Raw genomic sequence first — 138,226 nt, forward strand, 5'->3', positions numbered from 1 at the left:
AGACTACTTCCAATAGCTCCTCCATATAAATATTTTGGAGTGTTTCTTGTTGAAGTGTGTTGAGTATGACCCTAGCCTGTAGGGGAAGGAGTGCACTGCCACAAGCAGTCAGACAGGCTGGACACTTCTGTAGGGGAAGGAGTGCACTGCCACAAGCAGTCAGACAGGCTGGACACTTCTGTAGGGGAAGGAGTGCACTGCCACAGCAGTCAGACAGACTGGACACTTCTGTAGGGGAAGGAGTGCACTGCCACAGCAGTCAGACAGACTGGACACTTCTGTAGGGGAAGGAGTGCACTGCCACAGCAGTCAGACAGACTGGACACTTCTGTAGGGGAAGGAGTGCACTGCCACAGCAGTCAGACAGACTGGACACTTCTGTAGGGGAAGGAGTGCACTGCCACAAGCAGTCAGACAGACTGGACACTTCTGTAGGGGAAGGAGTGCACTGCCACAAGCAGTCAGACAGACTGGACACTTCTGGGAGCAGGCCTCTGCAGCACATCATGCTAAATACTCACAGCTGGGGCTGAAAGGTTCCTTTGTTGATTTACAATACAAACCTAAACATGCTGAGAGCCACTGTCGAAGACTATGCCTTGCATCTGAATAACGTGCAGCGTCTGATTCATTTAGAGAATGGCCATTTTTTTTTTTTTATAATTTGTTGTGACATAAACTTTTTCTGCCTCTTAAATCAGAGTTGGTTTCCACTCTTTGTGGTCTGTAAACCTGTCAGGTTAGCATCTGGTAGCTATTTGCAGTAGCTCATTTGTTGAGGATCACCTTGACTGTTTTCATTCATGGCATTGCCATATGTATCAAGGTTGACATGGTAGCAATGAGCTTCTGATGGAACCCTAATGGGGTAAACTAGTCACTTTGATCATTTGACCTGAATCCTTGATAATGAGGATCCGTCTATTCATTGTTTGTTTCTGTATAGTTGTATAACTAACTTTGAGATCAGTTCTCCATTCAGATGGACACCAGTTTTTGTGTGTTGATTCACACAGTTGCCCTGTGAGCTGGTGTTGGCTGTGATCAAGTGTGGCGTGACGGGTCATGGGTCTGTGCTGTATGGAATGTGTGTGAGTCTACAGGACCAGCTACACTGTACCTGGACACCTTCCCATACTCACAGACACACCCATGTACACACTTTGGTTGTAAAAAGTGTGACCAGTGTGTGTGTGTGTGTGTGTGTGTGTGTGTGTGTGTCCAGGTTATGAAGATGTGGAGCTGGATTTTCATCCTGGTGGTCGGGCTGTCGTTGGTGCCCCAGGCGGAAACTCAAGGTAGGGAACCATGACGACAGTAGCTCTCTGCTGTGCTGATACTCAGCTCTAAATCCTCAACAGCTCACTCTCCTGCTCGGTGTGTTCTCTTTGTGGGTGTGTGCACATCAGTTGGGAGTCAGTTGGCTGAGCGGTGAGGGAATCGGGCTAGTAATCCGAAGGTTGCCAGTTCGATTCCCGGTCATGCCAACTGACGTTGTGTCCTTGGGCAAGGCACTTTACCCTACTTGCCTCGGGGGAATGTCCCTGTACTTGCTGTAAGTCTCTCTGGATAAGAGCGTCTGCTAAATGACTAAATGTAAATGTAAATGTAATGTGTGTGTGTTTGAGCAGGCAGGTGTAATAATGTGGTAGCAGCAGACCTGGTGTTCTTGGTGGACGGTTCGTCCAGTATCGGTCGAAGCAACTTTGTCCAGGTGAGGGGCTTCATGGCCAGCATCGTCAAGCCCTTCGCCAGCCTAGTCAGCCAGTCAGGAGTCCGCTTCGGGGGAGTGCAGTACAGCGATGTCGCCAGGTCAGACACAGCACACACACATGCTCACTACTGTACACTACTGTTGTTAAACATGAACCACTGATGAACATTTCACAACATGTTTCGAACAATGTCAATGACTATGTCTGCCTGCTGGCTTGGCACAAATACAGATGGCATGTCCAATTTTTGGAACTGCTTCTTTTGGGGCTTTAACTCTGGTGTCAGATTTTGTACTGTATTTCACTATCATGCTGAAAGTGTTGTTTTGCTCAAGCTCAGGTTGTGAAGCTGTGTGTGCTGGTTTGTGTCTGGTCTGACAGGGTGGAGTTTACCTTTTCCACCTACCTGAATGGCACTGAGCTGGTCAACGCGGTGGAGAACCTCAACTACAAAGGCGGCAGCACCCACACTGGGGCTGGACTCAAATTTGTTGCTGACAATTTCTTCAACCCCTCGTCTATCAGGGATGTTCCAAAGGTTAGAGAAGGTTAACAAGGGGCCCGGAGAGTCATGGGTGTTCCGCCCATTCCAAAGATTACAGGTTCCAGTGCTCATGTGTTCTCTTGGTGTCCTTACCGTCTGTGTCCTCTATCTCCCCCTCTGTCTCTCCCCCTTCCCTCTCCCGGTTTCTCCTTCCGTTTCCCTCTCCATGTCCTCCTCTGTCTCTCCCTCGGTATGTTTCCGTCCCTGTCTCTCCCCCTGTCTGTCCTTCTGTTTCTCCTTCTGTCTCTCCTCCTGCCTCTGCCTCTCTCTCTATCCCTTTCCCTCAGATCACTATACTGATCACAGATGGCAAGTCTCAGGACAGCGTGCAAGAGCCAGCCCAGAAGCTACGGAGTCTGGGAGTGGATGTCATCGCAGTGGGTAGGTGTCTGTTCGAGAGGATGTTATGACAGTATGTGTGTCTGTCTTTGTGTGTGTGCGCATTACCCTGTGTGTTCTGTCTGTGTTTGCGTTGCTGTGTGTGTACTGTGTAGTACAGTATTTATCTCTTGCTCTCAGGTATAAAGAGCGCAGATAAGGCTGAGTTGGCTCTCATCGCCTCCCCGCCAATTGCTGACTACACCTTCTATGTGGGAGAGTTCAGGCTCCTGAGTACTCTGTTTTCTTTGGTGGGACCACGCGTGTGTTCCAGTGCAGGGGGCGTCTACGCTAGTGATGGTAACCCTCACACACACACACTCAACACTCACACACACACTCACAACACATATAGCATACAGAACATATCACATCAGGACCCCCTGTCCCTGTCATGTCCATCACCAGTCTGACCTCCTCTCTCTGTCTGTCTCTGTGTCTCTCTGTCTGTCTCTGTGTCTCTCTGTCTGTCTCTGTGTCTCTCTGTGTCTCTCTGTCACCATCTCTATCTTTGTCTCGATCCCTCTGTTTTCTTGGCAGAGGCCTTCTCTGGTCCATCCAACCTCCAGTTCTCCGGCCAGACCACTGATTCACTGAGGTTCACTTGGAGTCCTGCAGGCGGGCCTGTGACTGGCTACTTGGTGCAGTACACACCTCTATCCGGTCTGGGTCAGCCAATCACAGCCGAGCTCCGTCAGGTTGGTGCACAGCAATTTTTTCATGTTGTTTTATGAATTGGCACCAGCAACTGGCTGATGTAACCCAGATTCTTATGGGCTATTTGCACTTTGGAAATAAGAGCTCTAGAAAGAATCTGACTGACAGAAGAGAGAGGGAGATGGATTGAAGCTTTTCTTTTTTCTTTTATGACACAACATACTGTTGGCAGAGGAATGCACCAACATGTCTACAGGGTGGATCTGGATTATAATTTAGCTGCTCCTCAAAATTAAACCTTGGCTCAGACAAGACTGAAATTCCCTTTAGGAGTCTTGATATGCCAACAGATCAGTCACCAATCCCAATGGAAGACCATGCCAGAAGATTGCTGTGTTTTACACCAGCCGCTCTTGATTTCTGCTTGATCATGGAAGTCTGAGTCATGTATACAACTACACCTGAACTAGAACTAGACCTGTGATTTCCAGCATGGGTCCCCTTGAATTATTTAGAACTTACAGTATGGCACCAGAAATCTCCTTCAACATTTTCTGATTTGTGTTTAAAAGGTATTGAAGAGATGATGTTTTTTTGTGGCTGTTCAGGAGACGGTCTCTGCAAGCCAGAGGAGCTTTCTGGCACGGGAACTAAAGTCTGGAACAGACTACCTGGTGACCATCATCGCCCAGTACCCCAACAGTGTGGGCGAGCCTGTGTCTGCTAAGCAGCGCACCAGTGAGTCACACACACACACACACACACACACACACACACACACACACACACACACACACACGTAAACACTCACACAGATTCTGCACACACCACAGAAGATAGAACAGGAAAAAAGACTTGTGGGAAGGTGGGTGGGTGGGGATACTAGGAAAGAGACCCGTAATAACCATCATTACAGAAAACCGCCTTCCTCATCATTGCTTCTCTGACCCTCCTCCTCTCCCCTCCTCCCTTTCATCCTTCTCTCTCAGGGTCCCTACCAGGGGTGTCCAGCTTTCGTCTTCTCCGGGCAGGCTTCCTCTCTCTGTCTCTGGCCTGGGATGCCCCTTCCTCTTCCATACAGGGATACAGGCTCACCTACGGACCGCGAGGTCAGACACACACACACACACAAACACACACAAACACACACAACCACTACAGCAGATATTATTCACAGTCAGTCACATCGTCTCTAAAATCAATGGCAACGGATTTCCTGTCATCCAATGAAAACTCACACAAGTCCTTTTGTCTGATAGGACAATAGTTAGGCAAGTTTAATATTTTATATTCATGGTGAAGAAAAGACTTCTGTAGCCCTCCAGGCATTGACTGTCAGAGAGGAGTTTATTACCCAGTCATTACCTCCAACAGCATTATACATCTTTGTAGACGACAAAAAGTCTTCTTTAATGGTATTTGGCTGCAGCTCGAGATGCATGATCACAGACAGGGTGTGTCTGATACTGGAACGCTGCTCTAAACACTGGGACTTTACGTAGATAAAAGATGAAGGATACGTGTGTGTGTGTGTGAATTTCTGTCAGGAAAAACACACCCCGGGTATTGGTATTAGCCCCACCTGGTTTTACAAAGCTGATGTGGCAGTGTGGCATCTCTCCTCTCAGGGTTGATCTAACACGGAGCACACACACCCACACAGGGATTCTTTCAGAAGTGTGTGTTTGTTTTAAATGGGTCGTGTGTGTATTTCGTCAAGTCTAGGGAGATGTTTGTACCTGTTTCTCTGCCTCCCGTTTTCAGCAGCTGCATGCCTATCACGTAGAGACAGAGAGGCAGACACAGTGAGCCTGATGCCCATTACTTCAGGCCACACATTCCTGTTGTGCTGGAGGAGGGCTTGGCACAGGACAGGGATTGAGGACACTTAGGAACACACGCACAGAAAACAGAACATTGAACGCGTGTACCACAAACACATCACAGATGTTTTTCAGTCAAAACATAAACATAGAAACGTCTGGCATTGCTGAGTTTTTCTCAGGTCAGTCGTGAGTCACCACGACTGACTACTACGATTGGCTGGTTTTGGGACCGCAGGTCAGCCAGCAGCTCAGTTATTGGAGCAGAGTCTGTCAGCTGACTCCACCTCTGTCACCGTGGAGAGGCTCCTCCCCAACACGGAATACGTCCTCACCCTACACCCGCTCTTCCCTCGGAACTCTGCCTCCCCGGCCACCCTCACCGCACGCACATGTGAGTACTGACTGTCCTGCACCCCTACTGCAGTAACTGACTGTCAACCAACCCTGCATGAAACGATTACACTGCAAGACTGCCCCCTGCTGGTGGTGATTCCAACTGCAGTGACTGAGGGGAAGCTCCTGTCATGGGTTGTAAGCTCTGTCATTTTACAATGGCTAGATATTTTGTTTGCGTGTGTGTGTTGCTTGTGCAGTGCGTCTTGAGGCGGTGCAGCAGTTGTCGGTAGAGACTGTGTCACAGCAGAGTGTCCGTGTGCAGTGGCAAGGAGTCCGAGGAGTCAGGGCCTACCGCCTGGTCTGGGGACCATTAACTGGTGAGGACTGGGATGCTGACTCACTTCTGTTACAACGTGTTCTCTGTAGACACACAGTCAAATAAAAAAACATCAAATAATGAGACATCTTTTTCGATTTAACTTCCTGTTTGATGTTGCACCATTTTCTATCTTTCATCCTCTCTCTCTCTCTCTCTCTCTCTCTCTCTCTCTCTCTCTCTCTCTCATCTGTCTTTCCCCTTCTCCTCTCTTGTGGTCTGTTCTCTGCGTGTGTCCCAGGTCGTGACGTTCAGTCTGTGGAGCTTCCTGGTGACAAGGAGGCTCACACGCTCCTCCGCCTGCAGGCAGACACGGAGTACATCGTCACCGTCATCGCTCTGTATGACTCAGACACAGAGGGCGACGCGGCCACTGCCCGCTTCAAGATAGGTGTGGGTCAAGAGTCTCACTTCAACATCGTCACTCACACGCAGACACACACAGATGCACACCCAGTCACACACACTCACACATTCTTAGTCACTGTAGCCCGTCATAACAATCTTGACCAGACATCTTTCTGAAATATCAAATGCACTTTAGAAAATTGAACCACTTTGAAAAGATTACCGAAACAGTCATCCAGTCTCTGATTATGTTCTGCCTTTCGTAGTTCCTTCCATTTGTGGATGAAAGTCTGTGAAAAGTGTTGAGATGGAGACAGGGAGAGGGTTATTGTTGGCACTCTTTGCTCTCCAAACAAATGCACAAGTTTACACATGTTTGATGACTAATTCAGTTAGGATGTCTTGAGTTCAATGAAACGTTTACGTTTGGACTGATTTGTTCCCAGAGGCCTTGTCTACGCTTGTGGGTAAAGATGGACATGAAAGAACAGAGGTTGATCATTTAGAGTAATTAGACACCCCTGTCTGTACAGTAGTTTGAGCAGAAAAAACCAGTGTGAGGTGACATAGTTGATCATATGAGTTGATGTTAAGCATTCTGAGTGGACAGGACTGTTTCGTGTGTGTGTGTCTCAGAACGTCAGGAGCAACAGGTCTTAAGAGCAGCCCCCACCGGCCCCTCCACCATCCGCCTCACCTGGAACCTCATCCCCTCTGCCAGGGGCTATCGCCTGGAGTGGAGGGATGCAAGAGGTCAGGCACACACACACACACTCGTAAACAAGTATTGGACAGCATGTGTATAATTTGGCACTGTGCCTGCTGACTTCACGAAGGCTCAATGATGATGACAGAGATGTCCAGATGGTTCACCTTCTCCTACCACGAGACAAACATACCTGTAATTCTCTTTGGAGGTTCACGTGTGTGATGATGTGTGATGGAGGTTCCTGTGTGTGATGATGTGTGATGGAGGTTCCTGTGTGTGATGATGTGTGATGGAGGTTCCTGTGTGTGATGATGTGTGATGGAGGTTCCTGTGTGTGATGATGTGTGATGGAGGTTCCTGTGTGTCGTAGAGGGCCGTGTCCAAAGCCGCTCCTTCTCCAGGAGCACGACCAGCCATGAGCTGACACAACTGCAGCCCAGCACCGAGTACACCATCACCCTCTTCACCCAGTACGAGGGCCGCGAGGAGGCGACGCCCGTTTTTAACAACAAAGGTCAGCTTTACCCACTGGAATAAAGCTGTGGTCTGAAAATATGCACATTTCCACATGTTTACATGGGCCCATATATGTGTTTGCTTTTTATGCTGTGGACTGTTTTGTGTTTCTGGTGGACTCCCCTCAGCAGAGCAGCCTGTGGGGAAGGTGTCTGAGCTGAGGGTGGTGGAGACCCTGGGCAGCACCGTCAGACTGGGCTGGACCGGGGTGGCTGGAGCCACACAGTACCGGATCCTCATCGTCAACCCTGAAGGTACAGCAAGGCCCACCAATCCGGTTGGACCATCTGAAAATGTTCGGTGACAGTCGCAGGTGTCTGGTGCTGAGGTGGCTGGTTTCCTCCTCTCGTCACAGCAGGGACTGAAGAGACTCGTAGCATCCCCGGCAACCAGACGACCCTTGACCTGCGAGACCTAGCGGAGGGCGTGTCCTACGGCGTCACCATGACAGCAGTGGTGGGGGACAGAGAGGGAGAGGCCGTCACCATCTCCATCCAAGGAGGTGAGGAGGGCTGTATTATGGGCTGTGTGTTACCGGGGGCGACCAGGATCGAATCTTATGCTGCATATCTTATCTTTCAACATTCCTCCAATGTAATACAGCTGGGTGCTGGACTGCCAGCTCTCCATTAACCAAGCAGGTCAGATCACTGTGTGAACAGTGTGGGTTGGAGCCTCAGCCCGTACATGAGTGGAAAAGCACAGCTTCAATAGATGCGGTTTTTGTGGAGGCGGTGTGTATGAGCAAGCTGACTTATCAGCCCAGTGTTGATGTCCTGACCGCTTCAGACACATCCAGTATGAGTAGTAGGGAGGGATACTGGATCTAGGGTAGAGGAGAGACAGACCAGGACATACAGAAGAGAAGGAGCAGCTGCTGTACTGAACAGCTACAGGGCCGCTACTATATCCTTACCACCATCATACATATTGTTGCCATGAGCCTCTACGAATCTATGAATCTATGAATGACTGATCAATGACGTCTTGACATGAATCAATTCTTCTTCTGACTGATTGATGAATTGATTTCAGTGCAAGCTTTGGCCAAAGTGACCAACTTGCGAGTGACCAATGCCAACAGTCGGAGACTGAGAATTTCCTGGTCAGGTGTATCTGGGTCATCAGGCTACAGGGTCACTTGGAGACAAGGCAGTAGTAAGTGTTCCCTGTATAACGTTTGTACATTTTCTTTCCCTTTTATCCTGTTTCTCCACATTCGGTCTTGTACTGTAAGTATGGAGCAGTTATATATGTTGTCAAGGTGTGTACTGTACAGCATGAATTAGAATCATGCCTCTCCTCTTCCTTAGGTGTGGAGCAGTCACGTGTCCTGTCAGCAGACACAACCTCCTACACCATCGAGGGCCTGCAGCCAGACGAAGCACTGGCCATCGGTGTTGCCGCTGTGATTGGCAGTCGGGTGGGGGAGGCGGTCACCCTCACTGCAAGGACCAATCCTGTCTCTGGATCAGGCGTCATCAGTCGAGTTGAGGTCTTCAATGTCAACTCTCGGACCGTACGTATCACCTGGTTACCAGTCTCCAGGGCGACAGGCTACAAGATTACTTGGCGCCGTGAAGATGGTGGGTGTGGTTCTCTCTTTTCTCCATTCAACTTGACCTAGTAGTAGTGGTTGTCATAGTAGCTGTCTTCATTCTGTCTCCAGGCCTGGAGTCATCCCGCAGCGTCACAGCTGATGTCACTTCCTTCACTCTGGATGGGCTCCAGGCAGACTCCCCTTACCAAGTGTTTGTCTCTCCACTGTTTGGTTCTCGGGAAGGAACCCCCACCTCTCACAGATTCAGAACAGGTAGTTCACCTTGATTAAAAGAAGAGATACTACTTACTGATGAAACCCAATGACTGACTTCTGCTGCTCTCTGTAGAATCAGACCAGCTTGTCGTGAGTACCGTGACGTCACTCCGAGTCCAGGACTTTGGAAGTGAGGTCATCAGGGTAACGTGGGTTGGCGTGCAAGGAGCAACGGCCTATCGTGTTGCATGGAAACGAACAGACGGTGAGGGTTTGAATAATAAATGAATTAATTTAAAAAGGAATAATAAATAGTAATATTCTACTTATATATTCTACTTATTGTCATATTTACATAATAATATTGGCAAATAATCTTTGATCTTTCATTAAAATCACTATAACACCTGCTTCAGTGCTTAGCTTGACTAGCACAGACATAACGTACAATAAACTGGTGGAAAAAAAGCTAATAAATCTTAGATTTTTGGCCCGTGGACGATATAATCATGATGATCTGTGTTTTGATAGTTCAAATTCTGGTAGTGTTATGTGGTGAGCATTTTGACAACCCTCTGTAAACCCCTGTGGTTCTTTAGGGGGTGAGGAGAGGAGCCAGGAGGTGGGGGGCAATGTGACGTCTGTGGACCTGCAGCAGCTGGATCGGGGCGCTCAGTACGAGGTCATGGTCAAGGCCCTGGTCCAGAACAGGGAGAGCTCCCCGGTCTCCGTCAGGATCACCACGCGTACGGACACACCCACACTGACCACACACACTGACCACCCACACTGACCACACACACTGACCACACACACTGACCACCCACACTGACCACACACACTGACCACACACACTGACCACACACACACACTGACCACACACACACTGACCACACACACTGACCACCCACACTGACCACACACACTGACCACCCACACTGACCAACCACACTGACCACTCACACTGACCACACACACTGACCACCCACACTGACCACCAACACTGACCACTCACACTGACCACCCACACTGACCACACACTGACCACCCACACTGACCACCCACACTGACCACCCACACTGACCACACACACTGACCACCCACACTGACCACACACACTGACCACACACACTGACCACCCACACTGACCACACACACTGACCACCAACACTGACCACACACACTGACCACACACACTGATCACTCACACACTGATCACTCACACTGACCACACACACTGATCACTCACACACTGATCACTCACTCTGACCACACACACTGATCACTCACACACTGACCACACACACTGACCACACACTGACCACCCACACTGACCACCCACACTGACCACCCACACTGACCACACACACTGACCACCCACACTGACCACACACACTGACCACACACACTGACCACCCACACTGACCACACACACTGACCACCAACACTGACCACACACACTGACCACACACACTGATCACTCACACACTGATCACTCACACTGACCACACACACTGATCACTCACACACTGATCACTCACACTGACCACACACACTGATCACTCACACACTGACCACACACACTGACCACACACACTGACCACACTCACACACTGATCACTCACACTGACACACAAGAACAGATCTGATCCACTTCCTCCTACTGTCTGTCCAGTGTGTGTTGTCTGAGTGTGTTGTGTTGTCGTGTGCAGCGGGGACTCCGGTCCTGGCGTCTGTCACAGGCTTCCAGGTGGCGGAGATCACCCAGACGTCCATGCTGCTGGGCTGGGTTCCTGTGGCTGGTGCTACAGGATATGTCCTGCACTGGAGGGAGGAGAGAGGTCATTTAAGCCTTAGTTATGTGTATCCGTATATGTTTGTCGCCATTTTAAACATGTTGTAAATGTTTGCATTCCTGTTCTTGCGTGTGTGTGTGTGGCGTAGACTCTGGGCCGGGTCAGACCATCACCCTCCCCAGTTCGTCCAGCTCGTACCGGGTGACAGGGTTGCGCCTGGGCCTGCGGTACCGCCTCACCCTGAAGCCCAGCTTCGACAGGGAGCTGGGGCCAGAGGTCTACGTGGAGGAGCGGACTGGTACACATCTCTTCCTCTCCATCCTCCTCACTCTCTTCTGTTCGCATAATGGTTCTTTCTGTCTCGATCATACACATATACAGTAGTGTACACACAGGGTATACTAAAGCATGACTTCTCTCTCTCTCTCTCTCTCTGTCTCTCTCTCTCTCTCTGTCTCTCTCTCTCTGTCTCTCTCTCTCTCTGTCTGTCTGTAGTGTGTGTGGGTGGTCGTCTGGACTTGGTGTTCGTGGTTCCAGCCTCCAGAGACCGGGCCAGCCTGGCCGAGCCCCTGCGGTCCCTCCTGACCAGTGCTGCAGGCTCACTCACCGCCATTGGAGCCCAAGACTCCCAGGTACACAGGCAGGGAACGCACACACACAACACACACTGACATCACACTGCTAGATATATGGTATGATATGATATGGTTTAGTATTCCGCCTCCCCCACCCGACTCTGTCTTTTCTACACTGGAAATTCTTTTTAAAGTACATATTTTTCTTTTGTATTGATTTTGTCTAATTGGCCACATCGTCGTATATGCCATCCTATAATGGAACCTCTGCTTTGTCCAGGTGGGGATTGTGGTTTACAGTGCCCGACCCAAAGTCTGGTTTCTGCTCAATCGTCATAGCAACAGTAGGACTCTACTACAGGAGATCCTGTCCACCCCATTTGATGATATACCAGGCAACAAAATAGGTGTGTGTTTGTATGTGTGGTGTATCTCAACATTATTATACAAGATATTTCTTTCTCAGATGTCTTTTAAATATGCAGTATAATGCACTCTGAAAGTGTTGTAAATGTGTCCGTCCTGGCCTACAGGGGAAGCGTTGTCATTCACCAGACAGTTCCTCCTCTCCTCCTCGGCCGGCCGGCGGCCCAGAGTCCCTGGAGCCGTGGTCATCATCGCTGACGGCAGGTCATCAGACAACATCACAATCGGTGCCGCAGATATCAGATCCACCGGTAGGTTAAACACACATACAGTACAGAACTCCAGACTCTAAAACCTCAGACTCGTTGTCGCTCTTTTGGGATTCTATTTGGTCTATTGTTTTTGGTGTGATTGCAGGTGTGTGTTTACAACAAAATTATGACTCGTAGAAATACTCCAGATTTCTTCTATCTTTTGTTTTCCATATTCTCAATTGAGCACACCTCTTTCTGGCATGTTCCATGAGACAGGAAAAGCTGTCTGCTTCAAAGTGGGCTGTGTGTTGACGTGTGTGTAATGTCTCTGTCAGGTGTGACGGTGTTGGCGGTGGGCACGGGGCGGGCAGACACTGAGGAGCTGCGGCAGGTGGTGACAGATGGAAGCCCCCAGAACATGCTGTACACCCGTGATGCAGCACAGCTGCTCACACGGCACGCTGATCTGGCAGACCTGCTGTGCGGCATCGCCAGAATACCAGAGGTGTGTGTGTGTGTGAGAGTGTGTGTGAGAGTGTGTGTGTGTGTGTGTGTGTGAGAGTGGTTTGGGGCCGCATAGAGGTGTTATAAGGGTTCATGTTTTGTTTGTCTGCGTTTGATTTCTCAATCTGCTTCTGTTGTCGTGCCGTAGCGAACAGGAACAGAGCAGTGTACTGTGCAGTGCCCTCGGGTAAGTTGCTTATCTCTCCATATTAACTTCATATTTATGCACCTGCCATGTAAACTGGCCAAGGCAGGTCAGGCAGCCTCAAAGGTTCTAGCTTATTGGACCATTACTGCTCACTAGGAGGGTGGGCCTTTGGATTAGTGCATGGACACACAGTACTGTTAACTCGATGCAGATGTGATCTGTTTGACTAACAATGATCCTCATGTCTTCTGTTCAGGGGGAGAAGGGGGAGCAGGGACAAGGGGTACGTCACCACCACAGCACACTGTTGTACTGTATGTTTTGATGGTATTTTTTGTGTGATCATTGGTTGGTTTGAGTTGCGCTGATCAGTGATTGGTCTCCTCCCACAGGGACTGAGAGGCAGAGACGGGACTGACGGACGCAAAGGAGAGCCTGTTAGTCTCTCACTACTGACTCACTGATTGCGACATACACTTATCAATAATCATTCAACAAAAGACAGGGTTTCACAATAAAAGGAGAAAATGGGTGCGTTTATTGTTTTGGTATGTGCGTGTTTCAGGGCCGTGATGGTTTGCCTGGTAGGGAAGGCCCTAGAGGGCCAGAAGGGGCCCCAGGTCAGCCAGGTCGCACTGAGGGCCCTCTGGTGGGAGTGAGAGGGGAGAAGGGGGAGAGGGTGAGTACACTGTACCTGGTGCTCACACGATGCTTTCTGCTCGCACACATTTCCATACACACACTACACTACAGTACATACATACAGAGAGCACACACTACTCCCATCCTCTCAGTCTAATGTGTCACAGATACCATGACAACATGCGGTTGCCACACCACAAATCATTCCAGTGATGGCTACTAGCTAATGTTTTGTTTACGTGACGTGAGTCTTCACTCTTTAGGGTTTCCCTGGGCTAGATGGAGGTCCAGGGTTGCCAGGCCGACCAGGACTTCCTGGACCAGGAGGAGTGGCGGTGAGTAAAGAGGTCCAATAGTGGGACCACCATGTGAGTCCAAGTGAATGACACTATTCATCCCAATGTTTTCTGCTTTGTTCTCCAGGGCACACAGGGGGTTCCTGGTATCAGAGGAGACCGTGTAAGTGTCTGCTAGCAGCGTGGATGTTGTGATTACTGTGCACTGGGCTTTGTTATACAGACTTTGAAATGCTCTGGACACTGTTTTGTGCTGTATTTGAACACATGTTGACTGAACACTGCTGAAGTACCAGCAGCACTTGGGTCCAGGTGCTGCTGGGTGCAGTGTGTAGACAGAGGCAGGCACTGAGTGGTCTGCAGATTTCAGGAATGCCCAAGAGAAGATCTAGACAGGTGGCAAGATGCTGCTCAGTTTGACCTTCCATAGGCAGCCTGGCAGGATGACAGAAATAAGGATATCTGTAACTTTAAATGTCTGAAACAGCAAATATCTGAGAAATTAAAATACAAACATTTAAATGTTTGTGTGTTGATATGAACATGTCTGTTTCAGGGAGACCCAGGTCCAACTGGCCTGTTAGGGACAAAGGGTGAGCGGGGAGAACGGGTGAGTTAAATGCACCCTTATGAGTGTGTGTGTGTATACTGTATATATGTGTGTGTTGTGTGTGTGATCATGCTGGTTTGCTGCTGTTTCAGGGCGAGCCAGGCTCAGCTGTGTCAGGAGGTGGTCTCCCTGGTAGGAAAGGAGAGCCTGGAATCCCAGGAATACCGGTGAGAGACGTCCCCTCACCTATGCTCACACACACACACACACACACACACACACACTTGCTCAAACGTGTGTCATAATGAAACTAAGGACAGATCCTAAACTCAAACTCCCAGGGCACACCAGGACGCCCAGGCAACGACGGGGCCAAGGGTTCCCTCGGCCCACCAGGAATTGCAGCAAAGGACGGTATCCCAGGGATACCAGGCACCCCTGGCCAGTCCATCAAGGTCAGTCCCTCCGTCACGTTATCAGACACACATTTTGGTCTGGAGACGTTGTTAAGACCTAGTTGCTATATGAGGGGAGGGGGGGGGGGGGGGTTGAAAACCTTACCATCTGATTATGGACAGGTGGAAATCTACCCTGTGTACTGTAGGTTGAGTTGAATGGACAAGTTGGAAACTTCTCATGCACCTCTGAGTTGTTCATTCAAAATGTATCCCAGGTTCTGAACTCAACTGTCTGAGTGTGAGAGCACACCCGAGCTCTTTAATGTAACTTTCAGCTTCTGTCATTTGAATCATGAAAGATTTTAACATGAAGATCTGAACCACAACACCCTTTCCTGTCTTTCTTTAACCTCCAGATGTACTGTATATAGTTATGGTGCAAACTTCAGTCCTCCTCTTCATCCTTTCATTTTCTACCCACTCCTGCCCTTCGCTCCGTTTCCTAGACAACCAATACTGTATCTCTTGATGTTCAAAAGCCTTGAAGTTCAGACATGGTGCAGCAAGGGGCAGCTTAGGTGTCTGGGGGCGGTGATGTGAGTGTGTGTGTGTGTGTGTGTATATGTGTGTTAGTTTATCTCATGTAATACTTTTTGGAGGATTGCATATTAATATTGTTTCAATTACTTGTCTTATCTTTCACTTTCTTTTCTCACTATTTCTCTCCCTCTCTCTCTCTCTCCCTCTCTGTCTCTCGCTCTCTATAATGTGTATATCCACAGGGAGACAAGGGCAGCACAGGAGAGAGGGTGAGTCATTCTGTCAGCAGCTTGTTCTCACCTGGCAGATCTGTCCTATAGACCAGCAGGAGAGTATAATGATACTCGCCTCTTATCTCTCTCTCTGTCCATCTGTCTCTGTCTATCTGGATGTGCTGTCTCTCTGACAGGGACCTTCGGGTGTAGGCAGTGGGGTGGCTGTGAAAGGCGACAAAGGCTCATCGGTAAGCTTTGTCATTCTGATTGATGTGTGTGTTTGTGTGTATGTCTGCATCTGCTTGTGAAAGTGTGAGAGGTGTGATAGGTGTGTTATTTACTTGTCTGTGTTGTTCTTCTTAGGGGCCTGCAGGACCCCCAGGGCCCCAGGGACCCAGGGGACTGGCAGGATCCGCGGGACTCAAGGGAGACAAGGTTGGTGTCGGGCGTGTGAAATGCTGTCAAATTTAGTCTCTTTATTAGTGATTTTTCACTTTGTTTGTTTTTTTCACTGGGATGTCTGTTTTAGGGAGAGAGTGCGGAGGGCTTGCCTGGTCCTGCAGGGAGGGCAGGAGAGCCTGGTGACAGGGTAGGACCCATAGCCACATAGACACACAGACACACAGACACACAGACACACATAGACACAGACACACATCCATACAGTACACATGCATGCACACTCACTCGCTCACTTACTCAAGGAGGACTTCAAATGCTCATACTCGTCCGTTACAGTTTCCCTTTGCTAAGTCGTTGGTGTTGTGTTGTTGATCTGTATTGTGCCATTCAGGGTCCTCGTGGGCCTCCAGGGGAAATTGGCAGCAAGGTAAGGCAAAGACGAGCATCGTATCAGCACCACATGATTGTTATTGGCAGGTTGTATTACGTGTTGAAGAGAGTGTGTCGAGAGTGAAGACCTGTGAGTAAATCCTTGGGGAGCAGCAGACTGACTTGTATTAAATGAACGTGACTAGGCTGAATGAGAAGGCAGACATGGTCTGCATGGATACATCTCATCCACTTTCAGTGGAATCCCTCTCTACTCGTTTGGTTTATAGATAGCCCAAAATCAGAACCAACCGAGCAAAAGCTCATTTATTCCCACAGTGATAACTCAATTTAAAAGGATGGGGTAGCAATGGGGAGTCTTGGGAAATTCATGGAGTAGGTCGTGGAATACATGAATACATAGTGGATGTGCAGTGTCCTTTTTGTTTTTAAGTACAGTTGCTGGCATACAGTTTTGACATGCACCTTGAATGTCATGCCTTGACTGTAGTGGTATTTGTGACGGATGCTATAGATGATCTTGATAACCTTGGATTGGAGTCGTTTTGTTTGATGTGCAGTGTGTGTCTGTTGTTTATTGTTGCTATGTTGTGTATATAAGTGTAAGTCCTGTCTGTGTGGCCACAGGGGGACCGTGGGCATCCGGGGGAGCCTGGATCCCAGGGCGACAGGGTGAGTCACTGACTGACCCCTTCAGACGAGGCTTCACACCTCAGGGTCCGGTCCGTGCAGTTGTTAAAAAGATTGATTTGACGTCTCCAAACTGTCAGCAGTGCTTTTGGTTAGAAGGCCGACCATTTATTCACCGTCCGGTGCTGTAAACTTGTTGACAAAACTAAACCTCTACACAGCCTCAATCATACATCCGTGGCATTGTACTGTCAATGTACACCTCACGTGCAGGACTATACAACAATCTTACTGTCAGTGTTTCTGTGCTGTCTGTAGGGGGAGAGGGGAACAGCTGGGCCAGCAGCAGAGAAGGTAAGTCACAGCATTAGATGCACCATACCATGTCCCCTACACCAGAAGTGGCACTGCACAAATGGCTTCTGTATCACAATACAATATCATGCTCTCACCACCGTGTGGCGCTGTGCCTTTCAGGGAGAGACAGGAAAGACAGGATCTCCAGGAGCTCCGGGGCTGAGGGTGAGGAGTTTGAACATGACTGGCGTCTGTGCACCGCAACCCTCCCTCACCTGCATTACTCAATATAAAAAATTTAAAATTCGGAGAGGTCACAAGATAGGTCATACGTGTAAGGACCTGTCGGCTTCTCTTTGCAGGGTGTGCCAGGCACTAGTGGACTGTCTGGCGAGAAGGTGACGCTCCTACTTTTCTGGCCAACAGTGTTATTAATTGAAGAGCTTGTGCTCAATAAGCTGGCCATGTTGAAAACATCTGTTGATGGCTGAACAACTTGACCTCTGTGTTTCCAGGGAAACGAGGGTGCCCGTGGGGAGCCCGGCAGAAGCGTGAGTCGACGTATTGGTTTTATTTGATTTAATTACTGTGATTATCTTACCCTCTAGATCTTTCCACAGCCGCTGAGATTAGGTCATGTGCAAGCTATTATGGATATACCCATGGCATTTAGATGGATTCATGTGTACTAATGAAGCCAGTAATAGGGTAGAGACGCATGAGGCTGACTGTGACTGTGATGTGGTGACGAGACGTCGGCTCTCTTGTCATCCCGCACATGCAGGGCCCAGGCTTACCGGGGAAGAAAGGAGATCAGGTAGGCTGGCTTTCCTTCCTTTATCATCCTGTCCATCTCAAGTGCAGTGGATGAAACCCCCTCTCCTCTCAGGGCGAGCCAGGCCTTGCTGGGACGGAGGGGCCCAGGGGACAGAAGGGAGAGCCGGCACAGAAAGGGGAAAAAGTGAGTTGGTAGAGAGGTACAAGATGAGACACACTCAAACACTTGGATGTGTTCCTCTCTCTCGGTGTTCTCCTCTCTCTCCTCCTCACTCTGTCTTTGTCCTCTGTTCCTCCAGGGACCCCCAGGGGCCGGGGCACCTGGGTCGTCTGGTCCTAAAGGAGAACCGGGAGATCGAGTGAGTCACACAGAAATGATGATGCCATGTAGCTCTGTATCCAAGTAACGTCTTTTCACAGAAAAAGAATCTTTGAAAACTTTGATGTGTTCATACTTTGTAAACACTATTTATAACTCATCTATAATTCATACGTAGAGCATCTCTTTGTACTGGCTGACAGAGTAGGTCATCCCTTTGACACACACACACACACACATAATCACACTCTTACTGGTATAATGGCTATACATAAACATGTGCTTCTCTCTGCAGGGACTTCCAGGGCTCAGTGGGAGAGTGGGTGCCAAGGTGAGACACACAATGTCCTTAGAGTCAAATGTATAATGTAGTTTTGATTAAGTTTGGTTTGAGTTCCTCTGTGTGTTTTAGGGTGACCCAGGAGAACCAGGAGAGGCAGGGGGGAATGGGCGACCTGGATCCCCAGGGAAGATAGGTCTTTCCGGAAAGGAGGTCTGAGATACCCCTTGTACCTAACCCTTGACCTCTGGTCTCTAACACCTGCAGCTCTTACTTACCCACAACTCACCTGCACCCTCTCTGGACTGGGCTTTGTTTACTACCACTGATTTATAAGGATGATTAAATAGCTTGGCCATAGTTTTTCCATGTCTAAACCTCTCTAAATCTCTCATTCATCCAGATAAGAACCATCAGAATGGCTTTAATATGCATGGGTTACCCAATGGAATGACTGCCTCAACATTACAACTTACTCCTCTATCAATACTCAGAGCTAATTGTTGTGTACGTTTGTATGAGCATATTCCCATACTGATCTCTCTGCCTCTACTCTGACTCAGCCCCTGTGTCACTTTAGAGCTAGCGATCATGACCACGAGTCGCTGCAACCCTTCCCCAAGGGCTGCTCTTGCTGATGTTGCTGATCTGCATCCTGTTCTCCACACTTCCTGTTTGGTCTAATACTGTTCCGTACTGGTATTATTCACCTTGTTTGCCTGTGTTCGGCTGAAGAAGTTCTCGTCTAAAATGTCTGTTTACTGAGTCACTTTGGCCTTCCTTTCTCTTTGTGAAGTGCATGAATGATTCATAGCTCTTTTTACAGGGGGACAAAGGAGACAAGGGCGACGAAGGAACTCTTGTAAGAAATTCACTTTCCTTATCTGTCTCTCTTTCTTTCTCTCTGTTCCTCCATTCTCTCCATCTTTTGGCATTTTGTTTTTCTCCTTGTCTCTTCTACCTATCTTTTGTCTTTTCCTCTCACTCACTGTGTCTCTCTGTGTGTTCTGCCATCCCTCCCTCTCCATTCTTTCTCCACTTCCCCTCTTATCAACATCCATCTGGCTAATTAAAAGTTTGACACATTTTGTTTTCTCTGCCATCACTCACATCAAACCTGATAGACAGAAGTCTGAATTGAATTAATTTGACAGCGTGATATTTAATTTCGTCCCTTTGATTCAGTCATGTGTCAGACCCAGCTTATCTCCCTGAGGAGTTTGTAGAGAGGCTGTGGTTTTTGAATATGTGCAGACTCCAGTTCCTCCCAGGCTCCCCTCAGATGTACTGACAAATGTTCTCCTCTAGGGGGAGTCAGGGTTGCCAGGAAAGGTTGGGGAGAGAGGACTCAGGGTGAGTACGGGTCGTACACTGTGGTTGTAAGGACTAACTGCAGCATAAGAGTTTGAGGTTTGGTCTGTCAATTAAAACCCTGTTTTCTGTGGATCGTCCTCAGGGACTGCCCGGCCCATCCGGGAGGGCAGGCGAGAAGGGGGACATGGGAGACCCAGGAGAACACGGCCGAAATGTGAAGCACCTTTTCAGACAACACACGCTGCTATTGCCCTCCAATGAAAACACCCAGATCACCTGTCACGTGTGTAATTGAAAGGCTAGCTACTATGCAGCACCAGTGATGGACATGTGTGTCTTTCTCAGGGGAGCCCTGGGCCTGCCGGATTGAGAGGAGACAAAGGAGAGCTGGTTAGTCGTCTCTCTGCACTATTATCCTTGTCTGACCCGTGGCGTTCACCTCCGCTCATCTCTGTGCTTGTCTTCTCAGGGAGCTCAAGGCCCCGCAGGACCTCCGGGGAAAGTGGTAAATCCAAACTACTCTACTCTTTGACAGCGTTTCATCTCTCACTTCTTTCTCTCTTTCTCCTCTCACTCTGTTACTGTCATCCCTTGTCTATTTACAGGCAGACACGCAGCTTAAGCTGAAAGGAGAGAGAGGAGAAAAGGTATGTACTGGAAATGTTCTTGCCCTCCACAAATAAATGTACCAATCAATATATTACGTGTGCTATGCTGTACAGTGTGTACACAACAGCCGCTCCATATTGGAGCTAATTCAGGAACACTCAATACCTCCTTTTCTTGTTCTCTGTTTCCCTGACCTCTCTGATGTCACTTCCTCTTCCAAGGGTGATAGTGGAGACCCAGGAGAGCATGGGGGCAAAGGTTTAAAGGGTGAGGCCGGGGTCCCAGGGGTTGCAGGGATACGGGTAAGTCATCGTGCTTCCACTGCCTTGCTCTATCCGCACATCTCTGATCCAGGTCCGGGTCACTGATTCTGTTACACGGTGACCCGTGATGATGTGTCAGAGTATGCTGTTGTGTGTGATTATTGAATGACCCCCTGTCTCTCCCTCTGTGTCACAAACAGGGACTGGAGGGACAGCGGGGACTGCCAGGGGCCAGAGTGAGTCAACAGTCTGTCTGATTGTCTGTCTTGCTGTCTGTTGCTCTCTTTTCTCTCTTTTCTCTCTTTTCTCTCTCTCTCTCTCTCTCTCTCTCTCTCTCTCTCTCTCTCCCTCTCTCCTATCTCTTAATCTTACTTTGTTTACATATATACAAATACATAGATAAATACACATGTCATTAAATCCTTCATCTTTCACACAGTATGAGTGATTTCTGTTGGTCTCCATCCCACAGGGTGATGCAGGAGAAAGAGGCAGTCCAGGAGAGAAGGTTGGATTTACAACGTGGTTACATCATAATCTATAGCTTTACTTGTATTGTCTAATTTCCTGAATGATGGCAAATGATTTATACACTAGATGGTGACTGGTTGGTTCCACTGTCCTTCATTCCACTGGATCCTGTTTTCCAGTCTGCAGATTCCCAGTGTGATGAAGCACAGTGGGGCCTGCTAAAAGCAACACAATACACCTGGCTTTCTGTGAATTTGGGGCAAACTATCTGTTTAAAGCCAAATGAAAATTCCTATAATACACGTGACCCCAATATACAGTTTAATTGAGTACACATGCTGTGTGCTGTGTGCTGTTGTTGGGCCTGTATGAAGTGGAGTAACCTTTTATGTAGGCTGCTAGCTTCTGTTCTGCTGCTTCACACACGTGCCTGTGTCTACAGGGAGAGAGGGGAGCGTCTGGGCTGGATGGCCGAGCTGGGCTGGACGGTAAACCAGGACCACCTGGGACTGCAGGCCTGCGGGTCAGTGCCAATCTCAGTACCACACTCCACTGTGACACAAACACAAACATGGTTTTCATTCAACCGTTGCCTCTGTAGGGAGACGCTGGCAAACAAGGGGAGTCAGGAAGAGATGTGAGTAAACACCTAATATGACCTGTACACTTCCTACTGTACAGATGGTCCATTGTGTTCCAGTCTGACTGCTGCAAGAGTTCTTAGTCTGTGTGTCTGTCTACAGGGGCTCCCTGGACTGAGAGGAGACCAGGGTCCCCCGGGCGCCACCGGCCCTCTGGGGAACCCAGGAACACCTGTGAGTTACTCAAAAATTCACACACACACTCATGGCACACACACACACACACAGAAACACATTTAACAGTTTTAACACTTTTTTTGCTTTAGGGCAAATCAGGAGAAGACGGCAAGCCTGGTGCTCCAGGGAAAATGGTGACTAAAGATCTAATAAGGCCAACACTAATCAGTACTGCTCTCCACTCATCTGTACTTAACGCTCTGCGACATTCTGCAAACACACAAACACTCAGCTCAGACCACTGCAGACCACCACTCAGACCACTTAGTAGTACTGCAAGTATCTGACTACGACACTGTGATTGGAGGCTATTTGCTCAGTGGGGGTTTATTGTTTGAGTCTCATTACTGGTGATTATTTCTCGGGTTCTCTCTATGTATGTCATTACAATTAGGCTTGTTTGTCACTTCCTCTGGTTGGAGTGCTGTGATTACATGTAAGCTTTTTCTTTCCCCTCAGCGGGTATAAAAATTATAGTCTGTAGTCTTAAAGCACCAGTAATAAATTATCTTAGCAATAATGTTGGTGCTACAGCCAGTTGGAGCTCATTGATAATCCAAAATTATTGTAACGTCTCAATGGTTGATCATACCTGAATTGACTTTTGTGTGTGTGTGTGTGTGTGTGTGTGTGTGTGTACGTGTGTTACAGGGTGAAGATGGCATTCCTGGGGAAGATGGGAGAAAGGTAGTTTATGGTTACACCATTCTAGTTGTTAGAACAAGTTCAAGACAAAATCATCAGTATTTATTACATATATGTAAGGGTGGGGTGGGGGGGTGACAATCAACATAGTTTCGCAAGCACAGAAAGAAGACACAATGCATTCATGGTGCTAGATAGCTTGTTTAGTCTTTAGATAGGGCTCCTAGAAATGGCCTTGACGTTCCTCCTATTTTCCTCGTTCAAAGTTCCCTGGCACTATACACTTTGGTAACATTTTGACCTTTGTCCTACACTAGTGTCACAGACATTTCCTCGTCGCATTTTACAAAGAACTAACTTATGGCTATGCTGGGATAAGCAGGCTTTAGCTAACAGCATAATGACAGTTTATGTGATACAAGCAACATAATTTATAGATAGGCATATTCCTCATGATCTAATATAGCAGGGTTTAGATCAAACACTGTTTATTATATTCAGAACATTCAAAACAGTATAAAAGTAATAAAGTAATCATTAGTTGTAATCTTTCTTTATTGTTGATTTATCAGGGGTTAATGATAGACCTGTTCAGTTGATATTCTGACTCCTGACGATTTCTGTTTCCAACAGGGGGACAAAGGAGAAGCAGGGGCAGCTGGAAGAGATGTCAGTGACCTCACCTCATACTCTGCTCTCTCTCTCTCTCTCTCTCTCTCTCTCTCTCTCTCTCTCTCTCTCTCTCTCTCTCTCTCTCTCTCTCTCTCTCTCTCTCTCTCTCTCTCTCTCTCTCTCTCTCTCTCTCTCTCTCTCTCTCTCTCTCTCCTCTCTCTCTCTCTCTCTCTCTCTCTCTCTCTCTCTCTCTCTCTCTCTCTCTCTCTCTCTCTCTCTCTCTCTGAACATCATGAACTTTGTCTCCATATCCCCTGCTGTCTGTCTTCCTCCTTCCCTCCGTCTATCGATCCTTCTCTTCTTGGATGCTTAGTAGGACTCATTAGCCCTCTGCAGTGATTTCCTTCTCATTACCTTCCACCTGAGTGTGTGTTTATGAACTGGGGTTTACACTGACACTGATATCACATCACACTCTGCTCACCGGGAAATCAATAGTTGCCTCAGGCCAAGCCATGAGATCCTGCAGCCCTCTAATGACCATGCTTAGCATTTGAGGGTTGGAGACACTTCTGAAGGGGCTCCAAAGGGCTCCTCCAAATGTCAGCCATGTGCCTTCCTGTATCAATTCAGATTCATTATCTCCAGGACCTCAGGTGAGAGGTAGGCCTGGACCGACCTGCTTTGATTTGCTCGCCCTTTTTAGTGAGGGCCTTTTTAGTAAACTTCAATACAGAGCAGGCAGGTGTGTGTGTGTGTCAGTGTTGGTGTGAAAAGTGAATTGTCCTGTGTGTGTGTGTTTCCTCTAGGGCCGGGATGCACTGAAGGGAGAACGGGGTATAGCTGGACCTGTGGGGCCAGCAGGAGCAAGTGGGGCTCCAGGGGCCCCCGGCACCATCGGACCTCCAGGACAGGTACGGACATGCTGGAGTATGTGTGTGGATCTGTGTGTGGTGGTGTCGGGGGTTGTTGAAGTGTGACATGTGATTGTGAAGTGTGACAAAGGTGAAAACTCTCTCTCTCTCTCAGGTGGTATATGTGAAGGGGGCTGATGTTGCTCCCATCCCTGGTCCTCAAGGGCCTGCAGGAACACCGGTGAGTGACTTCACATATCAACCCTTAAAAACCAATACACACAAGTCACACAATATGAAATATTACGGTCCCAGTACATGTGCTAAACCTTATCCTTTAGTTTCTAATGCCTCTCTGTCGGTGTTAGGGTGTTCCAGGGATACCAGGAGTGGCCGGAACCAGAGTAAGTCTATCATTCAGTCTGTATTACGTAATCAGAGCCTACATCAGCGCTCCGCTTATCTTGTCCCTTTCCCTCACCTACACCTGTCTTTCAGGGGGACAAAGGAGCGACGGGTATGAAGGGAGAAACGGTATGTTGATGAAACTGATTGGTTTTCAGTAAGGGTGAGGGGAATAGATGGGACTTTATGGGTTGATACAGTGGTGCTGACGCTCTGATGTGGCGCTGACGCTCTGATGTGGCGCTGACGCTCTGATGTGGTGCTGACGCTCTGATGTGGCGCTGACGCTCTGATGTGGCGCTGACGCTCTGATGTGGTGCTGACGCTCTGATGTGGCGCTGACGCTCTGATGTGGCGCTGACGCTCTGATGTGGCGCTGACGCTCTGATGTGGCGCTGACGCTCTGATGTGGCCTTCAGGGAGACCCAGGGGAGGACGGAGCACCAGGAAAACCAGGAACAGCAGTGGTGAGCCCCCCCGCTCCACCTCGCAGTGAGGAGCCATGCGCTCGGAGGAAAGCCCATTCTATTAAAGAGCTAGAATGTGAGGGGAAAGTGATTCCCCTCTGTGTTTTTGTCTTGGCAGGATGTGCAGAAGGCCTTCTCCGTTTTTGGTATCCAGGTCAGTTGAACCTTCTCTCTTCCAGCTTTACAACCAATGCTGAAAACCCTAATATAAGCTAGCATATGCAGCATCTGGAAGGTCACTCCCCCTGACCTGATCTCTGTCTGAGCAGGTGCGAGACCTGAAGGTGTTGGTGGACAGGAAGGAGGATCTGCTCAAGCCTGTGGAGGTCAAGCCTGAGAAGGGCCATAAAGGAGACAAGGGCAGTCCAGGCCTGACAGGACCCCTGGGGGCAGACGTGAGTGGGCTCTCAAAGAGACATTAACCACACGCTATCTGCCATTTGCATGTTCATTTCTATACACTCAGTTTGTGCATTTACATGTACTCACTGTACATTACTGTATGGACATATATGTACATATGACCCTTACGTATGACTCTGTCATGGCATCGAGTATCAGCAACTCTCTTCTCTTTCTGTTCCAGGGTGCACGAGGGCTACAGGGGGAACGGGGTGTGAAGGGAGAGCAGGGTGAGCGAGGGCCCACCGGGTCCCAGGGGCCTACGGGACGAGCCATCGGAGAGAGGGGACCTGCGGGACCCCCAGGGCAGGCGGGAGAGCCGGGCAAGCCTGGAATACCTGGAGTCCCTGGGAGAGCCGGGGAGCTGGGGGAGGCTGGACGACCAGGAGATAAGGTGGGAGGAAGTAATGGACCGTGCGGAGGACGAAGAAAACACAAGTCATTATGGGATGGAGGAGGAAGATTTGTGCAGGGGTATTATTAATAACTCTGTATGTTCTTCAGGGTGAGAGAGCAGAGAAGGGGGACAAAGGAGATTCTGTGAGTATTGATCTCTGCAATTACCATAATAGTTATAATCCCACTCACAATAGGAAAAGCAAAATGGCTTGTCCTCTGGATGTATAGTATTTCAACATGAGTATTTTACAGGGGAAAGATGGTCTGAATGGAGTGGTTGGTCCCCCTGGTCCAAAGGTAGTACCCTTTGTACTATAACTCCTAAACTGTGTTGAGTGTCGTATGACATGGAGATAAATGTGAACTTGTGTGTGTTTAGGGTGACTCTGCAGAAGGACCTCTTTCTGGTGTGCCTGGCCTCAGGGGTCTTCCAGGGGTGGCAGGGCAGAGGGGAGAGCCTGGCTCCGTAGGACCACAAGGACCCAAAGGAGACAAGGTGAGAAGCTTCTACTATATCCATACTGTACTGTACTTACAGTATTGCAAAAATCAGGATAATCAGGATACGTAAACTGGCTATGTATGTGTGTGTGTGTGTGTGTGTGTGTGTGTGTGTGTGTGTCCAGGGTTTTGCAGGGTCTCGAGGGGAAAAAGGAGACAGAGGAGAGGTTGGAGAAAAGGGGCGTGATGGCTTCCAGGTATGGTTCAGTCCTCAAGCATTCTAACATGTTGACCTGAACACATGCAGTGTGGAGGAAGAGGGATGTTCTACAGTGAACACTGATGTGTCTGGATGTTTCCAGGGCCCAGCAGGAGAACCTGGCAAGCTTGGTCCCGATGGGAAGCCGGTAAGAAGATGGGTGTGGAGGAATAGGCCAAAACATGCTGGCTCATTCTTGTATTGGAGATAATTACACTTACTTATATCATATCATTATTGATACACCGTTTATAGATGTATTATAGTGCCATGTGAAAGGCTGTCATCTGAAATACCAACACATTTGACATATTGCAAAGTATTTCAGTTTTACATTGTCCTGTATTCTTATAGTTGACCTGTGAAATTATTTTTGGCAGCAGTGATACGACTTTGAAGGAATGTAAGCCTGCAGGTCTAGTAATGCATTGACTGATGCTGTCGATTAATGATTGACTGATGCTTTGTAGATATGTCTACATGCAAATACTACTCACCTGTGCTCTGGGATTCAGCAGAACAGCACCGGTCATAGAACCTGGACAGCTCTCCTACCCTCCCCCTCTATCGCAGGACTGCAGAAACATTACGCAGATCAGTTGTCGTGTTATCAGTCAGCCAAACACACAGTAGATGAATGACAGACTCGACAATATTGTGAGCACTCAGTCTTGACATTTGCAAGGAGACTGCAGACACAAATGAAGTGACAAAGAGGACGTGTATATGGAGGTATGGAGGGGGAGCGATAAGAGGTGGAGAATGTTTCTCACACGTTTCATTTCCTTCCAATGCTTGGAGCAGGGTCTACCAGGGCCAGCTGGTCCTCAAGGCCGCCCAGTGAGTAATAGTACTGCAGCATGGCAGCCCTCTCCAGGGCAGAAGCCACGTAAGAAAGCCTGGGGATTGGCTGCGAGCGCTAGGCCGATGGAGCTCTCTCTTTCCCCTCTGGGCTGAGGCCAGCTACGTAGAGCCCTAGACTGTAACCTTTTGCAGCTCTGCCTCTAACTCCTCACTGTCCTCTCTCATCTCTGCTCCATCCCCCTCTCCACCTCCCCTTTTTCTTCTCCCCTCTCCTGTCAACCACCCAACTTTCCAACTCTTCTCTGTCCCCCTCTTCCTTACCTTCCGTATTTCTCTCTAGGGCCTGCCTGGGTTCCCTGGAGTGCTGGGCAGACCGGTAGGTTCTCTGTGCTTCACGCTGGCTGGCTGGCTGCCATGCTTCTGATCACTAGGAAACTAGATTGGAGGGGACCGGGAAAGGGACCGTTAAAGCTGCCCAAGGGTGCTCTATGTGTGTCTGTGTGTCAAGTTGTGTGTGGTTGATGTCTGTGGGCTATGCAGTGGCAGCACCCTGTCCAGGAGCATAGCAACAAACTATTTGTATTCATGTCGCTACTTTATATGCTTCAGTATTTGGTTGAGGTTTTTTGTCTCTTAGTGAGTGGATCTGAGATGAGTGTATGCCTGGTGATAGGTCTCTCATGAAATATTCACCCAGCCCCCCCATCCCCCAAGGAGCAGAATGTTTCATATGCAAATACCTGTTTGGTTGGAGAGATTGAACAAGAGAATTCACATACCATTCAGCAATGTATCAAATCAATCAATCAGACACAATAGTGCAGCCAATACTAAATTGATGACGAAATTGAATTCCAAAAGCTCTTTATTCATTTTCTTCAGTCGGCTGTTTGAGCACGTGGCTGTTCTTGCTTTATGTTGGCCTCTCAGTGATATAATGTGTACATCTACAATGTCTTTGTATTATGTGTTGTGGTTTTTGGATGTTTATACATTTTGGATGTGCTTCTGTGTGTTTGTTCGCATGCAGTATGTGTACAGCATGTATTTGTTATGTACTGTGTAGACAGGTATGTACGGCCTTATGTTGTGTCGTGTACACGTCTATTTACAGAATACATGGATTTCTACGTGTGTGCTGTTGTATGACGCATGGGCGTGTGTTCACTGTGTATGGGCCTGCGTGTTTGACTGTTTTAATATGTGAACATGTTCTTATCTCCTTTTTGCAGGGAAACCCAGGAGAAACTGGAATTAGAGGGCCAACTGTAAGTAAGACACACACACACAGAAACACATTGACACGCACACATAGCTCTGGGTAGTTGTGATGCAGTTTATGTTTGCAGGGTCCGATTGGCACTAACGGGCCTCCCGGGCCACCAGGTGTGAAGGTGAGTAGCTGGTCTGTCTGTTTCTTCACAACCCACATACCACATTAGTATGGCAGCTGGGTGACAATACTGCTGGTCCTCTAGTTGTACAGCAACAACATGGTCTTACAGAGCTCCAAATGACAGATACATGAAGGGTCTGAGGTCAACATGGAGGTTTCTGTTTGTGTTGTGTTCCCCAGGGTAATCAAGGAGAGCCAGGAGTTGGTATTCAGGTGACACTGTGACGAGCCCCAGTACTCACGCACACACACCCACACACACAAACACACACACACACAAACACAGACATAAATCCATAATATATGAATCTCCATGATTATCAAGTCTCTTCTCCTCTCCAGGGTCTGCCTGGTCAACAGGGAAACTCGGGCCTGCCTGGCCCTCCAGGCCCCCCAGGAGCTGTGGTATGTCCTGTCCCATGTCTGCAGCACTGTCTATCAGGGACTAACCTTTTGCCCTTACCCGACACACATCCAACCTCACACTATTAACTCTGCTGTCTACAGGCCCCGTGAGGTCTGTGGGATATTTCATATGGTGTTGTATATGGTTGGGCTGTGCCCCATGGTTTATCCCTGAGTTATTGCTTCATTGTGTTTTAATGCTGCTCTGCTTCTGTCCAGGGTCCACATGGCCCCCCTGGACTATCAGGACAGGTGGTAAGTACAGCACAGCCCTGGGAAGCTCATTTCACAGAGCCAACAACTACACCATCACACTCCTCCCCACAGCACAGCTCTCCACACCTCAGCCACCAACACACAGCAATTGTGGCTGCATCTGTCTCTGTATACTGTAGGGCGAAGGGGGCAAGCCGGGGGTCCCAGGAAGAGATGGTGTGCCAGGAAAAGAGGGGACACCAGGACTACCAGGAAAACTGGTGTGTGTGTGTTTCAGAGTGTGTGAGTGAGTGGCTGTGTGTGTGTGTGTGTGTGCACAGTACTGTGTAGCATATTTGTGTTCAAGGTTATCCGCTTATACCTCCCCTCCTTATCCTCAGGGCATCGCTGGATCAATGGGCTCCCCTGGTCTGAAAGGAGAGCAGGGGGACAGTGGCCCCCCAGGGAAGGTGAGTGGGTGTGTGTTTTGGGGAAAGTGTGGTGTGTGTGTTTATGTGTGTGTTTGTATGTGTGTGTTTGTGAGTGGCTGTGTTTGAAAAGTCCTATTCATGAATCACAGCTGCAAATGACAACTTCCTTAAGGGAATGACTCATCCTCTCAACCCCTTCAACCTACAGGATATGTAATCACATCACTTCAAAGACACACATACAAACATACCCTCTCACACACTAAACCCTTCGCTCTCAGGCTATAGAGCTCCTAAAGCTACAGCTGTAAGTTTCACATGTTGTATGGTACCTGAGAACCCTTAGAGATTAATATAATATATAGTAGAATAGTATTGTAGACCCTGGATAGTTGGTATTGAACTGTACAGTAATTGTACTGTAATGACGTTTTTGTTTTTTTGTCTTTATTCCAGTCTGTGGGAGGACCACCTGGACCCAAAGGACAGACTGTGAGTTATTTCCAGGGTTACTGTAAAAAATACTGCGGAGCATCATTTTAGTTTTGAGGGTATGGAAGCTGTCCTAGCTGACTTGTGATTGGTGGCAGGGACTTCCTGGTGTGACATTGCCTGGAACAGTGGGAGAGAGAGGACTGGCTGGGCTTCGTGTAAGTCTGACTCTACACAGTTTCTAAATCATTTGCTCTCTCAGGGATTCACACGCACTGTACTTCATGACAAAGAATTGATGTGAGGAACATTTTCTTGACAAAACTGCATCCATCTAGGGTGAAAGAGGAGAAAAGGGGCCAGCAGGCATCAAAGGAGATAGAGTGAGTAGTTTATACTGCATTCCAATCTGACAAACCATTTTAAGAAAACAGTTACTGTGACAAAGGTCAACGAAAGCTACATCTAGAACGTTTGTCTTCCTGGAATAGGGAGTTCCTGGAGATAATGGAGATCCTGGAGAAGAGGTTAGTTACTGCCTGGCCTCATAATAAGTCTGTCTAGCAATTACACATACTGGACCAGTACAAATACTTTCAAACACAGAAACAGCCATGCCTCACCCTCTCTCCGTCTCTGTTAGGGGCCCAGAGGACCACTGGGAGGCAAAGGGGACAAGGTAAGACCCAATGGCCCACCCTGCATATGCTGCTCTGGGTGTGTTGGTGAGCCCACCTGGGCCCCAGATCTGACTGGACCTGGTGTGTTGCAGGGAGAGAGAGGAGTGGGACTCGCTGGACCTCCAGGTCAGCCTGGACCCAACGGACTGAAGGTGAGCATACCTTGATTGATTGATTAATTGAGTTCACTCCTATCTTGTATTGTGTGTTTCTTGATGTTGTGTGTTGTGTTGTGTTGTGTGATACCATGGTGATACCATGGTGATACCATGTGATCCCATGGTGAACCTGTGTGTCTGTGCTCCAGGGTGACCCAGGACTGCCAGGCCCAGCAGGGCCCCCAGGACCGAGGGGACTAGCTGGGACTGCTGGTGTGGCTGGAGTCAGAGGAGAGTCTGGAGCCCCGGGACCCCCTGGACAATTAGGAGAGAGGGTTAGAGAAGACTTGACCCTCCTACACAAGGCTTGATTGCTTTAGCGTACAGTGTGTTGGAGTGAGGCAGTGAATGTGTGTTTATGCGTATGTGTGTGTGTGTGTGTGTGTGTGTGTGTGTGTGTGTGTGTGTGTGTGTGTGTAATAGTAGCAGAGAGATAGTGTGTGGTGTGGGTGTGAAGTGATGCAATAATGGCTTTTATTTCAGGGACTCCAAGGCTTCCCAGGTCAGGTGGGCAAGTCTGGATCTCCTGGTCCTCCAGGGCCCCCTGGACAAGCAGTAAGTGGAATTACCATTATGTGTGTTTTGTGTGTGCGCGTGTGTGTTTCCTAATCGTTATATTGTTTTTTGCTCTGTCTAGGGCATCCCAGGTACAGATGGAGTCAAAGGTGACAAGGTGAGTTTGTCTTCAGAGAGACATACAGTAGATATACAGGACATTCTCCCATCATTTGGACAATGTACATGTATCTAATAATGACACCTTCCTGTGTGTGTCTGTCCTATCAGTGAGCATGTATCTTATGAGCTCTATTGCTGCTTGTCAGGGGGAGGCTGGAGTGGGAGCGCCTGGATCTAGAGGAGAGAGAGGAGACCCAGGTCCCAGGGTAAGATGGCCGCCTCCGCCACAGACGTTACGTGGGCTTTATTATAACACATGCTTCTCTTCCATAGGGGGAGGGGGAGCATGCTAGTTTGGTGGGACTGTTTGCCTCAGACACTCTTTCTTGTGTGTTCACTATACTCCTTTTGTATTCTCATGTGTTTGTCTGTTCTGTTTTCAGGGGGAGGAAGGTCGCTCTGGTCTAGACGGAGACAGAGGATCCACAGTAAATATAAAGAGCTTTATTTTCAATTGTATTTGGGGAGGCTATCACTCAGCACACCCTCCATCTGGCTCTGCAGCCCTCCCTGCTTCTCTGACTGAGGGGAGACATCTGCACCTAGTCAGCTCTCCAAATCTTTCTTTCTCTTTCTCTCTCTTTCTCTTTCTGTTTGTCCAAAGGTCGGTCTCTTGCTCTGTCCACATCCACTTCGCCAGAGTTATAGCCATAATAAGGTTAAAAGGATTGTGACGGTGTCTTTCTGTGTAAAGGCCACTTTGTTTTCTCAGCTCCTGATCTTGTAAAAGTACACTGAAGTAGCTCTCCTCCATTAGTTGCCTGGTAACCCGTAGAAGAGGCATGGTTCGTTGCCATTTACCTGAAGGAAGAGACTGTATATTTAAGTGTGCTGTGATGGGTCATTTTGATTTGAGACAGCCTGACATTGTCTGTTGAATGGTTATGATGTTGTTCATCTATGTACATCAGTCATCATGTGTGTTTATTAGACTGCGGTTTGCATTGATGATCAGGGCTATATGCAATGTGTGTGTGTGTCTTCCTCAGGGCTCTCCAGGGAGCAGAGGAGAACGGGGAGAGAAGGTGAATATTTCTCCTTCTTTTTTCCCAACGCGGATATGTGTCACCATGCTCCATCTGTCCCCTGAGCATTCTGTTCATGAACAATTGTGAATCTCCTTGTCATGCCTGACTAGTGAGCCCTGCTCTCAATTTTTTCAGGGGGAATTGGGGCCACAAGGGGACAAAGGAGAAAAGGTATGCATTGAAATGCCGAATTTGATCAAGGCTGTGTTTGTGCAGCCTTGTGTGAAATAGAAACAAGCGCAAGAAGTAGATATAATGAAAGAGGAAAAGTAAGAAAACAACAAAGAAAGCATGTCTAGACGAAAACAAACTAAGAGACCGTTTAAAGGGGGTTTTAATAGTGAAGATGCGTTTTAGAAGTGAACAAACAACTTGCAGAGTGAAAGATACAGAAGGCCCCAGTGTGAAGACCTGTGTATGAGAGCAGTGCTCTTCACTGGACTGCTGTTATCCCCTACAGGGAGACACTCTACTGGTGGGGGGACCTCCTGGAGAGAAGGGAAACAAAGGAGAGACCGTGAGTAAGACCCAACCCTCACTATCTACAAGGCATCCTTGCACAGTAGGGATTAATACTCGAGATGGTTGTGCTTGTTCCAGGGGGACCGGGGGCCCAAGGGGGTGCAGGGGGAGAAAGGTGTGAAGGGTCAGGAGGGGCCCACTGGGGAGCAGGTGAGTTTGGAGGAGGGCGACTCCTTTTCACAGCTCACTACTCAATATGTTGATAACATTCTGAAGAGGTACAATGTAACTGTGTGTGTGTGTGTGTGTCCTCAGGGTCTGAGAGGGGAACCAGGAGAAAGGGGCTCCACAGGTTTCCAGGGGGCCCGTGGCCCAGGAGGACAGAAAGTAGGGGCCCGATTCCTACATGACTGAGGATGTTGTGTGTGAATGTATTGTGAATCTCTGTGCTGTGACTGCCATGTCTTTGGGTTGCCTGTGGTAGAGTGTTAAAGGCTCAGCGTGCCGCAGCTCTCACAAGGCTGTGTCTCTTTGTGTCTGCAGGGAGAGGCAGGCCAACCTGGGGTGCCCGGAGAGTCGGTCAGTCTTTCTCTATTCCTGTCTCCTCGAGCCAACATGAACGCACTTCCGTTACGCCTCTCTAACCCTCCCGTGCGTGTGTGTGTGTGTGTGTGTTCAGGGCTCAGCAGGGAAGGACGGTCTGTCTGGAATGAGAGGCGAGAAAGGAGACGTGGGGATTACTGGGATGCGTGGATCCAAGGTGTGTAGAGCAGGTGGCGTGTGCTCGTGTTCATGAAGTGAGCCCGTGTACGCTCCTCTTAGTGCGTGGGTTGACGCTCCCCTCCTGACGTGGAGAACCTTGAGAGACGTCCTTCATGCTCCAGTTACATCAGTTCCATCCCCGCAGAGGCCCCCGCGGCCACGGGCCTCTCATCACACCTGGCTGACATCCCCGCAGAGGATCTTTCTGACTTTAGACCGAAAATGCTCTTCCATACTCCCCATGTCGCCTGACACGAGAGGCTGGTTTTATTAGGGTACATCTGGGACACTTCCCCCCTCTCGACCTTCCCTTGGTTTACCACTGCAGTAGCTGCTAACTCTAACTCTGTGATGAGGAGTGATCTCTGTCACACATACGGAGAGATGTCCTTGCTGTCGACGGCTATGATGTTCTGTCACAGCATGCTAATCTGGGTTTAGAATGACTAATCCAGGCGGTACAGAATCTACCCACTCAGACTTCGCATGGGGCCCGAAACACTTTCATTTTCCTTCATCTCCCTCCAGTTTTTGTTCTCTCAGTAATCACTAGGTACTTGTGTTGGGATTGTACTACTGGGATCTGTTTAAGGTTAGATATGGTCCAAATACAATCCACTAGTTTGTGCGCTACATTCACTAGTGTTAACTACTGACAGATACCATTTCACAGAGTGGCAGGCAATGATGATTCACCTGGTGAATAAGACTGGTGTAAGTGTGTGTGTGTGTGGGTGCGTGTGTGTGTGTAGCAACAGAATGAGTGACAGGTGAAAGGACTGTGGGTCTATGTTTAGTCCCACTCTGTCAGGGTAGATTGGTGGTTCGAAGCCGTCTAGCCCTCTTTGATTGACAGGGCACTTCATCTGCTTCTGTCATTGACAACTCATTGGTTTCCAGGGCGACCGAGGAGCAAAAGGGGCGTGCGGAGCGGACGGACCCAAAGGAGAAAAGGTGAGTGAGAGAGACTGGGAAACAAGCTGGAAGGCAGAAGGAGACAAAGGCCAGAATGAATACGAGGAGATGCCTGTCGAGATAATAGAGAATATTATCATACCGTTTTCATATTAAATCGCGACACATCTGTCTTTGGGTTATGAGAAGATTGAATGAAGTTAATGTGGGTGGGGAGGTGAAGCGTGCACCATGACCTGTCTGCCCGTCACCTCCACACACCAAGGATGCACAGCTGATGCTGATGGACTCATGAGGTATCTCTCAGTGTCTCTCGTGGGCTCTTCTCCTAGGGGGCTGTCGGCATTACGGTCGCCCCACACGGTCACTTCTCTGTCACTTGTCTGGCTTGTCTGTGGTGCTAATGCTTCTTGTGTCTGTGGTGCTAATGCTCCTTGTGTCTGTGGTGCTAATGCTCCTTGTGTCTGTGTGTCCAGGGTGACGCTGGCATCCATGGACGCTCAGGCCTGCCTGGGAGGAAAGGGGAGCAGGTTGGAATCAGTCAAAGTCACACCATTACAACCTGAAGACAATGGCACTGTATCCCATTTTCAAGGTTGGTTAGTCACCAGGGCTGATTAGGGTTGTGTGTGTGTGCGTCTGTGTGTCTTTGTGCATGTGTGCATTTCAGGGTGACGTGGGGCTCATAGGGGCTACAGGATCTCCAGGGAAGGAGGGACTCATCGGCCCCAAGGTATCTGCCCATATCTCCAGTGTGTTGTGTGTTGTGTGTAGGTGTGGGCATATTCAACAGCACGGAGTCTGAACAGTGAAACAGACATACTTCTATACAGGGCGACCGTGGCTTTGATGGAGTTGGAGGAAATAAGGGCGCTCATGGAGAGAAAGGTGAAAGGGTGAGTCCTACCAACCATACCATTATAGAGAAGATAACCAACTTTACGGTGTGTCACCCCACTGAAGCTGTCCACTGAATGCCACTGTTAACCCTCTCTGGGGATATGCAGGAAAAGAGAAATGTTCTTGATATGTAGCTGTCCTTTGTTCTGTGTGGTGGTCAGGGCCCTGCAGGTATCCCTGGCCCCCCGGGCCCCAGGGGAGTGGACGGAGTCCCTGGTCTTAGTGGACCCCAGGGCCTGGCTGGAGCTAAAGGCCCAGAGGGCCTCCAGGGACAGAAGGTATAATCAGCAGGCTGATCCTAAAACTACAATGTTCAATGTTCAGTGGTGTTATTCCTCCTATATGCTGTGTGAGTTCACGTGTGTGTGTACGTGTGTGTGTGTGTGTGTGTGTGTGTGTGTGTGTGTGTGTGTGTGTGTGTGTGTGTGTGTGTGTGTGTGTGTGTGTGTCAGGGAGAGCGTGGGCCATCTGGGCCAGCTCTGGTGGGTCCTCGTGGGATCCCTGGGATCCCAGGAGCCATGGGTGAGCAGGTGAGTGACTCTGTACATGTGTCTCTACCTGGAGAGGGGGATTTGCCATGCATAGTGTAGTCAGGTGTGTACCTATTCCATCATTTGCTTTGCTTAGCTGGGATCACACATAACAAAGAACACAAGCTTCATGAATCTTTCAGAATCTACCTATGACCTCTATGAGGGGTTGGTTGTGTTTGGTAAGACATGTGTGTGTGTGTGTGTGCATGTGTTTGTGTATGTCTTCCCAGGGGGAGATCGGTGCAGATGGAATGAAGGGAGACAGAGGAGAGCCAGGCCTGACGGTCAGTGCCAGACGTCAGCCCAGAGGGGCCTAAACATGGTCTCAGACCAGCTCACACACACTCACACACTGTGCCAGACGTCAGCCCAGAGGGGCCTAAACCTGGTCTCAGACCTGCTCACACACACTCACACACTGAAAAACACTGATGCACACACACACACACACACCCACACACTGACAGACGTGCACACACACACACTCGGCTGTTTATTCCTCTCACCCTCTTCTCTGTGCGTACAGGAGGATGAGATTCGTGCATACGTTCGCACAGAGATGAGTCAACACTGTGGTGAGTCTCTCAGTCATCTTCTTGTGCCAGGCCTGACTATATACTGTTACACTGCTGTCCTCCAGATGAACCTCAACACCCGTCTTCAGTGCTTCAGAAGCATCTGCAGGGTGCTAATACACTGATGAATGTACTTTGATGTTTTCTCTCTCTCTCTTCTTCCTTCCTCTGTTTCAGCTTGTGGAGGTGAGTGAGAACCAAATATGGAACAGTGGGACTTACTTTCATGATTATCATTTTCATGTTGGACCAAGTTTGGGGATTTTATGTGTACATTGTTCTGTCTGTATTTTTTTGTATTGTGGGTAACTATGTATGTGTTTGAATGTGTCAATGTTCTGGTGGAGGCGGTTCTGCTAACATCATTGTAATCTCCTACTGACCAGCTTGGTTGTTCTGTTGTTGTCTTTTGGTTATTGTTTCTCCCGCTGGTCACTGCCCCTTACCTCCCTTCCCCCTCTCTCCTCTGATCACCCTTTTATTCTTCTTCTACCCCGTAAACTAATCCTCCATGTTCTTATGCTGCCTCTCTGTCCTATTTATGTCTCTTGGTCTTGGTCCTCCTCCTCCCCTCCTGCCCCCGTATGGTCCTCTCAGGTCTTGCCCCAGACCCTAAGCCCCGCCCAGGTGTCCAGTCTTTCAGGGCGGGGCCGGCACCACAGCGCTCGCTGGCCCAGATGGGCGAGGAGGGTGAGTGTGTCTGTCTGTCTCTCCTGCCATGTCTGTCTGTGTGTGGAGACCTTTGAACTCCAGGGTGGTTTTCTGGTCAAGAAAACAGAGGACTCCTAACTGTTACTGTCTTCCTGTCCGTCTTAAGTGTATACTCTGTGCAACTCTAACACAATATGATCATGTCCCGTTTGATTCTCAAAGATTGTGTTTATAACTCAGGGGACTTATCCCACCCAGTAAGTCCTTATACAATTCTAGCCTTAGATTCTTAGTTAGGTTCCTGGTATGGGAGGGTAAGGGGATGGTAAGTTAATATAATGGTAGCATGTGGTGGGGTCATGTTATGGTAAGTTATAGTCTCCTGCCCCCCTTCCTCCATGTCTGGGTGAAATGGGTTGAGGGGGTGTGACCGATGTGGCGCCTACCTGTGTTGCAGGTCGTGAACTCCGTGTGGTGATGAACACCAACGACCCGGACTACGAGCATATCTACTCCATCGAGAACTACGATGACCCTCTGGAGGAGATTGTCCTCTTCACCCCCAACATCAATCAGAGCAGGGGTATGCCTCCTCCTGCACCACAAAACACCACCCCACACTTCATTCGTACGCCACGCTTAACCTAGCTCAATCTTTTAACCTCACCCCAGTCTCACACACTAGTCTGCTGCTACATACAGTTGCACACAATTTCTCTTGTGTATAATATATATCTACAGTACCAGTCAAAAGTTTGAAACCCTTTTCCCATAAAGGGGTCCAAACTTCTGACTGGTACTGTATGTATGTGTGTCTAGTGTATGTTTGTGTACTGTGTATGTTTTGTGATGTGCTGAAAATGGTCACAAAATTGGCGCATCTACCTGTTCATATAACCGAGTAGATAGATTTATTAGTGAGTGTTTGTGTGGGTGTGTGCCTGTCTGTCTGTTTAATGCGTGTCGACAGGTGAGGTTGTCAAAGTTTCTTCTTCGACTGGTGAGGCTGTGAAAGTTGTGCCCCAGAAAGCTGTGGCCTCTCAGAAAGCTGTGGCCTCTCAGAAATCTGTGGCCTCTCAGAAAGCTGTGGCCTCTCAGAAATCTGTGGCCTCTCAGAAAGCTGTGGCCTCTCAGAAAGCTGTGGCCTCTCAGAAAGCAGACAGACCTAAGAGAGACCTGAAGGGGGAAGGTAAAGTCCACCCACTAACTCATCTCCAGGGTTCAGGCTATGATGGGGTTCATACCGCATCCCACCTCCCTGCATGTGGTACTGTATAGGGGCTACTGAAGCATGATGGGTATGCTTACATAGGTGGAACACATCATTCAAGAAGCACGGCAGATTAATGAAACATGCTAAGTTTGACCTTACAATCCCTCATTGCCTGATACATTATTTTGAATTATTTTTATGAAATAGAGATGGATGTACATTTACTTCATAGGCTTGTGTGTTGCTGCTGTGTGTGCATGTTTATTACCAACTAATATATTCCAAACATAAATCTAAAGTTAACCTTGAGCACTGCTACCACCTTCCACTGCTCCCTTCAGCCCAGTCCTGCTCATGTCTACTCTTCTCTGTTTTTCATCTCACAAGTATTTCCTTGCTGTTATATACTGTATGTACTGTACATATATGTGTGTGTTTCTATGTGTGTGTTCAGCTCCAGTGGACCCGTGCTCACTGCCTCTAGAGGAGGGCACCTGTGGGCGCTTCACCCTGCGTTACTACTTTAACGCCCCGGCTCAGGCCTGCAGGCCCTTCATCTACAGCGGCTGTGACGGCAACGCCAACCGCTTCCTCCTCCTGGAGCAGTGTGAGAAACTCTGCCTCGGGGGCAACACAGGTAAACACACTCAACTGGACATACACACCCATGGACTTGCGCATTAAACACATTACAACACACAGAGCACCCACACTTGCACACATCCACACCAATATGGTGAACAAACCAGCACACGCACAAGCATATTTATCCCGTTTTTCATTCCAGCGACTCCGTCCGGCAGACGAGGATGATGAATAGGTACACATTTACCACCTCGTTTCCAGCTCCAAGAATGTCAATAAACCGTAGTTTTGATGTTTAAGAATATAAACATCAGCTAAAGATATATTTGAGCTGTTGATGGATCCATGTTTTTCCCCAAGCTGGATGGTTTAGATGTTTGCTTATTTATTGCTATTGCATTTCTTCAGTCAGTGGGCACACCTTTTTACCCAATGATCCTTCCATTTTAACTGTCCAAATGGTTGTTATTGAGTACTGTCTGTACATGACATCTAAATCAGTCCACCAATGTACAGAATTGTTCCACTGTTGAAGACATAATCTTTGAAGCACAAAATATTGACATTGAATTGTACATATATGCATAATTTAACTTGGGAAAAGAGTTATATATTGTTGTAGTAATTTTATTTGTATACATCTGCATGTCTACTTGACAGAAAAGGTGCTATTTTGAGAAGTATTTTTATACTGTTTTTATATAAGCTTTTTTTCTTTGGATTGGACAAATCACATGACTTGAAAGTATTAAACAGTGCTTATGATGAATTGGAAAATGTCATATCATTACAATATGGATGCTAGTCCATTTGCTGCCTCGGCTTCTCTATATATAAATCTGTTTCTACCTCAGACAGAACCTGTCTTCTATCAGTTTGTGTGTGTGTGTGTGTGTGCGTGCGTGCGTGTGTGTGTGTGTGTGTGTGTGCGGTGTCTGTGCGGTGTCTGTGCAAGTGTCTAGTTCCAAGCTGTGCTGTAAGTAAAAGCTCTAATTACACCATAGCATGTTTTATTAATGAAGAGATTAAACACTTATCTGGTGTGACTCATCCTCTCATGGTCTCCCTTGCTCCATGGCCTTCCTGATTTCCCCTGACGAGCACTCCTCATCACACAGACGGACATACACACAGGGAGAGGGAAACTTTATTAGAACGGAACAAAGATAATGGTGACCTGGAAGGAGAACAGAGTTATGCAGCGTGTCTCGGTTCTGTATTCGTTTTTGATGGTTTTGTATATTTTCTATCCCAAGACTTTGGGGAAAGCTTGACAACTGAACATGATTTGGAATGATTGGCTATGTGTGCGAGTTTGTGCGTGTGTGTGTGTTTGTGTGTGTGTGTGTGTGTGTGTGCGTGCTGAGCATTTCTCACACCTTTCTGCTCCCAGCCTGCCTCTCATCTGCTCAGTTCTTCTGTCTATTACTGTCAGTCAGGTTCTGAGTGTGTTTGTCAGAGTGTGCGATTGTGTGCGCCAGATTTGTCTTGTTTACTACATGTGATTCTGATCTGCTTTCCTCCTATTCATCATATAAGCAACACCTGTCATTGATTTAAGTACCCATGAACTGTCTGCTACTCACACCAGACAGAACCATCCTAGAACCATAGCCTCAGATTCTCCCTGTTCGGGGGACCTGGGGGGTCGGTGCTGGGACCACATCACCAGGGTCGGACTCGCCCTCGGGAGAGTCGGGAGATTTCCCAAACGGCCGCGGCATAATGCAAAAAAATAAAATATATAATAATACACAGTCGTGGTGCGGTCTGCGTTTCAAAGTCCCGGGCCGTTTTTCAGTCCCAGTCCAGACCTGCACATCACACTTGGGGTCACATTACACATCATACCACATCACAAATACCTGTAACTTAATTATGATTCAATCTCCCTGGTTTTGTGTTTGTAAATACACATAAGCATACGTGTGTCCATGTATGCTTCTGTGTCGGTTTTTAATTACATGGTGCAGATTACGTAGGTGATCCGCCTGTGTGTATGTGTAATTATGTGTATGCTGTTTACATGAAAAACGTGCATTATATGTTCTCATTAGCTTTTCATTACTGATGACATCGGTTTACCACCCTTCCAAGGTCACCTTGGCACTACTGAAGCAGAGCTGCATTATCTTCCCATGATAATAGAAGCCATATCTTTCAGCTCGCTAGCCTTCTCTCCCCTAAGTGTGCACTTGTGCACTCTGCCACTTGGACTACTCCAATACCATGCTTTTAGGTCAGTGTCTAGGAGCATTCAGGTGGAAAGGGATGGATGATTGGATACAGATTGGTCACGTATGTAGTGTGAGGTGGCGGTGCCCTCTATCTGTGTGGGGCAGTATTGAATGCATCAGTGTGTAGTATGCAGGAACACGTTTAGGAGTTGTTCATTTTTCCTCCTGACTGACCTTGACTGTTTAAAGCTGCAGGGTCTACGGTTGGCAGAACAGAGAGCGTTGTAGTAGTGTGCCAAGAACAGGACCAAGCATGCCAACAAGTTACACACACACACCATCCCTCACACACACACTCTCCATATCTACCTCCCCGCCTACTTGCCTTTCAAATTAGGAGGGCTGTTGCTATGGCAATGCAAATTTGCTAGATATGCTGTTGTGTCTATTGCTAACACCCTTCTTTGCTCCATCACCCACTCAGTCAAATGATCACATAATGTTTATCTATGTCTCTCTCGCTCTATTTCGCTCACTGTGATGTGACCATTCTTACAGTTTTCTATGTTTCATAATTTCAGACTCGAGTTGAGTCCTGTGGAATATGCCAGCTTCTACAAAGGCTCTGCATAATGTTCTTTTATTGCATCTGTACAGTATATACTCCTCCTATACAATGCTCCAGGCTTCAACTGTACAGTATATACTCCTCCTATACAATGCCCCAGGCTTCATCTGTACAGTATATACTCCTCCTATACAATGCCCCAGGCTTCATCTGTACAGTATATACTCCTCCTATACAATGCCCCAGGCTTCATCTGTACAGTATATACTCCTCCTATACAATGCTCCAGGCTTCATCTGTACAGTATATACTCCTCCTATACAATGCCCCAGGCTTCATCTGTACAGTATATACTCCTCCTATACAATGCCCCAGGCTTCATCTGTACAGTATATACTCCTCCTATACAATGCCCCAGGCTTCATCTGTACAGTATATACTCCTCCTATACAATGCCCCAGGCTTCATCTGTACAGTATATACTCCTCCTATACAATGCTCCAGGCTTCATCTGTACAGTATATACTCCTCCTATACAATGCTCCAGGCTTCATCTGTACAGTATATACTCCTCCTATACAATGCCCCAGGCTTCATCTGTACAGTATATACTCCTCCTATACAATGCTCCAGGCTTCATCTGTACAGTATATACTCCTCCTATACAATGCCCCAGGCTTCAGTCCAATCAATCCTCTTTGTCTGGCTGAGGAAAGGGAACAAACACTTTTTCTGTGTCCTGAAGGACACTCAACTTCAGCACTCTTAAGTAATGCAGCAGTAAGCATTTATTGGTCTATTGATCGTAACCCGTTCCTCCACACTGCTTTTAGCTTCCCTCGTCTGCTCTCAGGCTGTTTCACTGTCAAGTCATGCCAATTTGAACAGGTGTTACACGCCTTTCTCCTCCTTTGCAGGATATCTCTTTCTCCGTCAATGTTTATGCATGATAGATTTGAATTTGTTGATGTCTTTTATTGCTTATTAATTGGTTATGCAAATTTAAGTGTGCCGCGGAAGGTCAAGATAGTATAAAAAATACGTAATTGTAGTTCAGAAGTTACATCTAGACAGAAGGTGAGAAAAACTGAAAGTTGAAAAACGGTCGGGTGTGACCTCTCCGTCCTGCGCACATACACACACTTTACCCTTCCCTCTCTCTCTCTCTCTCTCTCTCTCTCTCTCTCTCTCTCTCTCTCTCTCTCTCTCTCTCTCTCTCTCACACAAGCTGTTTATTCTGTTTAATTCCTGTCCTCCAGTGGATAAGCTGTCCATTAGCATATTCTCTTCATTATGACACAGTGGATGATGAGCCACCTGAGTGCCAGAATGGCTCAGCATTATCTGCAGTCTCTCTGGGGCTGCTTGGGTCTCATAACCCAACATTAACATATGCCATTTCTCATCCCCACCACCTGTCACTCACCAGTTCCCTCTCCATTTCAATTTCTTCGATTGACAGCTCGTGTTTTATTAGGTTGTTTTTGTGTACAGCGTCCTGCGTCTGTCTCTGACTCACACACACACACTCCCACACTGACTTCAATTATTTCATGACAGTGAACTGTCATTTACTTTTGGGGCACTTTTTTGGCGGGTGCCAAGCTACTCCTAAGAGCTCTTTGGTGACGTGAACGTGAGAAGACCTGTGACAGCGTCACTCTCTCTTGCTCTCGATCTATCTACTCCTCTCTCTCGCCACTCCATCTTCTGTATCTTCCTCCTCTCTGGGCTGAAAGGAGGATAATTGAGCAGCTGAGCAGGAAGAGGAGAGTGTTAGAAAGGATCCGTCATTTGGAGATAAATACACAGAGTTGGAGAGGACAGAGGGTCCTCTTTGGATCAGACACTCCAGCCAATGGTGTTCTGCCCCTATTATCTTGGCATCTTAGGCAGGGCCAGTGTCTGGCCTTCCTAGAATGACCTCACTCTGGCCTAGACCACCATCCACTTACCCTCTGACGGATGACTCATGATCTCTTCATAAGCTAGAGCTGTCAGGAGGAGCTCAAATATGGACCCATTAACCCCCAGTCATGCTGACCTGAGGCTGTGTTCTGACCGAGCTAGTCAGCAATAAGTAACCACTGACAGGTGCTCATTTAAAGTGTGCATATAATCCAAAGCTCCATGTTTACATAAGTAAAGTCTGTGTTATCGAGAATGTCGCAGCATCCAGCTGATTTCCAAGCATGTTTTAGATTTAGACAGAATTGCTATGCATCTGACCATCCTGTCTCGTGTGGTCATGTGGGGTGTACTAACTAACCCTAACCACACTGTTCAAATGATCTGCTTTGAGTTGTTTGGTGGAACCGAGTTACCACCAATATAAAAAAATAAAAGTTTACCTTCCTGGAGTATGGAAACACATTAATGTGTGGTTTATGTAACCACACACAGTTTGTTATAACACCAGTACAGTAAGAGTGGTACACCAAAGCTGGGTTTATACTGGAAGATCAACACCAAATTGAATATGAACACTATTTTTGGAGGGTTTCATCACACAATGTGGGTGTCTTTTAGCAGTTCAGGGAACTTCTCTGGACCAGATAGGTGAATAATGGCACTGACCTCTGCTGACCTCAGATGGAACCTTTGAGTAAATTACATATTGATTTGTTTCAAAGAGATGTGTCTTGTAAACAAACAGTTCAACCACACTATAACTAAACTCAAACAGACACACATACACACAGACACTTAGCACTCCAGAAGACTAAATTGGAACAGCCTATGTGTTCATTAATTCAGAGAAGCTTAGGTCATTTTTCCCTGTGTTTTCACCTGGTGTCTATATTCCTGTTGGCATGATGCCTTACATCCAGCAGTAAAGTTTCTTCCAGTAATGAGGTGTCAGCTTGGATTACTGGACACCAGCGTAGTCTCTTTCTCATTGAACCCACTGTCCCCTGCTGTCCTGGCTTCTCCTCCTGGCCCAGGCTCAAATGTGACTATTTCCTTTGGGCTCTGGTAAAAACAAACTGAGATGCATGGGAAATGGGATGTCCTGCGAGAACCCTAACCCTCTCCCAGGACTGGGTGTGACTAAAGCATTTATTCACTGGGCATATCGTGACGGTCACGAATGGTCTGTGGAAGGGGGTTGTCATCGTGACGTCACTCAGGTGTAATTTGAAGGTCTCTGACGTTAGTGGAAACAGACTGATGTGCGGATGAGAGGTGGAGAACAGACGGGCCTCGGCTTTAGGAGGCAGGTGGGGGAGGAGGACTGACAAAGGAAGGAGGCTGAGCTGGAGAAGAGGTCCATGGGTCACAGACTGCTCAGGGAGAACAGACTGAGAAGGTTGGAGGTGAAGGGAGGAGGGAGGTGGAAGAGGAGTTTGGTGACAGGTCAGAGCGCTTCTCATCATCTAGCTGTCACCAGGTGCCCCTGTGGTGTGCTAAAACGGGATGTGTCTAGACATAAACACATGTTCACACAGACGTGGGATGGGCCATAGATGCCAGCTGACTGTGCACAGATGTACATACTAAACACAAAGACACACACACTATTGTATGGTCGCTCTAATATAAAGAAAAACTGTATTGGTCCATAACATTCAACATAATATACACATCTAGGTTTTGATGTGTACATTCCTGTGAATTTATGTTTAATGTAGACCATAGCATATATTAGGGACTGGAAGGCTTATTTTTGTCTATATTTTGTCCTTAGTCTATTGTAATGTTTTCAGGGTTTGTTTGGTTGCCATCCTAAAGTACATAGCCTTCAGGGAGCCCTGAGGAGCAAAGCTGGTCTCTAAACATCACTGTCTTCATAAGCCAAGCTCATTTCACAGCCCATTAGCCAACTTCAAACACAATAGTGAACACAAAATGCACACGTACACACTCACAGGCAGGCACATGAATCCACGCATACATGCACGCATTGGGGGAAGAAAGTGCCAAATTACACAATTGTACCACCTACAAACACTATGGTGAACCATGTATTATTTTCTACAGAAGCATATAAAAGCATCCATCATATGAGAGTCAATTGACAGCACACTGATTACAGTGTACGTGTTTGCCTATACACACAGTGGTGGTGACACAAGCCGTGCCCAGCAGGTCCATGTCCATCCTGCCTCATAGATGTTAACGAGAAGATCCATCAACCTGTACTTGCCCTTCACCCTTGAGGCAGAGGTACCATTAGCCTAGACAAACACTACAGAGGTGGCATTCAGAGAGCTCTCTCTATACTTCGCAATATCCACTGTTTATTTCTGTCTATTCCTGAGGTAAAATTAGGCCTCTGTCATAAATAATTCAATGTCCTAATTGGCTCTGGTGTGATCAAACAGCTCGTGCTGATCTTGTCTTTTGCCACATCTCTATCTTTCCCTATTGCCGGCTTTATCCACTCTGCCAGTCCTTTCATAATCCTTTGGCTTGACCAGCCAGTCCCAGGCTCCAATTCAAGGTCACTGCCAGTGTGAGGATGAAGAGAAAATTGTGGAGAAATTTGTTACCTTTCATGTGCCTCTTTTTCTCCCCTCTTTTTTTTATTCCCTCCATTTCACACTGCTGCCCTAAACACTTAACCCTTTCCTCTACCTTTTCTTCCTCCCTTTGCTTCAGCGTTCCAGCACCTTGGATTAATGTCCCCTTCAGTGGAAATAAGGACATTTAGAGGACACTGCTTATCTCAGAATTTCCTCTCCTTTTTGTCACTCTTTTTATCGCTCTCACATTGTCACTTTTTCTCAAATCCACCCTCTTCTCCCACGTTACTGCTTTATGACATTTTCAACTGCTTCAGTGTCACTTTTATTGTCCACTTCAGCTGCCCCCCCTCTCTATCTGTCTCTTTCTCTCTCTCTTTATCTCTCTCTCTTTATCTCTCTCTTTCTCTCTCTGTCTCTCTCTTTTTATCTCTCTCTCTATCCAGACACTAATAAGGTCAGCTATGAGATCCCTGTCAGTGGTTCCTTCAAGGGCAGGGTGAGCTGTGGCTGAATGTAAATCAGAGCTTAAGCATATCCTAATTTCATTCTCAATGCGTTTATTGACTTGCTGCTTGAAATTCATTTTTAAGTCCTTTGAGAAAAGTCAATAACACCTCAGTTGGAAAGACAGATCATATTTGTCCTTCCCAGCTGCAGTGCAGATCTCTTTATAACGCAACTCCTGAAGTAGAGAAACAGATAATACTGTTATAACCTGAGTGTTTGCTCTAGAAACAACACCTAAATATGTTCATCATGAATATTTGGTTCTGCTCACAGATATACTGTACATGTGTACATACTTCCCTGTGTATGTACTGTCTATGTTTGTTTGTTTGTGCTTGGGTGTGTGTGTGTGTGTGTGTGTGTGTGTGTGTGTGTGTGTGTGTGTGTGTGTGTGTGTGTGTGTGTGTGTGTGTGTGTGTGTGTGTGTGTGTGTGTGTGGCTGTAGTGTGTTCTAAACTTCCTCTCTTGACTGAGCAAGTGCCAAAGCAGTAGACAGGTGAGATCTCAGGTCTGAATGTCAGGTCCGGTTTACAGACACTGCTGCTGGTCACCTTTCATGCTCTGATGGGTAGGTGGTGCTCAGATTTCTAACTACCAGACAAACTGTCAGATAGGGCAACAGGACTCACTAACCACCACACAATATGGTAAAACAATGATGCAATACACAACAAGCACAAAATGTAATGTGTATACTGCATGTAGGTTTATGTGCATGAGAGTATGGGAGTGCTCCTGTCGGTGTGTGTGCCTGTGTGTGTGTGTGAGTGTGTGTGTGTTCATAGCCTGGCTGAAGGAAACAAGCGTATGGTGTGTGGGTGTTTGGCAGGTCTTCCTGATCCCTGGCTCATTCTGCATTTGTATGCAAATGCAGAATGCATTTGCATACAATTTTACCACATTACATTACCAAAGATGCACATCGCTAGTGAGACCAGTTCCCATTTGTTTGTTTTCACCAGGAAGTGCAAGGCATGTGTGTGTATGTGTGTGTGTTTGTGTACGTGTGTTTGTGTTTGTGTCTGTGTGTATGGAAGTGGCAGGATTTACAGGAAATTCGGTACTGGACAGACAGGGAAATAGCATTAAAGCTTGTTAGTGTACCAGTGCTCTGTACCGGTACAATACAGCAGGGGGGAGGAGCAAGGGAGAATGTCAGACACAACTAAGGTGTTGCAGAATCCAATTAAATTACCCTGACCTTGCCCTATCCTTTTCCAAGAATCTTTTGGTCTTGGTAGAGTCCCCACACCCCTTCCCCAAACCCCCTCCCTCTCTCTTTATTTTTTCCTCTTTACCTGTCCATTCCCCACTGTTTTGCAGAAATGCTGCTGTTTTCCGATCATCCCTGGCTGTGAGAAGTTTAGTGACCCTGTGGTGATTATATAGCTCTTGATCAGCGTGCAAGTCCAGAGAAGTCTGTTTATGAATACTGAATTAAACAATGTGTGAGTGTGTGTTAAACGTTTATTGAAATCAGGAAGAATCCATGTTTTTATTCAAGGTCATATGGACACACAATTTGTACCTCTTCTACCTTGTCCATGTGTCATCTAAGAGTAACCTTTATCCATAGTCATTATTCCGACATTGTTTGAAAAATCTTATCATTCATCATTTGGTGTTCACATGCTCACATGCTGGGATTGAAGTCATTTTAGATAGTCCATCAATGTCAGACAATTTTCCCTTAGTCTGACATAGCCTAGCTGTTTAGACAGTGTGAGCCATTTATTTTTCACTTGTCCATTGTCTCACTCTGACTGTTGACATTAAACTAAATGATGAACAAATTGTGTTCACCCCAAATTACTATTAAATGAATCTCACACTAGAGCCCTTTTCAATTCAATGTGTATAAGTGGACTGACAGGAGATAAATATTCTGTGTTTAGCTATACTGAATACGTATCACTTATCAGCAAGAAGAAACAGCTCGACAGTTCTAATGTTGGGACAAGCGCACCTGTCGTTCTTGCATCTCCTATCCCCTCTACATCGGTTTCGAAAGACATGAGTTGGGGTGGGTTTAATACACTGTCGTAGCCTACCCTGTGTGTCAGTTAGAGCAAACAATATGCCGGGATTTTGGGGAATGACGCTGAATTACTACAGGAAAAGCGTTCACCCTTGAGAAATCTCAGGTCGTCCTTGTATCACACACCCCTCCTTCCCCTTTCTTCTATCTCCCTCCAACTAAAAACGCTCCCTCCATCCACCCCCTCCTCTCCTTCCCTCCCTTACCCGCTGCTTGCAGAGAGTAACCGTATTGGAGGGATGGAAGGACTGCGTGCATCCACGAGCGGCTACCCTCTGCAGTACATGAGATAATCTATGCGTTTGGATGGTCCAAGTGTGGGATGCTCCTGCTCTGTGTGGAGAGGTCTAGAGTGATAGGCTGCTGAGAGAGAGAAAGGCTAAAGGAATTATCTGATTTATGAACAGAAAAGGTCACTACCAACCTCTTTTTCTTGTCCCGTGGAGAATTTTTCCAATCCTGTGCTCTATAATATTTATGACACCACAAAGGCGTGAATTTATTCCGGTCACGTCGGGCGCTGACAGCCGGCTGTCCTGGAGCGCTCTGGAGTGAATCGGCGAGAGACAGCGCAGCGCGCGGACACCTGCAGTAGAATGTAGCGGGAATTCCCCTCATAAACCAGTGCAAGGTGGTAAGTAGTTACGCGTTAACCTAAGGAAATGTAATTATATATCGGATTCTCGTTTACTATCTGGTTACATGTAATGTGTAATTTAACGACGGTCACAGATTTTTCGTTAGAAAAAATTACATCAGGCATGTCAATTTCACTGTCAATGTTGCTTTCCAAATAATTAATGAGTCCGAAAATTATTAACCTATTAGAATGTCAGAGAAATGTGACTTGTGAGGTTATCAACGTTATAACTGTGAAGAATATCGATACATTTGTGTACGGGTCGCTTCCCAACATAGCATCGGCCTATCCGGAGTCAGTGCTCTGCTGTTCTCCATGGTGTTGCACTGAAAACGACACCCAACTAAGTCACCATCATCTCCCACTTCTGTTGCTAATAACACGATAAGTGTCGTGGTGCACTGGTATCCTCAGAGTTCTACTCACCTGAGGCTGCTGCTGTTATGTAGGCTGTTCAAACAATAGACTAGAAGATGAGTCATGTCACATGATAAACTTTCAAAGTAGCATCGGATTGAAACCTGCCTTTAAGTCCTAAAATTCTAAATTCTAATAGAAATGTAAGTCTACTACATATGATTCATCATGTGTTCATAAAGTAGGGTTAGAGTTAGGATTATCTTACTCACCAGGGTGAAGGCTGTAACTTTAACTGTAACCAAGGTAAACAAGTGTGACCTACTTTAGCTTGCTATATGTAAAAGAGTAACAGTAAATCTGTTTGAAATTCAAAAGTTTTCTGTTTTAGTGGGCCCAGGGATGCACAACGTTTTGAATGGCATAAAGTATCACAGACCATTGTGTATCAGGCATCCTAAACTAGTAAATCTCACTATTTCTGTATAAAGTGTGGATGTATGTTTTGTGAGAAAGGAGTGGGTTTTGAATTTGCCCCTCTTCTTTATTCCTCCTTGGGGAGCCCCTGCCGTGAATTCCAAAGGGACTGTCTTGGAAAACCTATTCCCATTCTTCTCACTCAAATCTCTATTGAACATGTGTGTGCTCCTGTATTAAGTGTGTATCCCTGTGGGTTTTTGTGCATTTGTGTGTGGGTGTGTGTACGTGTGCGTGTGTGTCTGGATTTACAAGCGCACCTACGCATGCGTGCATTTGTGCATGTTTATATTTATGGAGGCTTTGATGATTCTTCTGTACGGTGTGTCACTCAGCTAGATGATACACAGTACATGAGGTAGCCGATGCTGTCGTATATGATTAATTTTAAACAAGTGAGGGGACATGTTATTCATGTTGTAGTTTTCCTCAAGAATGTTCTTATACAGATCTTATTCCTAGACACATTGTAGGCCTTAATGTTCAATTGGAGTTATATGGAGGAAATAAAATAGGAGACACTTTGTGGACTTGACATCCATAGTTATTCAATATACAATGTTGTTTGTACAGTATGTGTGTGTCAGCTACTGAGTTTTGAGTCTGTATATCCACAAATCTCCTGTCATGCGTCTCTTTACTGTACTGTAGGTCTGCATGACTTTCCCCTAAATCAGCCAGTAGGGTGAATATGTTAAATAAAAATGCAGTGCAATTTATTATCTAAAACAAAAGAGACAAAGATGGGATAATCTTAAAGCTAGACTGGACCAATTAAATACACAACAGGAAAAGCAAATGAAATAGGGAGATGGAAAGATAAAGGATTCGGGATGGAGGAGAGCCAGGAGAAGATTTATATGTGAAAAAGTGGAACCTATGTATATGTTTGTGTGTGTGTGTGTGTGTGTGTGTGTGATGTATTGGGGCGAAGTGTTGTTACGGTGCTGGTCTCTTCCTCCCTCAGGTGTCAAGGTCTGTCATGATAGTGTGATAGCAGAGCGGACTACTGTGACCCACGCCCCAGGCCCCTCCTGCCCAAATTAAGTCCTGTCTGCAGGAGATAAATGGCAATAATTGAGTTCTAATTGCCTTCTGGAGAGAAATAACTTCATCATTTGAACCGAGCACAAGGGTCTTTCATCTCTTAATATGTCAGTTTATTCCCTCTCTTTTCTTACACTCCTTTCGTTTTTATCCCTTAGCTGTCTATCTACGATCTATCTCTCTTTTCATCCCTCCTTTTTTCCTCACTAAAGTACCCTTCTCCCTCCCAGAAAATGATCCCCTATGCCAGGCAGATGCAAGACTGGGTAATAAGCCTGTCATTGATCCACTGACATCGACACATCCTGGATTGGTGTATAATCAAACAAAATAAAAAATGACCGTTCACATGCATGTAGTGTATGTCAAACTGCATTTCAGTGCTATGACTCAACCACCCGCTAGCCCCAGCCTGATTTCAGCTACTTTCATACATGATTTGGGATTCTGTCTCTTGATAAAAAGCTGTGTGATTGCAGTGTAGCCTTGATTGGGCTTATTGATGGATTGGTACTTGAAATGGCAAAATAACGGGCTAGCTGGCTCTGGGCTGGGTTGTAGTCTAGGACATGTTGATAATGGATGCTGGAGTTAAGTAACACATACAGACACACACACCCTGTGTTCTGTATTCTAACATGGGAATGTAGTTAAGGCACAAAACTGAATTTGCCCATATGCTGCATTGTTAAAGTCTGTATACTGTGCTTCACACTGAGATTGAGAAGAGTCAGCACAATAATGGAGACAGAAACAGCAAAATACGGTGGTGGCTTGATGGATGGAAGGAGAGGAGGATAGTTTGGTAGTGGTCAAAAGAGAGATGGATAGAGGGAGTGAACAGGGCACAAACATTACCCTCAAGCGACTACACAACTCAGCATCTATCTGTACCTCTACATCTCCTTCCCATCCATCACTCCCTCCCCCATCTATCCACTCCAACAGTATCCCTCCGTTTCTCCATCCATCCCTCTATTCCTCCCTCTTACCATCTCTTTTGCTCCATCTCTCAGTTGCGTGCATGTCCGCATGCACAGACAGTGGAAAGGATCCAGCAGTCTTTTGAACACACAATATGTCAGTTTGCTCTAATGGTGATCCATCTTCAGTTCTATCTGCAGAAAACATGAGTAAGACTGTGTGGGTGGCTGTTTGGCTGGTGTGTAAGATATTACCCAGTGTGTGTTTGTGTGTGTACGCGTGCCTGCATGGGTATGTGTCTGCATGCATATGCGTGTGTGTGTCAATATGGATTGGTTTTATGGATTGGAAATTTTGAAAAAAGATGCTGTTTATATAGAGTGATGATAAAATATCAGTTTATGTTTTACTCACCCAGAACTGTGTGAAATACACAGGCATACCTGGTTCAGCCAGTGGCGTCGATGCTGTGGAGAGTACTGGTGTTTTGAAGAGGCAGTTTTCTTGGGCTGCCAGGGAGGCTGCTGTCCCAGCTGGTGGCTGTTAGCTCTTGGCACTGCTGGATGAATTGAGAGGGACAATTACACCTTTGATCGATTGTCTCACTGCGGACCTTAGAAACACCTAAGACAGCTATGAGTCAGCAGTGGACTACCTCTCCACAACCCAGCTCCATCTCTCTGTCTCTCTCCCTCTTTCCCTTTTATCTTCCTCACTGCCCTCGCATTCTGATCAATATTCTACATCTCTCTCACTCTCTTTTTTTAACTCTCCCGCTAAGGTGGTAAGTCATTTTACATTTATCACAGCAGGATTAAACCACCTTTGGATGTGTGTTGGCATGCAAGGGATAAAACTGCTTTTTTGCTAGAATGGTTTTGGAAACGAATCCACTGATACTTTGTTTGTCTGTTTGCTGCTCAGCACAACAGGGCTAAATGGAGCATTTCTCCTGTCACTGTGCCTACTGTATAGGAGCATGTCTCCTGTCACTGTGCCTACTGTATAGGAGCATGTCTCCTGTCACTGTGCCTACTGTATAGGAGCTGGTTACCTGTCACGGGTAGAAATAGAAGGCAGAAACGTGTGAGGTGTTGTTGCTATGCAGAAATGTTTACCCCTGGGGTACCACTCCAGAGTGATCCAGGCCGAAGGCTCGGGGTTTGGTTTCTGAATGCTGAGGTCTCCTCTTGGGCTTCATGGATCTTGTCCAATTCTCTCACGGCGCAGAGAAAGAAGATAAACAAGCATGAGATGTGAAGTGGGTCGGACACAAGAGTAGAAACACACAGTGACAGATATAGTTTGGCTATACTCATGTTTATGTATCGACTGCTTTCAAGTGGATGTTGTTATTAGCTGATGGTCATCAGCTGTGCGGTCGTGATGGCAAATGGGAGGGGTGTTGTGTTCTTCTTGAACCTCAACACCAAATAACCCAGCGGTAAGTCAATAAGGATTCTGCTTTACATTTTCTAATGACCTAGCTGTGTGCTGATTGAATCTTGAGTTCAAATTCAATTAAACTCCTCCTCTCACTAGTTTCAGTCTATTTGCTGATCTGCATGCTGAGAGGGTTGTGTTGTAGAGTGGTGACACGAAAGACCTTGGATTCAACCACTTGATAGGTTGGATCTGGACAGAACTGGTCTGATTAGAGGACATCAGTGAACATCAAGCAGCAACAGAGGAGCCCATGAGGCCACAAGGCCTTTTCTTTCTAGTGTGAACAAAGCCTCTGAGGCCGGGAACTGAGACCCATCAGAGGCAACTGGGATTTGATTGGTGTCTGGGGGTGTGGTGACAACTAGTTGCATGCTGGGGTTACATATGAGATGTCATTGTTGCATGTGCCTTGGGAGCTGTGCTGGATATGTCATCCAACATTTACGACCCGGAGAGCTGTCGTTTTCCCCTCCTGTTCACTGTTATTTAGGTTATTAATAAATATATTATGAGCTGGATGTCCCTTCAACTCTGTGCTGTCCCCTTCATCTGTGTCTGGCCTGTCAATCACCGGCCTGCTGGGCTTTGTGTCTGAGGAGTGTCACCTTGCTGTGAGCCACTGTCTACAAGCCCACCACCGACTGCCTGGGGTCTTACCACGACACACACACACACATACTGGCAAACACAGACTTTCTCAAACTCAAACTTAGAAACAAACTTAGTATATACTCTACAAAGCCACCAAAACCTGTCTTTAAAGAGGGACTGGCAACACAAACTGTCTCAATATGCAAGGAATTGAAGTGATGGAACAGAGACTGACACCATTTTAGTTTAACTGTGTGAATCACCACGTCCTCGTGGAACGGCTCAGATGAGCCAGATCAGCAGTTACCAGGGTAAGAAAAAGAGTTTTAGATCTGGAGGTCTAAGCTATGCTATAGTGTTGTCTGGATGTATGTCTCTGTCTTCTCCTCCCTCCTCACAATGTCAAGACGAGGGGAAGCAGGACATTCCTCTCCTGAGGTTACAGTCCCAGCTGCTCATCTGAAAAGGCCATGTCTTCTAGACTGATATCTTTTTTTGTCCCCATCAAAGTACACATTGCCTTTCAGCAGTTTGTGTGTGTGTTTGTGTGTGTGTGTGTGCGTGGGTGTGCGTGCGTGCGTGTGTGTGTATGTGTGTGCGTGCGTGCGTGCGTGTGTGTGTGTGTGTGTGTGGTGGCATTGGTAATGTATGAGTGTCTCTTTTTCCACAGTGAGTTTGATGTGCTAAGCCTTCTTGATTATATGTCTAAAATAAGTCTCAGTTTTATTCTGATGTACTGTAAAGAAACCCTAAGGATTGTTCCATCCTTACCAGGCCTCTCTTGCTAAATGTGTTTCTGTGTTAAAGAGACAAACTTGGATAAATAAAGGTTAAAGAAAATAATAGTGTAATAGTGCTCACTGTGTCAGTAAAAGATGGTGGATCTGATTTGTGGTAGGCTACTTGCAGTTTCAGCACAGGCAGTCAGACCCTTGTTACAAAGCCAAAGCTTCCCTTAGGAGAGGGATGATGATGTCACGTACTTGAAGAGATTAAATGCGTACATCATCCATTGTCTCATCTTCCTCTCATCCACAAGCAGCACAGAGACACATTACATTCTACCTTTTCCATACATAAGGAATTGGGCGATTAAATCTTTTTTAACATCTATGTTCTCACACAAATAACAGCGTGCTGATGAATGTGTAACTTTGGCATAGCACACTATATTCAAATTTAATAATTTCCCATATTGCTTTTGCAATGACTTCATTGCCTTAAATTGACATTTAGTCCTCTCAGTGACAGTGTTCAATTGACTTAACGGCTGCACCAAAGATATATAATTAACTTTCAGTGTGATCAATATTTTGCAGTGATGGATCACTAGAATCCCCTGTGCTCCATGGATCGTCCTGTCTGGTGGCCTTGTTTATTCTCCTGGCCTCGTCAGGGTCCCTGTGTGGTGCTGGTTATATAGACATCTATATAGACAGTCTTCTAGAAATGTGTCCTTGAAGTGTACGATCAGGAGCGTACTGTAAAACAGGACACATGGATATGATGTCCTTGTCCCGGCACCAGCCTGTTACTTGTGATGAGACTGCTGAGGTGTCACTGTACAGTGTGTTTGCATGTTCTCCTTGACAAAGAAGGGAATGGAACACCGTTTTCTTACTCCACATTACAGCTCTGAAAGAGGGTGTCTCACTCCCATGATACCCTTGTATATTTACATCCATTGTTGTGTATCACCTAATCAATAACTCATTATGACTGTCTCGCTGAGATGCATGGGTATTTTGTCACAACACGACGCTTTCATTGTGAAACAACGATGTGCGGGCATTTGAGCAAATGAGGCCACAGACGAGATTGTATCGTAAATGTACAATCCTTGACCATAAAAAAAAGAATCTTAACAGCACATTACCTATTGCCATGCATTCTGTCAATATAAAAAGACAATCTTGTATTCAGTTCAGGTAGCCCTCTGTGTGACACGCCTTGTCCCAGTTTAATGAGGCAGGGAGGGCTACAGGGTGTGGTGGGTTCTGCTCTCTGTTGCCTCAGGCTTATAAACTGGCAGGTCGATGATGCTTTACATCAATGTTCCAGCGACACCACAAACCCCACGGAACCCATTAGTGGATTAGGGGAGCCTGTCTCCACAGAAGGACTGTCTGTTCTGTCTCCAAGACAGCAGGGAGATATGGGTTCGACAGGACGGAAAAGAAAATACTGGTTTATCCGTCGGGGCCTTGCAGAAAGAGAAAGATGATTCTGACAGGTCCTCAGAGAAGGGATTCAAGGTCAAAGAATTGGGTATCACGTCTCATTTCTTCTATTCTGTCAACAAGGAGGCCTCGCCAGTATTTCATTGTTCTCCAGTCTGGTATTTTGGTATGCAGTGTGAGGATGCTTGTCTCCTGTCAGCGCACCAGAGAGGTCAGTCACGACGAGAGAGCACTGCACATGCTAAGCCAATTCAGAGAGAATCAAAGTGGAGAGGCAATATAGACCAAGATGGAGGGAGGCGAGAGAAGCCTCTAAAGGGATGGAGAGAGAGAGAGAGAGAGAGAGAGAGAGAGAGAGAGAGAGAGAGAGAGAGAGAGACCGACAGAGCCGGCGAGACAGGGGAGCTGGCCTTGTTTATGTGATACTGTCTAAAGATCATTGACCCATTCGTCTTCATTACGCGTCTCTCTGAAAACTATTAACTGACGCCACACTCATTTGGACGCCTCCCATGTGGAGATGTGCTGCATGTTCTCCCACGCGACGCAGACGACCAGCAGAGCGAGCCAGCTCCACTCAGAGCTCAACTCCTCCTCAACCAGACATGTTTTACATGGATCGTGAAATTAATATGAGAAAGAGGTCTTAGTGGGGAGAGGTTTAAAAGGGGTTATGAATGTTTGAAGAACATTTGATCAAATATGTCATTGTCATTTGGTGTACACGATCATGATTGGTTGTTGCGTGTAGAGATGATGTGTGGTGCTGGTGGTGGGTTTTCTCTGGGGCTGTTACAGTATTTTATTTATCTGATCAAGTTTGTGAACATCTTGTGGAAGTTTGGAACCACCCACTGAGAGACTGTATGAGAATGAGATTAGACCACCAGTCTTCTCAAACTAGTGAGTGTGAACACAACACAATGAATGAGCTGGAGAGTGAGTAAGCACTGTCGGACAAAAGCTCCCCGATGGCTTGTTAAAAGCTGTGGGCTGGTTGCAGCATCTCCATCTGCTCACCTATTGCCTCAAAACACACACACACACACTTGAACACACACACTCTTCTGGGAGAAATGACTCCCACTCCACCCTGAACTCTTTCCATGTTCACTGAACTTGTTGTTGTCTCATCTATGACCAGACAGAACAGGAATCAAACTTTCAGTTGTTTTGTCCACGCATGGCTGCACCTTTCCTGTGAAATATAACACGTCATGTTCTTGACTGAGGGCTGAGAGAGGTCTATTTAAAGACTTACAATACAGACAAAGTTGAACTTTAACTGGAATTGTTTTGTCTCTCCCTTTCTCTCCACAGAATCTTAGAGAAAGAACAGAACCTGTCAGTCATTTTCAGAGCTGTCTTCAGTGCCTGGCCAGAGAGAGAGAGCGAGAGAGCGCGGAGCATGGGCTGGCGAGGCGATCGCCGTTGATATGTATGAAAGAGTGCTGCTGTGTCCATGGAGACCGAAGGCTACAGCGACCTCCTGGAGACCAGCGACGGGCAGGGGGCCGGCCTCCTGGAGGGAGGGGGTGTGGGTGGGTTGGAACCAGAATGGAGCGCACCGTATCCCCTGGGTTTCCAGGTGTCGCTGACCACTGTGCTCATGCTGGAGCTGGTGCTGGGCTTCAGCAGCAACCTCACCGTGTTGGTCCTCTACTGCGCCCAGTCCAACCTGGTCGACTCGGTCAGTAACCTGGTCACGGTCAACCTGCACGTGCTGGATATTCTGGTGTGTGTGCTGTGTCTGCCGCTGACCGTGGCCATTATCCTACTGCCCAGCGAGGGCGGTGGGGAGGGTCTAGCCACGCTGTGCTGCTTCCATGAGGCCTGTGTGACCTTCACCAGTGTAGCCACAGCCGTCAACGTGTTGGTCATCAGCCTGGACCGCTACGACATCTCGGTGCGGCCTGCCACCCGCCTGCTCACACCCCGACGTGCAGCGCTGCTGCTGGCGGCTGTCTGGGCGCTGTCGCTCGCCGTCTTTTTCCTGCCCTTCCTGGAAGGAGACTTCTTTTCCTCAGGGGTGGAGGAGGAGGAAGGGAACGAGGGAGGAGAGACCGCAGAGGGGGACAGCACCGCGTCGACGGGTCTACCCACCAGACTGGCCCCCACGCTTCTTTCCTCCCCCTCGCCCTCTTTTTCCTCCATCCTCTCGTCCTCCTCCTTCAAGTCGTCAGGCCACCTGCCGCTGGAGTGGCAGAACCGGACTCTGCTGTGCGCGGGCGGGCAGGGCTACCACACGGGCATGGCCATGTACTACCACCTGCTGCTCCAGGTGCCCTGCTTCTTCATAGCCGTGGCCGTCATGTTGTTTACCTACTCCCGTATCCTGCAGGCCCTCAACATCCGCATCGGCACCCACATGATGCGTGGTGGGGTGGCCGGACGCTCCAAAGACTCAGGCTGCAGGGTGAGGCGACGACGACGGAAGAGGAAGGACCTGAGTCTAGGAACCACCGCCGCAGAGACGGCCTCCTCCAGCCAAACCCAGCACCTCACCCACGCACCCCTCATCCCCACACCCACACCCGCCTCACCCCCGCCCCTGTCCATCATCACCCAGGTCACTTCTGACAGCGGGGCTACAGGTATCACCACCGCTGCCACCACCCCTGTGGCTACCACGCCCGCCACCCCTGCCCCGCAGACCCCAGACCAAGCCCCAACCGCGGTCCCTCAGACCCAGACCATTTCCCCACCCCAACCCCAGGCCCAGCCCCAGCCACCGGCCTCCTTGGGTGTTCAGGCATCAGTGTCAGCCATTATCGCCCTGAGGCGGGCGGTGAGGCGCCACCGGGACCGGCGGGAGCGCCAGCGGCGGGTCTTCAAGATGTCCCTCATCATCATCTCCTCCTTCCTGGGCTGCTGGGCTCCCCTGTCGGCGGTCAACGTGCTGATCCTGGCGCTGGGCCCCAGCGATGGCCTGGTCCGGGTGCGCCTCTGCTTTCTGGCCATGGCCTACGGCACCACCATCTTCCATCCCCTACTCTACGCCTTCACCAGGCAGAAGCTGCGCCGTGCGCTGAAGACCCGGGTCAAGAAGAGGGTGGTGTCTCTGCTGCAGGTGGACCCGGCACCAAGCGGGGGAACTGTCATCCACAACTCCTGGGTGGAGGGGGGAGGACAGAGGAAGGCACGCAAGCCGCGGGTGGAGGCCAGCGATGCCACAGACCGATGCCTCACGGAGGCAGTGAGGGAGTGAGGCTATTTGTGTGTGTGTGTGTGTGTGTGTGGGTTGAGTGTTGATGAGAGGGAGTGTGTGTTGAGTCATAAGAGTGAGATATTCAGTGATAGAAGCTATACGTTTACAACGGTCACAGGAGCCATGGTTGTCATCTCTAAAAGCAGGTCAGCCCAGGGGTCCAATTAGAGGCTGCTCTCAACATACTGCCTCTAATTAGAAGCCCAGCCCAGCAAGATGGCCACCGCCATCTCCATTGCATCGCCTACTGGCAATAGGTGATATTACTGCTACCACACTTTAAAAAAACGCATCTTTGCAAAAGAACACAAATAAAAACACTGTAATGCCCATGCGCGTACACAAACACATACACATATCCTTAATGCACATAGTTAATGTAGTGTTAGTCATCCTCTGTGAAAGCACATAAGACCTACTGACCCAGCACACCAATTATTCTCAGTGAGAATCACTGTCAAGTCTGTATAGTTTGATTAGTCATGCCTTAATTCAGTTCTTTGTTGGTACTCAGTGGAGATGGTGCTGAATGTTGTGTTGGTTTTACAAGAATAAGCATAATAAAAGTTTAAGCAAGAGTGTGTGTGCGTGCGTGCGTGCATGAGTGTGTGTGTGTGTGTGGTATAATGTGCAATAAATCTCAAGGAATGATTGAGCCTCATTGGATGTAAACTAAGAATTGGTTTGTTTTTAGCTTGAATTGCTAAAGCTATGGGTGACAACATCTGTTGATTGCAGGCAGTTAGCTTTGTCATGTTGTATTAGTCGACATGGTCAACAAACAAATCATATGGCGCAACTGTAACTATGTGAATATTACAGTATGGATATACTGAAATCTCTCTTCAATTTTACTGAGGTCATCAAAGGGCAATATTTAGCATCAGTCCCTCCAACTATCCATAAGTGGGGCATGCAATCAGCAATTTTAACACAAAACAACGTTTTACAGTAAACAAGAGGTCGCTTTTCGATGTCAGTGTTAAACATACAGAACAGAACATTGCGAATTTGTAAGTGTTTAGAGTCTATTGGAGGGCAGTGTGGAGGGCAGCACTGTGGACCATCAGAAGCTCCAGAGTTAGACAGGGCTGGCACCATGCAGCTGTTCTGGAGAAGTCCTGTTTCTTTTCTATCTCTGTCAGCCTCCTCCTCAGGGCTTTCTATCTCTGTACCACCACACCAGCCCTCATCTAGTCAGTATAAATGGTGTTAGATATAGAATCATAATGTTACTCTACATGTTTATTAGAAACACTTTGTTTAGACGATGGCCTCCTGAATGAGCTACGGGGGCTTTGGGCTACATCCACTGCTCCTCTTAACCAGTTGGAGCCAGCCAGAAGAAAAGACATCCTGTGTATTTATATATGTACATTTTATCAGGGATGTAAATATTGAATTATCCAGCTATGGAGAGTTTGAGTTGTAGAAGTGAGTTGTTTGGTCACAATCATCTGCTGGCCAGAATCCTGAGTGGGTGGGACATGTGAAGAGATCACACTTAATGTATTTGTGTTAATGTATGTGTGTTCTGTTCTGTACATTTATGACCATGTGAATAGAGATATAGTATTGTACATGATTTCTATTGTGTCACTAAAATTGTATTTCTTAATAGAGAAGAACAAAGTCTGTATTAAAGAAATTGACTATCTATGATTTTCTTAGTATTTTTGAGAGTACACACCGACACAAACCGACACATACACACACCCACATACACACTCCCACACCCACATACACACTCCCACGCCCACATACACACTCCCACGCCCACATACACACTCCCACCCCCAAGCAAGAGATGAAGCATGTCGCCTGATGAAAAACGATCAACTGAAACCCCACCATGTTTGACATCTATCTAGCTTCCATCTGGTTATGCTAAATCACCAGAAGAACCTTATAAAGATAGTCACTAATTAGTTGCGTTCAAATAGCAACCTTTTAACTGCATGGGGCCACTCTATTAATCATGAACCACCATTGACAAGCAACATCATAGAATAATGCAGAGAGAGAATGGGTGAGCTCACAACCAATTTAGAAGCACTCTTGCCATGTGGGAAGGTTAAAGCAGTATAAGACCTTCTTGCCACTGTTCACTTAAGTATATGATATATTCAGAACAAGCTCTTTTAGCAACAGGAATGGATGTGGCCTTGAAAAAGAGTTTGCCTTGATTGCATATAACCCTTTTAAATTGATTATACATCACATTTGCCAAGTTTTATTTAGTAAGCCCAATTATACTGCATATGACTAGTCCTGTCAAAACGTCTGAACATTTTAATCACAGTCTGATATAGTGTTATTCTCCTGGCTCTAAGCAACACTCAGATCTGTTCTGCTGGAGGCATCTTTAATCCCTTTTTCCCCCGTGGGCATAACTCTCCCTCTCTCCCTCACGTCCCTCGACTCACATTTCCCTTTTACATACTTTGCTTCTGCTCTCATTCTCTCTCTGATCCCTAAATTTAGCAACTCTGTCCCAGATCTTTACAGTATTTACTGCTGACTGTTGTTTGCTCACCCTCCTCTCGTGTGTCCTCATGCCCCTCTCTGGTGTCACAACAGTGATAATCAGATGTGCCAATGAGGGTTCATGTCAAATTTCAAGAAGACGTGTTTTATAGAACTCTAACCAGCAAATTGCGGGGATGTCTTCAATAACATATTTTGTCAATAACAGACATGTGTGTGTGTGTTTGTACACACTGTATGTATCTATATAGGTATATATGTGTGTGTTCACAAGTTCACATGTGTATGATACTGATTTGATTACACCAAAGAATGTGCAGTTAGTAATATCATTTGTATCCTCCTGTTAATCTCATCAGTTCCCTCCTTTTCCCTCCTCATCCTCTTCTCCCGGTCTTCCGACATTCCACCCTTCCTCACCCTTTGTTCCCTGTCTCTCATCTCTTTTCCACACTCATGCTTTCCAGAACAATGGAAAACATCTGCAATGCCTGTGGAGGAAGGAAAGTCACCTTGGGGGAAACAGAGATGAGAATGGGAGAGGGAAAGATCAGCAAGAAGAGAGAGAGAGGAGCAGTAGAGATAGGAAGAGAAGCAGGAGAAAATAGAGATGGAGGGAGAAGAGAAAAAAGCCAAAGCAATAGAGAGAGGAGATTAGAGGACAGGTAAGGAGGGAGAGATGAGGTAAGAGCAGGAAAGGATAAATAAGTATTAAGAGCAACACTGCAGCCCACAGGAAGAAAAAAACAAAACACTGACGATAAAATTGGAAGATAATGCAGATGTAACGAGTTTAAGAGCCAAACTACCACCCCCACAACTGCTGCAGTATTACTATAGTCCTGGTATTACTGCTATGTTGGATGAGGAACCAACAAGGCAGAAAGACTGTCTACTGTTAGACTATCTGGGAAATTATTTATATGTTATTTCAACACACCGTGTTTATCAGTCACTACAAATAATCCATTACGCTAAAATATTATCAAAATGCTTTCATATGGCCCGTAGCCTATTTCCCAAGAAAATTAAGAAATGATCATTCATCTAGTGTTTTTTTTTTTTATTGCCATACTCTGGAAACATAAATTATAATGTTGGGACAGTGTTTGTAGTTTGGGGAAATTAATTGCGTTTTTTTTTTTACATTCAAACTACCTTTACATTTCTTAAAAAAGCCCTTTCTAAACTGTCATTATCATGATCTCCTGACTCAGCTGTCAGATACTGGCTTTGACCCGAAGTGTGTGTAGAGGACAAAGTAGGCTATTCAATTATGCATGTAGCCTTACATGAATATGATTAAGAACCGAATTAAAATGATTACAAAAATCAAGAGCATGAACTTTAAAGTAACCCAGAGAGTCACAGTGCCATGTAATTTGTAAGCTCGCTTCCAGAGGTTATTTCTCAATACGATTTCCTCCACATTAGATACACATTCTGAATAATTTAGACCTAAACCTTGTCTTGTGCGTAATCAGTTGGAATAATTTCGCCTGTTTGTAGTTCCCAGAAAAAAGACTAGTAGCCAATTTGTAGCCTTTAATTATATAGTAACTTTAAATTAACAACTATTCAGTAAACATTCATGGCGCCGAAATAGCTCAGTTGGGAGAGCGTTAGACTGAAGATCTAAAGGTCCCTGGTTCGATCCCGGGTTTCGGCAGCATGTCTTTTTTGGGAATCATTACAGTGGAACATTTGGCTGCTTTATGACATTTTCGTAATTTAACAGTGCCTACATATTAAACTAAGTTTAGCTGTCATTATTCTGCACACCTTGCATGCGAAGCACTTATGAAACAAAAATAGATAGGCGTTTTCCACCATGTATCAGGTTATTATTTTTTTCTACTATTATAGATCCATGCTATTTGTATGTTTATCGTATGCACTTTCCTGCCACAGAAAATTCCTTGTTTATGTGAATTTACATGGTGAAGAAAGCCCATTCTAATTCTGATAGATTTTGATTACCGTATATAAAAAAGGAAAAGTAAGCTTTACCCACAACATTCCACAAGGGGGCATTGTACGACCATTTATCTACTGCTTGAGTTTGTTTACTCACCCGAGGACATTCGAAACCAATAGAAATAACCATTTAGCATAGACTTGAATGACGTTGTTTGTTAGAAAAAGAAAATTAAGAGGAGCATGGACTGCATACGTCAGAGCTCAATGAAATTAGTTTAGCCAGTGGCGGCTGGTTCCATCAGTACAGAAAGGAATAGGAATATATTTTGACTATATATGAGTATTTGAAGCTGATACATGAATAAAGTAAACGTAAATAAGTAAATGGAGTCTTAGTAGACTGAGCAGGTGCACAGTTCAGCCTGATGCTTTTTGATATTAGGTTTGCTTGAGTATGTATCCCATAACATATGGTTGGCTGGCTTGACATGTAGCTTGACACTCATATTACCATTACTTATCACAAACAGTCATATACACATTACCAGTCCTTAAACAATTAATATTGCCTTGTAAGTCAACACAGTCATGTGTGGTTGACGTACAGATTTAGTCGAATCATGCTTGGTCTTCAGTTATTGCCACTCCACATTAATGAGTATATACCAGACCAAACAAAAGTCCCTCCTTTATTTTGTCTTGTTTTGTGTGTCTGAAATATTTTGTTTCTAGTTTATCCCTGCCTAGTCCTGTATACATAAAAGAGCTAAAAAAAAAAAGGCTAAAAGAGTGTGGGGGCATCTGACTGTAATTTCAGAAAGGTGAAGGTATGCTCTAAGGAGTCAGGAAGTTCACACATGGTTGTTAATACACACTAGCCTAACACTCTTACGTAACAGTTACTGAAAACAGACAATGTCCATGCCCCCATCATTCCCCCATCATTCCCCAAACACTCCAGAGCCCCCCCCCCTTTACCCCATCTCTCTGTACTCCTCCTTTTCCTCTTCTCTCCACACTCCAGAGCACCCTATCTGAGCCACATGGCCTTGTGTGCCTATAGAGTTTAGCACTGTCTTGTTTTCTCATCTATACTCGTTTGCCTCTCCGCTATCATAACTAACCCTAACCTTAAAAATGTATTAAAGAAAGAAAGAAATCTGCCCATACGTATGTCTGTTACATTTATGTTATCTGTATTGATGGCAGTATTATCTTAGTGTAAGTGCTTTCAATACTGCTTCTGTGGTCTGGTTATGTAACCATCTCAAGGTTACATCTCTAGGTTAAACAGTACAGTTTGGCTAGCTCTAGTTCAATGCCTTCATGTATTGACTAGTGCCATATCTGTTAGTTTGTCAGTTTAATCTTTTCTCCAGTCTGGAGGTTGTTTGTGCTAGAAGGACATGGTTATTATAACACCCATGATGGGGAGTTGTTAATGTTAATGTGTGTATTTGTTCATTTCTGATTGTAGAAGAACCTATATATACAGTCCATACTGTATATTACTTTTGCTTACTATTTGTCCTAGCTTCCCCTGAATGCCTCTGAAGTCTGAATGCCTGTATACATGGATATTATGATCCAAGTAAATGAGGTTCATTAACACACTCTCTGTGATATCATGTCGACAAGTGTGACAAGGCCTCAGTACATTTTAATAGACAAGCTAATGATTGACCAGATAGCATATCTTGTACGAGCCAGGACCTGTTTTTCAGTGTATGTTCACCAAACTGTTAGTTGATTGTCAAGCACAGTTTTGTGCTGTTCTGAATGGATTCAAACGGCTGCACATTGTCCTGTTTGGAGTCAGTTACAGAAAAAGAGTTTCAAGGACAAAATTACTGTAACATTGTTATGATTCAGCTGACGCCCAAACAGGCCTCACTTCCTGGTTCCTCCACGTTCCTCGCCACCTTTGGCTGTTCTATGGTTTCTCTTTTTCCAAGAATAACTCAAACAGGGTACAATTAGCTGACAAATTGCTGACTTGCATATTGAACAGCATGCATTCACACCCAATATGACAGAAGGATGGGACTAAAAGACAATTAAACACATACACATAGAAGTTTTATCTACAGTAAAACAGACTCCAACTTTTGCACACAAAAGCTCTTTCTGTCACACACACATACACACACACACACACTCACACACACATACAGGTACATACATATAGTATAATTGGTTGTCCCATGAGCTGTCATTAGCCCTACATGTGCTCTCTGCCAAATAGAAATGATCCAGACTGGCTCCCTGGTGAGGAAAGAGTGCAGCAGGACACAAGCAGTCCGTTCCAGACTTGAGAAAGTCCAGAGTGTTTTGATGCCATGACTACATCCCTAAAAGCACAAGAATCAACATCAAGAACATCAATTAATTTGATATAAGACGTTGCTGGTGGATTAAATACAGACTTCACCTTTACAGATTCCGCTGAACTTACTGTAACACATTCACACATGACTCAGACAGAATTGATATTCTAGAACTGAAAATCATTCTGAAACCTCATGGATGAAAGATAAGAGAGAGAAGAGAGAAGGATGAGCTATTGATAGAGAAAGAGAGAGAGACAGAGACAGACATTACATATTTGTGAGCTTTGACCAGTGCCACCTTTCAACACAGCAGAATGTTCCATTATGTCAGTCAACATGATGATGTTTGGCCTTAGACAGATATGAAGTCAAACAACACAGCAAGTCAGCCCACTCCTGAATGAACAGCATCAGGCAGTTGGGAACAGAATGTGAGCTATTTGTCATTTGTCTGAAGCTGGAAGAATCGCCTCATTGTTTGATTTGGAGACACATATTGGCTACACACACACACACAGCAGCAGCAGCAGGGGCGGATTTTGTTGTTGTTTAATCAATGTCATATCAAAGATAAACTGTTTTTATTCTTTGATCACTGCAATACTTGCGGCACTCGACAAAATCTACTGGGGCAGCACTGAAATGTGATAAACTGAGAGGCACACATTGGATAAGTTGTCATGGCAGTTCTATGAGAATTTCTTGGATTGTGGTTTTGTTTAGAACACAATAATTCTATCTTGCTTTTGACATTTAGTATTTGGTCATAGGTCAGAAGATGTGGTCTGTTTTCAACAGTTCAATTTATTGTATGCAGCACAGTAACAGCTTTCAGAAACACCATTCAGTCAGTAGGTGTAAATGTCAGTCAGTAGTATCTAAATGTCACTGAACAGTTCAGTACAAGACTTATTGTTTTTCATATAACAGTTCTCCTATTTCTACTAAAACATTAATGAATCCTAAGTTATTTTTTTACTTTAGTTTGACACTGGTTTGCTGATGTCTTTGTTCTAACCTTCAATGATGTATTGTATGTGTAATTTTTTGTAAAACATGACTTGTGAAAAAAGACTTTTGCCTCTCCCTCAGGTAACACGAAATATAATGCTGCACCAGAGTAATAACTGGGTAAACTTCTTAACTGGGGTTGGTATAGAATTCATAAACTCCAATGTGTCAGCTCTGTATGACATCTTAGTTTGACTTTGCAGCATGCGTACAGCCTGTGAAGCGTGTTTGTCTAAAAGGTGGAGCCGGTTGTGAGGAGCCGGATACAGCAGAGGAGTGTGCTTGTTCTGTTCATTACTGTGACCTGAATCAAGGCAAGCCAAGCAAATGTCATGACTTCCATGGTGAGTGTATTATAACATGAGTCAATTAAAGATAGTGTCAGGAGACAGAAGGGAAAAGAAAAAGCTCAATGCTAACCAGGGCTAAGGAACAGCATTGCCAAACTAGCTCTGAAAGCACTGATTGACATTCTTTGAAATGTGTTCAAGGCTATGCCAGGAGGAATGGGAACAAGCCCCCTGGCACATGAATCTGCTGCCCAACTAGGGTATGGTTTTAACGGCAGGATGTATTTTTTCTCTCTGAATCATAAATAACACACTTGAAACCACAGATGTGGTTTAGGTCAGAGCTATGCCCAGTGGCAGGAAGCTGCTCTGATTGGCAATTGTCTAGCAGTGCTCAGAGTAGTATATTCCCAGGCTCTAGCTGTGGTGTCCTCATACAGGGCCTGAATGACCCCTTTCCCTGTCTCTGATGTTTGGAGGACTTTGAGTGGTGTTGTAACAGGAGTTACTGAGTAGCATGCCTTAGAGGTAGTAAACATGTTCAGGGGATCGAGCATGAACAAGTTGTCTATATCAGGCCATCAGCCTCCATTGACCTGTGTGTGGCAAAGCTTTATATTTAGAGCTGGGAATGAGGAACCTCAAGTGTTCAGGCAAAAGAGCTCACTGCTGTTTGTTGTCAGCGGTTACTGTTGCCATGGACCTGGCCCCCCTGCAGATGTGTTCTGTTGTGGCTCCCTGTCTGTGTGCTGAGTGATCAGAGTGTGAGGGGATGCAGAGCTGGGGTGTGTTAGAGAGCTGACACAGCAGAAAGCTCATAAACCCCTCTTAACATGTAAAGGACGTGTCTGAAGTGGTGGAGACTCCACTAAGTCCCCTGATGACAGATAATAACAAGTGTATGAAGGCCAGACCAACCTTTAGCTGACCACACTTACTGTACCACAGTCATACATACAAACCACATGCTGATTCAGAGAACTTAGAGGAAGGAGTGTCGTGCGGTAGGTTGGAAATGGATGGAAAAGATTATGGGGTCAATATGTGCCATTGACTTTTGGAGGTCTTTTTAGCGTCTATGACAGCTACCTGTGCAGACAGTGGTTAGTGGCAGGGGTAAGTAGCAGGTGAGCTGTCCATATTTCTGTAGGTGTGGTCCCGAGCCTTTATCTTGCCTCTTTGTGTTTACTTAGGAATAACACTGTGTGCTCCCTGGCTCTGATGAGTTTACACAGGTCCACCATCCCCTCCAGCCTGGGATGCAGATAGCGGGAGGGAAGGAGAAACAGATTAAAATAAACTAGGAGGCACGAGAAGAAAGACAGCTGTTCAAAGGAACAAGGGCAAGCAAGAAGGGGGAAGGGACACATATGTTGTGTGTTGTACATGCATGGGTGTGCACGTGAGCGTTCTGTAGGCTCCTAGTGCGCATGCAGAAGAAGCACACACACAGAGATACTGTACACACATCAAGACTCAAGTGTCGGTAGTCTAGTCTATAATTGTGCCTCCACATTTAGCGTTAACTTTATGTATTAACTTACATAACAGGATGCAATTTAATTTGAAGTAGACAGGAAAGGGTTACCACCACAAAAGACACATGCACGTGCGCACTCAAAAAACTAACAAAGATTGAGGATTACATTTTTTTCATCTCGTGCAAAGAACATGTTTATACATTTGCATTTGTGGCCCTCTCCAGATAGAGTGGGGAGGTTACAAATCCTGTCTTTTTAAATTCACTCTCTTTTGATCCATTAATTCTCCAGACCCCCTCTCACTCACGTGTTTGGTCTTATTTTCAGAATGTGCCAATAGCGTGTTTTTAGAGGCCATGACTGCAGGCGCAGAAAACAGATCTTATCATACAGAGACTGTTAAGTGACAGATTACCTAATCCCTTCCGAAAACAGTTTACGTTTTTGAGATGTTTTGGACAATGAATAACCTGACACCTGCACGGGTAAATGATGAATAACCTTTCAAACTAGAGACAAGTTTATCTCCTGACACGTCACGAAATCCATAAAAAGGCCTGTGTCCAATCGAATGGGAGTTTCTCACTGTCTTGTTGACCAATGCAAGACTAATATTAGTTATTCCCGCCCACATTTTTAGGAACACGTGGGCGACTGCACACATGTGTGCATGTTGATACATTTCGTCTCAATGAAACGGTATGTAAAGAGATAAATGTGTTACAAAGTATAGAGCAGCGAGTTTATTGTCTTGGATTAATCATTCTCTGAAAGTTTAGTTAATGTTACTGACTACAGTTAAAGCTTAAAGTAGGCACATGCACGTCCCCACTTGTAGTATGGCTGGTGGGTGAGGTGGAGTCGTCACATGGTTGCACACTTACTAGTAGATTTTGGATTTCAGGAAGACCTTTTTAGCTTGCTGTAGGCTACATACGTACTGAAGAGAAAGGAACTAAGGCTTACAAACTTTTTGATTTGTGCATGAAAATATTAGCAAGCAATGTTATAAGTAAGCAAGTTGTATGAACCAGTGTTAGGATTTGTCATATCCGTGGAATCTACGTTTTGACGACTACCGTAATTGTCCAATTTAACTTAGTTATTGAGATGGCCATCGAAAATGTGTGTGTATTCGTGAGAGCACATGCTGTCATCTGTTCTCTGTGATCCTCCCGTTGGCCAGTCATCTGAAATGGATGTGGTATCCAGTGTCAGTAGCAGGTGTAGAATGTCTTGCTCTATAAAGACACCTTTTGAGGTGACCTCTCCCTGAATGGGAAGCTAGACAGGGGTGAGGAAAAGTCTTCTCACGTGCAGAGTTCTCAGATGCATCAGAAGGACCCGACTGTGCCTCCAGACAGAAATGGGATCCTCCATCAGTGCGCTGTTAGTATTGGTTTCTTCTATGGAGATTACTTTAAGATGTGTATATCCTCCTCTTCAGTCTAAAGTTGCTGGGATCAGGGGGCGTTCAAAGTAGGGCAAAGTGGAAATGACTACCCAGGGCACTGTGAAAAGCTTGAAAATGTGTTGAATGAATAACCCGACATACCGAAAATGGGAGGGTGGGGGAGCCCAAATTGCCATCTGTTCATGGGGACCAACATTTTTATTGGCACCCCTGGCTGGGATACAACTTATTTGTGGCCTTCTGTTTTGGAGTATGACCTTGGCACTATAACATCATGGGCTTTTGAAACATGATGGACAACATGTGCTACAATTCCTTGTCCTTGCTGGGCTGGGTTGTTTGTGATACAAATGCCATTGATGTTCCATCCGAAGTTTTATATCATCACTTTCCCATGTTTGTCTTTTAACACAATGTTCTACTGAGTTATAATGAAAAGGAAGAGCCTTATTGAACCTTATTTTACCTTCTGCTTTTCTTGAATAGACTGGAGTTGTATGCTGATCAGTACAGCCATTCCCACGCACAAAAAACACATCACATTGAAATTAAGTATAACCCTACCTATGACTATTAATATTTCTCATTAAAGCCAGTTATGGCAATAATGTACCATAACCATACCTGTTATTGGACGGTCTTCTGTGAGTTGTGCTTGGAGCTCTGCAGTCTTGCTTCTCCTTCTCAGTGTGTCGTCAGTTGGAGGCTGTGCTGCTGTAACCAGTTACCAGCAGATCGTTATTCGTGGCTCATACGTAAGCAAAGGCCCAGTATCTGGGCAACCAAGCAGGTGCCATGACCCTGTCTCAGGGGAGTTATGTCATTGATGTTTTCTCTTCTTAGTTACAATAAGCTGCACAGAAGTCATGGTTTTACCCATAGGATCTACGCTACACACCGTATGAAATGAAGGGCCAAGTGCACACACACACACACACTCACATGTACATACACACACATTGTACATACACACACATTGTACACTCACAGACCACAGGAGAAGGCTGTCAGGTAGACAACTCAAACAGCACACACCACACTTTGCATGCAGTGTTCATGCTACGCACAGAGACGTCCACTGTGTGTACTGCATGTACAGTTGGATGTTGACACATCCCGAGGACAGGCTTTGAGTGCATGTTGGTTATAGAGAGTGGAGGGGTGGTGGTGCGAGGTATACGTAGTGAAAGAGAGAGAGGCTGGAGAGGGAGTTTTAAACTAGTGACCTAGTTTAAAACGGCATGGGTCTCAGTGTCACGCATTATGTCAGGTAGTGGCTTTCAGTCCCTCTGTATGTGAGCCTTGGTCATCTGATACAAGCCATAGCAGGAAACATCTCATCTTACTCTGGGCACCTCCGTAGTACTGACCACAAACATTGATCTGGACATAGTCTTGCTGATGGTGCCATAATTGCTAAGAGATAAATGTTTGAGATGGTCAGGGGTTGGAGGACAGTTTTATGTTCTTCTAACCTGCAAGACTTTTGCCATGGAGACTGCAGTTTTATTATTAGAACAAAGAGTTGGTCTGAGCTGGCTAGGAGAATATGAAAAGAAAGAACTAAATTATTATTAAAATGTTAACCTTTTTATATTCTCTCCCTTTCTCTGTCAGAGTTATATTTAAGATGCTATCTTGAAGTCAGAGTGTCCTTTCATTCTCTGGCACAGGCTCTAATTTACCTCATTCTTTCTCTCCTATTAAACACTCAAGCTGTTTTTAGCTCTCCTCACTGAAGGTTATCTCCTCCCTCTCCCTCCATTCTATCAGCCTCAGACTTTCTGGGTTGAGGTTTTTGTTCTCATTTCAAGTTCTTCTGTTAGTTAAAATAGCTGTGTCCTGGGAGGGCTGATCCAGATACAGCTGAATGACTTTCCTCTCCCCCTCCGGTACTGTACCCCGAGAGAGGAGCTGAAGAAGCTAAGTCTTCGTGTCATCGATAATTGGCTATTTAGTTGCAGAGATAATGTCATCACATTGGTCTTTTGAGAAAAGCTTGTAATGGCTGTCGTGGTGCCAACAGCCTTGGTTTGACCTCTTTAGTGTTGTAACCGAGGTGTGGTTGTGTGTGTTCCCGTTTGCAGGAGTAAGTGTGTGTATTTGCGTGTTTGCACAAGTGTGTGTGTGTTCTGAGGCTAAGCCGTCCTCTCTGTCTGGTGTCCTCATTGTTCTCTGGGAGACTGGGCCAGATGCCTGCTGCTCCCTGGCAGCCAACCACCTGCCTCCGTCCCTCTCTCTCTGCCTCCGTCCCTCTCTCTCTCTGCCTCCGTCCCTCTCTCTCTGCCTCCGTCCCTCTCTCTCTCTGCCTCCGTCCCTCTCTCTCTGCCTCCGTCCCTCTCTCTCTCTGCCTCCGTCCCTCTCTCTCTCTCTGCCTCCGTCCCTCTCTCTCTCTGCCTCCGTCCCTCTCTCTCTCTGCCTCCGTCCCTCTCTCTCTGCCTCCGTCCCTCTCTCTCTCTGCCTCCGTCCCTCTCTCTCTCTGCCTCCGTCCCTCTCTCTCTCTGCCTCCGTCCCTCTCTCTCTCTGCCTCCGTCTCTGCCTCCGTCCCTCTCTCTCTGCCTCCGTCCCTCTCTCTCTGCCTCCGTCCCTCTCTCTGCCTACGCCTGTCCGCTTTTCCCTCTCAGTCTCACTTTTGTTCCATCTCTGGCTTAATCTCAGGGATTTTGTAATGCTGTGCGCAGGGTCAGAGTTACACAATCAGTGGAATAGTACACAAGATCTACATAGTCAGAGACTGAAGACTGCATTATCTTTAAAGGGTCCTTAGCCACAGTATAGTGCACGTAGACTGGTACTTGTAGACTGGTACTTGTGCCCTGCACCTGTATGGGAGCAAACTGCAAACACCCCTGTTCACCTAACCCTTCCATGTACGTATACTCCCAGAACGTGCATGCTGCCAAGTTTTTGTTGTCTGTTTATTGGGTTGGGTGGTTGCAGGAGAGGACATGTGGACACGGGGGCCGGTCCAGCCTGACACATCGCTGGCCCAGGTCCAAGGGCCAGTCCAGTGGGGGGTGATATGCCTTGGCGCCCGTCTGGAGAGTGATGCAAATAGGGTCAGGAATGATGGAGGGATCTAGTGAAGGAATGACTGGGGTTTGCAGCATGGCCTCCCCAATGCTTTTTACATCATTGTCCTTTATACTTTCCCCTCAGCCCCCCCTGGGCTCCTGGCCTCCACTCCCAAGGCCTCACCTGGTCAAGGCCGGTCTGATACGGGAGTGTTGACAGGTCAGATCCATCACAGCCCTGCCCACTTATTTGACACTGGTGTTTACAAGTTTATGGAAAACATTTGCCTTGGATCTGTTTGAATTGTGATGCCAGAATACATATTTGTTCCATATTTCTGTTTTATATAGGATGTACGAGTGCTTGTTCAGTAATTGCGTAGTGTAGCGTGGTAGATGTACGAAAAACTGTCTATGCGTGGTATGACACAGCCAGAGTGACTGTGAGCAGTGATGAGTGTGGAATGTGTTCAGCAGTGCGGGAGCCCCTGAAGAGTGTCCACACCACTGCTGACGCAGGCCATCGACCCATGGCACGCACACACACACACACGTCCTTTAGGCTATACAATCACCAGCCTCCCTCCACTGTGCTGCAGCATAAACCTAGCCTAATCGGCACACAACCTCAACAACACACTCACACACACTGTGACTATCATGCTGTACACTTTCCTCAACTGGCTTACTCATCACCACCACTTATGACATAATTTCCAAATCACCACCTCCACTTCAGAACTGCAGAGTAGGAGTACAGGAACATCAGACGGCACCATCAGCAACAGCCTTTCTCTTTCAGGAGTGGCATATGCATATTTAGATATCGCTACCTCCTTCATCCTGGCAGGCTGCAACTGAGCAGCATCCTGCCACCTGGAAGATCTTCTGTTGGGCATGCCTGCATCCTGCAGACCCCTCGAATCATCCCCTTACCGTACACACAGACCACGCAGACCGCACCACTGTCGGACCCCCCAACAGCATCAGTCAGGGTTGAACAAATCATGTCCCTGATTTACAGCTGGAAAACCCACCACGCCACGTGCTAATTAGCTGGGTTGTCCTAATGCCAGCTGCCTGTTATTGATTGAAATAGAATGAGAACCCTGGTTGGAGGCTACACAACAGATGTACTGCAGTTCACTGGCGTGGAGCACAGCCTGTCATGTGGGCCGAGTTCCTTCACTCTATTCAGAGGTTTAAGTATTCAGAGGTTTAAGTATTTATAGGTTGGACACCCCCGTTGTTTCCAAGTTGTAACAAAGGCTCTGATTTCTCAGTACATAAATAATGTATTTGAGAGGGAATAGAGGCTGTCCTAGCATATTTCAAGGCTGTACACTGACCTTCCTGGTTGATGAGCTCACTACTGTGCTAATCTGTCCTAGTTAGGAAACAGTCAGGTCAGTCAGATCAATAGATGATATTGTTAATAAACAATATCATCTGGGCTTTGCTTCCCAGACTGTAGTTTCCTCTTACCTACCTTTCACCCATTTCTTCAATGGATGCAAACAGACTGGGTATCATTTGCACTGTCATGATTGTCTACTCATAGCATCTGCAAGTGCGTAGGATAGATGTGCGTGGGTAGCTTTTATATTGAACAAAGAATCAAGACATGTAATGGGGAGTGTCCAGAAATAGAGGGTTTCTCTGCAGTTCTACAGGGTTTCTCTCTGGTGTTTTTCCACTGTGTGTGGGGTGAGGTATCATGTCCTTCAGTAGACTGGCTCAGGTTATCTGTGCTCTGTGTCAGGTAGCAGCCATCCTCACCTTCTCTCCTTCCCTCCCTCTCTCCGTCTCTCCCTCGCTCTCCCAGCCCAGGCACTGCATAGCTCTGTAAAATTCCACGCTGCCGCAGAGAGGGTTGATGTGAAAGTGTGAGAAGGAAGGACGGGGGCGAGTGCGGGTGAAAGAGGTAAGTGATGAGGCTCGATTTTGTCACGACGACACGGAGAGGGGAAAGTGACATGGGAGGGATGCGGGGGGGTTAGAAATGGATGACATAAAGTGTGTGTATGCCCACACGTTACGAGGGTGAAGAGGTAGAACCAGGTAGAATAAGACTGGATGGAGAGAGGGATAAGACAAAAACATCTCGGAGCACGGAAACTAACAGAAGCAGATTTTGAGGGAAGGATTAGTATGAGGAGAGAAAGATGGAGGGATCTGGACTGTGAGAGGAGGTGAGAAAGCTGTGTGAGTGTCAGAAAAGGACAGATGGGTAATGGAAGCAGACGGGTGGGAGAGAGGGCTGGACGGAGACAGACTGGGAGGGAGGAGAGAGGAGTACAGTGTTTTGGGCTGCAGGGTGCTGCTCTCGTTCACTCGCCTCTGCAGAAACACGTGCACCACTCTTCACGTGCACTGGGACAGGCAGGGAACTGCAGTATCTCTCATCCACTCATTCACACGCACTGGCAGGCAGACAGTCACTGACAAAGTAACACTTGCAGCAGTGTTCATGTTCACATGCACATCCTAGTTCACACACACCTATCACACACATATACACTCTACCTCATACATATGTATACTTACACATGCATATTCCTCGTCATAGACATGGCCATAAGTCCAGAGAGACTCATATTAATGTGGAGCATTGCAGGATTATAACATGGGATAAGGATTATACACCGATGAGCCAAAACATCATGACCTCCAGCCTAATATGCTACTGGTCCTTTGGGGGGGGGCAGTTGTACTGTCAGGTACATTATTATTGTCCTATAGTTTTATTCACCACATTGCAGACATTACAGGCAAAATACCATGTTTATAAGTATTCAGACTAGACCAGTTAGGGCATCAGAGGGGTCCAAGCTTGTCACAGGGGCCCTGGTCTAGACTAAGCCCTCTGTCCTGGGAGGAGGGTGACACCCTCCCGTGGACAGGAGAGTCTGAGGGAAGTATCAGCCTGGCACAATGATTGTTGGCTTTGACGATACTGGACAGGAATATCACACCAGTAGCACAATTGATTCAGTGACTATTGAAACACTCCAGCCATGTTTTGTGTGATGGTCAAGCACACCCTGATCACACCTCATTGTCACATTGAGTGTTCTACTGCTAAATATCACAATGGCATTGATCAGTCATCCAGACAGTAGCAGTCATACGGAATACACAATCGCCACACTGTATTGCAGCCTGACTGACGAGACGGGCACATTCACACAGACACGTGCACAGTTTGAGAAGGGCTCACATCCTGACTTGTGAGTCTCTAAATCAACAGTTTTCATTATGAAACAGATTTTTAAACAAACCTCCATGTTTGTGTGTGCGCAGATGAGCAGTATTTATGTTACTTGTACGGTATGTGAAATACTTTTGAAATTTTCAGTATTTTGTAATTGGTATTTGACGGCGGAAAAAATGCAAATGTGATTTGTAAAAAGACACCTTTTAGAGTGGAGTAATTTTTTATTTTCAAAATACTTTCTCCATGATTCCTTCAACATTAATATAAAAGTAACATAGAACAAAAAGGTATGAAAATACATATTTAAATGAAGAACAAAGTGCTTAGACACACACACACACACACTGATTTGATAAGACCACACTAGTCCATTTCCCCAATTCTCCCAATTTTCATTGTCAACTTCAACTTTTGTGGAGTTTGTCCCCCCAGATATCGGGAGCTTGCACACATTTTATGTTCATGAAAATGTGAATTGAGAGCCAGAATTTGAAAACGAAATTTAACAAATGTGTTTTGAAATGACAGAATACATGCTATTTTATATTGATCATTTTTGGCACCAGTGTTTATGTACTTTATTTTGTAACAAGAATCATTTAGATTTATCTTCACCCACCTCTGCCATGTGTGTGCACTTTTCCAAGTATGATTTTCTTATTGCATGGCAATAAGTCCATGACAAGTGACCTGTCATGGCTCTGAGGCAGGTCACACTGCCACTCTGAGCAGCACCAGAGTTCTCATCTCCCATCTTACCAAAAAACTCAAAAGATGTATGTGGTGCTTAAAGATGGGTGAATGTATCCCTCCCAGTATTTTCTTACCCTTGTTATTTACACATAAATGGTTCACATGGTGTTCTGCTGAGCACGCTTCCACGTATCTCCAAAGCAGTTCCCAGCAGCAGAGCGACCGGAACATGACTGCTAGTTTTGGGATCAGGATGTGATAAATAACATGGGTGCCGATCATATCGTTCTTTCTCGCTCACTTGCTCCCATCTCCGTTTGGCCCGTCCTTCGTAACTCACCATTCAGTCTGCTCTTCCCATGCAGAAGCTTCTGACATCAAATGCCGTTTTCTCTCGATTTCCTATGTCTTCTATAAATTAACGAGGGAAGTAGGATAGGTGAACTCCCTGACCTACATACACCCCAGCTCATAAAAGCAGAGAGTCGTGTTACGTCATGATTAGATGAGACTCTTAGCCTGTCAACTCTTAAGGCCCCGAACACACCCCGAACACGAACACGTGGGCCTCTAGCTGGTGTCCTAGCAGGGTGTGGTGCTCCGCCTCCACCGTGCGAGCTCCACTCCTCTTCAACAGACCCTCCACACCCTCCACCTTCAGGCCTAATCCCAATTAGAGGCTTTTGTGGCTCTGGGAGGAACGGGCAGAGACATTCTCACTTGTGTCACAGCTGAACACACGCACATACAGGGACACAAGCACACACACACATGACTCAAACACACACAGACTAGCTGATTTGAGCATGTGCACCTTAATGGTAGTCGCTGTTATAACATGATGGGAAATGATGGTCTTCCTTGGTTAGTGTTGTTGGAAACCAATTGGTCAGGCAGACACAGTCGTGTCAGTAGTGACCTAAATCAAAGCTTTTGCAAGTTATATTGATCTACAAGTACTGTGCTTGTAGCAATCAAGGGAGTTGGTGTATGGAAGTGACTAGACTCTTAACAGTGACAGTAAAATGCATTAGTCTGGTGGCAGGCTCCTAATTTGATCAAGCAAATGAGGTCTGGGCATGCTTTTGTTTGTTGAAATGTTTTGGGCAAGGCCAGAATGACCCTTTACGTTATGTTTTCTGCTGGTGTTTGGGCTTTTTCTCCCTTGGTTAGTTTCTTTTCTGTTGTAGGTTTCTGTTCCGTTTTGGACTTCCCTAGATCCTCGTGTCCTGTTCCAGCAACCAGTCCCATCGTGCTAATAGGTTACGTGCGTATTGATCTCTGCAGTTGTATGACTGAGGTTTCACTGTTCTTTGTCTGTAACCTCCAGTTCTGTCTATGGACACTGTGTGACCCCAGCATGAAGGCATAACGATGTGTGAGAACTTGGAGCAGAGAGGGAGAGACTTGCAGGAAGAGTGAGAAGAAAGAGAAATGTCAATAGAGGTAGAGAGAGGAGGGAGCAGATAAGTGACGATGAAACCTGAATGAATGAGTGGAATTAATCCTATAAATATGATGGGATGAATTTTTTAATTGGCACAAGGTGGTGTTTCAGCAGGTGTGTAGTGTGCTGAGTGACACCGCGCCTGCTGTCACTACCAGTGTATGGTTGGGGCACTGGGGACACGAATGGCCAAGTGTTTACCATCTAGGATGTCCCATACTGGGATGCAGAGTTATCCACAAAGTCATTGCCTCATACTTGCACACAAATACACACACATAGGCAAACATTTAGAGTACACACATACACTGTCGAATGAGTGGACCAACATGCATGTAGTTATCAAAGCTTTAAACTACATTACCCTATATTGTTGATTCACTCAATCTATAACTTGTCCACACAGAATGTCTGTATTCTAAAGTCAACCAGGCTGTTTGAGAAGACCACAGCCAGTGTTGTTCTCTGGGGGAGGGTTAGTATGTTTTGCTTAATAGAACTGGATGCTACCTTTGAGCTGACTGTACTGATGAACTCAATGTCATGGGGTTCAGTTAAAATTCAGAAGTTGTTACGTAAGGCTGTTGACAGTTTCTCACACACACACACACACACACACACACTGCATGCACATACACACTGATATGTGAGGAAACTTGAACTGCTGCAGAAAAAGACATAAACATTCTCTGTTCACTCGCTTCTGATAAACAGAGGGTGGAGACTTGGCTGGTACTGGTGTTTTTGTGCTGAGGGGGAGAGGGAGAGAGAGAGGGGAGAGAGGGGAGAGAGAGAGGGGGGACAGAGGGGGGGGGAGAAATATATGTGAGAAGGAATGTGTGTGTGCACATCTGTGTGAGAATCCTAGAAATCATTGTTGGGCTACAGAGACAGCATGAGGACAGTGTTTTTCTGACTTTTGCACCACGACCTCTACTTGCTCCCTCCTCCAGTGACCCGACTCTGACTCGACACTGCAGACACAATAACACACCAACACTGCGTACACAGAAATGTATTCTCTTTTATTCTCATCCACATTAGTTTGCAGCAAAGTCTATCAAACATGATTCCACTAAATATAACAATCCAGGGCTGCAGTAGTAGACTAGTAGCACAGTGCGTGTGTGTGCATGTGTCTTGTGCAGACCAGTTCTCAGGGCTCTGTGGTGACTAGAGGTCTGAGTGTTTCCATCTGGACCTCAGGATCTGCACTGTGCCTATAGAGCTGTATCTGGTGTTGATCCCACTTGTTGTTTTGGAACTGTGTGCCTGTGGGTCAGGAGCAGCTGTGCACGTGCAGATTTCCAGAGTGTGTGTTGTGTGTTGTGTGTGTGTGTGTGTGTGTGTGTGTATATATATCATGGTTCCTAAGTGCAGGCCTCCACATTGTGGAGTTGCTGGAGTGTCTGTCTGCTCTTTGACAGCTCTAGCCCTGTGGACAGGCCATGTGACTTCCTGCTCGACACGTGCTGGGGAGGGGTTTCAGAAGCCGCGCTGCCTGTGACGGCAGGTCATCTGCCTCTCGTTACTGCACTGGGCTGTCAAGGGAAGGGCCGGACACTGTGCATAGACATGGGTGCCTTAGCTTCTGTTGAGTAGGACAATGCCTACATGGATAATTAAACACAAATGACACGCAAGAGCAGGGAAAAAGTGTTACTATTTGGTCAACAAGCTGTGAAACCAGGTCTTTAAAATTGAAAGGGACAGTACACTCAAATTGAGTTTGTAGATATTTTTAGACCTGAAGTGTTCAAGGCGCACATAAAGTATCTTGGTTTTGAGACATGCACATACTCAATGAACTGGAAATATGAGCACCAATGGATGTGGGAAACATAATGACAAGGCTTTTGGCTGCTGTTAAAATGCTTAACCTTGACCTTTCACAGTCCTGTACCATATCTAGACCACAGCTCTGACACACACTGTGCATTGGTAATGAACTTGACTCAGAGGTGTGATTTACATTCTTTTCTAAGCCTGAGGGTTAGCTTTGACCCCGCTGTTATGTCAGTATGCTAGTGTGGAGTTTCCTACAGATCTATACATGTCTCTGTTTACCTCGTCTGTAGCCCTGATCTCCACGCTCCTCTCTATAGCCCAGGCTCCCCAGAGACTGACCTTTCTCAGAGAGTTGTGGCAGAGATTTAGGGTAGAAGCTTAGAAAGTGGGTTTATATCAGTCATTCCCCTTCCCCTCCCTGGCTCCTTCTCCACTAATCCTCTTGCTAGCCTCGCAGCCCTCTGGTAACATCTGGACTATAGCCAGTGCTGCCCCCCACCACCTATTTCAGTTGGAAATTGACACAAGCGCACTTTTCGTCTGGCTGGTTGAAGGGTTGTGGATCTGAGACTCGGTGTGTAAGGGGACCAGAACTCTCTGTCCATTGACTGTATACTGTAGTTCACCATGGAATGGCATATCCAGGAGGAGAATTTGAGATGTCAGACGTCAGAAGTATGCATCCGTTTGTGGTTGTCTCTGGGAGGGAGACCCCGAGGCAGTAAGACCCCGAGGCAGTAGTCTGTCTTTCACATGAGGTGTTGAGAGCTGGGGGGTCTGGGAGCTGAGAGTGGGATTTGTGTCAACAAACCTGCTGACTGCAAGCTATCACAGCACTGTCTCTCTGAAAGGGAAAACACACTCCCACAACAGGGAGAGATGCAGCGTTTTTACAGGAACAGGAAATTGACCAAATGGTGAGGGAGAGATGGACGGTGGTTGAGAGATGTAATTTTGCCAGTGCTCACAACCTCGGTAAACTGAAGCTGGTCGTTGCTGTCCAGCAGGATATGGGTCAGGGAGGCGGGGCCTAGGGCATGTGTGTGTGTCTGCCTGCGAGTGATGGCATAGGGGGAGGAGTGGATGGATGTGGTCCAATAATGGGAGATGTCAGAACCCCCCCCCCCAGCCAGCAGACCTAAGGGTGTATATCCTGGAGAAAGGGGGGCTCTATCAATATGACAGTGCAGAATGCTGGTCATATTGAGTGCAAGAAAAGGGAGGGCACTTTCAGGGATGATCTGTGTTTGAATGCCCCAGGAGTGTTTTGTACTTAAACACTGTCAGTAAACTGGAGCCTGCATCCTACACCTGCTCCTTCGGTACTGACTACCTAGCACTTAGCAACTAGTAAGCATGCACACATATACACTAGAGCCCGACCGTTATAGCGGCATTCCTCCATGGAACTCATTTACTGTGGGTCTGCCTGATAACACACCATTATCTCCAAGTAGGGGAAGCTGTACTGCATTTAAACATTGCAATCAGTGGTTCAGAGGAAGTGTGTGTGGGTGCGCACATAGGCCAAATGGATTGTGTTTACATGATGTCTGTGTAGTTTCTTTAGGTAGTGTGCTAACCAAGCATGCTTTGTGTATTGACCTGTGACAGCAAAAGTAAGTCTGCTCTCACCTTTCATTCAAGTGATGTTGAGGACAGCACATAGACCATGCATTATCCATGCCTCAGAATGTGGGCCAATCTCAGCTATGCTGACGTGTGTGTGTGTGTGTGCGCACTGGCCTAGTTGTCTTTCAAATACAATTTTTTAGTGACTTGTGTGTGTTTGCGTGTTATGTCCCTGGACACTTGTAGCCTGAAGGTAGTGCTGATTATAGGCACTTAGTAAGCCAGCTAGTTTGCCTGTGTATGTGTGCATGCCTTCGATTGTACACGTTTAACTTCACGAGCGTTTCAGGAATGTTCTTATGTAACCTGGTATGCTGCACAAGGTATGCCACCAGGTAGAGAGTGTGTGTTTCCCAGTCAGTCAACAAACTGGCCACGTTGTCTTGGCAGTGTAGCCGCTGCAGCAGACAGTACCTGTGGTCAGGTCTGTGGTCAGGTCTGTGGTCAGGTCTGTGGTCATATCTGTGGTCAGGTCTGTGGTGACCCTGGTTCCCTGTCATCTGTAACTGCCACCACAGCTGCCCTGCTCCTTCCAGACCCCACAGCTGCCCTGCTCCTTCCAGACCCCACAGCTGCCCTGCTCCTTCCAGACCCCACAGCTGCCCTGCTCCTTCCAGACCCCACAGCTGCCCTGCTCCTTCCAGACCCCACAGCTGCCCTGCTCCTTCCAGACCCCACAGCTGCCCTGCTCCTTCCAGACCCCACAGCTCCCTCTGGGACGGGTCTTTCACAAAAAGTTCCTTTGTTTCTTCAACAGCTAGGACCTTATTACGAGGGTCTTGATCCCAACACATGTATGTACACTTTTTAAAAGTAATTACCCCCTAAATACTTTGCTGTCAAAGTCATGACCCTGAAATGTTTCCAGTGACGTGTCGCCCCCAGGTCAACTCAACTGAAGCCACAACACCTGAGCACAGGTGTGTATCTGGGACACTGTGCAGGTGTGCGTGTGGGGAGTCAGGAGGTCCACCTGTTTTCCCTGTAAACATCATGACATCCGGGCCCAGCCTTGTGTTTGGGCCACGCGTGTGAGGTGACGTTCTGCAGTGGACTGACGTGTGCGCTCTGTTGACAGTGTGACTGCAAGCAGTGTGTGAATGCAAGCAGTGTTATTTCTATGTGTGTGTGTGTGTTGGTGTTTGGGCTATGCTCACAATCATGCTTGTTTGTGAGTGACACTAGGGGTGTGTGTGTGTATTATTAGATGCAATGTTTATTTGGTATTCCCAGTGTCGAGTGACAAGGACCCCAGAATATTATTCCAGTCCATTCAGAGATTGGCATATCTTTGTGATTTAAATATTCCTGACACATGACTATCATGTGTTTTTATTAGAAACTAATCCTCATAGGTCTATCTAAAATGGATGGAAATGGAGAACCAGAGAGAGAGGGGGTAGGCGTGAGGGTGTGTGTGAGGGAGAGAGGGATGGAGAGGGAACACGCCTCAGTAATTGGGGTTTCACCTGCTGAAGCCTGTGCAGATGTCACGGCATGTGTGACACTTCCACACCATCTCACTGGCTCTCATGCTCTCGCGTGACTCCTCCCACATCTCTTGGCTCCTGCTACACACGATCATTGACCTACTCACACACACTGACACCATAACACACACATTAACAGGCGGTCATGATGTATGAGAGGGTTGACAGGCTTGTTGAAATGGACTGTTAGCTAAGGCTATGATGACCAAAGGTGGAAAGCAGAACAGGACCAAACTCAAAGCAACGGTGTTGTCTGGGGAAAGAGGCCAGGCGGTGTGAGAGGCATGTTCTTGGGGATTAGCACAGTGTGTTTGGGAAGCAATCTGTCATTCTCGTGCATGTGTGTAGCTTTGCCCTGGTTGTCTGTCCTTCGGAAGGCATGTTCTCCTCTGGCAGACAGCGGTGGGGGGAAGCAGGGCCATAGAGACGGGCTGAAAGGGAAAGAGTGTGGGAGAGACGGAAGGACTGGGGGGTGGTTCAGTCAAGTGTATTGCTCAGCTTAGTGCTGCAGGCGATCACCATGGTCCTCTCTAGGTCACGCTGTCTGCGTAACTCTCTCTCGCCCCCTCTATTTCTCACTCTAGATGTTATCCTAGCACTGCATTTCCTGTTGCTAATTTGCTTTTTTGATGATTTGCATATATATATAAATCATTTGTATTACTATGTTAATTTGTCCAGAGTAATGTTAGTGAGCCTAGATGTCTCTTGTAAGGTATCTCTGGATGTGTGCTGTGTATTTCTAGAAGGTTACTGGCCATGCCCAGTGCTGTCAGAGGGGTTCTGTTTGTTTCGTAATCGGGCTGAGGGCCCAGCCAGTTCAAGCTGGGGTCCATTGTCCCTGGGGACAGGCCCGTGTGATGGGAGAGGGGACGAGGCCAACCTGACATAACACTGACACATTCATCTACCAACTTTGACTAGGCCATAAAAGCAGCCAGTCATGCAAACACACTGACATGGAAAGGAAACACTCATACACACGCACACACTATTACAATTAACCAACACCCTGAGTCTGTTGTCCACAGGAACACAGCTCCACACCATTTTACACCAATGTACTGAACCTTTCCACTTTTGCTCTCATCTATCACATTCACTGGGGTGTCCCAGGATCCTTGCCAAGCAGGAGCGCCTGTCCTAGGGCAGAGTACACCCTGTAATCCCCTTCTACCTCTGCTACTGGACTGTGCTATGGGATCGATTATTAACAGCTCTAATTCCAGAAAGCAAGTTGGACTTTGGGGATTAACATGTGAGTGGTTGGTAGGTGCTCACACATATACATACACACACACACACACACATCAGCTTATACTTGACTGTCAGTCATTAGCCTAGTTAGACTCTTAGTAGTAATTTCAATCATTTCCTAAAATACTTCTCTCTATTAGTGCTCCCTCGGGTGTACGCTTTAGCTTTTGACCATGCATCACCATGCATTTGTTAAGGTGGATGTTTGCGTGTTTGGCTTTATGATCCAGAGTCTGTGAGGAAGACGTGTGCTGGGGAAAGGGTCAGGGACCCCCGCCTCTGTTTACATCTGCCAACAAGCCCCTCCTTCCCCTCTTATCCCACTTGTCTTTCTTGTTCTGGTATCCTTTTCCCTCAGCCGCCTCGTCTAAGATAAGATTGTTAAAGTGACATTGGTGAAAGGAAAGGGAAAGCATAGATCAGCCCTTTCACTTTTTGTCTCCACTCTCGCAGTGGAATTTCCCCAGGTTTTCATGACCTGCTGCCGGAGCAGTTATGGAAATGGAATCTATAAATATAATTTTGCAGGGATATTTGAAATGCGTCTTGGTAATGTAACTCACATCTTCATCTATGTCTATCTATAACATCCCTTTCTGTTTTTGTCGCCGTTGTGTTTTCTGTGCTCGACCTCCCCTCCCCCTCTTCTCTCTCTCTTCCTCTTTGTTTGCCTGCTCCTGTCCTCAGTGGTTTGTCCCCACCCAACAACAGCTGCCAGCCCTTGATTGGTTGAGGCTGGGGTAAGGGGAGGAGCCATGGGTCATGTTGTGATCTTTTCTCGCTCTGAGCTCAGCAGAGACGTCAGTTCAGTACCAGCAAGCGACGGGAACCCACACTCGCTCTCATCCACTAAATACAGCTCCCGGAGCTGTTAAAACCACCATTTTAAGCCCCACTCATACAGGGGGAATATCCTAACCCGACACAGGACTTCACTAGCTTAGCCTTGGACCTGGAAAGCGAAGGGAACTAAAGGATTTTTCTCCTCTCTTCTCTCTCTCCTTCCTTCCTGCACTGCCCTTTGTTTTTCCTGCTGCGACGCAGGCTTCCAGCAGCGCCCCCTAGCAGCCAAGAGAAGAACAGCGAGAGGATAGGGAGCCAAAGGGGCGGCCACTCTTCCGCCTCCCTCCCAGACGCCGTGGTGGGCCCCCCCAGCTCAGCAATCAGATGCGGAGTGAGGATGAGTCCCGCTCTAGAAGCCCTCATGCAGGCAGATGGGACACCCTATCCCGGAAAAGGGGTGATGCTTGAGCCCTTCGTTCACCAGGTTGGGGGCCACTCGTGTGTGCTCCGTTTCGGGGAGCAGACCATCTGCAAGCCCCTCATCCCCCGCGAGCACCAGTTCTACAAGAGCCTTCCACCAGAGATCAGGAAGTTTACCCCCCAGTACAAAGGTAAGGATCCAGGGAAACATCATTCGTTATTTAGGGGTGTGTGTGTGTGTGTGTGTGTGTGTGTATGCAACTGCTATTGCCCAGTATTTCTTTCCTCGTCTTTCTCTCTCTCTCTTCCTCTATCTCTCTGTTCCTGATAACCGTGGTTGTGTAACATTGACTGTATCCAGGATTAGCAATGGCTGGAGATGGTGGTTCCGAAGCACAATGGGGATTAGTTTTTCTGTGTGAGGGGCTTAAGCGGGCACCGGGGGGTTGGAACGTTGTGGACTCAGCATCAGTGCAGAGAGCTGCAGTGTGGAGTCAAACATTCTGAGGTGGAGGAGGGTGGGTGAGGGGAGAAAGAGGGCACTATCCTCGGATGGAGAACGACCCACCCTTTCCCAGGGACTACAAAAACTGCCACATTCTTAGGTTGATAAACACATACCGACTGTCCACACAAGCTGTATACACGCTCCTGTGCGCAGACGGATGTGTGGAGGTAGGCCTTAGACTCCTACTTTCAGATGGAATCTGAAACCTCAGCAGGAATGTGAAACATGCGCACACCATCAGTTTGAGAGGTAGAAGTGAGCCAGCCCAGAGAGGAGGTCAGTAGTAGCCCTTGACTCTGGGCTCCATGTCAGAGCACCAGGCCTGGCCACAGAGGGCCAGGCCTGGTGCTCTGACATGGAGCCCAGAGAGGAGGTCAGTAGTAGCCCTTGACTCTGGGCTCCATGTCAGAGCACCAGGCCTGGCCACAGAGGGACAGGGTTACAGGGACACCATGAGGCTACGCTAGATTTCTGGACACTCAATAAGAAATAGACTCATCATCAGAGGACTCCGTTCATATGGGGAGAGAATACTGCTAAGGACTCTGCCCTTCATTGGAAATCCCCCCCTCCCCTTCACACACACACACACACACACACACTTTTCTAATAGACGTCTTGGGACACGTGCCCAGACATGCATTGACATCACGGTCACATATGACATATCCATAGATCTACCTTATCTTACTTGGAGCCCAGACATGTGACAGAGTAAAGACTTGGCATGGCATCTGATTCCACAGCAATGCAGCATTGAACTATAAAAAGACTGGCAGAGGAGACATCAGTGGAAACAGACTGTCGACCTCTCATACGCTATGGAATGTTCCACATCAGACACACTCACACTTTTACACAAATATTCTTGTGACCAGTAACTTGCATAAGGCACTGACTAATGGCACACTCATACACCCACGTGCTGGTGACACTGCACTTTTGTTGGACTACAGTGAGGGTAGAGTTAACAGCCTGACCATTCTGCATGATAGTGACATCATTGCCAATGACATCACTCAGGACGAGAGCAGTGAAAGGGAAGAGCTCTGTTTCCCACTGTCCCCACTGGGTTCAGTTACTATTCAGCCTTAGCCTTAGTTCCACTCTTCCATATCTAGTTTTATTCAAACTACATATTCTTTAATTCCAGTTTTTTTTTTACTCACAGATCTGCCGTTGTCAGTTTAATCCAGAACCCCCAACACCCCCCCCCCCCCCCTCCCCCCTCCATCCATCCCTCTTTCCTGGTATCTATCAGCTCCAGCAGCTGTGATGTGGTTTCCTTTTTGGGACACTTCCCCCCACCCATTACACTGTTCCTTGAAAAGCTGTTAATAGCTAGAGGGTGGTTACTGGGGGGTTCTCTGTTCTAGAGAAAACCCACCCAGCTCTGCACATACACGGTTATCAGATTAGTTTTGTTTCATCGTATTAGATGAATTATTGGACTTGGTCAAATAATAAAAGCTGGCTGGACCTGAATTGACCCAAATATGGACTTATCATGGATTTATTGTGACTGTACAAATGCCTTAGGTGTGTGTTCATTTAGTGTGATACTGACTGTTCTACTTGTTTGTATTATGTTGTATCATGACAGTTGGCCTTAAGTGTTCTCAAGTGATTATTTTGTGATTTTGTACAAGGGTCATCAAATATCTGCTGCACCTTAAATTCTAGTGTTCAAGTTTACTTTTTGGAACGCTGTGATGTTTGAAATGTGATGGTGTTGGGATTAGGTTCTGTGGTTGCTTAATAAAGGTCTGAGTGAGTTTCATACATTCTGGACTCCTGTGGTGATTGCGTATCTCTGCTTCTTGTTTTAAGGACAAACGCCTCCTATAGTTTCTACGATACTTTCTATCTTCTGACTCCCTCCCCCCCCCCCCCTCTCTGCCATATTTTCTGCCTCCATAGCACGTGTGTGTCTGTGTTTGTATGCTTGTGTGTGTTTGTGTCTGTCTCTTTACAGTTTTAGATGCTGGAGACAGGACACAGTTGGTAAGAGCTGCCATAGCCATCCCAGTATTTGGATGGTCTTGGCTAAACCTGCCTTTGCATAGAGAAAGAAGGAATCCTATTTATTGGTACTAACAGTCCTGCTGTCTCTCTCTCCTTCCTTCCTGTTTTCCTCTGTCTCAGGAGTGGTATCAGTCAGCTTCGAGGAGGACGAGGAGGGGAATCTGTGTCTCATTGCCTACCCCCTCCACAGTGAACCAGGTGATCTGGAAAACACGGACCCCTCGGCGGACTGTGAGCCCAAGAGCAAGATGCTGAAGTGGGGCAACAAGAAGCAATCCTCCCAGCTCCACGACAACGACAACTACAGCAAAGACAGGGCCAGACAGATCCGTAAAGAGGACAAGATTATGAGGTTAGCACAAATGTACACATACACGTAGTTTGACTATTTAACCGCACAGAAGCCTACATCGCCAAGAGTTGCAAAATAGTCTGTGTGCTAACATCTTTGCGTGTGTGTGTGTAGTTATAACCGAGAGGAGGTGCAGAAGCAGCAGCAGCCGGCAGATGTGCTCTACTACAGCCTGAAGAAGGGCAACGTGGTCCCTGAGATCACACACAACCCCTGGAGCCTCAAGTGCCACCAGCAGCACCTGCAGAGAATGAAGGAGAACTCCAAGCACCGCAATCAATACAGTATCTTTTCCCTGCAGACAGGCTCTGCTCTGTAACCCAGGACCTCGTGTCCTAACAGTTTGGAAGGCTTCGGACCAACATGGGTCCCCTGTGGAAAAATGAATGGGCAGTTGTTTAAAGCAATTGAGAATCAAGGTTATTGATCATATATCAAGATGGACAGGGATGTAGAGGAAGTACAGAGATTGAAGGTCTGCTGTTGTTAGTTGAGCCTTGACCCTGTCCCAGAATTCATCCTGTTGGAGAATCTGACTTGGCGCCACTCTGTACCGTGTGTGCTGGACCTGAAGATGGGCACACGGCAGCATGGGGACGACGCTTCTGAGGAGAAGAAGGCCAATCAGATTAGGAAATGCCAACAGAGCACGTCTGCTTCCATCGGGGTCCGCCTCTGTGGCATGCAGGTAGGACCTCCTCACACTCTCTCTCAAAGGCTGCTGAAACCACAATTGCAGTCGTACATGTCAAATATGGTGACGTTTTAGAAAGCGCGTTGTTTGTTGACACTTCACATTCATGTTTGTTATTCCCCCTGCAGGTGTACCAGTCCGACTCAGGCCAGCTGATGTTCATGAACAAGTACCACGGCCGGAAGCTCACCCTGCCGGGCTTCAAGGAGGCCTTGTTCCAGTTCTTCCATGACGGGCGCCGTCTACGCCGTGAGCTGCTCTCCCCGGTGCTGCACAAGCTGAAGGACATGCAGGCCGTGCTGGAGTCCTGCGAGTCCTACCGCTTCTACTCCAGCTCTCTGCTGATCATCTACGATGGAGAGCCCTCCTGCACCCCCACCAGAACCCGGCACCGCGGCGGCGAGGAGGGTGACGAAGACGAGCCTTCAGACGAAGACGAGGACGATGAGGAGGAGGAGGAGGAGGAGGAGGGGGCATTTGGGTTTCCTCGTTCCTCCTCTGCCGCCAGTGGGAGCGGTGGGGTGGCGAGCAAAAACGGAGGCAGCCTCGCGTCCCGTGGAGCAGGAGAGGCCTGCAGCCCCGTGGTGGATGTGCGCATGATTGACTTTGCCCACACGACCTGTCGCCACTACGGGGAGGACAGTGTGGTGCACGAGGGCCAGGACAGCGGATACATCTTTGGCCTCCAGAATCTCATCACAATCATCTCTCAGCTGGAGGACCATGGAGCAGACTAAGACTAAACGTTGGCCACCATGTTGGAGCCACAAACCTGGGAATGAAAGCTCTAAGCTAAGCTCCTCTGTCGAGGCATTGACCTAATGCCCATGCGGGGATCTGACCCGTAACCCTCCGGAATAGGAGGGGCGGGATCAGGGATGCTTCAGGGTCGGGGAAGGGAACACGGGCTCCGTCCTGAACCCTACCCCACTTGATTGTTGTGGGACAGAACTGACTGTGCACTCATTGGCACTTTTCTCCTTTGACCGCTCCCAAACCCCTTTCTTTATTTTGTGTGGTAGGAGAGCTAGTGGATGGGGCCGGAGTCCCATCAGGCACTTGAAACTGTGTAGCATCCTCCTCTGTTACAGACTTGTCTTTATTGTAAGGGCTCTCTGAGAATAAGACGGACACAGAAAGGAAACGTGCAAGTCAAGCAGCTGTCTGACTTGCTGTCAAGAGCCGTCAAGAGCCGTCAAGAGCACATCACATATTTGTGGGTCCCGGTGGGTTGTGTCCTGGACTGGACAGTCCTCAAGCAAGCGACCCCTCATCGCACTCTTTTTATAGATATTTTGTATATGTCCTGTTGTCTCTGCAAACCGTAGCAACCAAAATACTTTTTGGTGCATCTGGATTTACAACACCTGACAGAGACACTTTGTCTTTGAGAGAAAAACAGATTGTCCTTCAGATTTAGGAATAGAAGAAGGGATCTACCCTTTTGTCTATGCCTTTTCTCCCCTGTACTGTTTAGCCTCTGACAGACTGTGGCAGTGAGGGAGTTGTAAGGGAAAGACAATTTCTTGTCACTTTCTTTGTTTTGTCTTAATTGTTTCTCTTCATTCCTGAAAACGGTGACTAAAGAAGAGAATATATTGATCATAAAAATAGATACAGAGAGATACTATTTATTGGACACATTTCTAAAAAAAACTTTAATGGAAAGAACTAAAATGAGAAACGGAGACAACTACATTCCATATTACTGTTGTAAATGTTCTGTTCTATATTGGATTTAATATAATTTTGTTTTTGCAAGGGAAGATAGCCCTCTTGTATACCTGTGTGTCAACAATATGTTGGAACAATAAAGACATTTGTTTGTGGTAAAAGCACGTCTTGATGGTTCTTGTCTAAAGTTTAAGCTAATTGTATTTAGGGAGAGTCAAGGAGGGATTTTGACCTAACTTTCATAGAAATAGGAATATGTTATTGGCACATGATTTGTGTTGTGTAGAATGACACTGCGCTGTCGAGAAATGCCATCTAGCTGAAAGATGAGTGGGCTCTGCTGCTGGGGGAGACATTAGTCATGCTCCCTGCTCTCCCATGGTGTGCTGGGGAATTTCCACACCATGTTTTTGGATCCCACAAAATTCTTGGACCACGCAACTGGATGAAACGCAAACACTGACCCAGTGTGTCAATAAAGTAGCCTTAATTGAGGCAGAGTATTTCTTAGAGCTCAGTTTAAGACTCCCAGATCAAGCTTTAATGTGTGCACATAAATGACTTAAGACTGTGAGTAAATACAAGTCTGCGCCTGAAAACGTCCCCTAACATGCGTCACTGTTGCAGAAAGTTCATCCTATTAAGCACTTTACATTTTGTGTCATTTTCTGCTGAAAGGCGATGTCCCTGACTACCTCGGGTGTTCCAGCACGTTCTCTGCATTGTTATCCTCTTTGGCTCAGATTACACCCTTAAATCTGGAAAAATTACAAAAGTACAAACCTCCTATATAGGGTTCAGGCGGGGGGGTGAGGTTGACAAATGTAAGGGGTGGACATGGGGGGTGTTGGTTGCCATGGCAATGACCTCGTCTGCACCCATTAACCCTGCGTTGGTAAAGGGAGTTACCTAGTGGCGGAAGCCTCTGTTCCTGCCGCCTCAAATCGGCTTTTGAAGAATGGAAAATGCTGAGTTAAGGAGGATAAGTCCACTCAGGGATTTATAATGTGGAAGGAATGTCTGGAATGCTGCCTGACAGCACAGTCATGGTTTCACCTGTTGCTGATGGAAAATGAAACACGGGTGTGAATTATTTTGGTAGGTGGTAGAAGATGCCCATACAGAAAAGGTATCATTGGCAATAAAGGGTAATAGTGGAAGCTTTATTTAATGTGTCAAATGGCTATGGGAAAGTAACAAAGGCTGCTATGAAAGAGGCCTTTGATAGCAGTACTGCTATACTTAGTAATGTTAGGACACAACACACATTTTAGCGCAAGCTTGGCATTGTGTTTGACCTGTTAAGGGCTGTTAATAATATTCAGATGTCTTAAAACAGACATTAAGACTGAAGTTGAATGGCTGGAGGAGACTGAGGGAGCTGTACACATACAGTCGACAGCCTGAGCTCACGTCATCATGATGGTACTGAATGTGACACACAGTGGTAAATACATTGAGGCCTGGATGCACTGATGACGTCTGTGGAATGAGAAGCATTACACAGACTAGTGTGATGTTGGCTGGGTGGATGGAGCACGCAGCTCAATGATACCCAGCAAGGACACAAGGCCCCTGGGGCAGAGTCACACCGAGCATTGCCCACCCGTACCACTCAGTCCAGTCCTAGCCGGTTTGAACACAGTATGTTACTCACCCATGCTCAAGAGCCAACCTACACACAAAGGCGGTGTGTGTGTGTGTGTGATAACACACCAGGAGTCATTTTATGGCCTTTGTTGGGGTTTAATGCAACTAGAATATTTGAACTATGAGTTTGTCCACTTCTTACCTGACACATTACAGTCAAAGGCTAAGCGTTATCAACAGTCATCATCATGATACTGGCTAGATTCCCTCTCCATGTTGAGTAATTTGGAAGGAGTGTTCCAAGGCATCAAGGCACATATTTCATGATTTATAACTCTTATCAGTTATATGGGCTCATAGTTCGATGTTTTGCAATGCTATTTTATTTGTACAGTACCTCTTCTGTTCTCCACGGGCAGTTATCTTAATGGATGCATTACAAACTGCATTTGTTCATGCATCTTTTATGTATTTCGTCAGGTTGAATGGGTGGGTGGGTGGGCTGTCACTGACAAAGCCCACCCTGTCACTGTGATGTGAGGACACAGTGTACCACCAGAATAAGAGGGAGGAGCCATGAACCTGCAGGGACAGATAGGAAGGGATTTATTCTGAAAAACACATAATTTGCCTCTTCATAGTTTAATAGGGGAGTCAGGTGGCTGAGCGGTGAGGAATCGGGCTAGTAATCCGAAGGTTGCCAGTTCGATTCCCGGTCATGCCAACTGACGTTGTGTCCTTGGGCAAGGCACTTCACCCTACTTGCCTCGGGGAATGTCCCCGTACATACTGTAAGTCGCTCTGGATAAGAGCGTCTGTTAAATGACTAAATGTAAATGTAATAGCTTTTCTGTCATGTCTAATTTTAAGACCAGGTGTGTCGAGTATGATTCTCTAGATGAATGTACATAAATATGAGAAATACTGTATGATCTACATGTCAGCTGCAGAGATGATGGCTAATATTTAATTACCTGGTGGTGATAGTTGTTTATTCAATCTGAGCTATGGTTGACTGAATGTGTTTGTATGTGTATTTTAATTTATTAAGGTGGAGGAGTTAAAGAGACAGTGAGTAAAGGAAAATGAGAGAGAATAGAGGCAGTAGTCATCCTTGCACATCTAGATGATGTTTAGGTTGCCTCGGTGATAGCTTTTGTAATGGTGATGAATCTCTATGGCAACAGTAACTGTATTTTTAGCAAAGCTGTAGACTGTATGCAGCGACATGCTCCAGATAACTAAATCTAAGTCTAAATATCCCAGGGAAGGGATAAAAATAAAGCACCTTTTTTACTTTACTTTTACTTACAGACACGTGTGACCCAAGTCTTGGATTACCTCCTCACATATTGTACCAGAGCATAGATGTTCAAAGCCTAAAACACAATTGATTTTGAAGAGATCATGCATTCTTGTTTTACATTCAATGTTTACATATTGAAAAGAGGTATACAAGTCTGAATGTGTCTGAGAGTATGTTTGTGTGTCAGGGTGTGTATGCACATTGGGAATGGACATCTGTTCATGTGTGTGTGTATGGTACTATGTGCAAGCATTTAGTAGCTGGTGTTTATTTCAGGTGAAGGGCATACAGGCTATGTCAATACTTGCCTGGCCTGATGTTATGAGTCTATCTGTGGGACCACTCCCCAAACTCCATTATTTATTCATCCCATTTTGTGTCTAATCTTCAGTGTGTGAATGTATGACATGTCTGGTAGCCCTGCTACTGGATAAGCTGCATGCAAACAGTCCACCCAGCTGAGTGTCCTTCGACATAAAGCACATGTAGAAATGTCACCACACACCATTAGGAACAGTAGCTGGATCAAATTTTATGATTTAATCAGCATGCGTCATAGGCACAACACAGTAGCTAACAGTACCTAAGTAGGTCTCCTTGACAAGTTATGGTGTAGTCCCAGTCTTCTTATTAGATATGAATGACTTTGAGGATGAAAGTTATATGACACCTGGACATCTCCCTCTTGTCTTTGCCCTACTTTCATATCGGGGGACAACATATCCAGGTTTCAAGGCTTTGCTCCAGGTTTATAGACATTCAGTCGCTGTGTTGGCATCAAGATAAAGTAGACAGACCGACAGATAGACCGTCTTGGCAGTGGCTGTGTCGGTTGAGGTTTGCATAACGTTGAAGGTCAGAGATAACCGCTGACTAGTTCTGCCTGTTCTGAAACAGAACTCACCTGAGTCTAGATGTCAAAGGTTGCTGGACAATCTGATAGGGATGGTTAATATAACTATATCTGGAACATACTGTGAGTGACTTTACACAACAGATTTTAAAAACATGACAAAAAAGTATTTGGTTAACTCCCTTCCTCCACGCTCCTGGCCTCGCATTCAACTGCTGTAGTCAGTCTGAACGTGTAACTATAAATAACTATATGGCATCTATATGCACTGCTTACCCATCTGACTGTGGTGTTTCAATGAGGATGTACTGTAAGGACACCATTTCCACTGATTTCATGCAAACATATCCTACAGCATCTGATATTTGTGTGACCTTCACTTATTTATGTGACTTTTTTCCTCTTTCAATTGAATACATTGGTCCATGTATTGTGTCAGTGCATCACACATTTATGAAGGAAGATCATGGTACAAAAATGACAAGCTTCAAAACTGATGTGTATATAAGAATGTGTCTGCATCTGCATTCTCACTCACACTCCCCTCCCAGTTTAGCAGCATCAGTTTACTTGAGTAGAGAGGCTTTATATAACACAGTGAGCAGCGCAGGGGTAGGGGGGCTGTGCGTATGTGTGTGCGTGTCTGAAAGACGAATCTGGAATAATCTGGATTAGACCTGTGGAGCAAATCCCAGCAAGGGTATAGTGAGTGCAGTAAGATTATCCATCATTATTAAAACACACACACACATACACTGCTGAACTAAACTGTTTCATCTGTACACATCATTGCCCAGAACAGGCCAGAAATCAGTTTCCCAGCATTCTCAAAAGCTCCGAAAACTGTTCTAATGGTAAGCCTGAGTGTGTACGGGGGTGTTTGCAGAAGATTCAGTCATGACGAGTGAGTTTTTATTTTTATAGCTTCCTGTCATTTCACTTCACACCTTAGAATGAACAAAGCATTCATGTCACTAAGGACTAATCTACGTGAGACACACGTCAGGCCACTGGTGTGCTGCCCAACAGGTTCCTGTTTTACACTCTCACCTTGTTTAAATACAGTATTGTTGTGCCGATTGTTCTCATTGACATATACTGTATGTTACCAAGAATGCTGAGTTGCATGTCCGTTTTTTGTTCAATGTGAAAATGCATCTGTGTGGGTTCTACCATTGATAGGAATAATAGATTATAATAGGTATGCTTCTTTACAAAAGCTTATCCTTTGATTTCTTTACTTACTAGTTGTTTACTATTCGCTAGGAGTTCTGCATGTTGGTCATAATAAAGCACTGTGTTAAACAGAACAAATGTTAGTAGGTATCAGGCAATTTAAAATGTAGATTCATCCTGAATACAGTATAACTCATTTCTGCCAAGCATACCAGACAGGGAACAGCATTTGTGGTTATATTAAGCAGGTAGAGGAGAGCAATGCATTATGAACACACCAGGCATCAATTTCCCCCTCCCTCCCTCCCTCCCTCCCTCCCTCCCTCCCTCCCTCCCTCTCTCTCTCTCTCTCTCTCTCTCTCCCTCCCTCCCTCCCTCTCTCTCTCTCTCTCTCTCTCTCTCTCTCTCCTTCCCTCCCTCCCTCCCTCCCTCCCTCTTTCTCTCTCTCTCTCTCTCTCTGTCGTGTGGATATTCTGAAGATTTGATTAATCCCATTGAAACATAGACACACAAAACACCATGGTATTTTGCATTAGATTACAGATCATACATCAGTGTTACTGATGAAGACCATACGACAAAGGCAGGAGAACGGTCTCTATTCAATCTATAACATGTTTATGTAAGCCGGGGCCAGGGTCAGGGACACAATGTTCCCCTGTCTGTCTGACAGCTACATGTAGTAAGGGAGAGATTAAGCCCTCTATGGGAATCACTGCCACACCAACCCTGACCTCAGGGTTATATTGGATAGCTGAGCAGAACTAGGACACATCAATAGTGAATAGTGGAACCAAAGATCAGGATGGATGTTTACTTGATGCCTGTTCCCACGGTTCAATAAGAAGATAAAGTCCAAAGACTTCACACAGGGGTTATCCAATCACAGAGCAGCCATCCCTCTTTGGACATCATAATTCATCCTAGCCTGTGATTATTCATCATATTCAGAAGGTTTGATATGCATTCAAAAGTAAAAGCATAACTTGGAATTATCCTTAGAATAGTTCAGTGGGCATTGTGATAGAATAATAGAGAGATTTCGCTGTTTGACCCTGGAAAGGAATGGTCAATTACTCAAAATAGCAGACATAGCCTAATAGAATATAATGAATATAATGATTAAAGGAGCTGGAATCGAATATGAGTGACTCAAGTCTGTTTATACAGGACTATTCCAGAGAGGCATTAAGCAGGAAACAGGAGGAGTAGGATAAGACAGCCAGGCTTGGAGAGACTCACAGTGCTCAATCTCATGGTGGTCTTGTGACTACAACTCCCACTTTCTCTCACTCTCTCTCTCACTCTCTCTTACAGCAAGGAAGGGGGGTAAGCAGCCCTGACATATTCTGTATCCGCAAAACCAGCAAAAAATCCAGCACCTGGTATCACTTCTGACCTCCATCTTGTCTCTGTTCCTCTGATACCTGATTTTCACCTCATTATCCTCTACCTTAACTTTCTTAGACTAGGGTTTTTTTTAGCTCTGGGGGAAAAAATGAAAGATGTCAGGTGGCTGAGCGGTTAGGGAATTAGGCTAGTAATCAGAAGGTTGCTGGTCTGATTCCTGGCTGTGCTAAATGACGTTGTGTCCTTGGGCAAGGCATTTCACCTAATTTGCCTCGGGGAATGTCCCTGTACTTACTGTAAGTCATTCTGGATAAGAGTGTCTGCTAAATGACTAAATGTATATTGAATAACATCACACGGGTGGCCAACAATTATTATGATTTTTTAAGATAGCTACAAGATTTGAGTGCTCATACTGCATGAGAACAGAACATCTCTGTGAAGGTGACTGAATTTGACATTTGAATGCGGGCATTTTATCTAAACCATAAATACAGAAAGGGACTGTGTTTCAGCTGTGTGACGTAATTTAGATGAATGACAGTCCAATATAAATATAGAGAAACTCACCTGGACAGTTAGTATAGTCAATCAGTGGTTGTATGCAGTTGGGTTTGGGTTGATATATTTCACATCACTGTAAGCATATTTCAAATCTAGAATATGTCATGCCCGTACATAGGCTACAACTAAATTATGTTCCATCTTTACACACTGGATATGCTTACCATAGTGACTTTTCCCTTCAAAATCAAACGATTGGTTTCACTCTGCCCCATGCTGGAGAGTTTCAGTACTGTCAATCAGACCTTCTGTACATCTTGTAGCATCTGAAGGGTGATAGAGACCTCTGCTGGTAACGGTTTAACCTAGGGTTGTCTACATTTGTTACACAGATTTACATGACAGTAGTGACTGAATATATCGAAAGACATCAATGCAATTTTGAAACAAAATTTTCATAAAACATTAAATCAAATATGGAACGTATAATTTTTCTTCTTTGATTACTTTATTTTAGTGTTGCTTAAATTATATCCGATGTCGAATAGACACTGGGTTGTGACCGACATTATTATTATTTCTTTATTCCAGACACACAAAAAACGGTCCATAGCACAGCCTATATGGTTGTGACCGTATCTTTTGGAGGCTATTCCTTTATCAAGGAATAAAGGCAAAAACTAAACAATGAATGTTTGAGGACTGACACTTTACCTTAAGGCTACTAATAAAATTATAAATGTGAAACAAAAAATAATAATCTAACAAAAATTACCCCCCTTGAATATTTGTTGTCTCTAGTATCGCTTAGCTATTCATGAAACTAGCGATTGTCGCAGTTAATCTGACGTGTTGAATTTGCCTGTAGTGGTGACGTGTCTCTAAAGTGCGTTCCTTTCAGCGGTGAGGTTTTCGCCGGTAGTATCTCTGAACCTGGACGGACACAAGCAGTCGAAGCAAGACCGCAGGCCTGTACAGAAGACATCATGGGGAGTAAGTATTGTTATCTGGAACGGATAGTGAAATAATATTATTTTTATGATGACGCAATCAATGCTTGCTACAGTAGCACGTATTTTAAAACGTTTCATCAAGTTCTGTGTGTGGTTAGCTGGTAGGCTAGGCTATATAGCTAGCCAGGATTGCTAGGTAGCTAACGTTAGCTGGTTATTACTTAATAGAAAAGTGACTTATCTCGTTGGGCTAGGTAAAGCCGCCTATTAAAAAAAAACTGTACTTTTGCATAACCGTTTAGTTAGCTATAAATACTCAAGCTAGCCATATTTTTCCATAAATTACTTGCTTACAGTAGTGTATGTGCCTGACACCCACTACATAGCTAGCTAATAGTAGTAGACAAACGGTAATAGGCTAGCATTTTTCTTTTCCTCTTTGTCTAAAAAAACTATCAAACTAGTTATCGATTAACATGAGGCCTTGCAATTCATTGTCAGTGAGCGGACGTATGTTTTTATGAAGCTACATTGTAGTCTTGATGACAGCCAGCTCTCATTTAAAACTAGCGAGATGTCTTGCTACTAAACAAGCATACTTGCTCCACTACTACTACTAGAGACAAGAGCTATCAATGATGACGACGCATACTAATCAGTGTTGTTGAATCATAACCATTGCTAGTCAACCTTAATTTTCGACAAAGGTCGTGTCTTTTTTCGACATAACTGTGAAAGTAATTTAAACTTTTACCAACATTTTTGCCAGAGTTTGAGAAGTATTTTTTTAAAGAGAAGTGTTTTAGAGCAGCAACCGTACTTGCTTACTTGCAGAACACGTAAAAGTTTCTAGAACCGTTAAATCTGTGTTTGCACTTCCCGTTATGCCACGTCCACTTCCAGAGACGTTTTGCTACAAGTACACGAGCCTCTTGGTTAATGCCCTTTGGTTTTCTTTTCGCAGTTAAATTCTTGGAGGTGATAAAGCCGTTCTGTGCGGTATTACCCGAAATACAGAAGCCAGAAAGAAAAGTAGGTTACTATTTATAAGCGCATTAGCTTATGTTTTGTCTTTTTACTGCAACATTGAAATCTTTGTAGTCTTCTGTCATTATTGCTTCAGGAAATTCTATATAGGCCTAACACTTGGCTTTAAACTGTCCGTCATTGCAGACCCCTCTAATGTGAAATAATGTCATTTACAGATTCAGTTTAGAGAGAAAGTACTATGGACCGCCATCACTCTCTTCATTTTCCTTGTTTGCTGTCAGGTAGGTTTCCTTATGGGCATGTCCTGTTTAAATACATTTAAAAAATACAAATCACACTTTAAGTCCTTTAAAAATCACACAGCTCGCAGCTCATTGTGTGAACCCATTTTTTTGCAGATCCCCCTGTTTGGCATTATGTCCTCTGACTCAGCTGATCCCTTCTACTGGATGAGGGTGATCTTGGCTTCCAACAGAGGTACATTGAAAGAATTGTATCTTTTCGTTGGTAGATGGTGGTGTATGTGGGGCCTAATGAAAAGTAAGAAAGTCTTCCTTATCCTTCTGACAATGTCCTCTGCTCCCTCTCCCCAGGCACACTGATGGAGCTGGGTATCTCTCCCATCGTTACCTCTGGCCTCATCATGCAGCTGCTGGCTGGGGCTAAGATCATCGAAGTGGGGGATACCCCTAAAGACAGAGCCCTCTTTAACGGAGCGCAGAAATGTGAGGCCACAACTAACCTATTTTTCTTTCAAGTTGATTGTTTGTGGTTGTTTTCCAAAGTACTGCCTTTATAAGGTAACAGCATCTGTAACCTATTCTCATCTACGGCAGTGTTTGGTATGATCATCACCATTGGCCAGGCTATCGTTTACGTGATGACTGGCATGTATGGAGACCCCTCTGAAATGGGCGCTGGCATCTGCCTGCTTATTATCATTCAGGTGAGAATAGCCCCCATCACTCAACATATCTCAACCTTTTGCCTTAGTCCCAGTAAGGTGTATTTAGGTGAATGCTAACCCAGATATCTTCATTCCAGCTGTTTGTAGCAGGTATGATTGTCCTGCTGCTGGATGAGCTGCTCCAGAAAGGATATGGTCTGGGCTCTGGTATCTCCCTGTTCATTGCCACCAACATCTGTGAAACTATCGTGTGGAAGGCCTTCAGCCCTACTACTGTCAACACTGGCAGAGGTGCGTGACAGTATATTGTTGATCTACAATTAAGGATTAGAATAGCTGATTCAAAGCAAATCATACAAGCTTGATACTCAACTTTGTCTTGTGCAGGTACTGAGTTCGAGGGAGCCATCATTGCCCTCTTCCACCTCCTGGCTACCAGGACCGACAAAGTCCGTGCTTTGAGAGAGGCCTTCTACAGACAGAACCTGCCCAACCTCATGAACCTCATCGCCACTGTCTTCGTCTTTGCTGTAGTCATATACTTCCAGGTCAGTTACCTTACTGTCTCACTGGGTGGATCCAGTATGTGTGTCTCACACCTAGGTAGAACGCATTAGTTAGCAATCTCTGCCTAAAACGCTTGGACATTTATCACTTCAGATCTACAGTATTTCATGTGATTGGATATGTGAGACCTTCTCACCTATCCCCTCTGCTCCTCTCAATAGGGTTTCAGGGTCGACCTGCCCATCAAGTCAGCTCGTTATCGTGGCCAGTACAACACCTATCCCATCAAGCTGTTCTACACCTCCAATATCCCCATTATCCTGCAGTCTGCTCTGGTATCCAACCTCTACGTCATTTCCCAGATGCTCTCCACGCGGTTCAACGGTAACTTTCTGGTCAACCTACTAGGCACCTGGTCGGTAAGTACACACCTAATTTATGCACATATTCGTACACATCTTGGCTTAATTTTGAATTGATTGTTCACTAGATCTCACTCAAAGATATTGTTTCCAGGACTCTACGACGAGTGGTCCAGCACGTGCCTATCCAGTAGGAGGCCTATGCTACTACCTTTCTCCTCCAGAGTCGTTTGGGTCAGTCCTAGACGATCCAGTTCACGCCTGCATCTACATTGTCTTCATGCTTGGATCCTGTGCCTTCTTCTCCAAGACTTGGATTGAGGTTTCTGGTTCTTCTGCCAAAGATGTAAGTACTGCTGTCTGTTTGTTGCAAGTGTACTTTCCCCCAATTGTTATATTAAATGTTGATTTATTTTTATGTTAACCTACTTTTTCACTAAATCTGGTCAGTGTGCGATAAGATCCTGTGATGTTTTGTCCACCAGGTGGCCAAGCAGCTGAAAGAGCAGCAGATGGTCATGAGGGGACACAGGGAGACCTCCATGGTCCATGAACTCAACAGGTAGGCACAACCTGGGTCAGATGACTGAGCGGTTAAGTAGTCGGGCTATTAATCAGAAGGTTGTTGGTTCGATTCCTGTCCTTGGGCAAGGCACTTCACCCTACTTGCCTCGGGAGAATGTCCCTGTACTTACTGTAAGTCGCTCTGGATAAGAGCGTCTGCTAAATGACTAAATGTAACCCTTCATCTGTTCCATTTATCCACCTGTGACATAACTAGCTAGACCAATCACTTACAGAGACCTTGTAGTAAGCCATTAACTGTGTCGGCCTGGAAATGTTCTCCTAAATCTCCCCTAATGTTTGTTCTAGGTACATTCCCACAGCAGCTGCCTTTGGTGGGCTCTGTATTGGTGGCCTGTCTGTCATGGCAGATTTCCTTGGTGCTATAGGGTCTGGAACAGGTATCCTGTTGGCTGTTACCATCATCTACCAGTACTTTGAGATCTTTGTAAAGGAGCAGAGTGAAATGGGCAGTATGGGGGCCCTTCTCTTCTAGATGATCCACAGACACCTTCTCACCAACTTTGTAATGCACATGGACACACCCCAGAGCAGTCCCACCATCGATATCTTCAATATAATTCACTCATTTTGTTTATTTTAAAATGTACCCAATCTGTATCCATATTGTGAGTTTTTCTAAAATATTCTAAGGTGGCTCTTAGAAGACATACTTGAAGACAAACTGTTGAAGTATGGAGGTGGTATAGTAGGTCTACATCTTGACATTCACAACAACTCGGTTTATCTTTTTAACATGCAGACCCACTTCTGTTTTTCATTTTATCTTTGTACATCAGTTTTCCTGATGCCTGACACGGGTTGACTACTCAACCCGTGTCAGGCCGTAAGGAACGAGCTGAACATGAAGTGTTAATGATGAAGCAGCTATGTCTGTACCCAGATTTTTTTTTGTCATTATCGCCATTACCTTCATTGGAATGATAGTGTACTTCTACAGTATCTTTTGACAAAACATTCTTTATGGGTTGTGTTGAAGGACCACTAATGGTATGCAAGGTGTGGTTTTGCCAGGCTTATAAGTTCGAAATCATACCACGTGTGTCTGCCTGAATAGTGACCTTGTTGCTAAACTGACCTTAAAAGTGGGTTAGTAAAAGTAGTGGAGGGTACAGGGCTCTTGATGTGGTCCAGATTTGTTAAATACAAATATTCACTTTTTTTTGTGTGTGAATGTGTGCAATGGCAGAGTGACACTGACTGTGGGGCTTATTCTGTTGAGTAGTGTTATGAATCTTGATGCCACGTTCCTTCCCATCACCCACTTGTAAGATTTGGGTGAGGAGATTTGTTTTCTGTTTGTGTGTTTTTATTTTTTATTTGTCTGCTATGAGCATGACTGTAAGAAACACTTTCACACCATGTGGATGTTGGTTTTCTGTATATATGCCATGCATTGAGAAGTGTAAAATAGACGTCTTTTGAAACTGTAAAAAAAGAAAAATGCTGTCCTGAACAAATGTATTCTGGAGAGAAAATATAATTCTCAATAAAAGCTCATTTTGTGGAACATTTCTCTGTTATTTGTCTTTGAGAGGTGGAAATCCCAGGGGGGACAACCCCCCCCCCCCCCCCCCCCCATCCTGGGAAAAAGGATTTGTCCCCCCTATACAATAAATCACTGTAACATATTTCAATGTAGGCTATGTGTTATAGTAATTTTGGTGTCCCCCTCAGGAATTGCTCTTGAGAAAATGTCATATAATTGTCCCCCCCAAAAATGATAGCAGATTTTCGCCACTGGAGATGAGGATAAACCAGTAGCTAGATTTACTAAATAGGTCAGTCGTAATTTGCAGTATGACTGCTTCAAAATGAATGGATCAAGATTACAGATTATATAGTAAGTAATTTAGTTTATCTGTTTTCTGTGGGAATAAGACTGGTCAGTGCCAGCATGAAATAACTAGAGTTTAACAGAACATGGATATTAACAGCTGCAATATCCAATGAACAATTAAATAAGTGTCGTCCTAACTTGTAGTTAACAACTCAAACTGCGAAGGCATTAACATGTGGAGGTCATGCAGTCCGACAATCAATTAATTGCCTACTAACGTCTATGTTCACGTTTATCTTTGTGGATTTAAAATTCAGTTCAAATCTCTCATTCTTTGTGTAGAATTTGTGATTTTTATATTTTAAACGTCTTGAATTCGACTATTGTTCAGGAACATAGAACGGCTGCTCAATGGGCTTTCCATAATACGTACTGACGTCATTGTGCACGCTGTGGCGACAACGTGAGTTGTGTCAGTAAAAGGGTAGTTGTGAAACCGGCTCTAACAAGACCAAAGTTGCATCTTCAAGATTGGGTTGTAAGCTATCAACCTTGAGAATCACTTCGGGAAACCCAGGACCGTGGTGATAAATTGGACAATAAAAGATTGCACGATCAAATCTGGACGAATATGTCCTCGATCAAGGAGGAAGGTAACAGACTCAGCTAAAGTAGCTAACATCAGTAGCTAGCTAGCAAGCTAACCACCACTACTACTAGAACCATGCTGAACATCTTCTAGCTAGCTCATTATTAAGACTTGTGATATCCATCGACTCTAGCTTGTCGTAGCTATGATAATGCTTGAATTGCGGTATATTGATCTTCTACTATTGAGTAGGCTAGATCTATTGATTATGCTTAAAGTATTGATAGAGGAAAATCCCAACTTTCCTGTAACCCACACAGGTAAAGACCGTATCATCTTTGTCACCAAGGAGGAACATGAGACTCCGAGTAGTGCAGAGCTCATAGAGGAGGATCCCAATGATCCCTATGAGGAACGAGGTGAGTGTGGAGACTAAGTATATTCTGTTGATCACCTAAAATGAGCTTTTTAACATGTTATGCTACCTTGTGTTAACACACTCTGTTTGACAACTTTCAGCACTGTGTATGGACATTATTTTCTATTTGGAACCTGCTTTTTATAATTCTAATTTCCTGATACCATGCCACAATGTACCTACTACTACAATGATGCTACCCCCTCCCATCTTGTCTTAGGTCTGATCCTGCCAAGCGGAGAGATCAACTGGAATTGCCCGTGTTTAGGTGGGATGGCAAGTGGTCCTTGTGGGACAACATTCAAAGATGCCTTCTCCTGCTTCCACTACAGCAAGGAGGAGGTGAAGGGCTCTGACTGCCTGGAGCAGTTTAAGGGCATGCAGGAGTGTATGCAGCGCTACCCTGAGCTTTACCCCCAGGAGGACGAGAAGAAAACACAGGGAGGGGCTGATAAAACACAACCATCCTTGCAAGACTCTTCCACTGACCCAACCACAGATTCTGAACCCACAACATCTCCCGAACGCACAACTTCCCCTGAACCCACAACATCCCCTGAACAAGACACTAGCCCCACACCGTCCTCCCCCCCTGCTGACACCACAATACCACTCCGTTCAGAAAGCTCCTTGTCAGGCTAAAGACTGATCTTTCTCATCATTTCAGTGGAAGTGGGGTTTTTCTTGTGGGTCTTCATTTATTTACTGGTCAAATGCTTGTTTTTGTGGAGATGTTTGGGGGTGTTACTGATTATTTAAAAATATGATAAATTAAAGTATTTACTACCCACCCCCCAATAGTCTGCACAAGTTGTCTCTTTTGGTACCCCTGTAAAAAATTAAAAACATGTTTAATTGTAAAAGTCTCCCCCAAATGAGTTTTAGATAATTACATTTATAATAATAGTTTAATTGGTTGGGTGTTTACTTACTACTTTTGTACATCTGTTCATGCCTGTGGCTTTCCTTTTTGTATTTGTAGATTTTCACTTGCCATGTTTGGCAGTGAATCCAGATAAATGCAGTCAGTCAAAGCCTGCAGAAGACTGTCAAATGGGAAAATGCTGTAAAATTCCATTATCAGTAAGTCATTTTAGCCATCCTCTTCCCCATGGGACTTGAGCTTGAATATAAGCAATATAATTGAGATTCCTACCTCTTTTGACTTCGTTTGACTGACTTTTGAACTGTCTGATTATTGCATAATGAGATATTGCTAAGTAAAATTACTGAACTGGCTTGAAGTAAATGATGAAGTAAGGGGTTATAGATGTGATAATAAATTGTATTATTTCTTGATTTTGTGTTTCTTGAGAATGTGTAACCTCAGGGTAGAACCTACTGTTGAACCAAGCTCACCGTTGTTTTACATAGGAATGTTTTTACTGCAGGAATCCTAGCTGGGGCTAGTAGTATTGTTAGAGGAGCCAGTTACATGAACATTATTTTCATAATGCCTGCAATGCAGTGAAGGAAATTAACAGGAAAAAGACCAAGTTAATAATTGTTCAAACTCTACATTTAGGGCCACAAGGGGGTCCAAGCTTGTTGTTACAGACGCACTGGCCCCCACTGGTCAAAGGTTTCTGTGACATGTTGATGGGAATGAGGTATTTTGTGTGTAACAGTTACATATTTTAGCCAGGGAGGTCAGAGATCATCTACGGTGTTTGTCCACTGAAGTGTGTGCGACAACATGTTCAGCATTAGGTAAATTATTTCCAGACACACTGCTCTGTTCCAACCCTGCTATTGGCAGCCCAAAAACCCAAACAGCCAATGAAAGAGACATGAGGGTGACCCCCACCCCAACGTATACAGGTAGCTGTTCTAAAGACTGAAGGTGCTTATCTGAGACTGTGGACACTGCAGTGAGGTTCAGAGCTGCCCTTTCACTCTGTCCAACCCTACTGATCTCTCATCTCTAAGTGTGACTGCACAGCGTACAGGATGTCAAACCTGAAGGACATTTGTAGTGGGCTTCCCTTGGACCCTATGCCTGTCAACCAGGGTCGAGATCCCAGCCTACCACATGCACCTGTCCGGACCCCCAACCTCACGCCAGATGAGGAGCGGGTGAGTAAATACCATATCTGTTGTAGTTATTTAGGATAGATGAGCTTTCAAAGAGAAGTTCTTGATCTCCACTATGTACATTTCCAACAGCATTTCAACTCTACAAATCATATAATCCTGAGTAGGATCACAAAAGTGTGATGATTCTTTATGAAAGTAGTAGAAAACATGCCAAATAAACGATTGGTATGATATCAGGCTTTCTCCCAAACAAGCAGATTCCTCTAGACTTCAAATTAGGAGCAAAGACCACAGTCAATGATTAAGAGAGATAAGAGAGGTGTTCCAACTGTTGGGAAAACAAAAGAGAGAGGGTTGAAGATTCGTTAGGGCTGTCTCCTTTAGGCATTATGTGGTTTCCATACACATACACCTTGCATATAAAGAAATACAAAAATATCTGACTAGCCAATATTCAAACTGCAACTAAATATTTCTGTCTCTCCCTCTCTGTTTAGCTGGCCTTGAGGAACTCCCTGCGTTACTTCCCTCCTTCTCACCACTCCATGCTGGCTGCTGAGTTTGCCCAGGAGCTCAGACAGTATGGACACATCTACATGTACCGTTTCTGTCCCCGCATTCTCATGAGGTGATGTCATATACGTGTTAAGTTCAGAGCTTTCATGTAATCTCCCTTTCACAGACCTGCTGTGACACATTCACCCATACTTGAGAACCAACCCCCACATCACATTCATGGTGTATTCTGTGTTTGTGTGTGTGATCCCTCAGGGCTTACCCAATAGACCAGTACCCCTGTCGAACACGTCAAGCAGCCTCCATCATGCTCATGATAATGAACAACCTGGATCCAGCAGTAGCCCAGGTAACTATTGTCTCATCAGCTCACCTCCTCCTGGCAACCCTTGCCTTAAAGGCCAACATGGGAAGAGCTATTTGTCACGTTGTATAAACCAATGCTATTACCGTAGTGCACGTCCAAACATACACTATCCAAATGCTGTGGGCAGTGATGCAGTTGTCACAGAACTGAATAGCAGACATTACATGTCTCCATAAGAGTTTTGACCTCTTTACTCTATACCTCTATTGTTCAGTATCCTCAAGAGCTGGTCACCTATGGAGGAAATGGACAAGTGTTCAGTAACTGGGCCCAGGTAAGCCTAGGGCGAAATTTGCCTTTGAGCAGCTAAGAGTACATGTTCTGACTTTGTGTGTGTACACGTCTACATGTGTGTGTGTGTGTGTAGTTCCGTCTGGTGATGCACTACCTGAGTGAGATGACAGAGGAGCAGACTTTGGTGATGTACAGTGGTCACCCGATGGGGCTGTTTCCCAGCCTAGCCTCCTCTCCACGTGCCATCATCACCAACGGAATGGTAAGGCTGACACATCGCCTCACCGCCATGTGCTGATATCAGATTGGTTGTTTCACGTTACATGTTTCTTTCACCTTACACCCTTCTCAGGTCATCCCAAATTACTCCTCAAGAGAACAGTATGAAAAGATGTTTGCTCTAGGAGTATCAATGTAAGTAGTCATCTTATATACTCATGCCCCTCTTCTCCTGTGAGTTTTCTCCTGTGTTGACCACATTTATAAGTGTGTGTGTTCCCCAGGTATGGTCAGATGACTGCTGGTAGTTATTGCTACATTGGGCCTCAGGGGATTGTCCACGGCACCATGGTGAGTCCATTCAGTCAACAGTAAGAGCTGCTAATACCTTGGAAACCTTTGATATTGGTTTAATTTCCCTTTATCTCTCTTTCCCTCTCTGTAGCTGACACTGTTAAATGCAGGACGGAGATACCTTGGGTCAGGGGACATGCAGGGCCGTGTGTTTGTGACCTCAGGCCTGGGGGGCATGAGCGGTGCTCAGGCTAAGGCAGCAGTCATCGCTGGCTGTATAGGAGTTATTGCTGAGGTCAGTTAACCGATAAGGATCTTAGAAATGACCGGTTAGTTGTATTATAGTGACTGATGTTTTAAATTCAATATAAGATCAGTATGTTTAAACAATCTGTGGTTTGGGGATGACTGGGTCTCCTCTAGGTGGATGAGGCTCCTTTGAAGAAGAGACATGAGCAGGGCTGGTTGATGGAGGTCACCAGTGATATGGATCGATGCATCCAGCGCATTAGGTAAAATTGTAAATGTAAAATGTAAATGTAAATTGTGACAGCAGAAAACCTTCAGAAATTCACATCCTTAACCAGTGACAATGTAGCCTGTGTATGTTTGTTGTGTCTTCATACTGTTAGTGTCAGTACTAGATTGTCCTTGTGATTCTACAGAGAGTGTAAGACCACAAATACTCCACTCAGTCTGGGTTACCATGGCAACATAGTGGACCTATGGTAAGTAGGGGATGGCATTCACATATAAAGCAGCATTACCCAGATCAGAATCACACTGTACTACTTCAGTATATAGACCATTCCATCATCTCCCCGGTGACAGGGAGAGACTGTTGAAGGAGTATGAGTGTACAGGGGAGCTGCTTGTGGACCTGGGTTCTGACCAGACTTCCCTTCACAACCCCTTCAGTGGAGGCTATTACCCCGTCCAGCTCACCCTCCGCCAAGCCAACCAAGTCATGGCCACCGACCCCAGTCGCTTCCGCACCATGGTGCACGAGAGGTCGGAAAAGGACATTTTGACAAACACACACCACATTAAGGCTGATAATGCTTCAGTTGTGCTCTGTGTATATCCAATTAAAAGGTTGAACATAAATCTATAGATAAATGTGGTTATTTAATAGAAAGTGCGAGGGACAAAAGTAGGTCTGTTTTTGTTAATGGGTAAGAGGATAATCTATATTTCTCTTTCTCCAGTCTGTGTAGGCAGGTAGCAGCCATCAACAAGCTGTCAGATGCCGGAATGTTCTTCTGGGACTATGGAAATGCCTTTCTTCTGGAGGCCAAGAGAGCTGGTTAGTCTCACAGTACTCACAGAACGCACGCACCACGACACTGCTGGGTCCATTGTCACAGGTGGACGGGTAAGCTGGTTTCCGTCTCTGTTTTCAGGGGCAGAGGTAGAGAAGAGTGGAGGTGGAGCCACCGAGTTCCGCTACCCCTCCTACGTGCAGCACATCATGGGGTGAGGCTTTTGGAAGGTCATGCTTTAAGCAGGCATTGAGCGATAAAGGGTCTACAACCAGGAACAAACTGTCAGAGATCCTATGGATATATGAAATCTCTGAACCCCTATAGATTTGTACACAAACCATAGACTCTTCTCCCCTCAGTGACATATTTTCTCTGGGTTTCGGGCCCTTCCGGTGGGTCTGCACTTCTGGGAAACCCTGTGACCTGGCGCTGACTGATGACATTGCCGCCACCGTCCTGGAGGAGATCAGCGCAAACGTGACTGAGCGTGTGCGGCAGCAGTATGATGACAACATCCGCTGGATCCGTGAGGCGGGAAAACATAATATGGTAAAGACTTTCCAATCATTCACAAAACTCTAATCTTATTGTGCAAATTGTCATGATATAAACGCTGTGGTTGACTGGGTGCCGGTGCATTTGTAGGTGGTGGGTTCCCAAGCCAGGATCCTCTACTCAGACCAGAAAGGCAGAGTCTGCATCGCCTTAGCCATCAATCAAGCTATTGCTGATGGAAGGGTTTCGGTAAAATAATTGATTTTGTGTCACATTTTTATTCTGTCCATGCTATGGCTCTATAGTGTTTGTCTTAGGGTTCAGTGAACATTATTCACGGAAGTGTACCTCTTCTCTGTCTAGGCTCCTGTTGTTATCAGCAGAGACCATCATGATGTCAGTGGCACAGACAGCCCCTTTAGAGAGACCTCCAATGTGTATGATGGGTCAGCCTTCTGCGCAGGTGCACCACAGTTCTACACACCAACCAATGATCAAACACGCTGTAATAATTTGCCTGTAAATGACAGTAGCATGAATCTACTAGAACCACAGCAGATGTTAGATCGATCAAACATTGTGACCATGACACGCTCCATCTCTCTCCCCTGCCAGACATGGCTGTCCAGAACTTTGTAGGCGATGCATTCCGAGGAGCAACCTGGGTTTCCCTGCACAACGGAGGAGGAGTTGGCTGGTAAGGCCTGAGTCCTGCCTCCTTTATCTATCCAGTCTATCATCTATGAAAATGTTCCTGATGTACAACACAAAGCCCACAAATAACACACTTTGTAGAGAACCTGAAACAGATTGCTGTGTGTCCCTCCAGGGGTGAGGTGATCAATGGAGGCTTTGGCCTGCTTCTGGACGGATCCAGAGAGGCAGCCAAGCGTGCCACTCTCATGCTCAACTGGGATGTGTCCAATGGGGTAAGGCCCTTAACAGGATGTGTCCAATGGGGTAAGGCCCTTAACTGGATGTGTCCAATGGGGTAAGGCCCTAAACAGGATGTGTCCAGTGGGGTAAGGCCCTTAACTGGATGTGTCCAATGGGGTAAGGCCCTAAACAGGATGTGTCCAGAGGGGTAAGGCCCTAAACAGGATGTGTCCAGTGGGGTAAGGCCCTTAACTGGATGTGTCCGATGGGGTAAGGCCCTAAACAGGATGTGTCCAGTGGGGTAAGGCCCTAAACAGGATGTGTCCAGTGGGGTAAGGCCCTAAACAGGATGTGTCCAGTGGGGTAAGGCCCTAAACAGGATGTGTCCAATGGGGTAAGGCCCTTAACTGGATGTGTCCAGTGGGGTAAGGCCCTTAACTGGATGTGTGAAGGATCTAATCTGTGTTGGTAAAATCACGGGTTTATGACACATGAAATCATTAGTCAAGTGTCAAAAACCTGTAGTTTTGTGTGGGATCGGTACAGTATGCACTTCTTCATCTACTCTAACCTTCGTTTGTCTGGTTCCTCCAGGTGGCTCGGCGGTGCTGGTCTGGGAACTCCAACGCCTACGAGACCATACAGCGCACTATGGAGACGCAGCAGCAATTGCGTGTCACTATGCCCTTCCCTGTTCAAGATGAAAATGTGTTAGACCGTGCCCTACAGGGATAGCCCACACCTAACTAAAAGAACACTGCAGAGACCAATTGTAACAAGCTTGTCATTCATGCCAATCAACTTGATAAATGTATATACATCAGAAGGAAACCCCCAATGTATGTTCATCAACTGCCTTAGTTTAGTGAACTCGTTTTATTAACAATAAATTAACGTATGCTATAATGCTTATAGATGACTGTAGTGTGGCTGTGGCTATTACTGCATTCAACTTAACGTTTTAAAAAGAAAAAATACACAAACCAATTGTTCTTGTACCGCTATTTTCTCTGGTGTAGGCTGAATTGCTTTGTAGAATTCTAACAAGTCAAATAGAATGCCGTTGCGCAATACAAGGACTATTGCCAAGGTTACCATGCGTAAACAATCCTCAGTCAGACAGGGCCCAAGAAAATAATTGACTGGGTCTGTGAATCCACGTCCCTGAAAGTTAATCTTGGCGTTTTTTAAATTCTCAATGCGTGTAGGCCTATCTATAGTCTAATGTATTTTTAACCTAGATGTATAATGTCAACCAATGACATAGTAAATATGGTTGACTTGAAGACAAAAGAGCAACTAAAAGGAATTAAAAAGAGAGACTTATCACAGACATATTTTTATAAGATGGCATGCAGAGCGTTCGGCCCAGCGAAAACTCGAAACAGGGTTATTATCGCACAACCAATGCGTAGGTTGAATTCCATTCAGGTGCCTTCGAAGCAGATGACAAGTACCAAAAATCGAAGCGTTCCTGTGGTTGCGCCTGGAATAGGGGACCGAGACCACGGGGTATTGCTGACGACTATGCTACCAGGAAAAGATGTTGCTAATCATCGAGACTGGGTTGAGCAACGGAGGGTCTTTCGCAAGGAGCTCGATAATATCGGGAACTTGTCAAAGTGGCTTCACGCCAAGCCGACAGTAACCGAGCTTGAAATGCTTGTAGTTGAGAGAGAGAAAAACACAGAGAAAATTCCCTCACCAAAGGTTTGGAGTTTTTTTGTATACATCCCCAGATAGACTACTTGCAAGGTGGGATTCGTTTGTATTGTCTATAGCCTGCTAAAAGTTCTGAACACAATTAAGACGAGTTCAAAAAAATATGTTCTCTCCAGAGCGGATCAGGTGCCGTCGAGACTCGTCCATCGCTTTGGAACATTGATTCAAGGGAGTGGAAGGGTAGGCCTAATTCCCAGCAGAGCAAACTGAAAGAAATTAAACGGTATCTCAGCACCAACGAGCTGTGCACGAATGAGATAGCCAAACGTCTAGACAAACATGGCACCGGGAAGATCATTAGCCGGGAGGACCTGCGATCTGCTTTGGAGAAGGTATTAATTTAATTCAAGACTTTCAATGCCTAAACCTAAATTGTGATGTCATCATCTAAAATGATGTGTATTTGTGACCAGGAGGGAATCCCAATGGCTCCTGAGCGCCTGGATAAGCTAGTGTCCTATCTGATTGGAAGGGAGGGGGACTCATTGACAGTGAAGAACCTGGCTAAGGATATCAAGGATTGGAGCCAGGACATTGTGATCAGGACAAGCAATGCCAACTGCAGTCTGGCAGAGACCGATGATCTTCCCCTTTACTTGCCAGAGGACACTTGCCTGGAGAGGGGGGTAGCCATGGGAGAAACAGGGAATGTGAGGATCAGTGAGCAGTATGCCCCTTGTCTTCCAGGTAGGTAGCCTGAATTACAGCTATAAAATTAACCCTTGTCAGTGCCGCCCTTCACTCCCCCCCCCCCCCCCCCCCCTCACTTTTGTTCCTCCACTCCTGTCCGTGTATCTCAGAGCAACAGCTATGGAACCAGAGATCTCTGCTAGCTCGGACGAGTCGCCTCTGTCCACAGCGACTGTCCCATGTCAAACCTGAGCTGAGTCAGAGTACGCCACCGCAGTCGCAGGAGGAGCAAGCTTGCATCCTGCAGCACCGGCGCTCCAGGGGGATGGTGAGGGATTAGAGCTACTGTTGAGCTGGGCTTAAAGAACGCTGTCCTTGTTGACTGGTGTCAATCTCTTTTCTTTGTTTAAGTTGCTCTTCAGCTTGGGTTTCAACAACACACGGTGTGTTGTAGTTTCAGACGGTTGGAGACTATATAGGAATTGCCTGTCACTTGAATTAGAATGGTGCCGTGGTTCAAATCTGTCCACTGGCATCCTGGCCTCTGTTCCTTGTTTCCAGGAGGGGATGCGTGATGAAGAGGTGCTGGCTATCATGAAGATGCTATGCCAGAGTGATCCCAGGCAGGACGCCCACTCCCAGCCGTCCTCTCTGGGAGGGAGCACAGGCCTGGCTGTGGACCGCTTCAGGAGGCAGTGTTTAGGGGAGTACCTGGACACACTGGATCAGTGTCGCAAAAAGGGAGTTTCTGTCAGTCAGTCCTCATTGGAGAAAGGTGAGCCAGACAATACAGGCATGCAGTACCCAGACAAGCATGAGACATCCAAACTTAGAACTAATACTACTAATGCAACTGATCTAAAAAATATCATTGGCTATCTGCAACACATTTACGTCAGCTGCTTGAGTACAGAGCTTATGATCATCGCCTATGAGAAGGATCAAAAGTATTTCAATCAAAACATTGTGTGCTCTCCAGTGCTCCTGCACCCGGGGGATTATAATGTGGGGGGTCCAGAGCGTCCTGTACTGAGGCAGGCAGGATCCACCCCGCTCCCAGGCTGTGGGGGCCGTCTAAGGGGCTGGCTCAGCTGGGACCATGGAGCCACCCCCCAGGAGGAGAAGGAAGAGCAAGATAGCCAAGAGGAAGCAGCCACACACGTCCCCAAACTGATGTGAGTTATGGATGGTTGTAGTATAATAACACTAACAACAGGAGAATAACACAGTTATTAACAACAATGCATGGCACAGACTGTATTTCATGTGTATGTCACATTGTCACACCATATCTCCCCTTTCCCTTCCCAGGCCTGTGTACCCCTCCAGAAGATCAGTCCACCGGAAGCCCAAGATGATGACCCTGTCTACTGGTCTTGCTGAGGTTGGGCATAAGACTGAGTGCTGGATGACCAGGGAGGAGTATATTCGGATGTCCAGGTAGGCATGACACATTTTAGTCATATTTTTTTTTTTTTAACACATTCTTAAAGACTTTTCTCTAACAGTGTGGGTACATTTTTAATATTCAGGAACTTTGTGCATCGATAGAATTGAGATGATCACTTGATTTTCATTTCTTTTGGGAATGTATTCAAACCATAAGTTAACATAGTATCTGGACTCTAATACAATGTATGTGTGTTGAATCTGAATCAGAAACAAGGAGCCCTCCTACCGACGTGCCAACCCTAATGCTTTCTGGCCTGGTCAGGATGACCATGTCAGACTCTACCTGCCCCAGGTGGGCATTTCCCCTCAGGAAGTTCTCTTCCAGCACATCGTCCGCTCTCCAGCTCCCAGCCGTGGGAACTGGCCCATTAACAGCCAAGGATACTCCACCTCAGGAGACATCGATGGACATAAGGCCTACACTCTGTAGATCTAGGTCAATCCTCTCGATTGATCCAATATTAATTTTTCTATTGAGAGTGTATTATACCAAATTAGGTTTATTTCGTTTTTGGAGGTAATCACTGGAATATTGCATAAGTATTTATGAAGGGTCATTTTTGATCTTCACCAGTGTAGTGGGAACTGAGGATATACTCTAAAAATACTGTTTTTTTTACGATGTGTGAATAAAAAATGTTCTTAAAAGAAGGGGGTATACTCTGTATTCTCTACTTTGTTATACACTAGACTGCACCATACCAGCTATCCACTGTTCCTTTAGGCGTAGTGGCCCCTTTAAGATAAACACTGTCTTGAACTTGAGCTGTCCTGCGCTGACGTAAGAGCCTTGGAGACTTCGGTGCACCCATACCAGAGGACGGGCAGGGAGGAACGAAGAAGATAAAATGATCCAGGCCGGATGTCTCACCGTTATATATTCATATGTTTGTTTATTCGGCTAGATGTTCAGTCATTATGGCAGGCCTTGTTGAGTGTGAACCAAATAATTGTGTAGACTATTAGAGGGAAACCGTTTGCTGAAATGTGCAATTGTGGAACCTTAAAAGTGTCAACCCCTCTCCACAGTAGTCTATATCATCTGTTGAACGCATCAGTGGAAAATACAACTAAAAGTCCATAGTATCTGAAACAGTATATGGATATTCGTACAGGGTCTGACGCACACTATTTTCGACTCCTCGAAAGCGAGACAGTGAAAGCGGAAAAAGGCTTCTTTTTGGGGGGGCGGTGATTGTACGCCAGTGACATTTGTTGTGGCCAAGCAGTCCTCGTACCCAGTTTTACTTTCCTGAATCATGCAAGATACTGGTAACGGGAATGGAGAGGAGAGGCAACTGATACATCAGACTCCAGGGACTCCGGACTCTTTGCTCATCACAGAGGATGACATCGTCAATGGTCCCACACATTTTCAGCTACCCGTTTCTCCCAAACTGGAGTTTAAACGGAATGTGGTAACAGACGACTACAAACTAACATCTCAAGTACTGGGTCTGGGTATTACCGGCAAAGTGCTGGAATGTTACTGCAAGAAGACAGGCAAGAAATGTGCTCTAAAGGTAGGCTTTACCGTGTGTGTGTGTGTGTGTGTGTGTGAGAGAGAGAGAGAGAGAGAGAGAGAGAGAGAGAGAGAGAGAGAGAGAGAAAGAGAGAGAGAGAGAGAGAGAGAGAGAGAGAGAGAGAGAGAGAGAGAGAGAGAGAGAGAAAGAGTCAGTAATCACATTTATACTTAAATCAGACAACTTGCTTGGCTCCTAGTCACTGATCTAAATGGAGCATTTGAGGATATATATGATGATAAGGAGGAGCATTCATCCATTATTTAGTCTGTCTAGCCCCTTTTAGTGCTGGTGGGCTTTCTCTCCTTCAATGGGGAAAATTCTCCAGACTAGCCTACTATTTCATGCTTGACAGAGGTTAGCTATTTATCACCTGACTTTCTCCCATCTGCAGCGTTAAACACGAGGAAGTGTAGGTATACTGAAGGACTGAGTCTGGTTGGCCGGTACTTTGTTGCCACTTTAGAGATTGTGGGCCTGGATACTATGTGCACATGTAAGAAAGAGATGTATCTCTGTGTGTCAGCAGATTGGAAAGGGAGCCAGAGAGCTTCATAACTTGATTAGTCTCCTGGCCTGACAATGGACGTGTTTGGGGATAGCAGTGATGTGCTGTCTGGAACTCTGACACACAGGTTCTGCTGGGACAGTGCTGGTCGTTGTTGTGGCAAGTGCCCTGTCCAGACGAGAACTTTCTGGCCCTGTCTACTTTGCCTGATTCTGTGTTCAAAGGTTCTCTGAAGTTTTCTATGTTTTCCATCTCTCCAAGCACAGTGCATGGTGCAACTGCTTTGTGTGCCCCTTAATGTTTTCAGTATGATTCAGCAGTAGTGAGTGTATTCAGAGCTTTTAATCCAGATAGCTGTTCCAGTCCCCACCCGCAATTTCCCATGAAAACAGGATGACTAGCCCCCTGAGGTTCAGTGCATGTTTTGCTTGGAACAGTAAGCAAACATTGTTTACCACATTATTTCTCAACTTTACCAAGCATACCAGAATTAAATGCGACAAGGAGGATCACCTTGCATGTTTTTTGGGTCTAAACCAGAAACTCAGACCCAGAATGCCTTACAGAGTCAGGAGGTTGGATCCTTTGGAGGTTTTGGCATCAGTCTGAGAATTCTTCCTACTCTTTTTACAATGGTTAAATGGTACTCTTGATGTTGAACTGAAATTCAGCACTATTTCTTAAACTCCTCTCCAGGAATACATTTCTACCAAAATAACACATTTAAATGGAGGTAGTAATAGTATTAGTGGTGATGTAATAAGTGAGTTTGAAGAAATGTTGTGTGTGCATGTATCTGTGTGTGTCTGTGTGCATTTGACAGAAAGTGTAAGGTGAAATACAGAGACTTAGTCCCTCTTTCCTGGATCGATCGTCAGATCTCTGAGATTGTCTAACTTACAGACATCAAGCACATGTTGAGGCTCACTTAACTTAATGATCCTATTTAGGTCATTGGAGATGCTGTATAAGGAAATCTTTGATTACACTCGATTCTTCCTTCCTCCTGTCGTCCTTCTCTGTCAGATTCTGTACGACAGTCCCAAAGCCAGGCGGGAGATTGAGCTTCATCGGCGTGTGTCAGGAGGACCCTACATCGTCCAGATCCTCAGTCTGTACGAGAACATCCACCAGGGCAAGAAGTGCCTGCTCATCATCATGGAGTGGTGAGTATACACAGAACAGCATGGTACATTCCTTTTGATGTCATTCTATTGGAAAACTGTCACTAATGAGAAGGTTAACAATGCTAACCTCGCTGGGGTTAGTGTGTGTGGGCTCAGTAGAATTGGAGCTAGTAATTGCTGAAGCACAATGCTAGTCTTGTTCTAGAGACCTGCGAAAAAGACAGTATACATTTGTTGAGAGTAAGGCCTCATAACTGTGTAACTTGGATTACTGTCTCTTATTCTGGGTCAGTATGGAGGGAGGGGAGCTGTTCAGTCGTATACAGGCCAGAGGGGACCAGGCATTCACAGAGAGAGGTGAGGCACATGCTCCATGCTTCACACAGCTGCTCTGTGGTAGACTGCGTGTATTGTGGTCTAAGCTTCAGCATCTGTGTTGATCTGACGTCTGTTCATCAGAGGCCTCAGAGATCATGAGGGACATAGGCACAGCCATTGAGTATCTCCACCACATGGATATCGCTCACAGAGACATCAAGGTATCACTCTCATTGACAAATTGGAACACTTACTGAATTGAATGATGCTCTTCATTAAAAACCCCTTCTAAACACCTTGTTTACACACAAAAACACACACATATACACTCACACACTGTAGCCAGAAAACCTGCTCTACAACACCAAGGAGAGCAATGCTGTGCTGAAGTTGACTGATTTTGGCTTTGCCAAAGAGACCACGTCACACAACTCTCTCCAGACTCCCTGTTACACCCCCTACTATGTTGGTAAGGACTTGCTAATACACTTCTATGTCATTTGTAAATGTATGGATGGGTATTCCATCTCTTGTGGTTTTTAATTTTTCTGTGCATGTCTGTTTCTGTTGTCTGTGTGCATGTGTGTGTGTACGTGTGTGTGTACGTTTGTGCATGTGTGTGCATGTGTGTGTGTACGTGTGTGCTTATCCTTCTGTCCATCTGTCTGTCAGCCCCTGAGGTGCTTGGGCCAGAGAAATATGACAAATCATGTGATATGTGGTCTCTGGGTGTGATCATGTACATTCTGTGAGTACTCTGTGTGTCTCTACACTATTCTGCATCTGTGTCTGGGTGAGGGGAACCTTGTCACATTTAGTCACAGACTTCACCTCTAACCTCACTGTGTGTGTGTCCGCATGTGTGTGTGTGTACCAGGCTCTGTGGGTTTCCACCATTCTACTCCAACACGGGCCAGGCCATCTCTCCAGGGATGAAGCAGAGGATCCGGATGGGCCAGTACCAGTTCCCCACCCCAGAGTGGGCTGAGGTGTCAGAGGAAGGTGGGGAAGACAGTGTGTGGGGGACTGGTTGGGATAGAGTAAGGACAGAGGTGTTTAGCCAATCTTCAGTGTTGGTTTGTGGCAGGTGCATTTTGGTTGGTAGGCTAGAGCAGTGGTTCTCAATCCTGGTCCTCGGGACCCTCTGCCCTGCATGGTCATTCATTTGAATCAGGTGTGTTGGAGCAGGGAAACATCTAAAATATGCAGGGCAGGGGGTCCAGAGGACCAGGATTGAGAACCACTGGGCTAGAGCAGTGTTTCTCAATTGGTCTAACCTCAGGACCCATTTTTGTCCTTGGTGTTGTGCTGGTGGTGTTTCTGATTGGCTGGTAGGTAGCATGTAACTTTGTATAACTCGAGACTGCTATCAACTCGGTGTCTCACGCGGAATGCGTGAGACTTGAGCACCTTTCAAAATAAAAGCTCACCACCATCGGAAATTCGGTAACTTAAAAATTTCAGTTAGATTTGTTGACGGATCCGAAGCTCACGTCTGCGACCCACCAGTTGAGAAACACTGGGCTAGAGTGTACAAACACCTTGTAGTTTAGTTTGTTTGATGTTGTTTTGTTGTCTGTAGCCAAACAGCTGATTAACCAGCTGTTGAAGACTGACCCTACCGAGAGGATGACCATTGGCCAGTTTATGAACCACCCCTGGATCAATGTAGGCATCTCTCCTACCGGGAATACTCATTGTGCATTTGTTCCTGTCTACTTCTTGTAAAAAAACAAAAACGTGTCTGATTAATGTGTGTGTGTGATTATGTAGCAGTCTATGGTGGTCCCTCCAACCCCCCTCCACACCTCTCGTGTTTTAACGGAGGATAGAGAGCTGTGGGATGATGTGAAGGTGAGATACTGTAATGTCTGTGTAACACTGACACCTTGTGTTGAGTACACAATGGCTACGGTTCTTGGTAGATTGGCAAGGGACAGGGGCAGTAGCTGCATACTCAGAGCAACAACTAGATGGGGCTAAAGCCCCTTGTTGTCACAGTTTAACGGCTGCTGTTGTCCTGTCTGCAGGAGGAGATGACCAGCGCCTTGGCCACCATGCGTGTGGACTACGACCAGGTCATGATCAAAGACTTGGACACCTCCAACAACCCGCTGCTCAATAAGAGACGCAAAAGGCCTGCTGCCAGTGGGGCTGAAGGAGGACGAGATGGAGGTGAAGAAGGAGGAGGTGGTGGTGGTGGAGGAGGAGGTGGTGGAGGAGGGGGCGATGGAGGAGGAGGAGCCGTTTGTAACAGCCAGTAAGAGGCTGAGGGGCAATATGATGATTTTAATCTCAAAAGGACAAAAGGATTCAGTGTCAGAAGTCTTCCCTCACCTCCTCAGATCTGTCCTAGTTCCACCCATACTTACTTTTAATAAAGAAGGGAGAATAGTAAAGGATTCAGAGGAGGAATTTGAGCTCATATTCATCCAGGAGTATTAAGGGACCTTGGAGAAATTATATGGTAACTTGTTGTCATCTTTTGGCAACAACCAGTAAGATGTGTAGTGGAGGTCTTGTCTTACCTTTAACCTTTAGTATCTCTGTCACCAGCATCTATGACATCAAACTGATGTATTTTGTAGGTGTTGGAATTGATTTTAGTTCTTTTTCTTGTCCTTGGCACTGTTTCAAATAAATGTTTTAATAATATTCTGTGTATCAGTTTTTGGGAGCTCTATGGACTACTTAAATGTATATAGTTTTGTCGCTCTTGTAATGAACAATGTATGCTGTCAGTTACATCAATATGGCAATGAGAGGCAAATTTTGGCATTTGAGGCAGGCATGCAAGTTTTTTACATTCCAGCCAAAATTTGCATGAGGAAGTACAGGTCAATTTTACTGGGATTTCACTAGGAAGTAATTTTGCACACTAGGAATATTGGAGTCTGACATGACAACATAACAGACTGTTTAGAAAAATACACAAAGTATAGCCAGAAAGCCAGAAAGTATTGATAGAACTGGACAGGCGGATACACATACAGTATATAGACAAGAAGTTGAAGAAATAGGGAGGGATGGCAAGCAGCGATGGATCCGGATGTCGAGTGTTAAGTGAGTTGCTGTCGGTCCGTGAGAACGCTCTGCTCTTCTTACTGCTGGGGCACCAGTGTCAGGTCAGTTCAGCTGCTCCTCAGAGTGTCCCCTGACACTCTTCAAGACCTCACTGTTACACATTGTCCACATACTATGTCATTCTCTCCTATAATTCTGATACATTTATAATTAGAATTTTCTTATTCTAATTTTCATCTGGGTTCTGAACATAGATCCTTGTCTCATAAGTGTGAAATTAAAGGTGCTAGAGTGACCACTAAGAACCAGCAACAGAAGATATAACTGGAAACCCCAATGTTTATATAGGAATAGTGTGGAAGAAATTGGGATTTCCTGTGTGCTTACAATATTCACTAATCAATAGAACTAGTCATTGGATACTAGTTAGTATGTTCTCATGTAAGCTTGCTATTAATAAGAGTAGATTGTGTCTATGTGTCAGGGTTAATAGATGTTCGGGGTCAGGAGAATGTACTGGCTAAACGTTCCTTGTCATGACTACAAGGAGAGCTCCAACTATGAACTCTCTAGTTGTCATGTGTTTGGAGCAGTGAATCTCTTTCTCTGAGACTGTTGTAACGTCATTACTGCCTGACTGTCACTATCTATGTTTACATTCCTGTGCCCTATAAAAGATGGTCCTCCAGCCTTCAGAGCTGAGAGAGACATGATTGAGACCTAAGCCTGGTGTTGTGTTGTCATTTATTGTCAGAGGTCTGGTTTTCTCTCCCAATCTGCAGATTGATAATACTTATTAAAATCCAGAACTCAACTGAAGTTAGTCACTCCGTTTATGAAAAGACGGACAAAACACTTTCTTCATCAATATCCAGACTCCTTAGAAGAGCCTGTAGAGGGACACTCTAGATGCCCACTTCCTAACAACAAAGAATAGTTGTAAAATGGCCCAGTTAACAGTCCGTAGTATCTGAAGGTAGGAGGGCTGTGTGAAGATAGTGGGACATATTTGGTTGTAGATTACAATATGTACACCGTAGTATAACATCTGGTTTGGCTACAGTACCACCTGCATACACTGCACTGACTTTCACTAGTATAAGTAAATAATGCAAAAAGTTAATACATGATTCTCAACTGTGTCAGCCCTGTGTAGTTACTTCTAAGTGGCTTGTGTGTTTGTCTCCTGTATGTCAATGTGTTCCAGGCAGAGACCTGTGCTGTGGCTCAGGTGGTCCTTGCCTCAGGGTCAGGCTCAGGACATCAGGTGTGGAACTCCAGGGGCTCTGGGGTGTTGTGTCTTGTCAAAGACCTCTCTGTGTGCTCTTATTTTCTACGACTCTACTGTGTCAAGGTGAGAAAGCAAAACATGTATACTGTACCAGTAGTTCTCAGTCTGGAATGTCACCTTTAATTTATCTAATTCCATCCCCCCACCCCCCTCGAACCCCTATCTCTCTCTTTCTAACTACAATCATATTAGTGCTACTATTCAGTGGTTCTTGTTTTGAAGCAGGAAATGCTTCAGATGTCTGGAAAGATGCCAAATGTTCTTGTTTATCCACTGCCCTAGCCTAGTGTTGTGTGTGTGTGTGTGTTTTGAATATGTGTGAGTGTGTGAGGACGTGCATAAGTAATCATGCACAAATGTAATCGTGGGCAGGTTCTTTGGAAAGCAATAAGTTACGTGTTTATAGGTGTGTCATCTGTACAGTCATGCTCCTTTCATTTCAACATTGTTACGCTATTGTATTGCATCACAAGATGACTGTCGTAATCCTCTTTTTTTTTATCTACCCCCAAACCTAGCGATCTAAATTACTATGGGAACAAGAGCTGTATATTCAATTTAAGTACACTGCAGTCTGCCCCTTCTTCCACACTTTTCCCTCAGATGTGAGTATGAACTGAAGTGTATAGAACAACCACACCAGATCTCAACATTATGGTCACTTCAAAAATCTCCTCCACTAACAGCAAGTTCCTACCCTCACAATAGTGACCAAAACACCAGGGGGGTATTCCAGAAAGCAGGTTATGCAACATAACCGGGTAAGTTAACCCACCAGCTGATTCACAATGTTGCAGCAACCTACTGGCAATGTTGCTACAACGCTGGGTGTCAGCTGGGGAGTCAACTTACCCGGGTATGTCACATGACCTGCTTTCTGGAATACCCCCCAGATAGTCATGGAGTGTGTTTACCATGGCATAGCCAAACATCTGAAAACCATCTAGATCTGCCTCAGCCAGTGTCGTCACTGGCTTGTGATCTGATGATACCCTTGTGAGATTGTCTGTTATTAGTGTTTCTCAGACTTTCACAGAAAGAGGACATGATTTAGCCATTAATGTAGTTTTGAGTGTCTGTTTGAGGCTATTTGGTGCAACTGTATAATGTGTGTGTGTGTGTGTCCAGGACTGCCAAGCAGGTATAAACTTTGCAGATGAAGCAGAGGCAGAAAGGTTCCATGCTGCTATGGTGAAACAAATCCAAAGAGCCCAAGGTTTGGTGAACAAAACACACACACACACACACTCACATCAGATTCCATTACATCAAGGTTGAGTTTGCTCTCTCCCCCACAGGTCAGCGCTCTTTTTTCTCTTCTACGGTCTCTTCCGTAGATTCATTCATTCATATGTTAATTGTTCTATTTGTGCTTTCCTTTTTAATGCTGTCTTTTTCTGCTCTCTCTCTCTGGTCCCTCTCTCACCTGCACCCTCCCAACCACCTCCTCTTTCTCCTTTCCACATGCGCATTCTAACTCTTTCTCTCTCTCTTCTATCTCTCCTAGAGAGAAGGAGGGAGTGGACACAGACGACCCATAATAACAGACTGCACAACTCAGCAGGCAATTTATCCATACAGGAGCAAAGCAGGCCTGGGAGCAGTACATCTGTTCACTCAGAGTAATACAACATTTGCACACAGATACACGGTCATCTTTTATATACATACTTTGAAATACTGATCTTAAGTGGGGGTGGATGGTTAAACCTAACCTGTGATCAACTAATTTCTCATCTATTCTCCATAGACATGAAGAACCTATGGATCCAGAGACAGGCTTCAGTGTGAGCAACATCCACTTTTACTTTCAGTAGCATTGATAGTTTAATCAATACTTCACAGCAAAACAGAACATTCACACACACACCATTCATTCACATGTATCAGTCATGAAATCAACAGTATCCTTGTAACATGACCTCTCACTGTTGTACTGATGACAACCCAGGCTTTGTGTGTGTCCTTCTTTCCTGTGTGCAGCTTGATGATATAACTCCGTCTCTGAAGAAGCTGTTAAGGGACGCAGGGTTTAGTGACGAGGACCTGAATGACAGAAACACTTTCAAGGTCGCCTGCCACATCATCGACAGATTTGGGGGACTGGAGACTATCCAGAAGGAAATGGGGAGCAAAGGTAGGCAGAGAGTAATTGAGCTGCGTAGCTATAAATATCAAGTAAAGTTTATTTTATTTTTTTATGTCTCATTGATCTTTCTTAACTACCCATAATGTCACGACATCCTACATGGGACCGTAAGGAGATGGTGAAACAGCTTCATACAACAGAAAGCAACAGTGTATTCACCATTATGTCCTCAAAGGTCCAGACATCCAGACCCTACCCCGGTCATTTGGGGCATCCCTCACTTTGGCCCTCAAGAAAGGACCTTTGCCACCAGTGCCATCCTTCAAACCCACCAGCACCACCCTTCCACATGTGTTTGAGAGCCGGAAATCTCTGCCCCCCTTCATCCCCCAGCCTCCCAACACACCACCTCCCCCACCCCCTGAGAGGATCAAAAAGAGCTACAGTTGCAAACCAGTAAGTACATCTCACACCTGGGTTGAGGAACACCATGTATACTTGTTGATGGGTGTGTGTGTATGTGTGAGAGAACGAGGAGAAAGTAAAATAATGGGAAGGAGAGCGGGGGGGGGGGGGGGGGGGGAGAGAGAAAAATTAAGAAAGAGACAGAAGACAGAGATGAAGATCAATAAGAGTATTTGATTTGTGATAGATGAGCTCTCCTACAGCTGGTGATTCTGACGTCATCCTAACTGCCCTGAGAGAGGCCTTCCAAAAGAGATTGAAATTGCAGCACCATACAGGTAATTATAGATTGTTATTGATCTCCCCCACTATTCACTCCTGAATACCACTGTAGCCATTGGCTATTATTTATGCCCTGTCCTCATACCTGCAGGTACTAGGAGTGACCTGTCGGAATAGGATTCAGACTGTGGATTGAAGCTGTAGAAATACCAGAGGATATACCTGGAAACCTCAAAGTAAAAAAACAAATATGCTTCATATTTATTGCTTCATGTGCACAGGGCTTTCATCGATAAAATACATTGTGGTGGTTAGTTAAAGCCTGTCTCTAGAGAGTGTTAATTGAATCGTTATGGAGCTTGGCTTGGTGATTGTCAAAATACAACCAATTCCACTAGAGAATAAAGATGATATTTATGCATGTGAGTTTTTTTCATCACACACCTATCACCCTATCAGTGCTGAGATTTTCGGGCTGCGCATCTGAGTACGCGCGCTCTAAAATATCCCTCAGAAGAATCTAGTTGGACTGTAGTGTCGAGCCCCTCAAGACTCCAGTCCTCTCTACACTTGACTTCATTGATTCCTACAAGCGTCGCGTCGAGACGTGCAGACTTGACGAAGCATTTACTACAACGCTAGGAACAATTGTACATCTTTCAAACCTGGACGATGAGGGGTTCCTGCCGACCAAGAAGCACGCGAGACAGGGCAGGTAGGCTACAACACCGTTGAATTCGATGCACAGTTTATGACCACATTTCATGCAGGATGTAATGAGGCAGTTTGAACGAGGACAGTCAATATGCAGCTATAGTGCGGGGGCTAACACGGCTGAGGAAGTAAACAAGCCCGTCACGTAGGCATGGGTCAGTTTACAGGGCCGTATAGCTTATTGAAAGAAAGAAAAAGGAATGTGAGCGCAAGGCTTTTGCTGGAAAAAGACATGTAATTATTTCAGCTATAAAACACGAATTTGTTTTTAACGAGTAGGTTATTTAAAGCTATCCTCTTACTAGCTAGCGTTGCAAACTACAATAGCTAGCAAGGCACTCTACATCCAGCGGTTGGTTACATGTTGCGTTTCCATTATACGTAAATGTCATGCAACTTTTGTATTAATTCTTCATTCATTCATGTATGCCTTTTTAATCAATACACTAATGAGGAAGTATTTATGTTGTACGATGAAAATACAAGTAAGTTTGTTTCAAACTGATGGCAATTTTGCAATGCTCATTCATCGACAAACATTGGTTAAGATCGAGGTTGCTTAGAAGAGGGGAGGTAGGGAGGCGTATTGAATGTGTACAGCAAAGCCACATGCTTATGTTGTTCTGTGTGTGTGTTATGGGGATTGGGGTGAGGGGGTTAAAGGCAGAAATGTTGGTAATGTTGTTGAGACGCACTTTTTGTAATTGTTGCTGAAATAGACTTCACATCCTCATGACAACCAATAAATCTAAAGGTTGGACAGAAACATTTAAAAAAATCCGATATCTGTGGGCGTTGCAGGACTGTAATGAACACGACCAATGATTTTAGTTCGGAAAGGAATGATTGGACAGCATTGACCGAATGCAATGATTGGACGGGATACTTGTCTGTCTACCTCCCGGCAGTAGTCAGGCAGTGCGTTCATGTGTTTTAGGAGTGATTTTGATGGGAGGGGGGAAACATTTTAGTTAAAATTATTTCGAACTCAAGCCAAAATTGCTATTTCGCATATCTTGCCTTTAATCCGTAGACCTCAATTTGTTTAAGATACGCTTATATAATTACAAGTTAATGTTTTATTTTAAGTTCTGTCTTTGTATAAATGAGTGCTTATCATAAGTCTTCATCCCATGGACCACCCAAAAAAAACAATAAACACGCTAGTTTGGACTAGGCTACACCTTAATGTCAGACAAGAATGGGTGTTGGATGTTGCAAATGTGTGAAGTAAAACCGAATAATTATTTGTCTTCAGTGCCACACACAACCAATATTTAATTATTTCAAACTTGAACCTATTTTTCACCTCTGACATGAGTTTGTTTTTGAAAAGCACCAGCCATTTTCTCAGAACTTCATCGTTATTAGTTTGGCCTTTTTAATGTCACAGTTGATGTCACAACAAAATGTTATTACATCATCATCTGTCAGCATTGTCTGTTTAAAATGTTGCTCACACAGAATTATAAAGTAGTTGCCAACGGACTGAGGTGATAATAAGCACACACCCTGGAACCTGTCAGTCTAAATTAGTTTGACAATGTCTTGATTGTACACTAATAGGCCTTCATCCCTGTCTCCTTAATTACCACACAGGCTCTTTGTTGCTAGCACACATGCTGTTTCCTGAAATGTAGCCTCACCTTCTAGGTTGTTATTCTTGGTATTCTAAAATGAACGAGTGTTCTGGGTTTGATTGATTTGAAGGATTGGTTGATTTTTTGGAATTTTGACAAACCAATAGCATGGAACCTTAACTGAACGATTTCTCAGACATTAACCTTTTCAAAAGCAACTTGTTTAGAAGGTAGTGAAAGCCACACACATATTATACAATTATTGATGTAGCCTAGTGCTGATGGGACAAACCTGATAACAATCGCCGATTGGGGGCAAGTTTAGCAAAATGTTTTGCCCTTTGTCTTTACCAGGCTTTGTTTATGCACTGTTGGCAGTTGTGTAGCTTTTAGCCTATGTAAGGTGTATAAGGGATGAACAAGGCTCATGATGTGTTGAGGAGGAGGGGCCATTCTCCCTCTGTGTGCAGAGTGTAGTGAGAGGAGGCTGGTCTGAGCTAGGCTGGAAAGGGAGAGGATTAGTCCTGGCAGGGCCTGTATCCCATAGAGACTGTATCCAATGCACTAGGCTATCCCACAGGACACTCATCTCAATGCATTGCCTAATGCCTAGACTGCAATCTCCCATGGCTTATACATCTCTCTCTCTCTGTTTCTCTCTCAAATCTCCCCTTGCCCTATCTCTGTTCCTTCTTCATTCTGCTGAAAAATTTGTCACACAATGACAAAATCTTACTCTAACCCACCACCTCTCCTACTTTCTCTTTTTGATTATCTTAGCTTCTTCTCCCGCTCCGCCTGCCTGCCTGCTTGTCTGTCTGTCTGCTAGCCTCCCTCTATCTGTGTGAAAGTTCAACCCCATGCTCTGAATCCCATTAAAGGCTCCAGGGAGAGATTTGTGTGTGTGCTGCATCTATGCGCACTACAGCATGTTGTAGTCTGTTTGTTATGGTATTTGTAATCTGTGATTGTGTGTGATCATGAATCTGTTTGTTTGATGAATATGAATGTGTGTGAAATTCCCTCGAGCTCTAGGCTTCCATTCAGACTGTTTTCTTCCCATTTCCAATCTTACAGTTATGTTGAAAACTGAGACCGAACATGGAAATGCAATGTAAACATTCTGTTCATTACAAATAATAATTAGTTAAATAACTACAACCTTTTTATTTGGATGACTGGCAAGGACTGTATGTTGGCATTACATCACTCTGCTACTACTAATGGGTGTGCCTTTGCTTAAATCAATATTAGTTGAAGGTCTGCTGGAGAGAATGGGTGATATTGCCCCAACTGTTGCCATGGATGTGTCTGTGTATGTATCTACTTTTGAGGCCTGCTCTACTGATTTTTTACTGAGTTTTTGGGGAGATATGCATAATGTACCTTAGCTGCAAATGAATCATGTGTGCGAGACTAAGCTCAGTTTTTGAACTGGACAGCCCTATGAACTCAAACCATGGTTAGTAACTTTCCATTGAGACCAGACTTGTTGTCTATCTGGAGGCCAGGGCCTGTTATTGTACACATAGGCATAGGCTACATCCCTGTGTCCTTAATTACAGTACAGCTCTTTGTTCCTCTGTTTCCTTTAATATAGTCTCACCTTTGACATATAAGTATGCTATTATAAAATGAAAGCATGCCCTGGATTGCATTTTCCTGGCATCATCAGACTAATTCGAAAATGTGTATTAGTCTGGAACCTCTCAGTTCATTTTCGATTTCCAAGGGGTGTTATCAACGGGTGCTGACCAAAATGTTGGTCTTAATAATAAGATGGACGCAATTAATAATCTCGATGCAATTGAATAGAATTGGATAGATACAACCAATCAGAGCAACAAAACGTCATCTTGGTTCCCTTAGAAAAATGCCTCAACAGTGCTCTACTGTCTGAATGGGAGGGGGGTCTGCCAGAGCACGTAAAACATCAACTTGCAGATTCGTCTCGTTCTCTGTCTAGGATTGGATGGCACAGAAACCTAACTAACCAATTTCTCAAGCAGACACGTTTAGCCTTTTCTGACGTAACCTGTTGAGCTGGTAGACCAGGTTATCCATGCAGCAAATGCCACTGTCTGCCACAAAGACACTACATTACAAAGTTGACTACAGAAACAGATTTGTAGCTTGTCCTTGTCGTGCTTCAGACAAGTTGTTCCATACTATCCCTCCCTTCCTCTAAATTCTGTAAATAGTGTCCAAAGGCTGTCTAGATGACAAACAGACCGGCAGCCTGTTAAGACTGAAGGATTATGATTATGATGAATAATGCTGAGGACGCATGGGATACCGACATCTGTCCATCCTCTCTACCTGTGAATACTTCTGTCCAGGGGTTTGTTTTCGGTTTGGGGTGAGAGTCTGAACAATTGCATGTAGGTATAGAGGACGGATGGAAAACAAGGATTTGAAGAGCGTGGAAATTAGTATGAAGCAGTTTGAAAACAAGAGATTCTGCAGCCTTTAGGAAGCAAGATGTATGCACTCTATTTTGGTCTTGGGTGTCTAGACAGCATTAATCCTCCTTTGTCATGTTTTGTTATACACTGTCACTGCTCTTGTATAGAGTGGGTAGTCAAATGTGTAAATCTTGCTCTCATTTAAACAAGAACAGTGAAGAAGAGACTGCTAATTACACTAATCTAAGTGGGTGTGTTTGTGTTCCTTTATACAAATATACAAATGAATACATCAAAACTGTGTAGACTGTGTATGGGTGTGTGTGTGTGTGTGTGTCATAGTAAGGTCACCTGAGGGTTTTGGTTGCATTAAATGTATAAACCACACCAAATTATGAGATTAATTCTGTTGACACACTTGACTAGTAGTCTGGGACAGTCATCTGATGACAAGAACATTGGAAGACAACTGTTGTAAATAAAAACTAATGTGAACAGTACCACCTACTGGAGCAACATTTACATTGCAACTTGTGTACTAGGAACATTTGCTGACTGATCTAGTAGTAATAATATAAAAATACTTGTTTGGTGCCTTCAACACAATCAATGTCCCTTGGAACAGATATAACAAAAATAATTAGGAATTAATAATCAATCAAATATGGTAAACTATTGAGTCTAAACAAAGTACTCCTCTGCTGTGTTTCTTTAAAATAGAAGTGCGATACAATAGAAGTTCTATAAGGTAGGCTGTGCAGCTGAATGACCTATTGGCATACCTATGGTGCTGAGACAGGCAGTGAGGATGAAGAGCAGCTGAGCTGATTCAGTGAGAACTTGAAGAAGCATACTGAAGACAGGAGCCTATGGCTCTCAGGCAGTGAAGGGCAATAAGTGAGCAGGAGGATAATGGACTGCAATTTGAGATCAACATTTGGTAATATGCCTACAAAGGTGTACTAGAGTTGTATTGGCCACATGGAAGCGCTACTTTACTGCCATTGTGTTTTGGGGTCATAAGGTGTTCGATAACAATATGTATCACTGAGTCCTTGCTTTGGGACAGTTTCACAACTCAAGACTGAATATGTTGTACGCTGAGAGCGTTTAAGGCCATGTAGAACAATAACACATACTAGTAAGCTAGTATTACTACCACTAGTGTATCTTATGTAACTTATTAGCAGTATCGGTATTAATTATCATTAACCAACATACTTCTGGTCACTTCTAGTACTCGAGACAGAGGCGTATGTTTCAGAATACATAAACGGCATTCAATTTTCCATCTGAAAATTCAAAAATGTTGCATTTGTATTAACTTATTGTATATTTAAATATGCATTTACAGTTTTCAAACATTCTTTGGAACTTTTAATCATAGCCTACCATGATTACATGTGTGTAGATGAGATCCCGTGCAACGAGCACGTCCAACAGATCAATGTACCAGACCTTCTATTGGACGGTGCGTTTCCTTTCCATGTTTCTAATTGGTTACATTTACATCAACATTCGCTGTACATTCGCTGTACATGTGCTGTACATGTGCCGTACATGGGCAGCGAAAACTGTTTTTCTCTAAGTTAACTTGCCTAGCCCCCACGGCCATACTGAATTACCGTAGCTAACTAGTTCACAGGCGCAATTCTTCTTGTAAAAGGGGAATTCTTATTCTTTGTAGTCTTGCTGTTTTTGGTTTAATGTTTATTCACCTGGCAAAGTGGCGTTAGTAATTCTTAATATGTGTCATTTGTCAATTATCACTTCAAATGGAACGTACATTGACGTAATATACATTCTAAAGCATTATAATGCAATGCTACATTTTCCAATGCATTTTTTGAGCATGTAGGTTATACCATTACATTCACATCATTAAATATAGATAACATTATTATTCAATACCTGAGTATTTCAAAATAGAAATATAAACGATTTATAGATCAATGTTAGCGTTAAATAAACATTTAAAGGTCCTCTTTAATGAACTTCAGTTTAGCGCAATTACGGTAATTATATGCCGATGTTTCTCAGCCGATATGACATCCAAACCCCGCAGCGCCACTGTCACTGACTGTGCAGGTTCAGCCAAACAATATCCTGCTTAACTACCGCTGTCACAAAGAAACGGGACATGGTGCAGCATAAAGGATGACTTCCACTAAGGACGTTAGCTTGGCAAGAGCTCCACGGGAACTCACACAGAATCCTTTAAAGAAAATATGGATGCCGTGTAAAAATGGGCTTCCTGAAAAGCATATTTCACAGAGAAAGGGTAAGTGTCTATTATTCTTCTGGCGCTTACCAACGACGCCAAGGATGAGCATAACACTGACAGACATGGCTGTACAGATGATTACAGTAGGGCATGATATTGACGAACCAATTTATATATCCTACTCTGCTAATCATGGAAATTTAAAGATCTAATTTTACTAACCATTTGCTATATACATACTCTACACTGCGGCACTGCGCACGCAGTAATTCTGCATTCTCATGCTTTTCTTGCCACATTGCATCATTTTATTCCTTTATGAATAATTCGACTGTCTCACAATTTTGATTAGTGACGATAAAATGCTAAATGCACGAGTAGGTTCATACCTTGCATGCGTTCATTTAATTTGACCATGTGACTTACTCATGACAACGCACCCATTCGCACGTGGCACTTAAATATAGTGGGTTGTGTATAATGTATAAACTAACATCCGTTTGTGCTTGTCGGGTACACTGAAGGGGAATTGGCATAAGAGCCCCCTTTTTGTTTATAAGTAATTGTTTGTTTAGACCACTGTGTGTTGGTTTCCCAGCTGCATTGAGAAGGAACCAGTAGCCTAAACTATAAGCGGCTGTTATTGTTGGCTCGAATAACAGTCACCTAGCGTCAGAACAACCTGTTGGGCGATGTAAAGCACCTAATTGACTCTTTTGAATTTCGGTTTATCAAGTTTATATCCTTCCTAATAGTGTGTATGTCTGAGAAAAAGGGAAGGGGGTCTCAACAATTATCAGAAAATACCAAAATATTTGACATCTTTATGGATATCTCTATATAAATATGGAATATGACAAAGGGTGACATATGATGATTATGCAGCTGTCTTTGTCCCTGTATCCTTCTGTTTTGCATCTCAGGAGGGCTGGTGATTATTTTTGCTGAGTCAAAGCTACAAAGGAGCTGTAGTTTTAAGGAAGACTTGGCAGACTAGTGTCTTTTATTGTTCACACTGCCTATTCACTTCCAACCCAACCCAGTCCAGATACCCCCAGCTGAGTGTCCTCTGTCCAAGGCTAGGTGCTGAGGTCAGGGATATTTTATTCTGGGAGTCTCATATAGAGAGCTCTACTTGAATAAAAATGAAAAATTCAGAACTTTGAGAGCAAAGAACCATGCCAGGCGTTGTATACTCAAGGCTTATCCTGATCAGTTAGCTCGTCTATATAGGGATCTTACTAACATAGAGTGAGGGGGCCTCACAAAGACTTAAACTGATAGCTGTTATGGTAAAACTCACCTCTCAAATGTAATGGAAAGTCAAAGCCCATGTCTGGACAAATGGTCTCAGCTGAGTTCAGTTATAGCTTCACTGTAATTGACTACCCCTGGATAGGTTGTCTCAGACAATGGATCTGTTCTTCTGGTGGACCCCCCCCCCACCTAGGAATCTAGGTGGTAATTAAAAACATGGTGTGTGTGTGTGTGTGTGTTTTTAATGTGAGGCTAAGAGATTCACAGCACAACCTCTCAGAGGACTGTGCCTGCTTGAGTCCTTCAGATATGTCTGATGATTTTCAGAGATCCCTTCACAATCACCACTCAAACACAAAGGCCTCATTCATGCTTCTGCTGCTCTTCTTTCTGATTTACATTCTACCCTTCTCTTCAGCCGTCCCTTTTCCAAATTTCTGTCCTTAGCATTTTCACCCACCTACTGTTATACTGTGATTAGGGTCTAGAAACGTCATGATGGCTAACCTTTCCTAAAATGTTTAAATTGATTTATCAACAAGTCATGCCCCTATGTTATGTCTGAATGTGTGATGTCTAATGTTTCAATGTATGTGAGTCTCTCCCTTAGACTTTTGAATGAATGAGATGAAACAGTCCTGGTTGAAGGAGATGAAACAATCACAGTCCTCTAGATCTCCAATTGTAGTAGCCAGATTAGTTTTTGCATGAAGAGGGCCATATCCCTCTTGCCCCATCTACAGACCGTGCCAACCACTGATATTCACTGTGCGTACAATAGGCACATTCATTAAACTTTCCTTCTTTTCCTTCCTCTCCACATTTGTCAGTATGTATGACCAACTGTCCCACCGTCATTGTGACGGTTGGACTGCCAGCCAGAGGGAAGACTTACATTTCTAAGAAGCTGACCCGCTACCTCAACTGGATAGGTGTACCTACCAAAGGTAAATATTCTTACCCACAAACACAGTAGGGCACATGCCATTTATGTATCCCATACACTTGTGATTATATGTTTGTTTCTCAGAGTTCAATGTGGGCCAGTACAGAAGAGAGTGTGTGAAGATTTACAAGTCCTTTGAGTTTTTCCGTCCAGACAACGAGGAGGGCCTGAAGATCAGAAGGTGACTTTAGGGCAGGAGTTCTCTTACCCTGGCACACCCCTTCTTTTTTTGGCCAGTAGAGTCACATGGTATATAGTCTCTTTGAGATTTGTGCAGTACTACACAATCTAACTTTGCATACATTTATTTTTTATATCATAGGCAGTGTGCATTGGCGGCTCTGAATGATGTCCGCCAGTACCTGAGTGTGGAGGGAGGGCAGGTGGCGGTGAGTAAACCAGACCACCCCTCAAACGCCTTCATTCTGTAATAGCATTCTATTGTATATATTCATTAAAGACTAAGTTCTGTAACCAAGCAGTGCTCCACCTATTTAACTGCAGGTATTTGATGCCACAAATACCACCAGGGAGAGGAGAGGGACCATCACTAGGTTTGCTGAGCAGAATGGCTTTAAGGTATGTCACCTAAGCGCACTTGGAAATTTTTTGCAACTTTGTGATATCCAGAGATGACAAAAGTACACACACCATTTATTCAAGTAGAAGTACAGATACTCATGTTTAAACAGACTCTGGTAAAAGATGAAGTGCTGACTATACCTTTTCGCTCAAGTTAAAGTATGGGCTCTGACATGTACATAAAGGAAAAATTGGCATTAATACTACCTGTTTTATTGTTACGCTGGTAACTGGACCTCACATCAAATTAATACATCAATACAAAAATACACTATATATAGACACGCAGCGCTTTCGCCAGGAATCTTTTTGTGACACTAGCTTTTGTTTGTTGGGTGTGGTAGCCAGGAAATTTTTAAAAAGGCGTGCCATGACAAATATTATTTATCATGCCACCCAATACAGATGAAAACCAACGTAACAAGCCTGATTTGAAAATACAGATATTTGTGTGAAAAATAATAAATAATAAAGTAAAAATCTACTGAAGTCCAGTAACAAAGTATTTGTTCATCGTTGCTTCCCATCTCTGCTGATATCCGTGCTTTAAAATCTCCTCTCCTCGTCAGGTGTTTTTTGTAGAGTCAGTGTGTGAGGACCCAGACGTGATAGCAGAGAACATAGTAGTGAGTACCATCGACTAGCACCTTGTTTTTTAGCTTGTTTGATCTCAGCATGTTTGACCAGTAACGGTGTCTAAAATCTAATGTATGGTGTTAAAGGCTTAGATATAAATGATTCATGAAAAAAAAGTTGTGATAAGCATGGCCATTTTCCTGTTTCATTTCCTGTTTGTGTTTGTGTCCTTCCTGTCCATGCAGCAAGTGAAGCTGGGTAGTCCAGATTACATTGACTGTAACACAGAGGAGGCTGTAGAGGACTTCATGAAGAGGATCAAGTGTTATGAGAACTCCTATCAGCCTCTGGATGAGGTGCTAGACAAGTGAGAGTTCAGCAGTTCAGCCATTTGAACCGCCCCTGTAGGTCTTACAAACATAATACAAAAACACTAAAAGCATACAATAGTAGTCTTATATTTACAGTTAACTTGCGACAGCATTAGTAAGTTTGTACATACATGAACAAGGACTAGTCAGGTGCAGGTGCTGCTCTGTCTCGTGCTGGAAGTCAACGCTCCTGCTTCCCCACCTACAGGGATCTGTCCTACATTAAGGTCATGGACGTGGGCCGGCGCTACCTGGTCAACCGGGTCCAGGACCACATCCAGAGCCGCATCGTCTACTACCTGATGAACATCCACATCACCCCACGCTCCATATACCTGTGTCGCCACGGCGAGAGCGACCTTAATGTCAAGGGACGCATCGGTGGAGACTCAGGCTTGTCCGACAGGGGCAAGGAGGTGTGTCTGCGTTTGTTGTGTTTGAGACTGCTCTTGAGTGAAAGCTGTTTTCTCTTTCTGGGTCTTCATCATCTCACTCTTATTCTCCCAGTTTGCCAAATGTCTTGGGAGGTTTATCCAGGACCAGAACATAAAGGACCTAAAGGTTTGGACGAGTCAGATGAAGAGGACGATCCAGACTGCTGAGGCACTCGGCGTGCCTTATGAACAGTGGAAGGCCCTCAACGAGATAGACGCAGTATGTGTGTTGTTGATGTGTGTGTTGGTGAGAGAAGGAAAGGTTGTCATGTGAGATAAATAAGAATGTTGATTAGTCTTTGTCTGCCCTGCAGGGTGTCTGTGAGGAGATGATGTATGAAGAGATCCAGGAGCATTTCCCTCTAGAGTTTGCCCTGAGAGACCAAGACAAATACCGCTACCGCTACCCTAAAGGAGAGGTGAGACGTGTTTGTGAGCATGTCGGTATTCATGTGTGTGATTATAAATATTTCTTTTTTGATTCAGTCTTATTTAAGGAAAATGCATTTTAGCTGTAGTCAAATTATTATTTTTTAATCTGTAAATATTACAGGCAGCAAATTTAAACCTTTCTTTTTTTGTGACAAACTGTTCACAAAAGTCAGTGCACTATTTTGTGCATGTGTGACCAGCCTCTGGTTCTCCCCTCAGTCCTATGAGGACCTGGTGCAGCGGTTAGAGCCAGTCATCATGGAGCTGGAGAGGCAGGAGAACGTGCTGGTCATCTGTCACCAG

General features: G+C 45.5%; 11 protein-coding genes and 1 non-coding gene across 15 annotated transcripts in view; all 12 read left to right on the top strand.

The window, feature by feature from the left end:
- Positions 1-1,229: 1,229 nt before the first annotated feature.
- On the top strand, positions 1,230-37,047 carry col7a1 (collagen, type VII, alpha 1). The gene is made up of 113 exons (XM_067254856.1): positions 1,230-1,298; positions 1,632-1,812; positions 2,097-2,253; positions 2,547-2,640; positions 2,779-2,937; positions 3,178-3,335; positions 3,903-4,032; positions 4,284-4,403; positions 5,356-5,511; positions 5,714-5,833; positions 6,074-6,223; positions 6,817-6,933; positions 7,260-7,403; positions 7,537-7,659; positions 7,761-7,907; positions 8,441-8,563; positions 8,719-8,991; positions 9,075-9,218; positions 9,295-9,426; positions 9,761-9,907; positions 10,874-11,002; positions 11,106-11,255; positions 11,453-11,589; positions 11,813-11,939; positions 12,066-12,209; positions 12,488-12,657; positions 12,805-12,843; positions 13,061-13,087; positions 13,197-13,241; positions 13,370-13,483; positions 13,710-13,781; positions 13,870-13,905; positions 14,299-14,352; positions 14,445-14,519; positions 14,634-14,747; positions 15,473-15,499; positions 15,640-15,693; positions 15,809-15,880; positions 15,975-16,034; positions 16,239-16,274; positions 16,865-16,909; positions 17,186-17,221; positions 17,345-17,389; positions 17,527-17,562; positions 17,680-17,715; positions 17,949-17,981; positions 18,054-18,125; positions 18,241-18,300; positions 18,556-18,591; positions 18,673-18,753; positions 19,367-19,402; positions 19,849-19,893; positions 19,997-20,068; positions 20,200-20,244; positions 20,324-20,359; positions 20,460-20,501; positions 20,685-20,765; positions 20,927-20,962; positions 21,199-21,234; positions 21,640-21,720; positions 21,799-21,834; positions 21,941-22,012; positions 22,105-22,149; positions 22,667-22,702; positions 23,294-23,329; positions 24,082-24,186; positions 24,302-24,367; positions 24,495-24,530; positions 24,625-24,660; positions 24,951-24,998; positions 25,117-25,152; positions 25,268-25,393; positions 25,585-25,794; positions 25,905-25,940; positions 26,052-26,096; positions 26,179-26,295; positions 26,426-26,497; positions 26,603-26,647; positions 27,644-27,679; positions 28,536-28,571; positions 28,653-28,697; positions 28,880-28,912; positions 29,042-29,104; positions 29,324-29,359; positions 29,500-29,580; positions 29,701-29,769; positions 30,187-30,222; positions 30,321-30,380; positions 30,501-30,545; positions 30,654-30,689; positions 30,806-30,841; positions 30,935-30,994; positions 31,150-31,275; positions 31,484-31,555; positions 31,638-31,673; positions 31,825-31,884; positions 32,062-32,106; positions 32,668-32,703; positions 32,842-32,877; positions 33,167-33,223; positions 33,307-33,378; positions 33,484-33,555; positions 33,712-33,747; positions 33,848-33,928; positions 34,831-34,884; positions 35,322-35,375; positions 35,516-35,578; positions 35,679-35,741; positions 35,907-36,023; positions 36,198-36,275; positions 36,509-36,562; positions 36,805-36,853; positions 37,031-37,047. The coding sequence occupies exons 1-113, from the start codon at positions 1,235-1,237 to the stop codon at positions 37,045-37,047; spliced, it is 8,664 nt and encodes a 2,887-aa protein (XP_067110957.1). The 5' UTR covers positions 1,230-1,234.
- A 390-nt stretch (positions 37,048-37,437) lies between these two features.
- LOC136961296 (uncharacterized) lies at positions 37,438-40,071 on the top strand. Its single transcript, XM_067255215.1, has 5 exons — positions 37,438-37,543; positions 37,962-38,087; positions 38,475-38,693; positions 39,172-39,354; positions 39,505-40,071. The coding sequence occupies exons 1-5, from the start codon at positions 37,438-37,440 to the stop codon at positions 39,528-39,530; spliced, it is 660 nt and encodes a 219-aa protein (XP_067111316.1). The 3' UTR covers positions 39,531-40,071.
- Positions 40,072-58,185: 18,114 nt separating this feature from the next.
- Positions 58,186-59,931, top strand: LOC136948951 (G-protein coupled receptor 22). Its single transcript, XM_067243114.1, has one exon. It carries the CDS (start codon positions 58,186-58,188, stop codon positions 59,929-59,931), a length of 1,746 nt encoding a protein of 581 aa, XP_067099215.1.
- Positions 59,932-64,014: 4,083 nt separating this feature from the next.
- On the top strand, positions 64,015-64,087 carry trnaf-gaa (transfer RNA phenylalanine (anticodon GAA)). The gene has a single exon. It is a non-coding gene; the product is annotated as a tRNA-Phe (tRNA).
- A 22,132-nt stretch (positions 64,088-86,219) lies between these two features.
- On the top strand, positions 86,220-92,022 carry ip6k2b (inositol hexakisphosphate kinase 2b). Its single transcript, XM_067245663.1, has 5 exons — positions 86,220-86,796; positions 89,259-89,490; positions 89,605-89,774; positions 90,003-90,178; positions 90,313-92,022. Exons 1-5 carry the CDS (start codon positions 86,583-86,585, stop codon positions 90,919-90,921), a joined length of 1,401 nt encoding a protein of 466 aa, XP_067101764.1. The 5' UTR covers positions 86,220-86,582; the 3' UTR covers positions 90,922-92,022.
- Positions 92,023-99,551: 7,529 nt separating this feature from the next.
- On the top strand, positions 99,552-104,451 carry sec61a1a (SEC61 translocon subunit alpha 1a). The gene is made up of 12 exons (XM_067245777.1): positions 99,552-99,630; positions 100,555-100,622; positions 100,796-100,861; positions 100,979-101,057; positions 101,174-101,305; positions 101,417-101,526; positions 101,625-101,778; positions 101,875-102,035; positions 102,216-102,413; positions 102,511-102,702; positions 102,842-102,918; positions 103,230-104,451. Exons 1-12 carry the CDS (start codon positions 99,624-99,626, stop codon positions 103,414-103,416), a joined length of 1,431 nt encoding a protein of 476 aa, XP_067101878.1. The 5' UTR covers positions 99,552-99,623; the 3' UTR covers positions 103,417-104,451.
- Positions 104,452-105,231: 780 nt separating this feature from the next.
- Positions 105,232-106,997, top strand: chchd4b (coiled-coil-helix-coiled-coil-helix domain containing 4b). The gene is made up of 3 exons (XM_067240980.1): positions 105,232-105,374; positions 105,631-105,729; positions 105,949-106,997. Exons 1-3 carry the CDS (start codon positions 105,353-105,355, stop codon positions 106,368-106,370), a joined length of 543 nt encoding a protein of 180 aa, XP_067097081.1. The 5' UTR covers positions 105,232-105,352; the 3' UTR covers positions 106,371-106,997.
- A 594-nt stretch (positions 106,998-107,591) lies between these two features.
- uroc1 (urocanate hydratase 1) lies at positions 107,592-113,011 on the top strand. Its single transcript, XM_067241528.1, has 19 exons — positions 107,592-107,804; positions 108,263-108,393; positions 108,537-108,630; positions 108,863-108,922; positions 109,016-109,144; positions 109,235-109,296; positions 109,386-109,452; positions 109,547-109,690; positions 109,819-109,907; positions 110,061-110,123; positions 110,227-110,406; positions 110,604-110,701; positions 110,799-110,871; positions 111,020-111,209; positions 111,306-111,404; positions 111,519-111,618; positions 111,771-111,852; positions 111,985-112,084; positions 112,626-113,011. Exons 1-19 carry the CDS (start codon positions 107,679-107,681, stop codon positions 112,764-112,766), a joined length of 2,028 nt encoding a protein of 675 aa, XP_067097629.1. The 5' UTR covers positions 107,592-107,678; the 3' UTR covers positions 112,767-113,011.
- A 539-nt stretch (positions 113,012-113,550) lies between these two features.
- On the top strand, positions 113,551-116,456 carry si:dkey-197j19.5 (EF-hand calcium-binding domain-containing protein 12). Its single transcript, XM_067243186.1, has 8 exons — positions 113,551-113,741; positions 113,870-114,085; positions 114,167-114,440; positions 114,554-114,711; positions 114,945-115,158; positions 115,363-115,558; positions 115,695-115,823; positions 116,043-116,456. Exons 1-8 carry the CDS (start codon positions 113,559-113,561, stop codon positions 116,263-116,265), a joined length of 1,593 nt encoding a protein of 530 aa, XP_067099287.1. The 5' UTR covers positions 113,551-113,558; the 3' UTR covers positions 116,266-116,456.
- A 220-nt stretch (positions 116,457-116,676) lies between these two features.
- Positions 116,677-121,944, top strand: LOC136938069 (MAP kinase-activated protein kinase 2-like). 2 transcript variants are annotated; one of them, XM_067231418.1, is made up of 11 exons: positions 116,677-117,358; positions 118,893-119,032; positions 119,286-119,350; positions 119,453-119,532; positions 119,654-119,780; positions 119,984-120,059; positions 120,189-120,313; positions 120,894-120,979; positions 121,085-121,165; positions 121,342-121,522; positions 121,553-121,944. In XM_067231418.1, exons 1-11 carry the CDS (start codon positions 117,095-117,097, stop codon positions 121,573-121,575), a joined length of 1,248 nt encoding a protein of 415 aa, XP_067087519.1. In that variant the 5' UTR covers positions 116,677-117,094; the 3' UTR covers positions 121,576-121,944. The 2 variants fall into 2 exon arrangements, with proteins under 2 accessions (XP_067087519.1, XP_067087436.1); XM_067231335.1 differs by having other exon boundaries at positions 121,342-121,944.
- A 238-nt stretch (positions 121,945-122,182) lies between these two features.
- si:dkey-197j19.6 (actin nucleation-promoting factor WASL) lies at positions 122,183-126,827 on the top strand. Of its 2 annotated transcripts, none has more exons than XR_010876396.1 (10): positions 122,183-122,436; positions 123,543-123,689; positions 124,145-124,231; positions 124,755-124,842; positions 125,134-125,248; positions 125,377-125,413; positions 125,610-125,763; positions 125,951-126,171; positions 126,384-126,458; positions 126,554-126,827. XR_010876396.1 is itself a non-coding variant. In XM_067232784.1 (10 exons), exons 1-10 carry the CDS (start codon positions 122,338-122,340, stop codon positions 126,577-126,579), a joined length of 1,065 nt encoding a protein of 354 aa, XP_067088885.1. In that variant the 5' UTR covers positions 122,183-122,337; the 3' UTR covers positions 126,580-126,821. The 2 variants fall into 2 exon arrangements, 1 of the variants encoding a protein (XP_067088885.1); XM_067232784.1 differs by having other exon boundaries at positions 126,368-126,458; positions 126,554-126,821.
- A 157-nt stretch (positions 126,828-126,984) lies between these two features.
- pfkfb4b (6-phosphofructo-2-kinase/fructose-2,6-biphosphatase 4b) overlaps positions 126,985-138,226 on the top strand; it is a 12,966-nt gene continuing 1,724 nt past the window's right edge. The window contains exons 1-11 of one of the 2 annotated variants that reach the window (XM_067232774.1): positions 126,985-127,117; positions 135,413-135,529; positions 135,613-135,709; positions 135,851-135,917; positions 136,033-136,107; positions 136,680-136,736; positions 136,932-137,053; positions 137,266-137,473; positions 137,565-137,711; positions 137,806-137,910; positions 138,143-138,226. The exon at positions 138,143-138,226 is cut by the window's right edge and continues 46 nt beyond it. In XM_067232774.1, the coding sequence (XP_067088875.1) occupies positions 127,075-127,117; positions 135,413-135,529; positions 135,613-135,709; positions 135,851-135,917; positions 136,033-136,107; positions 136,680-136,736; positions 136,932-137,053; positions 137,266-137,473; positions 137,565-137,711; positions 137,806-137,910; positions 138,143-138,226 (1,122 nt within the window). In that variant the 5' untranslated portion in view covers positions 126,985-127,074. Of the gene's footprint in view, positions 127,118-133,202; positions 133,383-135,412; positions 135,530-135,612; positions 135,710-135,850; positions 135,918-136,032; positions 136,108-136,679; positions 136,737-136,931; positions 137,054-137,265; positions 137,474-137,564; positions 137,712-137,805; positions 137,911-138,142 lie in introns of those variants that run through there. The other variant, XM_067232766.1, reaches the window with a different exon arrangement.

This window comes from Osmerus mordax, chromosome 1 (genome assembly GCF_038355195.1).
Source record: "Osmerus mordax isolate fOsmMor3 chromosome 1, fOsmMor3.pri, whole genome shotgun sequence".
Classification (NCBI taxonomy): Eukaryota; Metazoa; Chordata; class Actinopteri; order Osmeriformes; family Osmeridae; genus Osmerus; species Osmerus mordax.

Excerpts from the sequence above, each read along its gene's own strand:
- col7a1 (XM_067254856.1), top strand. The coding sequence starts at position 1,235 with ATGTGGAGCTGGATTTTCATCCTGGTGGTCGGGCTGTCGTTGGTGCCC. Across the intron at positions 22,703-23,293 it reads CTGGGGAAGATGGGAGAAAG|GGGGACAAAGGAGAAGCAGG; the intron begins GTAGTTTATGGT and ends TGTTTCCAACAG. Across the intron at positions 31,674-31,824 it reads ATGGAGTCAAAGGTGACAAG|GGGGAGGCTGGAGTGGGAGC; the intron begins GTGAGTTTGTCT and ends GCTGCTTGTCAG.
- LOC136961296 (XM_067255215.1), top strand. The coding sequence starts at position 37,438 with ATGGTCCTCTCAGGTCTTGCCCCAGACCCTAAGCCCCGCCCAGGTGTC. Across the intron at positions 38,088-38,474 it reads CAACATCAATCAGAGCAGGG|GTGAGGTTGTCAAAGTTTCT; the intron begins GTATGCCTCCTC and ends GCGTGTCGACAG. Across the intron at positions 38,694-39,171 it reads GAGAGACCTGAAGGGGGAAG|CTCCAGTGGACCCGTGCTCA; the intron begins GTAAAGTCCACC and ends GTGTGTGTTCAG.
- LOC136948951 (XM_067243114.1), top strand. The coding sequence starts at position 58,186 with ATGGAGACCGAAGGCTACAGCGACCTCCTGGAGACCAGCGACGGGCAG.
- ip6k2b (XM_067245663.1), top strand. The coding sequence starts at position 86,583 with ATGAGTCCCGCTCTAGAAGCCCTCATGCAGGCAGATGGGACACCCTAT. Across the intron at positions 86,797-89,258 it reads GTTTACCCCCCAGTACAAAG|GAGTGGTATCAGTCAGCTTC; the intron begins GTAAGGATCCAG and ends CCTCTGTCTCAG. Across the intron at positions 90,179-90,312 it reads TCCGCCTCTGTGGCATGCAG|GTGTACCAGTCCGACTCAGG; the intron begins GTAGGACCTCCT and ends TTCCCCCTGCAG.
- sec61a1a (XM_067245777.1), top strand. Across the intron at positions 101,779-101,874 it reads TACTGTCAACACTGGCAGAG|GTACTGAGTTCGAGGGAGCC; the intron begins GTGCGTGACAGT and ends TGTCTTGTGCAG. Across the intron at positions 102,919-103,229 it reads ATGGTCCATGAACTCAACAG|GTACATTCCCACAGCAGCTG; the intron begins GTAGGCACAACC and ends TGTTTGTTCTAG.
- chchd4b (XM_067240980.1), top strand. The coding sequence starts at position 105,353 with ATGTCCTCGATCAAGGAGGAAG. Across the intron at positions 105,375-105,630 it reads GTCCTCGATCAAGGAGGAAG|GTAAAGACCGTATCATCTTT; the intron begins GTAACAGACTCA and ends TAACCCACACAG. Across the intron at positions 105,730-105,948 it reads TGATCCCTATGAGGAACGAG|GTCTGATCCTGCCAAGCGGA; the intron begins GTGAGTGTGGAG and ends ATCTTGTCTTAG.
- uroc1 (XM_067241528.1), top strand. The coding sequence starts at position 107,679 with ATGTCAAACCTGAAGGACATTTGTAGTGGGCTTCCCTTGGACCCTATG. Across the intron at positions 111,210-111,305 it reads AGGCGGGAAAACATAATATG|GTGGTGGGTTCCCAAGCCAG; the intron begins GTAAAGACTTTC and ends GTGCATTTGTAG. Across the intron at positions 111,853-111,984 it reads AACGGAGGAGGAGTTGGCTG|GGGTGAGGTGATCAATGGAG; the intron begins GTAAGGCCTGAG and ends GTGTCCCTCCAG.
- si:dkey-197j19.5 (XM_067243186.1), top strand. The coding sequence starts at position 113,559 with ATGCTACCAGGAAAAGATGTTGCTAATCATCGAGACTGGGTTGAGCAA. Across the intron at positions 113,742-113,869 it reads AGAAAATTCCCTCACCAAAG|AGCGGATCAGGTGCCGTCGA; the intron begins GTTTGGAGTTTT and ends TGTTCTCTCCAG. Across the intron at positions 114,712-114,944 it reads ACCGGCGCTCCAGGGGGATG|GAGGGGATGCGTGATGAAGA; the intron begins GTGAGGGATTAG and ends CCTTGTTTCCAG.
- LOC136938069 (XM_067231335.1), top strand. The coding sequence starts at position 117,095 with ATGCAAGATACTGGTAACGGGAATGGAGAGGAGAGGCAACTGATACAT. Across the intron at positions 120,060-120,188 it reads GGTGTGATCATGTACATTCT|GCTCTGTGGGTTTCCACCAT; the intron begins GTGAGTACTCTG and ends TGTGTGTACCAG. Across the intron at positions 120,314-120,893 it reads GGCTGAGGTGTCAGAGGAAG|CCAAACAGCTGATTAACCAG; the intron begins GTGGGGAAGACA and ends TGTTGTCTGTAG.
- si:dkey-197j19.6 (XM_067232784.1), top strand. The coding sequence starts at position 122,338 with ATGGCAAGCAGCGATGGATCCGGATGTCGAGTGTTAAGTGAGTTGCTG. Across the intron at positions 124,843-125,133 it reads ACAAATCCAAAGAGCCCAAG|AGAGAAGGAGGGAGTGGACA; the intron begins GTTTGGTGAACA and ends TATCTCTCCTAG. Across the intron at positions 126,459-126,553 it reads GAAATTGCAGCACCATACAG|GTACTAGGAGTGACCTGTCG; the intron begins GTAATTATAGAT and ends TCATACCTGCAG.